Source organism: Ruditapes philippinarum, unplaced genomic scaffold (assembly GCF_026571515.1).
Source record: "Ruditapes philippinarum isolate M1 unplaced genomic scaffold, ASM2657151v2 ctg2997_1_1_1_1, whole genome shotgun sequence".
NCBI lineage: Eukaryota > Metazoa > Mollusca > Bivalvia > Venerida > Veneridae > Ruditapes > Ruditapes philippinarum.
Genome location: NW_026864709.1, coordinates 10,310 through 124,974, shown reverse-complemented (window position 1 = coordinate 124,974; position 114,665 = coordinate 10,310). Strand labels below are relative to the sequence as shown.

General features: G+C 32.5%; 3 protein-coding genes across 3 annotated transcripts in view; all 3 read left to right on the top strand.

The window, feature by feature from the left end:
- The first annotated feature begins 7,482 nt into the window (after window positions 1–7,482).
- Window positions 7,483–9,968, top strand: LOC132726572 (ctenidin-3-like). The gene is made up of 3 exons (XM_060711908.1): window positions 7,483–7,636; window positions 7,890–8,098; window positions 9,809–9,968. Exons 2-3 carry the CDS (start codon window positions 7,891–7,893, stop codon window positions 9,934–9,936), a joined length of 336 nt encoding a protein of 111 aa, XP_060567891.1. The 5' UTR covers window positions 7,483–7,636; window position 7,890; the 3' UTR covers window positions 9,937–9,968.
- A 14,855-nt stretch (window positions 9,969–24,823) lies between these two features.
- LOC132726573 (fibrocystin-L-like) lies at window positions 24,824–91,142 on the top strand. The gene is made up of 59 exons (XM_060711909.1): window positions 24,824–24,972; window positions 32,606–32,680; window positions 32,976–33,123; window positions 33,416–33,509; window positions 34,057–34,114; window positions 34,516–34,612; window positions 35,111–35,164; window positions 35,780–35,853; window positions 36,849–36,891; window positions 37,388–37,452; window positions 37,817–37,933; window positions 38,250–38,599; window positions 39,183–39,250; window positions 39,873–40,032; window positions 40,988–41,099; window positions 41,628–41,762; window positions 42,013–42,176; window positions 43,758–43,991; window positions 44,963–45,096; window positions 46,132–46,301; window positions 46,606–46,757; window positions 50,490–50,513; window positions 51,584–51,710; window positions 52,376–52,530; window positions 52,940–53,168; window positions 53,419–53,688; window positions 57,510–57,634; window positions 57,848–57,977; window positions 60,687–60,867; window positions 61,071–61,318; window positions 62,139–62,321; window positions 63,530–63,703; window positions 64,560–66,005; window positions 66,885–67,031; window positions 67,700–67,856; window positions 68,121–68,277; window positions 69,225–69,390; window positions 70,091–70,300; window positions 70,807–71,175; window positions 72,001–73,484; window positions 73,855–74,014; window positions 74,395–74,661; window positions 74,965–75,234; window positions 75,670–75,927; window positions 76,348–76,518; window positions 76,956–77,189; window positions 79,315–80,185; window positions 80,949–81,181; window positions 81,771–82,022; window positions 82,724–82,930; window positions 83,512–83,841; window positions 84,244–84,521; window positions 84,935–85,312; window positions 85,537–85,797; window positions 86,074–86,206; window positions 86,867–87,048; window positions 87,940–88,078; window positions 88,331–88,375; window positions 89,374–91,142. The coding sequence occupies exons 1-59, from the start codon at window positions 24,891–24,893 to the stop codon at window positions 89,838–89,840; spliced, it is 13,704 nt and encodes a 4,567-aa protein (XP_060567892.1). The 5' UTR covers window positions 24,824–24,890; the 3' UTR covers window positions 89,841–91,142.
- A 22,266-nt stretch (window positions 91,143–113,408) lies between these two features.
- Window positions 113,409–114,665, top strand: part of LOC132726577 (fibrocystin-L-like) — a gene marked incomplete at its 3' end in the record, with an annotated part of 11,229 nt that continues 9,972 nt past the window's right edge. Inside the window, 1 exon segment of the mRNA XM_060711914.1 lies at window positions 113,409–113,821. Within this exon segment, the coding sequence (XP_060567897.1) occupies window positions 113,740–113,821 (82 nt within the window).

Here is a 114,665-nt window from a genome sequence, read left to right as displayed (position 1 = left end):
TAACTTTTGACAGTATGAATAAACATCATCTATATTTAAGTTTTATAACATCAAGGAACAGAAGTAGCTATCATATTATTTGAGCCGCGTCACGACAAAACCAACATAATGGGTTTGCGACCAGCATGGCTCCAGACCAGCCTGCGCATCCGCACAGTCTAATCAGGACCCATGCTGTTCGCTTACAAACCCTATAACAAGTAGTGAAACTTATAGCCCTGATCAGACTGCGCGGACGCGCAGGCTGGTCTGGACTCATGCTGGTCGCAAACCCATTATGTTGGTTTTGTCGTGACGCGGCTCATTTGATCAATACTAGTAGGTCAAGTACCAAGATAGTTAAACTTTTAAATAATGTTAAGCAAAAGGAACATAAATGTCAAGATTTATTAGAAGTTGATACTTATAAAGATTATAGATGTTTCCCTTTTTTCTAACTGAAAACGTGTGTAAAAAAGTTACACGAATACGATATGAGTAATTTGAAAGTGAAAATAATGTCATAAAAGTAGAGAAGGTTTCTATTGTATTGTTTTTTTTTTTTTGTTGTTTTTTTTTGTTTTTTTTGTTGAATTTTGATTTAAGTTGTTTTACACTAATATGTCTTATAAATTAATAGAGCTCCAGATTCATGCAAAGTTTCTTAAACATTTTGAAAATGTACTTAAATGTAATATATAGTAAAGTAAACAAAAAAGATAAATAACACAATGCAAACGACACTTAAATCCACGTTGTTTACAATAAAGAGGTCAAAATATGCAAAATTGCCCTTAGCAAAACTTTTTTTACTTTTATTAAGATCTTTATACAATTTTTGCCCAAGTTTGATATTCTAGAAACATCTTGGTGCATCTGGAGAACTATACTTTAAGTGTTTTTCGTGTGTTTAATTTTGAATAAATTATACTGAATTAAATTATCATAATTTCGAAAAAAAGAAGATACATTTTGACTTGTTTTGAACAAATTGTTCTTGTAGTTTAAAAAAGTGATACAGTGAAGATGGTAATTGAAACGTGTCATGAGAAAAATAAAAATCATTCCCTGCTGTTTTGTTGTTATCTCTCTTTATTCATTATCTTTACTGAGATACAACTTTTATTGCATACTATTGAGAGGATTGACTTCAAATACCAAAACCGAGCAAAAAGAAGAATGTTCCGTATACGTAATCATTCCCTTATTGTGGTTTTTCTTTTCTAAAACATAACTCAAAATTATCCAAAAGATTAACATGAAACTTTCAAAGTAGATACTGACATCTAGATACTATTTAGCCATATCTTTTTTTTTTCATTTATCTCCTATTTGCAAATTTTTTTGATTTTTTTTCCTGAATGACCTAGTTGGCTTGACTGACAACATTAATTAGTATAAGTTGAATATATATCAGTATTGGTGTTAAGTCTCTACCTCTAGGTGTTCTCTCGCTTGCAATTATCTTGCACAAAAAAATGATGCAATAGATGTAATCGAGTGGATCATTAACCTAAGAATTATAGTTTCTGTATTTTGTACTTGTATCTATCCCTTTTATCAATAAGTATTTATGCAACTTCCTTAATGAACTTGCCCAGTTTCTATTTTTATAAGTGTCCTGTTTTCGGATGTGAAGGTAGAGATTAACCCATTACTTCATGAGCATTTTGTGAAAAATGGCTGTTTTCATTGAAAAGTCTCCCGTTACAAGTTCAAATTGCTATTATACTATAAAAACTGCTTCATTACTTATCAAACTTGGCACAAATGTTGACTGGACCATTGCCCTTGCAACAACATGCTCAGGCTTGGCTTAAATTTTCTGTTACCATGGCAACGAGGGGACATCTCAAAATTGCCAAAAATCACTATTTTGCGTTGATTTTTTCCATCAAAATTGATTTCAAAGTGCTGCAACTTCTCAATGGATTGAGATAGAGTCAGATGCTTTTCAGCGTTGGTTACACGTTACATTATGATCAATCTGGGGTCATTTATAGCCTCTCACAAGTCCTAAATTTCTTGGCGATCAGGGGGACTCCGCCCCCCTTCAAAACCCCAAAACAGAAGGGGGTACATCCCCCTTCTGGCAACCCCTGATGTATCTTTTGGTTGGGGGGACGCGCCGAAAAAGTGGCCACTTTTTTAACAACATTTCTCAAACAAAAACAAGTGTTGGGGGCCTAAATAAGGCATTTTTTCACCATTTGAGACGACAAAAGGGGGATGAAAAAGGCATTAAAAGGCGTGTATATCGCGTAATGGGTTAAAGGTATATAGTCTGGTTAGACTGGCTGGATGTTCAGATTGGCCTTGCTCTCTACTAGTGGCAAAGACTTAACACTTTTTGTATCAGTAGGTAAAAAATTAAAAGCGCTGTGCCGATATTAAACACATTAAGTAATGCATTTGGTTAGTTTTTCTTTCTGTTTTCTCTTTCTTTTTTTATGTTATATACTAATTATAAAAAGAAGTCAATGACAATTCTGATCGCGGTTATTACTCCACCACCTAAATAATATATGAAGTCAATTACCTTTTAATGTGATCTTACATTTTATATCTGATGGGTCACGTCTGACATTTTGTATGTGTACCTTTGTTAACATATACGTGTCAGGTCATTAGAGAGCAGGACATTTATTTTAACCTCAAAGCCTCTTTACACACTTCACTACGTGTCATAAATATTATTTTATAAGATAAACAATTTAATTCATAATTCAATGATGATACATGTATATTTAAATGTGACCCGCTTAATTAATGAAAATCAAATTATTCATTGAGAACAAATTTGTCAACTCTTGTAATGGACTATATGAATTATGTTTACTAAATAGTTGGGAATTTTCTTTTCATTTTGTTTCCTTTTGATATTGTCTTGTTATAGCCTTGATCTCTTTAAGTGATATGATGGTAACTAATAAATGTCTGTGTATTATGTTAATTTTGTGTGAAAAAGACCTTATTTAGATCATATAAGCCTCTAATGTGAAGCAACATGAAATAAAATATGAAAGAGTATCACTGTATATATGAAGCAACGTGACTATAGAGATGAAGAAACATGACTATTGATATGAAATAACATGACTAAAGATATGAAGCATCATGCCTTTAGACACGAAGTATTATGACTATAGATAGGAAGCAATATGTCTATAGATATGAAGCAACATGACTTTAGACACGAAGTAGCATGACTATAGATATGAAGCAACATGTCTATAGATATGAAGCAACATGACTATAGATATGAAGCAAAATGACTATAGATATGAAGTAACATGACTATAGATATGAAGCAACATGTCTATAGATATGAAGCAACATGACTATAGATATGAAGCAACATGACTTTAGACACGAAGTAACATTACTATAGATATGAAGTAACATGACTATAGATATGAAGCAACATGTCTATAAATATGAAGCAACATGACTATAGACATGAAATTACATGACTATATAAATATAAAGCAACATGACTATATTTATGAAGTAACATGGCTATATATATATATGAAGCATCAGGACTAAAGATATGAAGCAACATGTATAAAGAAATGAAGCAACATGATATGAAGCAACATGACTATTGATATGAAGCAACAGAACTATAGATATGAAGCAACATAATTTAGGTATGAAACATCATGTCTTTATATAGATTTGACAAAACGTTACTAAATATAAAGCAAAATGACTGTAAATTTAAAGCAATTTGCCTGTAATTGTTAAGCAACCGGACTGTAACTATGAAACAGTTAGACTTTAATTATTAAGCAGCATGACTATTAATATATCAAGCTGTGAATGACGGGTTTGAGTGCCTTTAAACTTATATGTATTAACTTATTTGCGGAAAGCGGCAAAGTAACTGATGATAATGAAAAATAAAATGTCTTTACTAAAATTGAACATGTTTACGTAAAAATAGTCGATAAAACATATGTCTAGGTGACATTTGTAAATTAACTACATAATTTCCTTATCGCTCAGTAAATGAAAGATAAAATATTAATTTCAGTTGATTTATAAGGTTTTGATGCGATACATAAACTTCAATTTGACCGGAAGCTATCAGTGGCAATATATATACGAATTAAATATCATAATTTTAACTCCCTGAAGCGCCATGTAATATTGATTAATATCACGTTTCTTTCATTTGGCAAGAACTTCATTTTTAAAGCTGCTCACCTTCAGACGAGTAAAACGTGTTCAACAAATCAAATTTCTAAAACAATATGTCAAGCGTAACAAAACCTGCATCAAAATGATAAGATGTGTGACTTAATATATGTTTTATATAAGATATGGCTTAATTTCTGTGTGTTGTTGTTGTTGTTCTTGCTGCTGTTTTTTTTTTTTTTTTTTTTTTTTTTTTTTTTTTTTTTTTTGTTGGGTTTTTTTTATATTTTATTAGTTATACAGCTTTTTGGCAGATTATATGGCTTATATAATGGCAATGTAAATGGTCCATATAATACTGCACATTTGTAACGTCCCTTATTATTGGATAATCGAGACGTTTATATAGTTTCATTTACACGGCTGCTGTCAATGTATAAAGAAATCTCACTTTTTTCTCTAAAAAAAGAAGATTGCAGTATTATTAATTCTAGGCGAGGGTCATATTGCAAAATTGCCGTTTATATACGGCCATATAACCTGTCAGGAATATTTATAACATAGTTTTAATACTGCAAATTTCTTTTTTAGAGAACAAAGTGAGATTTCTTTATAAATTGACAACAGTCGTGTATATAAAACTATTTAAACGTTAAAAAAATACTTTTTAATACACTTGTTACTATATATAGTAACAAAATTGCCTATGATTTCAACTGATTATGAGTGTCACGTGACCTATTATGAGTTTGCGGCCCGGGGCCGAGAACTAGTTATCAGCCCGCAGAACATGTGCACGTGCACAAACTGATACAATGACGTCACATTTAACGTCATCAAACAGTTAACTGTAAAAGTGAAAGTAGGTTGTCAGCACGAATCGCTTTATTTTTATTATGATGCCTTAAGCGTATTTAGTACAAACACATTTTTGTTACTATTGAAATTTGAAGAAATAATACGACAAATTCATTCCGAAAAAAATGAAAATAAAACTTGCTTCTTGGTACACACAAACAGAAAACATCTCTGTACAGAACAGAAGAAGAGTAGACAAGAATTTCAACGAAAGAACTTCAAAGTCTATTTGTTTTGATTATGTTTTTGTTATTTTTTTTTTTCTAGTTTTTTTTAAATGCTACTATTAGATCTACCAAGTGTATTAAAGACATTAATACACGTCAGCGTAGGGCCGGATGGTGATAATCGGCCCTGAATGAATAATGGCTCTCGGGCTAAAGCCCTCGGGTCCATTATTCATTTTGCGGGCCGATTATCACCTTCCGGCCCTCTCCTGCCGTGTATTAACCTCTTAATAATACTGCACGTTTGTAACGTCGCTTTTTATTTGATAATCGTGACCTAGCGGTTCGGGTTATATTTACAAACAACCGTTTATAAAGGACCATATAACCTGTCAAATGTCTTTATAACTAATATTATTAACGTTGCCTACTAAATAAATTAACAAACATTGCATTATTGTACTATAATAATTATACATAAAAAGTAAAAACGTTTATATCCATTCTTACATGCTCATAGAAATAGAATCTTTAGAGTCTTTTGTTCTTATCCTTTTCAATTATGTAAAATACGTTTGTTGTTTATTTGTATGTACATTATATAATTTTTTTGGAAATAAATATGTTTAAACCAAACTTAGTATATCTCGACTGGTATTTTAATACAGTATAGTTTTTCTTCTGCTTTGGTCGGTATATTGGCGACCATCGAGGATTTAGGTACTTTTTCCCGGTCTTCGGAACTACCGGAACCGGATATGATTAACTTCAGACTGTATACTTTATAGATGGTGTCAAACTATCACTTTGTTTGATATCCATATCGATTTTGGCATTATAAATACAAGGGTTGTAAGGGCAATGTTAAAGTATATGTTCCAGTTCGTAAGTTTATAAGGATAACTGACCTGCCTTTCCTATTTTATAAAAGTGGTTGGTCCATCATTAACAAAATGTGGAACTATGCAAATTATCCTGGTATTGTATTGCTGGGGCATAACGCAGAATCCATTTATATCGGCAAAAGTTTTATGTCTTAACTCCATAGAGGATATTCTTTTTTCTATAAATCCATAGAGTATAAGTCAAGTGTCTTGTATAAAAACAGGATTTATTTGCAGTGGTATGAAAATAAAAAATTCATGAGCGGGGTTAGCCACGTGTGAAATATGATAATTTTCATACCACAAGATATAAATAAATGTGTTTTTATAGGAAAATCAACTTTAATTTTCTGTTTATTATATACATTTTTTCTTCTTTTTTTGACATTACAATCGGAAAGACTTTCCTTTATAGTTTGTATATTAATGGAAGAAAATAGTCCGATAAGACACCAGTGAAAATACGGAAAATATGTTTTACTGCAGTGAAAAATAAGTTTTTCACAGTGAACATACAGAAAATGAAAATACACATTTTATTTTATCAATATTTCATTTACAAGTATAACATAGATTATCTTATTTATATGTATACCATACATACCAAAAATAAATTGTTTCAAAACATATAAAACTAGTTTATCTATCGTTTTTGCTGATCTGGCATATCTTAAAAGAAAATAGGCATAACTATATTTGAAAGTGATAATAATGAGAAGAGATTAGAAAGGGCTATTGATATTCTTGCGAATGCATGGTCTGTGGTGAAATTAAGACGTCGTACATGTAAAATGTGTCAAAAATATAGCCGATAAATCGTAGTACATTTGAGACTGAAATAAAATCATATTCTAAGGCTTTTGTGAAGTTGCCATATAAAAGCTAACAATGTAGCTTTTAGAGAAAAGTAAAAAAATTGAATTTCAACGTATCAATATTATTTCATTTTGAAAAAGAGAACAATACATGATCTTAATTGCACAAGTCCTTAAAACACCATTCCGCTACAGCTTTAACAGAGTCATGTCGGATTGCTCATCTGGCCCGCAACCGCCCCAAACCCCTCTTCCCCTCCAATCCCCCTTCCTATCTCCACTCCCTCAGACATGAAATATATCTGATCTAAAGATATCCACAATTTAAGGATGTACCAATCAAACTTTCAGTTTGAAAATACATTGTATACCTTGTACACAGACGAAAAAAGTTACTGATATAAAATTTCATATCTGATTTTTCCCCAAATATTTGATAACATAATTATACAATTTTAATTCCATTGGTTTAAGCTTGCTTTTCCTGTTTTGCGTTTGTGAATACAAAAATAGTTAAATGATTGATTGCATTGGTGAAAATAAAATATCGTGGTCTCTACGTTACAAATTCTTATACATTAATATGACGTTACTGCTGAAACGTAAACTTTTCTTTAATAAAAAAAACATATATATGTATTAACAGCCTTTGGGTAAATTCCGGCATGTTTTGTAACCACTTTCCGTGAGCATCAGGAAGCGGTTATAAAACACATGTACATTGGTTATATAAAAAGGCAAACAAGTTTGATTTTTCTGATCACTCCGCGGGAAGAATCCATACTAAAATGTGAGTATCAAATAGTTCTACTTTTTGTCGTTCTTCTTTGTTGTTTTTCTTACTTTTTTGTCTTAGACAGTCTGGGCTTAAAACATAGAATAATCTTCAGACTGCGATGAATGAAAAATAAACTTTTATAAAGTATTAACCTCTATTTTTGACGTAGTGGTAATGATTATAATGAGTATTATACATACGCGTTTTTTATTTTCTCTCTAAATCTTTCAGAATTAAATAATGAAACATTTTATTTCTTTCTAAGCATGGGTAAACTATCGTCGTTAGCGTTTTTGGCCGTTATGTGTGTGACCGGCATTGCCCTAACCCAAGCCGGCGGGTATATGATGGGCGGCAAAATGATGCCAATGGCCTATGGACAGCAAGGAGGAGGTTATGGTGGCTATGGCTTTGGCGGCGGTAGCGGTGGAGGCGGATTTGGCGGTGGCGGTATTTTCGGGATGATCATTTTCCGTAAGTTTTTGTTTGAACGTCGCTGTTATTTTAATTGTATAGTGATCCTGTTCTGGGTCCTTAACAAGCGGTTAACATTTTCCATCCGTTTAGAACCGATGTTGCCTACACTGCGGTGCAGTCTGGTAGCAGCTTAAAATTAGATTTTTGATATTGAAAACCCTGGGCTGTTCGAAGCATGGAAAATCAAAACAAATATTATAGCTTGAGCTGAACTGTTGTAGTTCACAAGATTCGAGACGACACAAACTTTTTTGTTTTATGTCGTTGTTGTTGTTGTTTTTTTTTGTTTTTTTTTGCCGTTATTGTTCTTTGTTCGAAACTTTTCTGCTTCCATTTTACAACTGCATCAACAGCTGCATTCTACAATTCTACATTGATTTTCCGAAGTATTTAAATTGATTGATAAATCCCTACTCTGACCTTTTATTTGAATAAAAAAAGATTGAACCACTAACATTGACATGTTTCCTTTTGTTAAGAGATATTTTGAGGTGCAATACTTCTTGTGATAATTCCAAATAAAAATGAGCCGCTTTCCAACTCTATAACAAGTAGAGAAACTGATAGCGAACAGCATGGATCCTGATCAGACTGCGCGGATGCGCAGGCTGGTCTGGATCTGTGCTGGTCGCAAACGCACTATGTTGGTTTTGTCGTGACGTGGCTCAAATACAGCCATTGTCGGATCAAAACATAATGTACAAGAAAACCTCGTTCTAACCACACGCACTCTCCCTCTTATCATAAACCCGGTCATTTAAAGAAGTACAATTGTCTGTTGACTCAAAATTGTTACAAAATTTAGCCAACAAAAGCCACATGATTTCAAATCTCTCAAAGATACACTGTAAAAGAGGCAAACTTAAAACTATACTTATATAATTTTTTCAACTCAATCAATACAAAATGTTATATCCTCCCTTTATGCCTTTTTAGAAGGAAAGGTATTATGACAGACTGATATGTACATATAAAATAAACATGTTTTGGCATAACACAGAGTAGATATGTTTTGTTTAAAACTCTAAACACTATAGGTGGTCACAGTTTGAATATATAGTGCCATTAAAAACACTGGCAGTTCTTTAAAAAAGGACCACTTTACATGTATTATGGAACACAGCTCCCAATATAATTGAGCCGCACCATGACAAAACCAACATAATTGGTTTGCGACCAGCATGGATCCAGACCAGCCTTACAAACCCTATAACAAGTAGAGAAACTGATAGCGAACAGCATGGATCCTGATCAGACTGCGCGGATGCGCAGGCTGGTCTGGATCCATGCTGGTCGCAAACCCATTATGTTGGTTTTGTCATGGCGCGGCTCATATTGTTTATTCTTTCTTTTATTCAAATAAGATATATTTTGTCAGAATTTTATTGATTTCAATAAATTTCTGTGATTAAAATATTTTACTGAAGGATAAGAATAGTATGTCTTTAAAAAATGTCTTTTCAAATGATTTCAAACATATATCAGTGTTACGTTATCTTGCAGGCGGCCACTATTACCGATACGGCCACGGCATGATCTTCACTGTTCGCTATTTTGTGAATATAACTTCAAGTCTTTTTAGTTTGTCTAATTGTATGTTTTCAGTGTTTGTGTTTATATTGATCACGTATGTTTTCAGCGTTTGTGTTTATATTGATCACGTATGTTTTCAGTGTTTGTGTTTATATTGATCTCGTATGTTTTCAGTGTTTGTGTTTATATTGATCATCCAAGTTTTATTCGGCTCACTCGGTGGCGGCGGTATCGGAGGAGGTGGTGGCGGTTATGGCGGTTACAAAGGAGGAAAAGGCGGTGGCGGCGGCGGACACTATTAGAATATTTAAACATCCAAAATCTGACAAATACAGTAAGTTGATTCATTGATAATTTAGGTAGCACTGAAATCCGGGTAATTACGATCGCTGGTTATCTGAAGAGTTTTTAATTTTAATAAAATGTCATCAAATCTGAAAAAAAATCTTGGTGATTGTGGTTGTGTTTTAATTACTTATAACAAAATGTATAATGATTTAAATCCGGACCGGGTTACTTTAGTCAGTCATTTCTTCTTCATTATCACCTGACAAGAAAGAACTTTGATCTATTTCTCGTAAAGCGGCTGCACAGGAATATCGGTGGTTCTACTCGGGTTCCAAATCCTGACTGAAAAAAGGAGAGTTAAATGGGCTTTTCCTACACCAGTAAAGACGGTGTTTCGTCATATGATTTTAACTACTTCATTGTGACATTGTAAAATGAAAACATAAACGTGTAAAGCAGCATGCATCTAGCTATATGCTAATTTTCAATTTTATAAAAATATATTTTAAAGTAAAATATTGTGAAATGAAAAACAGAAACAACGTAATTTACACATTGCAAACGGTAAAATTCACGAAAACTACATGAAATAGACGTCGAAATATGCATTCAAGTTGAAAGAAAATAGCCATTTCTACGTTAGTCACGCAGAAAACAATAGGTGATACATTTTGCAAGATCAGTCATTGATCGCGCATAACATGTAAATTATTACTTAAATCTAAAATCGTTTTGCTCTGCTTTAACTCTTTGAACATTTTTTTCAATTTTGATTTTTCTTCAAATATTTTGATTCATATGGAGGCATACAGTGTTAATTAATACACGTATATGTTTTTTATGGTTTCAGAGTAAAAAAAAAGGAAAGAAAAGACGAGAAAAGACTCCACTTCATGTCGTCGTGCTGTTTCGTTTTGATAATAAAATAATTGCATTTCTTTCAGCATAATGGGGGAAATAAAAAATACCGTTCTTTATTATTGTGCCCTCTTAATTTCATTGTACAGTGTTTATTATGAAAGTCAGTTATGTTAACCACAGAATATCACTTCATATTAACTAAACCGCATTCGTAAAGATTAGTTTCTTCCCTTTAATACAATCCTTTTAAAAAATTGTCATTATGTGGCTTTGTAAGAGGCTACAAGTATATAAAAAAATTGAGTTTACTTCCTTCTTAAACAATCGTAATCACAGTAGGTACTCAGCCTTTTGCTACACTAAGATAATTACAAGAAAAAGCACTTTATATGCGGTTAACAGGTCATCCACTTAAGCACAGAAATTGCAACTGCTTGGTTTTTCTAGTCATACTTTCGATATCAAATTATCATATTATATTAATATACGAAGTGTTCAAGATGTATCAATATGCTTGAAAGTAAAAACAATAAAGAAATAATATGACGGGACAGGACAGATAACCTATCGGACCTCGATATGACAGGGCACCGGTGGACAGGCTAAAAAGGACTGGAGCACCACAATAAATACCGTATTCCTGTATAATTGAATGATTTAATGCTAAAAATTTTCCTTTTACCCAATTGAATGAATTTTAAAAGGTCTAATTTACCTTTTCCAACCGTTTTATGTATGATAATAAATGAAAATGTAAAAAAAGCAGAAGAAAAAAACGATATTTGTCTATTTTGTGACAATGATTTCTGCAAGCGTCTAGAGGTACTGCTCCAGTCCTGTAATGAGTTAAATTAAATCCGAATTGATATGAGAAATACGGCGTTAAACAATCTGAAATCTTAAACAACAACTGTTGTTACTGGTCAAGCCATTTACTCACTGTATCATTTATCGTGATATTATATGATTTTATTTTTAGCGCAAGCATCTTTCACTTCCGATCACTGTTTGTTTTATTGCCAGCTTAAATAAAGGAGCCGTGTCACGACAAAACCAGCATAGTGTGTTTGCGACCAGCATGGATCCCGACCAGCCTGCTGTTCGCTTACCAACTCTGTTACAAGTAGAGGAACTGATAGCGAACAGCATGGATCCTGATCAGACTGCGCAAACGCACTATGTTGGTTTTGTCGTGACACGACTCAAATAATCAATACATTTAACACAGATTATGGTATAGCTTTATACTGGTCACACAGACAAATCCATCACTTTTAGGTTCCAGCAGATACTGTTAAAGATTAAGTTATAGAAAGAACACGAGGCTTTCTGATTTGTACAACAGGACATAGCCTCCGAGTATAAATCATATTGGCGAGTGTTTTGATGTTCTTACTCTTTTGTATCTATGCAAAAATAAAAACACGTTCCTCGTTGACGCAATATTAAACTCCAAAAGAAAGTAACCTATGTACGAGCATATGTGCATGACTTTTCTATCTTTATCTCTTTCCCCGTAGTCATATTAAGTCAACCTCTAGAAAAGACACCCAATCAAAGAGTATTCTACAGATGGATAGTTTTATTCTGGTAAAAAACATACATGTCATAAAACAACTATAAATTTAATGTCAACATTAAGAGATACATGTAGAAGTTAAAGTGCATGTGTTGATGCCATATCTTTAATACCAAGGATGCCACTAAAAGAAGGTATAAAAAGACTTATTTCCATTTTGAGTCCTAAAAATTGATCATATGACACCAGAAAGGCAAAAAATAACAATTATCGAATATTGAACAAAAATTATTCAATCACAAGTTTCTTTGATTCTTATAGCAATTATTGCACATCAGTAATTACATCGCACATTTTATCACGCGTGTATTATACTCATAATTATGACAGATATGTCTGACAATTAATAAGTTCTACTAAAATATGCACCGAACATAAAAAATAAAGACAATTTAAGTAAAATGACTGTATTAAAAGGACTAAACAAATTTTGATTTCATACAATGTCCCTTTAATTTTTTTAAATTATCACGTAAGATGTGCTGGTAACCTGTCTTATTTTGACAAACATAATATACAAATGTTTTCCTTTCGAAACCCTTAACTCTTGGAATAGAATATATGTTACTTAGTCTATCTATTAAGAGTGTACTTCATTTGCAAGTTGAAAGTGTGCTCGTTTAAATAACTAGGTGTGCTATTGTTTTGTATCTTATGAACATGACCAAGAATAAGGAAATTTTCGTAACCAACCAACCTCCTCAAACTGACCACAGAGCACTCCCTATATGAGTACGGGGACTGAGATTAAGTTTAAATCTACCATCTTATTCTGTGTGGCCTGAAGTCTATTTTTTTAGATATTGACTTAACCCCAAATATCAGGAAGGCACACGCATAATCAAAATGAAACTTGGATGAGCAGTGATTTACAAAATGTACTTGATTTGATTCAAAAGAGAGATAAACGTTGTGAAAATTTAAAAATATATCGTAGTAAGGAAGATTTCATACTTTCTAGACAGACAGATAGAGTGCGAGTAACTAATACCTCCATTCCACTTAACGCATGTACATGTATTGGTATACGATTTAATACCGACATGTTTTCTTTACCTTTTACAAAGAGTTAAATGGATAATCTCGACTGACTTTAGTTCGCAATAGCGTTCGTTTGCTATACCGCATTCATAACTTAAGCAATTAAAATTGTCAAAAAACTAGGCGTTCAACAAAACTAACATAAATTAGAAACAAGTAGATATAATACAGCCAGAGACTATCAAATAAAACTAATTCGACAAAATGTGCAATGATTCTTGATCGCAATCGCTCCAGTTTACTGGAAATCCTTTAAAAATGTAGGAGGTGCTACCCCCGGAAGAAATAGTTTACCCACAACCATTCAATAATCTACAACTTAATAATCGGAGTTTTCAGTCGAGAAAGAAAGAAAAGAAAGAAAGAAAGAAAGAACAATAGAAAGAAAAAATGCAAGAAAAAAAAGAAAGAACGAAAGAAGAAAGTCAAATGTAAGTGTCTATGAAACAACGTCCGGTAAATATATATAGTGCTAATCCGTGTAGTGTATATTAGATCCTACTTCATTCTGATTTCTAGAATACTCGAGAGTGGTTTTAACAAAAACACTTTATTGTCAGAACTATGGAACAGAATTAATGCATTTATTCGATCTTGTTTGATGACATTGGAACTTGCATTATGCTTAATTCCATCTTGCTTGATGACATTGGAACTTTCATTATGCTTGATTCCATCTTGCTTGATGACATTGAAACTTGCACTATGCTTAATTCCATCTTGCTTGATGACATTGGAACTTGCATTATGCTTAATTCCATCTTGCTACATGAAATTAGAACTTGCATTATGATTGATTCCATATTGCTTTATGATATTTAAACGTTGCATTATTCTGGATTCCATTTTTCATTATGTCATTCAAACATTTCGTAGTGACCAATTCTTTCATTGAGTGATAACTATTAAACTGGAACAAGCCATTTGGAATACTAAAATGTTAACGTCGTATGCCTTTATGTATAAGCTGCCTTTCTTCATGCTCTATACAAACTATTTACGGTTTAGTTTTTTTTGTATTACTTTTATGTAGAAGTCATTTAAAATTGACTATTTTTGGTCTTTGATGGATTTTGTTACGGTGTCTTAGGCTTTGTGGATTATGTTTGATCATCTTACATTATGATAAACAATTTAAACAATGTATAGCGATTTGTGAACTGTTAAGGGGCGAGAACTCTGTTATCGATATCAATGGATTTTTCCCATGATTCGCCAATCATCGGAATTTTCCGTACATGTATATATTACGGAATACCGTTAGGACCATCGTGGTTATACGTTAAAATACAGAGGGCGACAATGTTATAAATAAGTACCAAGCGCTTAATACATAAATTGCAGTGGAAAGAATATAAATACAAGTAGTAGGGATTATGCAATATAATTTTATACATGTATATGTATACAGTCTAATAGAAAAAATATGCTCGTAAACAGTTATGTAATGCGCCAGTTATACGTACAGTGGCGAATTCAGGCATTGGTTAAGGGCTGCACCTACCCCCGAAGATACGTTGATGAGCTGGGATAGAATACATACGTGTCAGATTCATGCAATAGTGGTCAAAGTGTACTCCCTTATCGGAACATTTAATGCTGTCATCCAGTTAAGCACCTGCCAAGGTATTGCGATTGCAAAGGTCTCTATTTAATGACCTGGACATTAAAAGCAAAACTTATTAATTGGCATTTTAACTTAATAAACGTCTCAGAGTCAATAAGTCAATAGTGGCGAATAGGTATGTAACACATTAAAATATATATGTATAATAAGGAAAGAAGGAAGTTGTTTATTTTTGTGACATGTGCATAGTCAATTACAAATGTTGGGCATATGTGTGTCTGATTATAGATCAGAAATCCCGCACACACTACCACATTCACATACATTTGTGCTTAAAGATATACTATGCACATATGTCAGTAATATATTTTTATCACAGAAATTTATTGAAATCTATAAAATTCTACTAAATATGTTTTTTTTTTTTTAAATAAAACAAATACACATAATGTATAGGAATCTGCTTTCCTTATTACGGGTCAAGTAAAGTTGTGCCTGTCTTTAAAAGAAACTTCCATATATATTTTTGTAATAACACTATACATGTATATTCATACTGCCCACTTGCAGTGTAAAGGATTTAAAGCACAATGTTTGTGTGAAGCCAAATTATATTTATTTTATTTTACAAAAAAGAATCAAGTTTGTACTGTACTAAGTCGTGGCCACGAGTTACTAAGTGGCATGTGTGTGTTTTTTATTTATCTCGTGCGCACGAGATACTGTGTCGTGGCCACGAGTTACTAAGTCGTACAAGTCGTGGGAACGAGATAACTAAGTCGTTCAGACCAGCTAATTAAATAAGATTACACCATGATTTTTAAACTTAGAAAATTTCTGTTTAAAGATTTACGTGCAACATTAACCTTTGAAAATACTGAAGTGTTCACTTTGAACTTAATACATGTCTTAAGGATCATAAGGCCCATAAATAAGACATGAATTTTGACTAAGTTATAGCCCTTTGTTGGAACAATTCTATAATAGAATTGGTCATTTTGTACGTACAAAGGCCTGTTAAACTTGTTTATACCATAACTTTAGAGGGACTTAGTCCAGGTTTATTTTATTGGGAAGGGACATTGTCCATTGACAGAATATATCCTATAAGGATGTTTGAGGTCACAGGTCAGATAAACATGACACTTCATGTAAAATCCGTGTCTGATAAATGATTAAGAAAGAATAAGTCGTAGTTTATATAACCTAAAACAATCAGAAGATGATACCAAATGAGTTTTAGGCAATTTGGAAATATGGGCCACAATGACGCAAAATCTTTGACCAATCAATAACTTGTATAAAAAAACGACTTGATAACCCTTGGCCACGACACAGTATCTCGTTGGCACGAGATAAATAAAAAACACACACAATTAACCTTGTGCCACCTTAAGTTTGATAAAATTCAATTTCACTTATCACACACGCTCAATAAGAAGTGTAAATAATTGTATTAGAGGTGAGTTGCCACTTGTAGGATGAGTTATTAGAGACATATATAACTTTTTTCCACATGCTGGCGGAATCTTCAAAAACACGCTCTTTTCGTCTGTCGCATCGTGTTCTCTTGTTTTTCAGTAAATTTACATGTCAGTCCCCAACTAACACTGTTCCGTATACGCCCCTATATAAGGTGGACGTAACTTTGTTTACTCCACGTGCCAAAATACGGGATCATCCGGAAAATAACGGGATGTACCGACAAAGCGACACCTGCTGTCATAATATGAACACAAATTATTGCAACTCGCATTATGCTTACTGCCAACTGCTTAGTGCGTACTGTCACATGCGACTATAATATCGCTATCGTTGTCATCTTCGTTGTCGAGGCGCAGTGATCATGCATTGCATCATTTTTGTAATCAGTGGATATATTAAAGCATATGAATGTTAAGACACATCAATTTCGCCAATTATTGATCAAAATGAATAGTTTATTTTGACATAATGCCGACAATAAAAGTGGTAGATTAATAGCAAATTAAAGATACAACTACCATGTTACATATAGTTATAAAGAATGGTATCTTAAACACCAAACATAACACGTTGTCCTTTAAAAAAAATGCAATTAAACATATAGCATATTAAAATATGTGAGTTTGATGGTTTAGTAGGGAACACACATGGTTTAAAATTACATGAAAGTGCATTCGGTAATGATAAGACATGATTGAATTCAGCAAAACGCAGGTTTTCATTGTTATAAAGAATTATAGAAGCAAGCATAATGTAAGTTCCGATATCATAAAGCAAGATGGAATAAATGCATTAATTCTGTTCCATACAGAACGATAAACCATGTTACAGTGATTGAGGTATCGTAGCGGACAAAACTTCCTTTTGCAACAGTTAAAAAGAGAATGCTTTCACTAACTTATAGCGTGTTTGGTTGTATTCCAATAAAAAAAATATGCAGACACCTTGCATATCATGATCACGCAATAATCATGCCTGATTTTTTTTATCTAAAAGTGACTTAAAAAATGAAAAAGTAACAGTTTATTGAATTATTGCGTGATATATTTCAAGTTTGCAAAAAAGGGAGAGAAAAAACACGGTTGTCGTTCTAAATTTTAAATATTTGAAAGTCTAATGAGCTATTGAATTTGGTAACTTAAACTGATTACAAAAATCAAATCATTCTATGACATAGCGTGATTAATTGTGCCAATTTTTCGTGACGTCAGATATCAAATCAAAGCGCTGAAAGTACTGGAAACAAAAAAAGGGGGCGTGGTGTTCCGACAGCAAGCAAATGGAAAAATGCATCGTTCTCATACGTGGATGAGTTGCCGACGCCAATGAATCACCTGAAATGAAGTATTGAATTATTATGATTTCTTTTCCGGGAGAGGGGGTACGTTGCACCAACACAGTAGATGTCATATAGCGACTTTCAATTGTGTTCAACTGTTGATTTACCATGTTAAGGCAATAAAGTTGATTGCTACTACGTTGTCTGTGGCCCGCAAACTTTCAAGAGACAAGAAAAAAGATCAGTAAAAAATGATACAAAAATGATAACTATGGTGTCTGATTTCTGCCATGTCGTTACTACGTTCTGTCGCAGTTGTAGGGAGGACAACACGAAAGAACAAAATAACGACAAAAATAAATTCTCGTTCTGTCGGATTTTTTTTCTTTCTCGTTTTGCCGTTACTTCGTGTCGACGCCCTTTAAACGCGACATCACTACAAAACGAAAATATATGAAAGCGCCGATACGAGATTTTTATGTGACAACACGAAGATAAAAATATCGTATTGTCGCCCAATATTCGGCGTGTTGGCGTCCTATTTTTTGGCTTTACCAAGTTTTGTCGCCTGTGCGTTCCACAGGTGCGATAACACGAAAGAACGGGGAAAAAAATAATTTCGTTTCTGCGCGTTAACATGTACATGCGCAGACTCCCTTACCACCTCTCCCTTCACTTCTCCTCTTCCTCATCTTCTCTTCAATTTCCTTTCCTCAGTTTACCATTCAAAACGTTTCATTTCTTTTTTTCTCTCTCTCGTTCCTACAACATTATCCGCTTCCCCTGATTTCATACGAGAACACATCCTCAGGCCAGTATGCACATCTTCGGGCCATTATCGCATAATGGCGAGCAGCGACCAAGTATTAGCCTCTAATTCATGATGATTATAAGACGTAACCTTTGCAAGAACTTTACAGAAGTGTTGATGCTTTTTCTCTGTTTTTATATACGTATACTACAAAATAAAAACAATGAAATAAGCAATATCTTGTTTTTCCTCCTTTCAGAAGATTAAGTCTATAACTGGTTGGTCATATAACTAAAATTAGAACATTTTCCCCCAAACGACTAATGAATAAGTACTTGGTTCATTTTGTCCAAGACAAAAAAAAAGAACTCAAAAATGAACTTTATGACCGTCATTTCATACGTGTTAGCTTATCTACCGTTCCAATATTTCAATAGGTCAATAAAACTCGATATAAAGTACGTAAAAATGTTTAAACGAATACAAGATTGGCAAATATCAAGATTAAATACTGATTTTGTTCCAACTCAAGTCACCTTTATGTTTCGGTCTGATTATCAGAAAAGAATTTGGAAAAAAGGCATTATATACGCTCAAGTTCATTTGGGGTCTTCTTAAAGCAGAATCATACGACGTTGCTACTGTTTATATTTGTTTTGTATAACTACATTTGTCCACAGTAAGCTTTGTATAACAGTAACATAAGATTTGACATTGTTGCCTCTGACATCTTTTAACAATAGGTGTGGTAGATGATAGCACAATATTTACCGTTTCAAGGGGAAGTTTTGCTGAACCTGACATAAAAAAGATGGTTGGCATCGTACGTGGATAATTAATCTGTCATATGGTGCGACTTTCTGAATATGTTCTTCAAACTATTTTTAAGGTCGTTATTATCTTTACCTGATAGAAATATAAATTGCAAGCTAAAGCCTTCACCTAATTGATATCTAGCTGATATATACACATGGATGATAAAACGGAGCAAAAGAGTGACCATTCTGCATGGCCTGTACATTAACTTCTTAACATTTGTCATCAGATATCCTATGAGATGTGATAATGATATCATCTTATATCTTGTTGAACGCACTGTTCAGAAGGGAAAGTAAGAAACTCTTGCTGTATTTGATATCTTGCGTAAAGGATGTATTCTTAATGAACACGTCAAATTTGTGAACCAAATCATATCAGCCCTAAGCTTATCGTAAAGCTAACATTAAATTAAAACCTGAAAGAACTCCACACACAGAAAAAACTTTCCACCTTATTAAATTGGCGTTACCCCCCCCCCCTCACTCCCCTTTTCAGCTAAATAGCCCCTGTCCCTTTAATTCCCATATGGCCCGTTTTAGTTATTATTTTTCACACATTACTTGTCCCTCTCCTCGTTTGTCCGCCCTTATATACACTCCCCGCTTTGGTTTAGCGCTTTTTTGGTTGCCCTGCTATGGAAGCTTGGGTTAGTCAGGGGCTTCGTCCTGTAAACTTAGCCTTTGCCTAGCTGGTCTTCATTCTCATCTATAACGATGCCGTGTTGCTTGAGTATTATACTACTTGGGAATCATACTCCGCTATTCATGGAATGTCACGGAAGTGATACATCGAAGGTTTATTATCCCACATCTGCTAAACATCTAAATCTAAATAAAGGTTAAGGGTTGAGGTCATGCTCGAGACGGTGCTAGAGTATGTGGGGGCGACAAGATGCACTTACCGCTGCATTTACCACTGCTATTTTCATTTTATCTTCCTTATTTTATTGAATTCGTTTACTGCAAAGTAGATATCTTTGCATTGTTTGCTTCGTATACATCAATTTACATTAATTATTGTAGCAAAGCAACAAAGCACGATTTGAACAGGCTCACTCAAACCGAGCCTGCAACATTTTTAATTTTGCCGCATTGGGCTTTCTTTAGGAATTCTATTTTTCTCTTTTTTCTGCACACGAGCTTCAAATTCAAGGGTCTTCGCTACATTTTTGATAAGCTACTACAAATCGCTTGTATGTAAATTTAAAAAAGGAGGAGTTTGTTTAAAATTTCTGCAAAGTCCATCAAAGGAAGTTCATCCAAACACAACGGACATTGAAACATCTCTTACACTATTAACACGGCACTGCCTTAAGAAGTACTAAGTTTTCAACACTGTGGACCCAGTGATCACGTAAAATCAGAATGAAATTATACTACAGCACTTAAATGAAGTAATACTGCTAACATAGTGTTCGCATGACCCAATATAAAGACAATATTGAATGTTTAGTTTATTAGGTAGACCTCTCAATATATGGCAAGTATTCAAAATTATAACCCATTCTTAAATGTACTAAATGTTAACATTTGTTGTACCGCTCCAGTTGTGGCAGTTATTTGTTAGGATGACATAGTCAGTAGTAACATGTAAATAAAGTTGTGATCCATAGAAAAATGATGCTCTGACTTTTGAAAAGCCTTCAAATAAATGTATATTAATGTGTCACATTTAAATGGTTTAGACGACAAATATTAACCTTTAAATATTAACACTTATTTGTTTCATACATTTCTTGTGTTTAAACAATAAGAATGTTTCATGAATACTCTCAGAAATATATTTTTAACAACATCTGTGTAGTTTTTTGTTTTTTCTTTTCTTTTCTTTTTTTTTTTTTTTTTTTTTTTTTGGTTTCGTTGATCGGTTGGGTGTGTGGTTTTAAGGCGCATTAACACAATTTAGGTCATATAGCGCCGAAACAGGTAAAACGATTTTGGATAACCTCAGGTGTTACGAACAATCTTCAAAGCAGCACCAGGAGTTAAAACCACTTACTGGAGCTAAGAGATGCATAGACTCAAAACAATCTGTTTGGGTCGAGTTTTATCGCACATAAACGTATTTCATGTTTCTATTTCAAATAAATTCCGGGCGTCCGTTCATATTATAAAAATAAAAACATTTCTCCAACAAGTACATTGTCAAGTACTGTCCCCACAATAAAAACACGGCGTAATTTTTCGTTGGCTTTATGATAGAAAAAAAACTTGTAAAACGCAACAATGAACGTGCACAATCAAAAGATTTTTAAAAAGAAAATTATATATAACTAGACTTGATTAGTTTCATTATGAATTATATATCATAATAAAGACATGTGAAAAGAAGGAAAAACATTGCTTTTTTTACACGCGCCATAGGAGCGTAATTAAAAAAATAGCAATGTCATACTGATTTAATAGGATCGACAGGTTTTAATATTTTATGCAGTTTTAGTAACAAAGTGATAATGTCATCAAACTAACGGTTTAATAATTAATACGCTTGCATAAAATCTGCGCACACGTGTAGAATAATGGGGAATAACACATACATGAACAGATCAAATAAAAAAGAGAAAAAAAAACAGAATCCCTAAAGAAAGCCAAACGCGGACAATTGAAAATGTTGCAGGGTCGGTGTGATTGAGCCTGTTCATCGGCGTTTCTGGAAAGTGCAAGTTACTCTTAACGCCCCTAGCACCGCTTTAGCAGAACGCAACATTTAAACACTAAAATGGTGAAATTTCAAATTAAGAACATCCGCAGATGTGTTCATACGGCGGTTATCATGGAACCTTCAATGTGACAGTAGTGCCAATCTATGAAAAGCAGCGTATGACCCCCACCCCCCCCCCCCCACCCCAAGTAAAGAATGCGTCATGCGACCCCGTGCCGTTGTTGGACATTTTTAATATGCTTGACTCGGTAATTTTGTTATGAATATGCTATATTTAGGTCATCAGTGAGTATATATTAAGCACTTGAAGAGAGTTCTACGTACTTCTTGAGAACATTACAGCTTTTCTTTCTAAATAAAACCGTTTCCTTTCCTTACTGGGCCGTAACAAATTGTATCTATGGAATATGGTACCAATATATGTAGGTTTGTCGTGTGGTAGCATGGCGAGAGGGGCGTGACCTTCTTGAACATCGCTATCACTAAGTCTTGTATATTTTAGATTTAATGTGGAAAATGCCATAACAGTTTGATTTTAAATACTTCTTTAAAAAGGGTCATGTTTCATTTTTTTATCTATTTATTTCATGTGTGATAAAATCTGATAATGTAAAATTCTTACTTGATTGCTCTTATTGAAAAGACTAAATCATGAAAGAAAATTGATAAACACGTCCATTGACAATATCGCATGCTCTTTAAACGAAGGAAATTAAAACTACATTACACCGCTATACGGGGTTATTAACTTGAGCCTTTGTTTTATATATATGACATTGCAACTAATGGGTGAACGGATAAGATATTTACGAAAGACCTGTGGGGACATTTCAACTTAACGAATTCAATATTTCAACTTTATGATTTCGCGATTTCAATTTCATTAATTCACGACTTCATCATTGTGAATTCACGAAGATCTTATTGGGAATTCATAAAGCTGAAATGTCTCCACCGGTCTTTCGTAGATATTCACTACCATGTTTTCATAGTCTTCGTCTGGTTCAAAAATAATAAATTTGTGCCATTTATTTATTTATTTTCATGTACTATTTCTTTGTGCACTTATGATTAGATAGTATGAATGTGTTGTAGTTATTATTGATAATTTTTCATGTTCATGTTTTTTCTGATCTAGCATGTGTTTAATTCTGAAGAGAATTGTATTGTATCTTTGATGAACGACATCGAGCACCTAGTCATTACCCTACCGGAACCGGAAGTGATAAGCCGTAGTCACCAGTATGGTCCAAACCAGCCTATCCGTCTGTGCTGACCAGGTTCTGTACTTTTGGCTGGCTAATTTTCAAAGTTTGATATTGATTTCCAGTAAAATGACAATTGACAGTAGCTTCCAAAGAAATAGGTGCATGGAAGCGGAACAAGTTCGTTTAAGAAATAAAGGTTAAGAAAAACAAATATAACTTTTGTTTCAATGTCTGCTATGATAGAATATGCATTTTACTGCTCTACAATACAGTGAGATATAAAGACTTAATAAAATTTTGTTGATTTTTCTTTTAATAACAACTCTGTTTGTTTCCATCTACTATAAAGCTGGACATAATGTTATCCCTCGGAAGCAACAACCACTGCAAAGTTAGATGAAAATTGCAGACTAGGTTTGATTGAGTCTGTACATGATGAATAACAAAAAAGTGCAACATCTCTCACGCTCCCAACCACTGGCGTGAGAGGTATTCAAATTTAACCCTTAAACGTGTTGGAATGAATGATCCGGATCTGTATACTAAGTTTATACAAATGTGCATTTTATTATGTAATGTTAGGGTCATTTATTTCTCTGTAAAAGGTAAATCTTTCCTGTTGCTTCTTTTCAAAATAAGGTATCATTTTGATAATAATTTCATACTTTGATATTCATTTCCTTTGCCCTAACTGTGTCTCGATTACACGTTGCATATATATATATATTCCTCCGTTTAAATTGTTGTTTCCTTGTCGTCTGTAATACTTTCATACGTTGATTCCGTTGAATCTATTCTTTTCTATCAACAAACATTACTTTTAATATTACTTATTCTAACATCAACTTATTTATTTTTTCGCCGTCTCTGTTCACTTAATGTAAGTGTGTATACTTTATCGTTCACAGAATTAAATATAAGTCATTTTCTATGCATTGCTTTATACTTCTACCAAACAATTGACGACCGTGTGACTAAAAAATAGATTATAATCTAATATTTATTCTCTCGAATGTTTTATTACAGTTATCTGAATTTGCTTGCTTCAGTTTGCATTGCATGCGCGTGCCTTTCAGTTAATGTTGCACTTAAGTGCATGCCTTTGATGTTACTTTCATTCTGGGTTACACATATAGCTTGTTTAAAAGCATGCTTTTATAAACCATTGGTGTAGGATTATTTAAATATATTATTTCATTTTTTTTTTTTTTTTTTTTTTTTTGAAACATTTATCAGACTAGGGCTGATATGCGTTTCAAATACCAATAACATCGTAAACAATGCGTAAATATTAAATAAAACATAAACAAAGCATATATCACATTAATTATCTCTTGACTTACATGAACCACCTAATTACGTCTATAATAACAAATACTGTTAATTTGTTCTACTTCATTATAAACCTATAAAGTTTAAACTTTATCTAATGCATAGACAATAGTTTCAAAAGAAGACAATATATGTTCTTTTATAACACTATTTAGACTATAAAAAAGTATATAACTGATATATCAAATTTTGTGACATTGATCTTATCAATATATTAGAAGCACGTAGTCGTAAATTCTACATGAAAACATATCAGATACGTTCTTTTATATCAAAGTTATAATGACAATCAAATCGCACTGATTGGACAATTCAAAAAGCGCGTTGAATTTGTATAAATAACGAAAACCCTGACGTCAAATTGCATTTGTTGCATAAAGGCACGATGGGGACTCGAGTGAAGAAGAAAATGACGGAATTTTCTACAAGTTTTTTATGGATTCTGTTATTTGCAGTTTCAAGTGAAGGTAAATTTATTATTTGATTAATAAAATAAATAAAAATGAAATTATTCGAGGTATAGCGGTCATGAAGATGATTATTGGCTGTAGAAAAAAAACTCCTAAATTGCGTCTTAATATTTATTTGTGTAGATTTATTTCAATAGATAACCAATAGATAAGGGGGATGTAGTCAATTAATTTTAGCATGTCATATCAAATTTAACGAGGCATAATTTAAATTTTAATGTAGCATTACATTTTTTTTTGTTGATACATTTTGTTAATTGATTGTCTTATTAATATATTGTTGTTTGTATATTTATTTACATCATGTTTAGTTTTGAAGTTTGACTTTGTTAAATGTTTGGTATAATACCCTCATGCATTGTGCTTGCGACTGAAATAATTGGTTCAGAAACCCGTTGCTCTGGTCATAGAAATTAAATCTAGTGAGATAATATCTTGATAAGTGTGTGAAGCTATATGAGCCGCGTCACGACAAAACCAACGACATGCGTTTGCGACCAGCATAGATCCAGACCTGCTGCGCATCCGCGCAGTCTGATCAGGATCCATGCTGTTCGCTTACAAACCCTATTACAAGTAGAGAAATTGATAGCGAACAATCGGATGCGCATGACTCGTCTGGATCCATGCAGGTCGCAAACCCATAATGTTGGTTTTGTCGTGACGCGGCTCATATATCTGCTGCCTGTTTTGGAATAAAAGAATTTGTTTCAATTTAGAAAGAGAACACTTCTAAAAAACTATATGAAAAATATATGTTTGTATATTTCCTAAGAACGAAAATAGTTGCTGAACCGTTAAAACACTACTTTAATTAGCATATTTTAATCCCAGAACATTAAATTCTGTTACTGTAAAACATTCATGTTTTATTAAATAACGAAGATATTATAAGATACAACTTTTTTGATATTTTAAGAATTGAGAGGATGATAATATAAAGTGCATTTTCGTATAAAATGCCGATTTATAGCGCGCTACTCATACGCATTAAACAGATTTAAACTTTATGTCCCATGTTAGTTAGGATGGCGATGAAATGCTTCACTCGAAAAAAAATAACCATTCTCTTAGTAGTTGGAGAAATTGTACAAATGTGCAATTTTAATGCTAATTGATGTACTGTATGTTTTTATTTGAATGTTTGTGTGAATGCGTTTCTTTTGAATAACGTTATTTCATAAAGTAATTCCAATTATTTTATATTTAAGTGTACATTTTTCAATATTTATAAAGTACTGTACATTTCATGACTTCTTTCCTTTAAAGAATGATAGAGTTAAGACGTTTCTTTTATGCGTGCATCAGTAGAAATATTATTATGTTATGTATTTTTTTGTGAATTTTAAGAAATATTTTTCAATAAATGTAAAATTTGAAAAGGATGCGAAAAGGGATTCGTTTAAAGGTTTTAATGTTAAATCCAAAAAAAATATTACTCAGAAACAGTTGCTAGATCTATTATCTTTTTTTTTTTCTTTTTTCAAAACAAATATAAAAGGAGGTTTTCATCACATATTAAATAGAGTTGTCAGGAATTATTTAAAAGAGTATCTCAGAAATTTATTATTTGTGAATAGCTTTATCTTTAGCCCTTGCGATTTAAAGAAGCTTAAAGCGGTGAAAAGGTAAATATGTACTCGTGTAAATTAAGATCAGCTTTCACCTAGTATATAATTGACAAAATTAAGCAATACAGTTTGTTCTTTTTTTTTCTTCTTCTTTTTTCTTATAACAATTTAAATCATTGAAATTTTCTTAATGTACTTATTTATTACCATTGTTATTTGTTAATACAAATATATTTTCTTTATTGGGTAATACAATTGACACATACGCTTTAGATATACACTGTAAAACGGATTCAACTGAGTTTTTTTTTTTTTGTGGCACGTCAAGGCTATTTGAACCATTTGATAAAGGTTTGGACGAAGAACTTGTGTGCAAAATTTTAGTTAAGTCGCTATGTTTTTTTTTCCCAAAATAGTAAATTCTTTTCACAAAAAAACCCGCAAAAAATTAAAAGCTTTTTTCAAATTTTTTAACCCCCTTTGGGTTTATGAATCGAAATTTGAAAAACGTTTTTTAAAATTAAACTTTTTAGTAATTTCTTTCCCTTTTTGTGCAAACTTTTTTTTTCCCTTTTAAAGTCCCCAAATTTTGAACTATGAAAAAATTTTTTGGTGTTTTTGTTTTAGAATCCATTTTTTTAATTCAAAAAAAGGGGAAAAAAACTTTGTTTTTAGTTAATTTATTTTTTAAACAATAAATTCAGGGGCATATTTAAAAATAAAGAAAGTTTTGTTGAAGGGTGAAAAAGGGTTCCCGAAAAAGCAAAATGTAGAAAAGGTAGTATTTTTTACTTCCATACAAAAAAGTAATTCACTGTAATTACACAGATTGCCAAAAGAGCAGAAGTAGCAAAAAAAAATTAGAGAAAATGAGAAATCTTAAAGAAAGTCTAAAACGACAAAATTGAAAATGTTGCAGACCCGGTTTGATTTACCCCGTTTATGGACGGTACTGTCAAATGCAAACTACTGTCCACGCCCCCTAGCAACGGCTTAAGCAGAACATAAAAATGGTGAATATTGAATTTAGAAACATCCACAGGTGTGTTCATACGGCGATTATCATGTTCGTATAAAAAAATTCGTATAAATGGCAAATTAGTTTGTTTTTTTGTTTTTTTGTTTTTTTTTGAAACTGTAAAAAAACAAAATTTCAAAAATAAAAAGGTTTGAGAAACAAAATTGATAGAATTTCTGAGGCATAATAAGAGTTTGGGACCGCAGTTATGTTTGCTGATGTTCTCAGTAGAAATCAAGTTATGATGCTACATGATTGTGCTTTTTCCTTTTAAAATATAAGTTCATTTTGAAATAACGCTAAATGATTCTTATTGTCAATAAGACGTAATTTACCACAAAATAATCTAGACAGTTCAAATGCAAATAAGCAATAGTTTTTTTCTCTTCATTGTGTAATTAAATCGTTCCTTAATATGAAATTTATATTTGAAAATTTAGATTTAATTGATTAATATTCTAAAGACAAAAAATGAAATCACTGAACACCCAAAATGTCTTTATTCTTTTGTAAAACAAAACTATACATGCAACAATGTGGAGGTGAACTGTCTTGAATATAAAAGCATGACATTGCAAAATGAAATAAAATGCTACGTCGCACATTTGTTTCTCCCCTTTTTTTTATTGATATTTAATCCGAAATACTTGGCCACCCAATCACAATATATGAATGACAAATTGCACATTATTTTGAAAAAAAAATGTATTTAAATTTAACATTCTTTAAAATGATAACACTTTGTCATATACAAATTAATGTAACATTTTAATAAAATGATAGGACACATGTCTTATCCTATAGCAAATAAATAGTTCCACGTTTTCGATTTATAGTTTAAATTATTGAGACAAAATTTTTCTCTTTTATTTCCCGTTCTTCATTTCCGTGTTGCAATGTATTTTTCGTCCATCGGGAACATTTATCCTAGCACATTAGTGTTAGATTTTGAATTCACTTTAAGCCGGTGCTAGGGGGTATTGATGTTGAACTTTTACATTATATGTCATGAATAAATTCAATCAAACCGAGTCTTTTTTATTTATTTATTTTTATCTATTTATTTTGCCAGATCTAAAATTATTATCTTCAATATCATGCATGTCTGTAGTATTTGAATTTAATTTGGGAATTTAAAACAATAAGTAACATATTTTTTACATAAAAGGGTTTATAAATATAATGGAAAAAAACTTCAAAATTTAAAAAAGTACTAATAAAAAAATTTAAAAAAGTTTGTATTTTAAAATTTAAAAAATTGTTTTTATTACTAAAATTTCATTGTAAATTTCAATTAAAAAACCCCTTTGAAAAAATTTTTAAAAAATTTTAAAGGGCTTTGTTTTGATTTATTTAAGTGAAGTCACCTGAAGTGGTAAAAGTCTATTCAAAATCTGAAAGTAGACTAATATGCGTGTCTAAATAGTCTGAAATGATTTGATAATGCTATCTATTTTGTTCAAGATATACGATAAGATAGTCCGTTGCGGTCGTTTACTATCTGTTCAAGTGCACTCAGTAAAAATATCAAGTTTCAAAAAGTTGTAATTTTTTTGTAATTTGAGCGCTTTTACAGTTTAAATCAAGTTTATTGTTGTAGTTTTTAATATAACACGATCATCTACAAGCTTTAAAATTTATTTAAGAGATCTAGAAAAGGATCAGTTTACGTGCTGTCTGGTCAGCATCGTCAATGGTTCGAAATTGAATAGTGCATCGTATGCAGATATTGAATTTTGCTGAAGCTGGTGCTAGCGGACGGCACCGGATTCTTGAATGTGCTACTTCTGTCACTGAATTCCTTTATCTTACTAAGTAATATTTTCAGTTTTTTTCGTGTTTTGCGAGCGAAATTTAAGGTCTAGTGTTGAAAATTGAGTACCAGTCACGCTGATGCTAGGGGTCGTAAAAGAGGTGTTGCACTTTTTCATTATCCCTCGTGTACAGAATCAATCAAACTGAGTCCGCACTTTGCATGTAATTTTGTTCTAATTTATGATTCCGAGAGATCACTCTTTCTCCAAATTTGTGAATTCTCCATTTATACTGAAACACCATAAATACACAAACATATAACCACAATTATGATAACATAAATAATATTCATGAAAAAAAATATAACAACAAAGTTCTCATTTCTTTTTAGAATTATATTAAAATTGTCAAGAAAATGTTTAGAAATTGAGTCTTTGACGAGATTGGTACGTGTAATATGGGAGAAGATTCCGAACTCCCGCCCCATCAACCCACATCCCTTCTCTCTTTCCCCCCCCCCCCCAAAAAAAAAAAAGAAATAAAAAATATAGAAATATAGAAGGAAAAGCGTCTTAAATATACTGCATAAGTGTTGGGCTTTACCGATGGGTTGCATTTCCCGAGTCTCTATGAAGTCCCTAACAGCTCAAATGGTGGGCATAAGTAAAAGAATAAAGCATTTTTCGAAATATTTCGATTCCAGATGATTCGCCGCTACCCGTGGCTTTTTTTTTGTAGAGAAATGGTTTAGATAATCAAAATAAAGCTTTAATTCTTCTCAAGACTTTATAAAAAGCTACTATAGCGAATTTTGAATAAATTTTCTTTTACGCGTAAAATTAAAATTTTGTACTTAAAGTTCTTTTTTTTAATACATGCAAATCTTTCGCGTGTTTCATGCGTTGTTATTTATTTTAAAGTACGTCATAGCTGGCATGTTATAATTGACTATCATTTAAGACATTGGCCTACAATTGACATGTACCGTTATTGACAGGTTCTAATAGAAATAATTATAACTATTACAGAACTGGCAGCATAAAAGCAGCATTCATTTCAGTACGTTCTTTTAGAAATTTCGTAAAAGAAAAATACCATTTCAAAATAATGATAATTCATAATTAATTTTTTAATCATTTATCGATAAATAATCGCTTAAAGAAATGTTGCCTTTGACTTAAGCTACAATTAGTGTTATACAATTATTCTAAACCTTTCGACATTCTATACTCAAACGTCATTTCCATTACAATTATAAACTGTACAGCCGTTAAAAAATGGGCTAAGAAATGGGCTATCACGAAACAGAAAATAAAAAACTCTGATCCAGGGTTATTGTTTACTTTTTTTGAAATGATTTTCAATAAATATTTTTATTATATTATTATGATTATAATAATAATTTTCATAAATGCAGTCAGTTAATGAAATCTTATCACACATCTACTGATTTTCTGATAAAATCATGATCGCCTAATTATAGTTTACATAGCTTTAACTAATTATAGTTTGCCCATTGTAATTATAGCTCTCTTATATTGCTGTCAAGAGTTCAATACCATGAACCGGCTGCGAGCCTCGTTTTAGTAAAAACTTCAAAAGCAAAAGGCATTTTATTAAACTTCATTAATACCTGAACAATAGCAATTCGTATATGCTGAATTTGAATTAAAAAAAAGTCTCTCAAACTTGTAATGCGAAAATGATTGCAGTAATATCAAAGGACAAAATATGATAACAACCAGTTTTTTTATTTATACAAAGCGGAAGATGAGTGGTGAAGGGTTAAGATTGTATTTTTATAAAGAATATTACATAAGTTTTTGCTTATTCCTATCTATGTTAACAAGGCAGTTTAGACTTGAGATATGATTGATTATTTGCCAGATTGTTGATGAATGACTAATTGATATTAAGATTGACGATTGATTGATTGACGATTGATTGATTGATTGATTGATTGATTGATTGATTGATTGATTGAGTGAGTGAGTGAGTGAGTGAGTGAGTGAGTGAGTGAGTGAGTGAGTGAGTGAGTGAGTGAGTGAGTGAGTTGGTGGGTGAGTGAGTGAGTGAGTGCGTGCGTGCGTGCGTGCGTGCTTTTAAAGCGGTTCACTTTAAAAAGAACCTCCCGGGAAAATTTCAGAACACACTTTCAGTGTTCTAATATTAATCTTTTTGAAAATACATTGAGACATAAGAGTACAAATCAAAAATGTCCTATGGTTGGCACTGGTATTAGCAAGTACGTGTTCTGGCTCATTTGAATGACCGTTAAAAATTATTTAGGTGATAAAATGATCCCATATAGAGTATCTTATTGAAAACATGTTACAAAATGATCTTTGTTTGTCAATTTAAAGCAATAGAAAGAAACGATTTTGATGGAGAGGCGCCATGGTATTAACATTTGACTATGACGTTATCTCGATTCAAATAAGATTTAAAATAATACTACGTTATAATGTAACAGTATGGAAGCACAGAGGTGACATTCAGTTAAATTATTATCCCATGGACATAGATTGTTTCTAGTTGCAACGGGCTAATTTTGTTGTGTTATTGCCACGAATTATAATCCCGTTCCATTTTTATTTATTTCCTTTATCTATCTCGTAATCGAAATCATTTTTAGAATACTTTTTATACATTCTCATGTCAATGAAATGAAATGGAAAAAAATCCAATTTGTCACCTCTGTGCTTCCGTAATATTGTATCATATGTTTTGCCAAAACAATTGGAAGGGATAAAAACAATATATCTTTATTAAAATTGCTGTTCACGAATAAGGTCTTTTAATTGTCTATTTACGAGTACTGTTAAAGGAGTTAGGTTGTTATTTTTATTTATTCAAAGTGCACTCGACCTTGGAGGTCAACAGTTATATATCAAGCTACATGTACTAATAACTTGGACGGAGAGAAGAAAAACACTGTTCATGCGATAGAATAATGCAATAATAATCCCCTTTTCCTCTTATGAAACATGTTCGAGCATCTCTAGTCAAACTAGACCAGCTTGAGTCTTTTAACATTGTGAGTTTTATTACCGTAAGAAAATAACCTGAGGTAGTTCATTCATAGGTGGTATAAATTTATGTTGTCCTAATTGTGGTGCTTACGATGTTTTTAACAAGTCTTAGAAGACGCCCAACATGGAGTCCGTGATATCTGGTTAGCGGGAAGTATCCCTTCTTTCACTTAAAGGATTTATATATTGAAAAAAAGATAACAAATTATCATCCACTGTGAAAATAAAATGAATTTTATTCTTTTCATGATCAGGTGCAAAGTTCACTTCCATCAGTCCTAATTATGGCAGTTTGAACGGAGAAACAAAATTGTCAATCACTGGAACAGGTAAATTCTTATTTATTTTAATTGTCATTATTATCTACATTGTATATTACTTTCTGAAACAATCCGTTTTTATTTAAAACTCCTTAAGTAGAACAAGTCCTGATAACGACTTGCATTATCTCACAAGCATAGTGTTTGGCAGAGGACATTATAGCTTTAATAACAAATATATAAAGGTGTTCATTTTCAAGCACTCGCGGCACATCAGCAATGCGGTTTCAATGATTTTGATATATTCAGATAGAGAAGATAAACGATTACGATATAATAATTATGTTCTTAACCGTTCTTATAGGTTTTCCAAGCGACCAGTTGAATAGTCAAGATGACAACCCCAATGTAGGCACAAAGGTGTACTTCGTGAGTGAATCTGGCAGGGAGTATTCGTGTCGGTTATTTCCGGATGGTTGCGTGGAAACAATAATTACCTGCTACACTCCAAAGTATGTATCCTTAGAACATTATTATGGAAACAAAAAATTATTCATTTTAAAAATACTCTGTATCATTGGGAGTAGTAACGAAATTAAAATTGATATTGCATCAAGGGCATTTTGTTTGAAATCTGTTTTCCGTTGTATATTTTTGTATATTATTCCAAGTGTCGCAAAATCTAAAGAAACAAAAACTGTGTTCCTGCCGATGGAACCGTTACAATTTATAGAAATAATAAGCAGCAATAATGTCATTACATAACTTGAAATGGTAAACTTATGCAAATTTTAATCTACGTAGGGGCATGCGTCAAGAGGATCATTCTGTAAAGATTACTATTGAAGGCAAACTTGTCGACGAAGATTGTCTAAACGCCGCAAGCTGCACGTTTAAGGTAAGGCTTATAGATTTACGTAATGTGATAGATCCGCACGGGATTCTTTGTATGAAAATACCTCAATATTTGCTTTAAATTACAAGTACTTTCGATTCATTATTAAGCTACAATTGTGCTAAATCACAAAATAATATAAAATGTTTTATAGATATTTCGTTAAATCCAATTCAAAGCAAAATGCATTTATTTTTTCATTTATTAATCTATTTTTTTATTTGAGCCCCGTCATGCCAAAACCAACATAGTGCGTTTGCGACCAGCATGGATCCAGACCAGCCTGCGCATCCGCGCAGTCCGATCAGGATCCATGCTGTTCGCTATCAGTTTCTCTATATGTAATAGGGTTGGTAAGCGAACAGCATGGACCCTGATCAGACTGCGCTAATGCGCAGGCTGGTCTGGATCCACACTGGTCGCAAACGCACTATGTTGGTTTTGTTAAGACGCGGCTCATTTCTTTTAATGTGTTATCACTCATTGTACATAGTAACTATGTATCAGCTCCAGTATAATGTAATGTTTAGTTGAGTTATCTTATTTCCAGCCACATATAGACAACACGCCTATCATCGAAACTTTAGTACCTCAATCTGGACCACCGGGTAAGTCAACTGATGAAGCATACTATTCAAAATTGATAAAAAATAAAAAAAATGAACACAAATGAATGTAAAAGCTGCTTGCCAATTAACTTATCTGAATTAATTTGTTTTGGTCTCTTATCGGCCATGGTAAGGAGATGTAAACATTTTAGAAAATTTCGAAAAATATAAAAAAAAAATTAAAATAATTATATTCAAAATTATAAAAAATGCACGGTACTAAGTTCACAGTGTCATCATAGTCCCAGGTCATAGAAACTGGGAGAAATGATGGTACTCCGAGATAAAGTATAATATATTTATAGATTATGCAAATGCTGTTAATTGGGGGTAATGAATCCGAATAACATTTTAACATTAATTGACTAGTGCATTACTCTAAATGTTTTTTCTTTGTACAGATGGGACTCTAATCACGGTGACTGGTTTACTTTACACTGATAAGTTCGGTAATAATATTGAAAAGGCTTCGAATGGTAGACCCCAGAGGATCCTAAGGTAGGTTGCTAGAATCGGACATACATGTATTTAGTTTATCAAACTCGATGAAGGATACTCTCCTGTGCACCGGCGGAATGTTTCACTATCGCTCACTTTCTGAAGTAACGTGTGTGAATTCAGTGAACTGTGAAGGGAGTATAGATGAAGGAACTTTTTGACAATTAAAATGAACTTTTTGACAATGAAAATATTGCACTATGAATTGAATACACTGCAAGTTAATAAGGCATAAAAAAAGAGATCGTTTCAGATTTATTATATTTCTATTACAATGAGATATTTAAGAGCCTCTGGCTGCAAAGAGAAAAAGCTTAAATTTACCAAGGTTCTATTTAGATAGAGTTACAAACGTTATTCTGGTGACTCTTATAGAGTTACGCTTTCGATGAAAATCGTTGGCAAGAGAGACAACTAATCAAAACAATAGGAAGACTTTTTTTTCTAAATTTATTTGTTGTAAACGATTCACTTAATGCATGTTTCATGATCTTTCAGATTGTACATGGGCGGACAAACGTGTGAGCTGAAGCCTGCAGGGTCGGATCAGTTGTAAGTATTTTACTAATTCTATACATACAATGTAATTTACTGAGTTTGTCAGTTAATCTTTAGTTTGATCATCAAACGAATGCTGTAACGCATAAAATTGGCCAATGTGATATATTTAGAGAAATCTGTGTATAAGCTAGGCATCCATGACTTTAGATGAATCGCGCTAAAGGTTGGGTTCCCTTTCTCTCGCACGTGACTAGTCGGGTATCTTGCGATATAGCACGGTGCCCTCACATGACATTTTGTATGCTGCTTGGGACAGAAAAGCAATACAAAGGTTGGTCTAGAAACCTTTTTACAGGAAAATAAATCCTAAACCGACTTTACTACAAGGCAAACCATATAAGTCACGTTGTAAAGGCACCGTGATTAGGTCGATTCTACATAGGTGACTGGTCAATTGGAAATGATGCATCGAAGAGCACTTGGGTCATTCGTAACAAGTAAACAAAAAGCTAGTAACGCTGTCCCTGAAAAAACACAAAACAAAACTGTACAGGTGCTGTAATTATACATGTATGTGAAAAATTGCAAGTTCAAAGAAACTGGGTTGCATTATTTACATTCTGATTGTGAATAAAGTAATAATTAATTATTTTTACAACGTTTTAGCCACTTACTCGCACTGGACAACGAGGACTCTGACCACGGAACTTTCAAGTGTAACACTACCGGAAAGTCCGTCGGTAAGAATGCTATATTTTGATCATAAAATAATACGTTTTTGGTTGTTGTTTTTTATCAGCTATAATGCAATAAATCTTGACTATTGAGTATTTTATTATAAAATCAAATTACACGTATGATTTAAGCGATATTTAGATGTACACTTAAGCCTTTCCACCAAAATATCTTTTTTGTGAAATGTTCAAATTCAATTAGTGTTGTTACAAACTTAAAAACGACTACAATAAACCTATTTTAAACTTGAAATGGGCTTAAGTTATGTAAGAAAAATACCACATCTTCTGTAATATATATGCTCTGTACCTGGTTGGCAATACGTATATACCGGTATTTCAGGCATATATGTATGCATACACAGTAAATACAGTACGTATTTGAATTTACATTTCTGAAATAATGACGTCTTAGTGGAATTATATACACCCTCACGTCACAAAAATGCAGTATGTATGGTGGCTGATTTTGGTACATTGCGCGTTGCATGTCGATAGCGACAACGCAACCTATATCGTTCTCGCCTTTTCGTCTTTTCGCTAGCAACAACACGGCAAAGCGCCAAACAATGCGCTGTCGTCCTATGTCTAGCGAAGCACGCCAAACGGCGACTTGTCGTGCGACGCGTTGTCGCAATGTCGCATTGACGCTTGGCTAATAAGCCAATCCTTAGATTTGAACCGAGCGACAATGTGACATGTCGACAACACGTGGCACGACAACGCTCCGTTTGGCGTACAACGTAAGCGACAGGACGACAGGACAAAAGTCCGACAACGCTTCGTTTGTCGCTTTGCCCTGTTGTCGCTAGCGCCAACACGACGCACAAAGGCGTAGCAAATCAGTCACCATATGTATGCCAAGTTGACAACTATTGAAATAAGACGGTTAGTTATGATATTACTCGAAATAAATCGAAATTTATAATTGTAATTCGGACATTGAATGGATATAAGTAAATTACTAAAGTCTAATTCGTCAAATATTTAAATTATTTTAGGCTGCTTTAATCTGACGATGATTATTGATCCACCATACGGAAGGTAAGATTTTCTGGTCAAACTAACGTGTAATAGATGTAAGATTCGAATAAATCCACGTGTCTCCGCGGGCCGAAAACCGACGCTTGAAACACGTGTGTCTTGAAACACTCTAGAAAACGCTTTAAGACCAAACGCACTCGAATAGTTATAGATTATAATAAATTTGATGCAAAACCTCATTTCTATTTTTGTCGCTGTACCAACACAGTTGTCAATGGCGACCTTCCAGCTTTACTAGTTGAAGGTGAACCACCGACATGCCGCAAGCTACTTGGATAGCTTTCTCGCGTGAAGAAATCCAATGTCCCTGGCGGGATTCGAACCTACAGAGATGAGGGGCCAGTTGCTTTAACTCAAGGACCTTAACCACTCGGCCATGGGCTTTCCAACTCATTGTTAAAAAGCTTACTAGATCAAAATGAATTTCAAATGCACATTGTGTTGGACTTCACTCATTTGACCAGAAACATTTCTATATCTTACTTTCTTGATTTAGGTCTATGTCTGAAGTTCAACGTCTGTCGGAGAATGACGAAATCTGCATGTTTGTTAGCTACGCTGGTAATGTATCGTTTTATAATTACTCATAGTGTCCCGTTATATAGGAGGAAATGTGTAACCGGCCGGAAAACTCAGTCAGCATAGCCGCGGAACGGTATTGTGAGGGTATTCTGAGGGTCCCGGGTTCGAACCTCGATCAGGCTTGACATTGTTCTCACTTTGCCTTTATACAATTTATCACACGTTTGATTACAAATGTGTTTAATTACACGGTATAATCTCTGTTATTGTTTCCATAGACAAAATCTTTTTATTCAATTTTAATCAATTTTCCTAAAAGTTACAAAAGTGGCATAATAAGGCTGTATCAATACTAATATTTACGAGTGCGGTTGGTTAACATATTTCATATTTTTTATTCCAGTTGTCACAAGACTTAGTCACAGCTCAGGAAGTACAGAGGGCGGCCAGACTCTGTATATTTACGGGGATTACTTGGACGATACTAAACCATATGCCCCGGCTTCGGTTTCTATCGAAGGTTATTTTCTTTTATCAATCCATCTATAAATTGAAAGATTTTCAATCATTTACTCGCTAAAGACTTGAACTACATGTAACTGTATGAGTGTATTGTTCTATGTCTAATTGTAAGTTGCACTTTTCCTATATGATACTGCAATAAAACATGTTTTAAAATCAGAAGTCTTGGTTTGATATCCATTAAAGCAAAGGCTTAAACTCTTGGAATATGTTTATTATACTATGTATTAAAGTTGTATGCCTCGAGAATCTGTCGATGACCCAAGATAAGTTGTTTTACATGCTATTCAAAAATCACATGATTTCTTCTACAGACACCGTGTGTGAAGTAAAAGAAGTTGTTAGAGACGTATATATTAAGTGTGTGGTTGCTAGACAACCAACGAGCGTCGGTAGTAGTTCCCGTTTCGTTGGTAATCGTGGCCTTCGGCATGAAATCTGGTCGATATCAGTTAGTAATTTACCCGGAGGTTTCGGTGATATACGTCAACTTGGCAGTTCTTCAAGTGGGTACCAGCAGAAAGTCTTGGATGAAACCTATGCCTTTGACAACACCATGGACAATTACGTCAGCAGAATGACGTTTTACTACGTCCCTAAAAACTCCGGCACATATGAGTTCCATCTACTTGGTGACGACTATGCCGAACTTTTTATTGACGAAGTAAGTGCTCTGTTTTGTAAAGCCTAAAAACATCGATGTCGTATGCAGTTATTATGTCAAACTTAAACAGTGTTACTAGATATTTGCCAACTGCTTTTATCAGCGATGTAACTTTTGATGAACTTAAGAGTGCAACTCAGTGGTTCAACAATACAATAACTGCGTCCTTAGTCCGCCTTAAACAAACTGCTATTATCGTTTTATAACTGTGATTTTCATGTTTGTATAAGTGGTTCGTAATTGTAAGAAATTCATTTTCTAATTTGTGAATTTAAAGATAATGATCTTTCAACAAGACGTTACATTTTGTTCTCGGTTCTGCAAGGTTAATAAGTACATACAAACAACGAGTTTTTTTTAGTCTTACATCAATTTCCATGAGCAATCTGCGTCTGTAACACATTCTTAATACTGTCTTTCAAATGAAACATGTTTGCAAAGTATATCTAGCTAGAGTTATTGAAAGGAACAAACATCAAATGACACATTCATAAGGAGTTACCTAAAGCTCTTATTTCAAAGTACCGTTCTTTTATTGTGTAAAAATCTATCATTTGCTATATCATATATCATCTTGTTTTAGAATTCGGCAGTATCATCATCATCGGAATGGGCTGTGTCAAACAGACGAACATTAAACAAAGACCAAAAGTAAGTGTGGCACGATAAGAAAACATTATGCTGAGTAACGGGACCTGGTCTGTGACGCGCGATTGTCGGAATATTATTCCGCAGCTCTTCCCGTCAACTTGCACATCTTTTATACAATCAATGGACAACTTATACGATAACATACTTCCCCGTCCTCGAATTTTCAAACAATAAGAATTGATTCGGACATGAATGCAAACATTGTCCTTTTTTGGGCGCAAAATGTCGGTGTGAGAAAAAGGTGCTGTCTCACACAAATGAACATTTCTAGACACATGTATCTTGCTGATTACTTAGTAACGAATATATTTTTGTATTCTAATTTAAACGGTTTGTATCAAGGATTGCGCATAGCAAGGGAAGTCATCCAGCGTAACTATTATGTCATCTTTTGCCGGAGTTGTCGTTCTATTTAGCACAACATACATATAAAGTTTTTTTTTCTTTATATTTTATATTTTTAATTTTTTTATTTCTTTTTTTATTTTTAATACTTTGTTTGTGATTTATCGCAACCACGAAATAGTTTCGCACAGCTGTCAACTAGGGGCACAGAGAAAACATATTTTTAATCCCTTTTTTATAAATAGACCGAAAGACATATTTAATTTTATATCTTCAGATATTTTATGCAAGTGATTCACTATGACGTTACTGGAGAGTCCATTATTTACCTTAAAGTGAAATATTTCGATTCAAACTACACAAGAAACTACACAAATGCGGCCAGGCAGGAAACACAAAAGTTTATTGTAACTTCTACGGAGAAATCTGAGGAACAGGTGCGCCTTGTTTATACTGATTTTTAGTAAAATGATTACAGAATACACACAGAATGAAAGAAATTCGTTCATATATCTTATTGAAAGTTGGTTTTGGTTTTTTTGTTGGTTATGTTTGACGTCGCACCAACACAGTATAGTATAGGTCATAGGGCAAATTTCCAGCTTCGCTGGCGGAGGAAGACCTCGGGTGCCTCTCCGTGCATTATTTCAGACACGAGCAGGCACCAGTCCTAAGTAGGACCATCGACGTAAAACATCATATTTTCTTGAAATTTTTTATTCGGGTTACATACAATATTTATGAGTGTAAAATAACAAAGATAGTTCTATGTTATAAAATATGACAATAAAATCAAGAAGAAGAGCAACATCCAGTGAAAAAGTCAGAAAAGTCATCTTAGAATTGTTGGCCGAGTAAGTTCAGAGCCCGTCAAGGTCAAGCCGTTGTTTCCCTGAGCAAGAAACTTTTTTCGTCCCTTAGCACTGTATGGTTCCAGGCATGGATTCGAAATGTGTTTATAATCGTATAGCTTTCTACACAATCGAACTAAAATAAAATCTATCTAAACTAATATTTGATTTACAATTTATTAGTCAGTTTACTAATCGTATTGTTCGTTTTGGCCATAAATTTGAACAATGGACCGTTACTTTTGCACAATTCCTACGTTACATTCACAATACAGCGTTACAATTTGAGATATACAGGTTAGTCCCCATCTCCTACATTTCATCAATTTTTAAGTATATAATTTATCATTTATACATGTTTTCACATTTTGTGATCGGTTTGTGGTTGTTTCCGATAAATTAAGTGAGCTGAAATGAAAACAACACAGAAAATGAAATTGTTGATATAAAATTTCTTAGTTGCGAAGACAAGAAAAAACAATTCAATGTATGACTGGACTTGTTGGTCATTTTCTAAACATGCTTCTTATTTTTCTTTTAGGAACTAGAGTTTAGAGATTTTGTAAAGAACACTAATGTTAGGGGAGAAATATTAGAAGTGATGATAAATACAACCGGAAAATTCCGGTTAGGACTTAAAGGTGTTTATACAGGTAGGTGTGGTTGAAAACAGGTTCGTCTTGTTGGGATTCAAGGAGGTTTTACAAAAGTAAAGTTTGAATAGTAGTATAAGGGTAAACACAAGTTAGTTGCGATTAGAAAACGAAAAGCATGCATAAGCAAGTTCTGGTCACGACTTAAAAAGGAAAATAAGGTAAGTTCCAGAAGAAAGTTGGAGGGGGCGAAATTGCCGAGTGGTAAGTGACTAGTAGTCTAAAGATTTTTATCCGTGTGCGTTGAGACATGATATAACTTATCTTTCACACACGAATTTTATCATGTGGTATGTTTGACAAGCAAGTTACAAAAACTGGCAGGTATACAAAATAACAATGTACGTGACAGGCACAAACATGTTATTACCCTAATAGTGGCAATGTGGTTAAAAAAAACTATCTAGCAAGATATATCTGATAGTGAATCCAAAACCTCAAAGAAAAACAGTCAATTAGAATATGGACAAATGAAATATTCACAGATATCTATTAAACAGTACAGGTCTTGTTTTTATATTATTTCAGGTCCACTAAACCCAGACGCAGACGAAATAAAAGAAGCATTAAATAGTCTACCATTGCCTGGAGTCAGCGTTGGTGTAACGAGATTGCAAGATCCTATGCCTACTTTTCACATAGCATTTGCTAATTCCAATCGAGGTATAATAGTTTGGCATTTTACTTATTTTCAAAGGCAAGAGGGGTCATTGACCCAATTTGTGTCTTACTTTCAAAGTTTATTTTCGAAACTTCAAGTGTCAAATCGAAGTTATATGTGTATTTGTGATTAAAATACGGAATTCCAATGTTTACTTCCGGCTTCTTCACAGTTCGATATTCATTGAATTAATCTATAGAATACCAAATGTCCCTTAAATCAATATTTATATATCTTTTCTACGTGTTACAGGTGACTTCAGAACCGTGAACGTCCTCAAGGTTGCTGGTGGTCCGCCTGTACTACATACAGTGAAACAAAACAGATCCGGTATACCTGACCTTGACACAGTGACCTTGAACTTTGCGGGAGTTGATTCAGATCCGTTTTCAATAACCGATCTGACGGCAGAAAAGGTATTTACAAAGCAATATGATATCTATATAGAAAGCTTTGCAATTTATGAAAGCAGCAAAGATATATTACTATGAAATTATCATTAAGATCAAATAAAATAAGTTGTTTGCATAAAGAAAAATTAAAAAAAGAAGATTGTGGATGGGGCCATACTGAAATCAGTTGGTCAGTCCGTCTGTCGGTCTTATGTAACTTATATACCCGTATAGGATTTTTACTCAAACTTTACTTAAACTAAAATGTTTACCTCAGCAAGACGATATGCAAAACCCATGCCACTGCAGTCGGCTCAAGGTTAAATTTTCTCTGAAAGGTCAAATGTCAGTTAAGGTCGTACCCACTGTATTACTACACCTTGAAGGTTTGCTCAAATACCAATGCTGCCACTGTGCAAACTCAAGGTCAAGGACATCGTTAAAGGTCAAATGTCAAACTCATTCATGTCATTACTATTATTCATATATCCCTCTCGAATGATTAATTATCTTCAAACCTGACTAAAGTGATCACCTCTACTTTCTTTCAACTAACAATTCCAATGTTATGGCCGATCAATGTCAAGGTCACACTTGAAGGTCATTTGTCAGATAATTGTGTCCGCACTATAAACTACATACTTGTTAAGGAATTATCTTCAAACATTGATTAAATGTTCAAACTTTAAAAAAGTGGTAAATAATGGACCTATATATAATCCAATGTCATAAGGATGGTGGGGGTATGGGTCACTTCTGTGACAGTTCTTCTTTGCTTTGACAAAATCGTAAATATTCGACTATTTAATAGTTCATTTTATCTATAACTTATATATCTTGGTCATGATTAAATCAAATTTGGGAAAAATAATGGCTTTCATTGACCTTTCTTTTTTATTATCTGACCGTTATCAGACTAACACGCAAATGAATTAAGTTTTATATTATATAAATACACACAATATATAATTTCACAATTTTATATCATTATCAGGTGTACACACGAAATGGTCGGCCCAAAAGTTTTTAACATAATCGTCAGCTTCCATCTTTCTAAAAGTAAATGTATCTTTAAAATAATTGCCATTTACTTTGTCAGTATAGTACAAATTCCAAATACAAATATTAAAGATAACTAATGGGGACAAATTCTAAAACTGACTGGGAACAAGTTCTAAAAAGAAGGAATTGGAGCAAGTTTCTAAACAATACTAAGTAAAACACATTCTAAAGAATACGAATGGGAACAATTTCTTAAGAGAACTAATAGAAACAAGCTCTAAATAGAACTAAGTGAAACACATTCTGGATAATACAAATAGGAGCAATTTCTAAAGAGAACTAATAGAAGGAAGTTCTAAATAGAACTAATAGAACATATTTCAAAGATAATTTATGAGAACAAACTCTAAAGAAAACTACCATGTTTCAAAAGAGCTAATGGAAACGTGTTTTAAAGAGAACTAGAAAACTAATAGGAACAAGTTCTAAAGTTAGAGAACGTACGGAAACAAGTACTTAAGAACACTAAAGAGAATAAGTCCTACAGAAAACTTTTAGAACAAGTTCTAAAGAAACTAATGGGAACAAATTCTTTACCTTCAGCTTGAGACTGCAATCAATAGTCTGTTTGTAGCAAAGTGTTCAGAGAAAACATTTCTACCATCTCGCACGAACGCAAAGTATACGCAAGATTTTGAGACGCCTTCTACCGGATACATTGGTACAGTTGTGAAAGATTCTGAACCATTTTGTGGACGCTATATTTTGGAGAACCCGTATCGTATTTATAAGAAAGAGGACAATACAGATGGGATATCTTTAGAACAGTATAAACAGGTAACGGTGTTCAGTCGTTTAATATCCTAATTAACTAGAAATATCTGCAGTTTCCAAAGCATGTACCGAATTCATTTTCTCGATGAAACTTTACAATGGCAGTATTTCAAGTTATTAAGTACACTTGTGAGTTTTTTTCTGACAATCATACCCATGTTTTAAGACTGTCCAGTCTCGGAAAAAAGGTAATCATAACGAGGTTCTTCTATGCAAAAAAAAAAAAAAGAAAAAAAATCTTGAAATGATTAGCTTGAATATTGCTCTTTCCTTAATGTTAATTATTAGAATATTCTGTTCTATAATTTGATAGCCTATTTTTTCATGATATTTGAACATGAAAATGACTCCAATGAGTTTTTTCTTTACATGACGGGACTGGAAATAACTTTTCAGGATTACTGTTCCATTTGGTGTAGTTGTAGACCAAAACCATGTGTACAAAATTTTAGATCATTCGCTTAATTTGTTTTCTAGGATGATTATTCTTATAGTAAAACATGACCCAAAATTGAAAAACATTGCATCGCTTTTCACTCATATCGTGCTAAGAATAGCATAAAAGTACGATTGTCAGTTTATTTCTCAGTATATTGCTTTTAATTAAAAGTATCTTCTGCAACGCTTCGTTTTATGTAATAGCTGTTCTATTAAAGGAATTTAAAATTTATGGTTTAAGGCTTTTGGACCTCAGTGGAGTTACTTTAATTATACTACGCTTTCAATGATGTTATTCAGAATATCATTGAGATAGTAGTCACACTGTTTAAAACTGGGTAAATAATATAGTTTTGTTCCCGGTCTATACATTAAAAGGAGGCATCAGACAGTAAGACGTACATCATCTAAAGATTTGCATGCCACATAATTGTATCTGAGTCTTTAGGTTCATTTTTTTCTTTTTGTATGATAACCTAATGCCTTAATGTATTTTAAGATGTATTTTGTCGCAATGTTGACTATCTTTTTTTCAGCTTTGTTTTGCATACAAAGGTTTTCTTCAAGATTACATCCAAGTAAGCTTTACTTACAAAACATCGGTGACTGCAACCACAAGTTCAGATACTCGTAAATTCCCTCACACATTTAGAACCGACTCTGAAACTGAGTAAGTAAAATAAACTGGCTTCCACTCTGTGTCTATCCGAATTTCTGTATCCGAAATCGCTACTAATTGTATGATCATCCTCAATTTAATGATTAAGTAAAAGCTCTTTATAAATAAATGACGTAGAAGTACAGGGCTTTGGCTTGCCTGCCTATAGACTACACCTGTATATTTTAAAAGGAAATCAAATAAAAATGAATTATATAGAATTCTATACCAATCGAAGACATTTTTAGTATCAATTCTTGATGGGCGCCGTGCCACAATGATAAACGGACTACTTTCATGTTAAAGATCCTGTAACACATCTTTTATGGTTTTATATCATAAATCTGATGCTCAAATGAAGATTTATCAATAGTGTAAGTTTCAAAAGCATTATTTGTAAAGATATTACCGAACTTAACATTTCATGTAAATAAAGGGAGGTAATTAGAAATTTATTTTCGATAATATCTAAGCCTGTATTTTTTTTTATGTTTTTTTGTTTTTAATACAAACGGATACATTAATTTAAACGTTTCATCATAATATATATAAACATTCGCTGTAAAAATTTAAATATTCTGGGATGTTTGGAAATTGTTTAAGAATAATTATTTACATATAATAAATATAAAACTTCACTTAAATGTATGTTACATCCTTAATTACAACATAAGCTCTTTAAAGTCTTTATGTGGCAGTACCTAATAACATTAAAAACAATAGTGAAATCGTAACAATGCTATTGACATTATAATATTAACCGTTTGTAACGATAAACGTAAATGTATTATACTATATCATTCATTTCTATTAAATTATATGCACGCTAAAATGTTATTACAATGGATGTAAACTTAACTATCGTGTGTTCGCTAAACACGTCACATTCGATGTAATGGGTAAAATGAAGTCTGAAGTATATGAGACTTCTGTAAACGAAAGTTAAATCAGATACAAAATAAAGCATACAGGAAAACCCCGTCACAAAAGGATTTGTTAGACTTTACTAATTAAAATAATTTTGCATGATTGCCTCTAATATTTCAGGTCAAAGAGGTGGTATTACACATGTGTTGACTTGTATGAGAAGGTGACGGGCGTCTATCCAAGCTTTATGCAATATAGAGTAACTGAAATCAGAGTGAGAAGCCTAAATGCTGATAAGATCGGCTATATCGATGCCGTCTATATCGGTCAAAAGGCTGTTACCGATCCAGGTTTGTTTGAAGATTTAAACTTGTTTTTGATTGGTGCGAAAGACATCGTTGAGAATAAAACCAATTATTAGTTTTTAGCTAGTTTATTTTTCATTGCGAAATCAAAACTTTGCATAAAAAGCATATAAAACCGCAACAAGCATTTTTAAAATCTGACTTTATAAAAAAATATCATTTATGAATATTAAGTGCTATGGTATATATATGTCAAGGACACTTTAGGTACATAATGACATATTTCGTTTAGATATTCAAATATGCATTTCATTGTTTATATATAATAAACTTCTGTACATTTACAAAGAACCAAATAAACTCCGGAGAAAAGCAGCTCTTCCTAACGGAGAAGTGATAAATACCGTGTCGGTAGAAGCTTCTGGAAACAAGTATAAAGTCACCCTCAAACCATTTAATTGTGGTACAGGACTTCCACTTTTCAGACTAGGACATGCTTTGGTAGGAACTTCTTTTTTTCTATATTTTCAGTTTAATCTTTTTCCCTTTGAATAAAATATGCTTTGTATCTTTTTCATAATTTGAAAGCTAGTAAAATTCGTAGGTTTGTGTCCTGCAAAGCACGGCAAATGTTTTTGTTTTATAATGAATTAGTCGGGAGCAATATTTCAATCACAATGTCTGTTCCCGCGGCAAAGTTGTCGATTAGTTGCAAGGAATACTGTTTTGTACTGTGGAAATAAAATGAGGAAAAACTCGTATGGTACGTAAATCTCTACTAGCCTATGATTCAAACTCAACAAAAAACTCGCGAAAGCATCAAACTAGAATAAGAACAGGATGATTGATATACTTTTAGATAGATAAAACTTGATGTAATCGGGTATGGCTGTATCATTGCCGATATTTCTTTGATCATACTGTGCTATGGTTCTTTTGCTCAGTTTAGTTTCATTGTAAGTTTACTGGATTCAAATTCAAATCAAGCTGCAGGACTTTGTTACAGAAGTGTTCACTTTTTTGCGTTTGATAATGTTAATTCGGTAATGTAAGAGATGCTTGCATCATCGTATTTATTTTAAAAGTTGAGCATTATCTGACCATTGTTTGATGTAGTTTACCTTGAAGGAACAAGTGATGATGTAAATATCAACAACAAACCAAAGTTTAATGAAATCAGTAGTTGTCACAAATGGAATAACGATTATAAAGATTTATATGTTGAAAAAATAAATAGTGAAGAGTACATTTTGTATATATCTGCAATAAATGACTTAAACCAATCTGTAAAAATTGCTCAATGTTATGATGATATTGACCGTAATATTGAATGATTTTTTATCAAAACCTTAATAACTAAAGGCGCAATTAAAATGACATAAATAGAAAGGAATTGATAGAAGCAAGAAGAATAATGTTAGGAAATTTTATTATGAAAAAGACAAACAAGACACTGATAAATTTATGAATGCCAGATATATAAATGCTAGACTTTATTGGCGAATGCTGAAGGAATCAGTTGCAACAACTGCACCAAAAGATATATCTTTAGAAACTTTTACCAGTTATTTCAAAGCAATTTATAATCCTCGTGACTCATTTTTTCAAGCTGACGACGATGTTATACATGTATATCTTAATAAGAAAGTTGAACAAGAATTAAATGTTATGTTTTCTGAGTTAGATGTACTGTTTTCTCGTTTGTTTAGATATTTTGAAGGGCATATCATATCTTAATTTGAATAAGAGCGGGGGCCCGGACCGAATATTAAACGAATTTCTTAATCAATAGCTTGCTATGTTTAAAACTGTTCACCAAACTATTATATCTTGGGTATTATCCTAAAAAGGTTTCATTGTTTCTATACATAAAAAGGAAGCTTGTCTGAAGCTAAAATTTTTAGAGGTATAACTCTTTTAAGCGTTATCGGAAATTATTCACGCGATTTTTATTATGAAAAAGACAAACAAACTTATAAAGCCCTACATGACCAGTCACCAATTTACCTTAAACATTTACTGGCGCTATATCAACCAACAAGAAACTTAAGATCAAAGAACTCTTCAAAGCAACTTGTTGTTGCCAAAAGTAGGACTGTAAGATATGGTGAACGCAGTTTCTCTTCGGTGGCACCTAAACTGTGGAATGCTCTCCCAGACAGTATCAGAGACTCAAAAACAGTAGATGTTTTTTAAGAAATCTTTAAAAACACATTTTTTCCAGAAAATTTATAGTAACTAACTGTGCTGTATTTGTCATCACTATGAATTGGCGTGCTGTCTTTTGTTATGAGATATCTGGGTAAACATTTGAAATATAATAGTCTATTTTTGAATCACATTTCCATTACTAATTACTGTTTTCATCAAATTGGATTTAGATTTCAGTTGTCTTATCTTGATTTGTGTGTTATTATTTTTATTACTTTTTTTTTGTTTATAAAGTCATAGTAAATGTATATAATTCCATTGTAAAGCGCCTTTGAACATTTTATTTTTTGAGAAGGGCGCTATAGAAATGTGGTAATTTTTATTATTATTATTATTATTAATAAATACTAGGCTAACAAATTGGGCAGAAAATTATTACGTTTAGTACGTAGAATCTCAAGCGGGAGTTAGAGCCAAAATGTGCACCACTGAAAAATATTTTTCTTTTACATGGTTTGATTAATCATATTATTAATAATAATAAACAATTGTTTTGTGCATTCATAGACTTTTCAAAAGCATCCGACTATCTAGTAAGAGAAAACATTTGGTATAAACTTTATCAATTGGGAATTCGTGGTAGACTCTATCATGTTATTAAATGTCTATACAGCTGTGTCACATCTAGAGTAAGATTAAAAGATAACGCAGGAGAAAAGTTTTTTAGGAGTACGACAGGTCGAAAGCCTTTCCCCTTTTTATTTTCAATGTATCTAAACGAAGACGAGTGTTATTTAACGAGTCAAAAGGAATAGACATTGGTAACTTGAAGTTATTTTTGTTAATGTATGCTATTGACATTTTAATATTTGTTTCTTCAAAAGACGAATTACAGGGTAATCTTAATATTTTGCATAAGTATTGTAATCGATGGAAATTATGTCTTAATAAGTCTAAAACAAAAGTAATTGTTTTCAGAAAAGGGGGCTGCCTGCCACAAAATCTTTACTTGTATTATGATGGATACCCTTTAGAAATTATTAACAAAGTTCATGATCTTGGTATTGTTTTTAGGTCTGGTGGTTCTTTTAGTGAGACTCATAAAACTTCATCGTGTCAAGCACAGAAAGCGATGTTTAGCTTAGGAAATACACTAAAATTACAATTGAACACACTTTAGAATTATTTGATAGCTTAGATAAACCGATTCTTTTTACGGATCTGAAGTTTGGTGTTTCACTAAAGCTCCACATAGAGAATGAATTCATACTCTATTTTGTAAATCTATACTTTATTTTAAAGCCTCTACCAAGAATGATTTCATCTCTGGTGAACTTGGAAGAACGGATCTTTATTCACAACGTATTTTCAAAATAATTAAATTTTGGTTAAAAGTTACAAGTAGTATTGAACGAAAATATATCAAATTGATATACTTGCAAATGTTAAGTAACATAGATTAAACCCCAGGGTTATAAACTGGGCATTTCAAGTCAGAGACGTTTTAGGAAATTTAGGATTTGACTTTATTCTGAATTTGCATATATACCTCTTTACTTATAGAATCATTTTCCTATTTTCAAACTTTATTTAGTACCTTTTAAATGTTTGATATGTTGTATCATGACCGCTGTTCTTTTTCGTCTTTTTTCGCATCGTAATTCCCTTATCCTTTAGCTAAAATTGTATGAATTTAGCAAAAAACTAAAGGGAAACAAATCTTGAATATCGTTTTCATTATAAATGAAATGGTTATTTCCCTTGTGTACGTCATACAGGTTTGGCATGCATCGTCTTGTACCTTCGTTTCCAAATAAGGCAATTTTTTAAATACTAAAATGCATATTTGTATGCGTGACTTAATCTGACATATTTATATCTGACATAAAAAACAAACTGTCATGCTTTTGAGTTTGAGTCGTAAAAATAATGGTCTTGTAATTTCATGTTCGATACAAGGCGTTATGTAATATTATGTTACATTATGTTTGTGTACGTATTCAGTGGTAGGATGGTTAGTAATACTCAACATTATGAATATTATAATAAAACAATTCGACATTTATAACCATTGATTTTTAGTTACCAGATCACGTACGGAACAAGGTAATAAACCAAATAACCAAAGAGATATACATGTATGAAATTAAACAGTAGTGTTTTTGAAATAAATTAAAATGTAACTGACATCATACATGATGATATATGTATGTAACAATATGTTGAAAGTGAGTTATATAATGTGTTGGGTTATGTATTGTATTGCTCACGATGTTGTTGTTTTATTTTGTGTCAGGTCAAGGGCTTATCAGCCTAAACCAGACTGTTGTTGTTTACTTGTGGATTTTGAAATAAAGATTTCTTCTTCTAACACATCCATATTCACATTTGAATTATTTATACTGCATGTTTGTAACGTCATTTTTCATAGGCTAATTGTTCATATAATCTTTATAATCTGTCAATTTACAAATTATTGTGTGTGTTTGGTTTATATAATCTTACAACCATATATACACAGCCATAAAACAGTGCACCTCGGGCTATATTTGAAATCAAACATTTATAAATGGTCATGTGAAAATATTTTATGTTACTAATAGTATAAACGTAAACTAGATAAACAAATTTAATTTACAATAATAAGGAATTGCTTGTGTAATTAAAACATATTCATTTAATTACAATATATCAATACAAGTGGCTTACTGACGGTCTTGATGTATATATAATACATATCGTAAAGTTGCTTTGCCCTTTTTTAAGCTGCATACATGTACCTACAGATGAGCCAAATTATTTCAAGAAAATCAAATATGAGAGGAATGTTTTAAGATTATTTTTAAAGAATTTTAAAAAAATGTTCAAGATTCAATTTTATATTTTATCTATTATGTGCGATTAGTGACTGATTTTGTAGTATTTACCACCATATTTCTACTGTGTGAGTAACGCATTAAGGGCTATTTTGCATATTTGACCTCTTTGGTATTTACGTTGATTGTCAGTGCCGTTTGCAATTTGTATATTTTTTTCTTTACTTCACAATATTTTACTTTTAAATACAATTTTCTTTTAATGTTCATGGACAATAGCATGAATCTGGAGGCATTCGCTTTAATAGTTATAAATATTGCATGTTCACAAAAGTTAGGACATTAAATTATCTTCTATAGGTAGTAAACAATGTTGTTCAACCATTATATAACGGAAAGGGCATAGTTCGAGTGACTCGTAAAGTAACGGCGTCCCCACCTCCAACAGGAACTCTGAATGTTCAGTTTAATGGTCAGATAAAAAAAGGTTTGTAATTTCATTTGATAAATCATTGTTAAATCACGAACTTCTTATATTGTTATCATGGCAGTAATAATATATTGTAGTTGGCAAAATCTAGTATTTATTTGGCAAACCTTTATTTGGCATTTTTTTGTATTTATTTGACAAACCTAGTATTTATTTGGCACTTTTTTATTCATTTGGCAAATCTTGTATACATTTATTAGGCAAGTTTACTATCTATTTGGGAAATCTTGTATCTATTTGGCAAAATTAGTATCTTTTCGGCAAACATAATTTTTATTAGGAAAACTCTGTATCTATTGAAAAAGACTTAGTATATATTTGACACACTTTGTTAATTAGTTGATTTAGTAGACCTAATATATACAATGTATTAGGAAAACCTATTATTTATTTAGCAATCTTAGTATTTATTTTGCAAAACATGTATTTTTGGCAAGAATTTGTTTGAAGGCGATGCCGTTCAATTCCTCTCTGTTATCGATATGCCATGTACTATTTTTCACAAAGGTTTTTAATAAGTCGATGGTTATCGATAGAAAGAGAAAACTAAAAACTTATAATCTAATTTTAATAAATTATCTGATAGAAAATGCGCCTATGCTTTCATTTATTTTAACTAAAGAATATTTCTTTGAATGTATATTACACTATTATTTTCATAGGTTTAAATATTTCACTTGAGCCTGGGGATTTTAGAAACCAGCTCGAGTCTCTAAAAGGAATTGGATCAGTGTCTGTGACACGGGAGGGTGATTGTGCAAACTTCAATTTGTCTGTAACATTCCTAACGCGTCCCGGGAACCAGGAAGAAATTAGGGTATGTGTGAACATTTTCTTAAAAATATTATTTTGTTTAAAATGGGTTTTCTATACAACAAAGTGGACAATTATGACACACAAAAACCCAAATCATTAGCTGCAGTGGTTGAAATGACAAACATGAAAAATACAATTAAATATATACTTGTAACTTTTGTGTTACCTAGCAATTGTTTACATATTGTTGCAGAGACCTAATAACTGCCAAAGTTAGGCTAGGCGATTGTTGCTGATCACTCCTAAGAAGATCACTACAACGACCATATAGGCTGTGTGATACTTTACAGTATAATTTTGCAGGCTATCCCGGTATACATAAAGTCATGCATAACAGTTATTATAGATCATTACTTTCAGATAATAATGTTAAATTTAGAATGATTTATTTCTTAAAATTTACGCAACAGATTCTCAGCAGAAATCTGCAGGGCACAAATCCGTCGGTGACTGCATATACAGAAGAAGATGGGGGCGTGTTTTACGATCCTATACCAGGCGGTCTTGTCAGAACAGTGGAAGCTAAACCACAGGTCACGGTTCGCATCAACAATGAGTTAACAGCGTGTCTTGGGGACTGTTCATACGAATGGCTTTCTTCCTCAACACCGGTTGTCTCCTCTGTGTCTCCATCTAGCGGTAACTGTAAACTCTTTTCTTACAACTATTTCAATAGGAATATACAAGGTTGACCACTGTATTTTTTTAATTGTAAAAGGTGACATATGACTACACTGAAAGATTTCAAAAACGGAACATGCCACAAATATTTTATTTGTAAATACTGTCAATTTTTTTTCCTGGAAAAAAGGTAAAATTTTAAAAATTGTTTGATAAAGCGATCGACAAAAAAGTGTTTATCTTACTTTATTTTGTAACGTATTAATAGGTACGTCTGCATCGAACGCACAAATAGTTATTACCGGAAGCGGATTCAGCGCAGATAACAGTAAAAATCACGTGACAATAGGAGGCGTTCCTTGCACAGTGACGGGCTCCTCCTCCTCCAGCAGCATAACGTGTATTGTTGGCAATGGTCCTTCTGGGTCACATAGAATTCTCGTCAACGTTGATGGAAAAGGCTTGTCAAGTGGGAATGTATTATTTACCTACATATCTGGTATAAATGACATATCTCCAGACTCCGGTAGTCTTGGAGGTAGGTACATTTTCTTACATATTATGATAGATAACTCAAAAACATTGAAGATAAAAAAAATAAACCTAATTAATGTAAATTGTGTATTGCATTTACAATGATTTTGTACACATTAATTTACAACGATTTTTAACACATTATTAGTCATCTCGGCGGTCGATCCACTTGACATGTTTTCCTGGATAACTAACCAGTAGTTACCAATATCCTCGCAAGTGACAAGCTAATTAAATATGATTTTTGTATCAACAGTTATAGGCAAATGACCATAAGATTCCATGTCCGACATTAGCAACTTTACCTCGAACGAGAATCTCCCCAGCGCCCCGTGAATTTTTATCGGCCAGTGTTCTCTTTTTGTAACTAATTTTATTCCAGAAGACTTAATAACCTTTTCTAAAGGAACGGATGTTTTTGCGATATTTAAAGTTATACTTATACTTTTATTTGCGATATATGGCCACCAGCCAATACACATATACATAATATACATTCAAATTATACAAATTGTGAATGACAAGACAAGTTCTATAGTTCAATCAACATTATACGTTAACAATATATCATATCATGTTCAAGTTGTTAAAAAGTAAATGTATTAATACAATGTTTTCGTTTTTCAAGAGCATAATATATATACATAGCTAGATTTCTTACAACTGACATATTATTGCTTGACATTAAAATATCAAATTTATGTAAAGTAGGAGCTACATAGAACTTTTCATTTAAATACTTTAAACGTAAACTAGTATATAGTGGGCAAATAAGGAGGAAATGGGACTCCGTTTCTACTAAATTTTGACAATATATACAAGTTCTCTCTTCTCGTGATAATTTCAGATGCCGCCCCTTTTCAATCATAAGTTCATGTGAAGATGTTCTAAAAGCAACTAAGGCCTTTCTGAATTTATATTTATCAATGTAATCTAAATATGGTTCAAAGCCAAAATTCTGTTTAAATGTATGATAAAAATAAAGTTTACTTGAATCCTGGCATTTACTCGACCAGTTTTGACGATCCATATCCGTTAAGCGTTGAGAATAAACAAACAAAAAAAGATTAATATTACCAACACCTTGGGCATCCCAAACGTAACCAAACCCAAGTTGGTATAGATGTAATCTAATCTTCGTTGCCCAGTTTTTATAACCATTAGAATCAAAAAATACAAGCATCTGGTAAGATTTTTTGACAAAACGATAATTTGGCATAAGTATTATTCGAAACCAATATTTTACAGCCTTTTTGGCAGTAACACAGTACATGCTATGGCGTCCACAGTCACCTAGGACTGCTGCGTTACATGCCTTTATTGAAGAATTCATAAAACGCTTACATGCATATAAATGTACCCGCTCAACTGAATCCTGTTTTTCAAGTCCCCAAATTTCAGCCCCATACAATAATATTGGTGCTATTTTACTATCAAATAATTTAAAAAACATTGATCCAGAACAAGGAAACAGATGATATAATGATTTTAATAGAGATATTAGTACTCGCTTTGCTTTAACAGATGTACTCTCTGCCATTTTATGCAGCGACAACCTACATGAAAAGTATAATCCAACATAACTAAAACCATCTACGACAGCAAGGGGGCAATCATTGTAGAACCATCTTTCAGCTCCTGCAATAGCTCCACCATTTTTAAACACCATTACTTGAGTTTTATTAATATTGACATTTAGTCCCCAAATATTGCAAAATTCATGCAGAAAATTAAGTTTACTTTGTAGACCCTGAACTGTATCTGCAATTAAGGCTATATCATCAGCAAACATTAATATTATAATTTCAACTATATCAGGAGTTTCTTTGAGAAACATTTCTAACTGGTTAATAAATATTGAAAATAAGATAGGGCTTAAACTACACCCCTGACGTAAACCTATTGGGCACTCGAAACTTGAACTTATATTGTTACCATTTCGGACCTTTGCATTAACTGTATGATATATGCTTTGTATTTCATGAAATAATCTACCTTTAACACCTATATTTACCAAGGATTTATACAAAAGTGATCTCTTAACCGAGTCGAAAGCTTTACGGAAGTCTACAAAGGCCACATACAATTTTCTTCTTTTCATAGAGAGATATCTATTTATTAATGCAAACAAAACAAAAGCATTGTCAATTGTGGAATAACCAGAGCGAAAACCTGCCTGTGATTCAGAAATCCTATCAAATGCATTAACATAAAAAGTAAGACGTTGATTCAGAATAAGGATATATAATTTACTGAAAACATCCAATAATGCTATACCCCTATAGTTATCAGGTACGTTAATTTGACCTTTTTTATATATTGGGACAAGTTCAATCTGCGTCCATTTTAATGGAAAATTACCTGATGTAAACATAAGATTAAAGAATTTCCTTATATAAGGGAGAAGAATTTCTAAGCATGTTGTAAAATGTCTTGGGGTTAGATTACCAGAACAAGCCTTATTTACATTAAGGGATTTAATGGCATCTGATACCTCTTCATCTGTTATTAATGAGTCAAAAATAGATAACTCAATATCTCCTTGAATTGGCATTACATCTGTCCTAACATCAGTATCTACTGAATTAACTTCTGTAGCAAACAAAGACTTAAAATGATCAAACCAGACATTGGTCGTTATTGAGTGTTTAACATTCTTATGGTTTTGACATTTTACTTTAGACCAAAAATTTCTCTGGTTATGAATTGAATCCTCAATTGATTTTAATGTACTTCTATTATATGAGATTTGTTTACTTTTGCATACTTTAACAAATTCCTGTTTAACATCTAAATAAGCTTTAAGGTCATCCTGTTTTCTACTATTTCTAAACAGTCTTAATTTTCTATTTTTACATTGTTTAAGACGTTTACATTCATGGTCAAACCATTTAGATTTACTTTTATTAAAAGAATTTTTAGTCAGCATACGCTTTGTAAAAGGTCTACTTGATTGGAGTAAAATGTTTTCAAAACTCTCCAGTACAGTGTCAACATTACCTGTGGTTTCTATGCATTCACTTACAGCATCAAAATGACCATTTAATATATTTTCAGTGACAATACTTAAATACAATTCTGAATTTTGACCACTTAAGTCACATTTATAAACAAACTCCTTACATTGTTCATTATATGCATTATTTATAATTCAGTTTTCAAAAAACAATATAATTGGCAAATGATCATATAAACCATTATTATCAATTCTAAAATCTTTTACATTGTCAAATAATGCTCTTGAAACAATATAATAATCGATAGTACTACAACCATTTGATGAAACATATGTACAGTCACCTATTCCTTTATCTGTACCAAGTCTGCCATTCACAATAAGTAATGAGTTTATAATACAAAAGTCAACTAACAGTTTCCCAAATCTGTTCCTGTAAGTGTCTACATTTGCACGATCTGGCACATTTATGTCATTCAATAAATCATCATATTCATTAAACTGCGGAATATTTGTAGTCTTTGAAATATAATCCTTAAGAGAAGCAGTTCTAGCATTGAGATCTCCACAGATAAGGTAGTCAGTATTGTTATATATAGTAACACATTTGTCTAAAACACTTTGAAGATCTTCAAATGCATCTGTATCAATGTCATTATAAAATAGTGAACCTTCTGGTGGTAGATATAAACATATATACATCACTGGAAGCTCAGTATTAAACACCACCTCATTAAACATCAAAACGACCCCATAGTTAAATTTAACATCAATGGCTTTCACATAGTTAACTAAATGATCACGCACATAGACAATTACTCAGTTATATGTTTTGCAATATTTAAAGTTACATGTTTTTGTGCATTCAGGAGGCGTGACTCTAACAATTTCTGGGTATGGTTTCAAGGCAGGACTTTCTGTAACTATTGGTGGAAAACCGTGTTTCATAAATGATACACAGCCCAATCAGATTAAATGTATTGTTCCTCCAATGGTAAGTTTGTGATACATTTTTCGCTTTTGATATATATCCTTTCATTCAGTCGGTCGATCTGTCGTACCCATGTTCGTTTCGTTGGTTTTTTCGTACGTTCGTTCCTTTGATCTTTCGTTCACGTGTTTTGAAAACATAGATTCAACTGTTTGTCAAAGTTTTGTATCTGCTAGTGTCATATTATTACAATTATGGGAAGTAATTTTGTTTCAGACATCACCTGGTGCATATAGCGTTATAGTTACGCAAGGAACGGTGACGAGAACATACGATTCCTTTACATACGTAGCGTCAGAGACACCACTTATCACAAGCATTTCACCTCAGAGCTTCGGAGTATTTGGTATGATATTGAAATTTTACCAGTCATGTTTGTGCTGATGTATTACTATCATTTTTTGAAAGTAGGTCAAAACTTGCTTTAAAGGCATTGTATTCATCAGGAACGAATAATTTTAACTCCTTTAAAAAGGACAAACATGAGTTATTTAACATTTAGATTATGCTTGTTAACTAAGAAAAGTAGCGTTGTGCAATTATTTGTCATTAAAGTAGGAAAATGTTAATAAAGTAGTATTTCGATTTCAATATCAATTGTCAAAAATAAAACAAAAGAAAAAGGCGGGTAGAGTAATATGCCAATAAGTAAACACTATTTAAAGCCTTTGTAGGAATAAAGATAAAAGAAAGTTTTTCTGAGGCATAATAGAACACATAATTAGGAAGTGAATTATCTTTTGAGGGGAAACTAATATTTAATGAGGTAGATTTAATTTCTAACAACGAAAATGTATTTGAGCCGTGTCATGACAACATCAACATAGTGGGTTTGCGACCAGCATGGATCCAGACCAGCCTGCGCATCCTTGCTGTCTGATCAGGATCCATGCTGTTCGCTATCAGTTTCTCTACTTGTAATAGGGTTTGTAAGCGAACAGCATGGATCCTGATCATGTTTTGTCATGACGCGGCTCATTTATATGTTAAAATCTGTTGTAATTTCTATATTGTAGTTCAATCATTTATACTAAAGGAGGGAATCTTACTTTATAACATGTAAAAACATAAGCTGGCTTGGTTTAATGCTACCATGGCATATATTTTTATCAGTGGCGTACCTACCGAAACGCCAATACGCACGGGCGTATAAATAAAATATTTCGAAAAAAAAATTCAAAAATGAAATCATTAATTTCGGCGTAGATATATCAACATATTCGTAGCTGCTAATTGATTATACCGGTATGCTTAGGACGTTACCTTATTCGAATATGCGTTACCTTTTTATGCACAATCAAAACTTCAATTATGACGAAAGGGAGTAAAAATATGATATAAATAATTTCTTTGGAATTTTTCTTTTTTTTTTTTAGCTTGAGTTAAGCGTTATAATGCTAATAATCCTCGTCAAAATCCAAATAAGTGTTAAAAAACGGTCCAATATATTACAATCTTTATTTTCAGAAGAATCAAATCAATGAGAAGTAAACATTTATTTCATTTTTTACATCTAGATCTATATGCAAAATAAAGATCTTGTTTGCAACTTGGCAATTGAAGGGAGTGAGTTAGCTGTATGGAATGTCTTTTTATATTTTACCTTGTAACTATAAATCAGTATATTATTTTTAATTTTGTTAATATTCATTCAACTTATATTCATTTCAAAGTAATATGTAGAATAGTTTTGACACTGTGAATCAGATGTTTGCAGTGAACTATTGCTATCATCCATCGTCACAAACCAAATTCAACTTTTGTTTATTTGACCGTAAGAAAGAATACCAATATTTACAAAATATATCACCACAAAAAATTGTTTCTACTGTATTATTTTATTGAGTAAAAAATTCACACTTCTGAAAACAATGATATATATTCTTTATTATACGTAGTCTCATCTATACATATTTAAAACATAGACAAATATATAACGAGAACGATTTACAACCATATAAGACACATCATGTCTAAATTCTTTTACTTTCGCCGACTTTAGATAACAAATTGTTTATACCAACATGCTTTATGTGCGTGAGGCATTTAACTTCGTAATGAAATAACATAAATATTTCGAATGGAAATTGAAAGAATAGAGTTGAGAACAAAAATGTTAAAGGCAATACTTATTGCATAATACGCATTAAAAATATTTTAAGGAAGCTAAATAATCGTGCGGTGCTACATTTTAGCTGTGAATACGATAACCTTTCGTTACACTAAACATTAAGCTGTTGTGTTTGTACTAAAGTAATACAGATCATTTTAAAGCATATTTTCCTTGATTATATCTCACGTTAAGTTATGGTGAAATAAAAGAAAAATAACAAAGAAGAAAATCAACTTGTTACAAAATGACATAAAACCCATCTTTTTTACAAAGAGACACCTGGCTTTGTTTTGTTTTTCTAAAAGCAAATAGCTTTTGAACTGTTTAAAACAGTGTGCACGTTAGACTTCGTGCTATTTCTCTTATATTCGATATATGTACTTGATGTTATTTTCATAACTATAGATAAAAACAACAGTAGTACAATTAGCTTAAATATCCCCTTAATCATTAGTTATAGCACATAGCTATATTTGATATATAAGTCTCTGGCGATCCTTCGGCCAAAAACTGGCACTCGTCGTACACTCATAATAAGCCGAGGTACGCCCCTGTTTATAACAATTAGTTCAACATCATTTACGTTAATAATTTATAACTCAACTTTGTTCAGATACATCATTTTTACAAAGTATATTTCCATCGATAATCTATAGGTTTAAAGTGAACATTATGAATATATATTTTCAATATGTACATGTATATAATAGACATATTATAGTTTGTTCTTTCAAAGTTCGTCTTATTCTTCTTTCAAGTTTTCCCCTTTTCTTTTTACTACAAATGGATACCATTGCATTACTCTTTGTGTTTTGATAAAGTAAATAAGATAAACAATTTTTTAAAAATGTAATATATAAACCCGACTTAGATTAGAAAAACTTCCAAGAAAAGGTATATTTCCTTATGAATACTACTATTCACTTCATAAATTTGTAACAGGGGCAGTGATCACAATTGAAGGTCAATCTTTCACCTCAACTAGTGGCAAAGTGAGTATCGGGGGAAAAACTGGGTATATCATATCTTGGATTAATTCAAAGATAATAGCGAATTTTACGGGAGTTCCGGCCGGCACACACGAGCTGCGAGTATCGACTAATACTGGTTATGCAACAAACAGGTAATTTTGTTTTAAATTTCAGTTTTAAGTGTATTCATTGTGTATGTTATGATGTGTGTTTGACATATACGTATGCGTTATAACTAATAAATTAATACTCATACCATAGGTTTTTAAATTGGATTGTTTAATTGGATTAGACAAATTTGTCGGAGTTTTGTCATGAATTCATGAAACCGGAGTTAAATTTTTCTTTTTTTCAGTTCTTATATAATACCAACGGTGTATGTGAATCTCGTTGTGAATAACGTGTATCCATTGGACGGATCTATACAAGGTGGAACGAATTTGACAATAATCGGGGAAGGGTTTGGTACTAACGCATCTCTCTCCAGTGTTAGTGTTGGAGGAGTTTCCTGCCCTGTTGACACAATAACAGACACCCAAATAAAGTGCCAATTGGCTTATGCTGGACGGCATCACTCTGTAACTAACGGGGGCGTATCACCAGGTAACGTCGATAACAATAATTATTGTAAATTGAGTAGAAAATTATGTATCATACCATTTGGAAGTTTTTTTCTGCTTGGGTTAAGGTTATTTTGACACGGTTAAGGTAGGTCATCATGCAACTCTTAGGCATTCGAATGGGGCTCAGATATTCTCCGTTGTGCACTATTACAGATATAAGTGATCATCTGAGAAGAACCTCTCACCTACAGAATCAGTTTGTTTACCGAATAGTTTCATGTTTTCATTTATTTGATAGTCATATATTACTTACCGAGACTAGCTTCTTAAGAAGTACAGTCAAACATGTGTTAAAGACCCCTTCCGACTGAAATCACCCTGTAAATGAAAAATACTCTTTGAGAAATACTCTTCATTTATACAAATACACCAGAGTAAACTCTGAATAAAGACCGCTTGTCTATATGGGTCATGTACGGTCTCTCATATTGGTAAACTTAATTCTGCTTGAACCGAAGTAACTAAGCATTTGCCACAAGTACAGAACCTTTGCCACAAGTAAAGAACCTTTGCCTCAAGTACAGGATCATCCATTGGGTCTGGCCAGGCTTTAAACTACGGTTGATTAAATTCAATATATCATCGTAATACTAGTATTAACCACATAAAGTCCTAAAATGTAAGATTGACGAGTCTTTTTTTAGAGAACCACAAAGTCAAAGTTTGAGTCTGTTATCGGCTGTGGTTTACATTATAGTTCTGAGAATGTGGTACATTATTATTTAAGGCAAATTGATCATAAATCAACACAATCTTAAAAATCAGTACATGCTATTATCATGTGTTTAATATCTTTTCAGATTATGGCATATATTACGCATTCGATAATCAATATTTGACCATCCGTGTCGGGGATGTCGTTGATTGGTCGTGGTACACTCCAGCGTTTATAAACGATGTTTGTCATGCAATCATTCAGGTCAACAGCAGTACTGACAAAATAGCTAAAATCGGCGGATTTAGTACACCATGTGTAAAGAGTGGTGTGACTCTTTTTCTTTATTTGTTTGGTTTTGTTACTTTTTTCTGTCTTTATTGTCCCACCTTTGCAAAATTAGAGTCATATAGACTCTGAAAATAAATTTGCAGAAATGTTGACCACGATAAGAAAACGTGTTAAAATAAACCACCCAGACCCCTACATTAAAAGTAAAGGAGCCACTCGGAGATCCAAAATGGTGTATATTGCCTGTAGGAGAGTGAATTTTGTGTCCACACCATAACTATTCTATCTATCAGGAGATTTTAATGCATACTATTTTACAGCTTGCCAAACACCCATACCCTTACATCGAAGGCCAATGTCCAACTTTGAAATCATACGTCAATATTGTCTGTTGGAGAGTAAATTTAGTGCTCGGTCCATAGGTTTTTTATCCATGAAGAGATTTCAAAGTACTTTGGCACAAATGCTGCATAATAGGACGACGTGTCGTGCCTATAACGCCAAGGTCTTACTAAAAGGTCAAATATAATAATGTCTTTAACACGGTCTACTTTGCCTCTTGTCCATTTCTTTTTCATTTCATCAAGGGATATTGAAATAAGTTTGTACAAATATACACTGCAACCTCTGCAGAGTGGTCCTTAGTAGACCAATTACCTTTTTACAACAATTTTTTAAATTTAATTACCAAGTAAGACTTCAGTGAAATCTCTCCACACAACACCTCTTATCAGCACAAAAAATCCTCGCCTCCAAAAGAATGTTTCTCTCCACAGTGGTTAGCTGTATATTGTACAGGTAGAAGGTGTAATGCGTAACATCCAGACACCCTACCGCCAAGGTCAAGTTCACACTTTTTGTGATAAAAGCTGCAAAAATGTATGTTATTTCTATTTATACATTGGCAGGAGTTATTTAAATTTATTTCTATAATGATAACATAAACAAAAATAATAACCGTAGTAAAAACTGTCAAACTATTAAAACATTTTTATGTAAAATGAAATATGTTAATTATTTAATTTTCAATAGCGGATTGTTTCATACTTAAGCGTATCACAGTGTAAGAATATCACGATTGTTTATCTCTGACTTGCACCTACACATTCACTTATATTATTTTTACTTTCCAAAACTGGAGCACAAATGAACCTTAAATACATCCTTAAAAATAAGAAAAAAAAACATTATCAAAACTATGTAATTTCATTCAAACATATAAGTGAACTGGTGTCTTTTGTATAGGTCGATTTTCACAAGTATTTACAAAAGCTGGCACATATTACATATGGAGTGGTTATGTAGACCTGCATGGTTTGAAAAATTACTACATGACTGTCACAGTCGAGCCTGCTCAATCAAGTCTCGGAGAGGTCGCAGTCAGAATTTCTGGTATCGAGGCTTTATACACAGTTTCAGGTACGTCTTCCATAATAAATTTATTTGTACTTTTATCATGATTTTTATAAGATCTTTGATCAAGCCGTATGTTATAAAGTTCTTTATTTCAATAGAATTACACTTCCTTGCTTTAATTGTTATCACGCTAAGTGACTCAAAATATGGCCTAGTCAATTTATCAACCTTGACAAAACCATTAATTTTCTTTGCTAAGAAAAATTAAAAACAATATCCACTGATTCAAAACCATTCAGTGCAGACCATGATCAGACAGCATTGATATGCCAATTGATCTCGGTCGGCACTGATCGTATGGATAGATCTAGATACCAATCAGTGCAGGCCATAATCAGACTGATCGAATTGGTAGAATCTGTCTAGCCAACAGAAAATTGTTTGATTGTGGCAGTAATGTGTCTATCAAAATGGTTTGCTAGATAATATCTAATGAAGTGGATGTGTTATATATGATTTGTTTGTTTGTTTGTTTGTTTGTTTGTTTCATTTTACTCCTTTTCCCAACACTATTTCAGTCATATAGGCGGGTAGTTTTCTAACCATCGTTCCTGGAGAGTTACACCAGTACTAGAATACCTTCCTCCGTGCTTAACTACCAAAGCATCTCCCGGGGATCGAACCCATGGATTAGAAGTCATTTAACTGGATAAGAAGTCATCGACTCTAACCCCTCGACCACGGAGGCAGTCTGAAATATATATGAAAATCACCAAACGTCAAATGTTTTAATAAAGATACTATTTCCAAATATATTTTTTAAAGATTAAACAAAGAGCGGGCAAGGATAAGCAATATTAATAATATTATAAAATTAGCTGATATCTCTAATCATGTAAATGTCTTTTATTGTTTCTAGCAGGGAACACCCAAACAACAATTGCACCACTGTCTGGCTGCTCCGATAACAAACCATCTGGCATCAGCTCAAACACGTTCAACTATGCATTCTGGACATGCAACACACCAAAAGTCACTTCAATGATTCCTAGGAACGGGACAGTTAAAACGCCTATTACAATATCTGGAAGAGGGTTTTCCAGTTCTAATAGCCAGAATGAAGTAAAGTTTGGTGACCTTAAGTGCGATGTCACGTTTTCAAATGATTCAACTATAGTTTGCAATCTTCTCAAGAATGGTGAACCGGAACTTGGTTTGTTACATAGATTGTCACTTCGAGTACACAATCGAGGGGATGCACTGATTGAAATTATGACAGAAACTGATAAAAGTTTTGGAGTGATGCCAAATATAGAAAACATTGCACCAACTAAAGGTTCACGTGCCGGTGGTGCACGTGTGACTGTAATTGGATTTGGTTTCGGCAAAACTCCTCAGGTGTCTGTTGGCGGTTTCACGTGTAATGTACTTTCTAGTACTTACTCTGAAATCGTCTTTGAAACTCCACCTTCTTCTTCTAACGCAGAAAAGGACGTTATTGTTAACGCATTTGTCGATAACAGTCCTATTACTGCAACATGTGAGACTCAAATGTCGGTCTGTAAATACACTTATTCGTCATTGTTTACGCCAGTTGTGACAAGCATATCACCATCAAGTACGTCAGGAAACACCAAAATAACCATTTACGGATCAAATTGGGAAACAACATCTGATATAGAAGTTACTATTGGCGGAGTTGCTGCTACAAACATCGTTGTTAATGCAAATTCAATTGAAGCAGACATTGGTAATATACCTGTAGGAAGTAATGATGTTAGTGTTAGGGCTAAAGGTAAAGGCAAAGCATCAGGCAGTTTGACAATGACGGGAGACGCACAAATAAGCGGAATTAATCCTCCTTCTGGAAGTTTGTTCGGTGGAACTAACATAACTATTCAAGGCAACGGCTTTGCTGTGAATAAGACGACAGTCGTAATAGATGGGTCTGAATGTAAGATTATCTCAGTCAGTTTGTCTGGGGTAGTATGCACAACAAAGCCGCATGCTATCGCCGACGTTTCTGTAGAAGTTACTTCAAATGGAGTTTCTTACGATCCTCAGCCTTTCGCCTTCAATACTGTATCAACACCTACAGTGGATTCTATCAGCCCTCAGTCAGGAGTATCCGGTGACGTGTTGACTATTTCAGGATCAAACTTGTATGGTAGCATTGTATTTGTTAAAGTTGGTGGCGTTGAGTGTCCAGTTACATCAAAAACAAACATACAGATCCAGTGTACCTTAGGGCCTCACGCTGCAGAGCTAGTGTCAGTGATCGTACAAGTAGAAGGAAAAGGTCTATCAGATACGAACATTGAATTTGAGTATACGCTAGCCATTGAGAATGTTTCTCCAAATGAAGGTAAGTACTTTTTATTTATCATATGCTTCTGGATAGAAACATTCAAATTATTGTAACAAAATGTCTCCTTACTAATTAAATTAACAAGTAACCGGTAAGGTCTTGTACTCTGTGCTGTACATAGTACCAAAAAAGGTTAGTTTAGACTTCCCAGTTTCACCGCTATGCTATTTTTAACGTAAATACCGATCAACGGCGTGGGTTGCCCTTATGTATTATTTTATATTACAGCAAAAATGGTTAAGATTCACGCGAGACTTTTAATTAATGTGTGCCAACATTACTTTATATTCAACCCCGTTTCGAGAGTTAATGTTATATTTAATAATTTAGATAAGAAGATGATATATTGTTGTTAATTTGAGCATCCCTGGCTTATAATTTATTGGAAGGACTATACAACCGATGTACTCTAGTAACTACTTTAGCTATTAGTGATAATAACCTGACCTTTTATCTATTTTGTTTTATCGGAAGATATATTTTACAATATATTCTAATTTTGTTTATAGAAGAATAAATCTGCCTAACATTATGCGTTTTTTTTATGAATACAACAATGTGCATCATAAAAAGTTCCTTGCAGGTCGTACTTTGCAAAATGTTATCCAGAAAGTTTATTATGCCTGTGATTTTTACACTTTACACAAAGAAGAATAACACTGGTTAGTAACTACATATAAAGATTATATGCAGTAACTGTTGTGCTTTTTTTAAATTCATGTTGTTCTTTAGATAATAATGCTTAATTAAACATTCTTCAAACCAAACCCATGTCAGGTTTAAATTTTTTTTGGCTTCTTTGTGAAAAGTGACATAATCACGAGGAATGTTACAATTCTTTAATGTAGACCTATAAATAGTATTTGGACGTTTTAGGAAGTACGGGTGGTAAACAGACTGTTACGGTAACAGGAAGAGGATTCAACGAAAACGTTACGGTTACAATATGTAGTCTCCCCTGTGAATATATCGAGACTACATCAACAGAGTATAAGTGTTTGACTCCTGCAAATACAAATACAGGTTAGTTACATAATTGAAAGATAGACATAGTCTGACAAATTTTAGGCAAAGGGTTATTAGTAAATTATTTGGCTAGTTAGTTGGTTGTTAGTTAGTTAGTTAGTTAGTTAGTTAGTTAGTTAGTTAGTTAGTTAGTTAGTTGGTTGGTTGGACTAGTTAGTTAGTTAGTTGTCATTCCGATCCCGGTATGAGCATGGTGATGAATAAGGTACTGTAAGAATAGTGCTATCCAAAACTATTAGGTTTCATTGTTTTTGTTTTGATTGTCTTTTATTTTCTTTATTTCATTTCTTTTCTTCATTTTAAAGTATAATTGGCATGTTTTATGAAAGAAAATGAATCAAGCATTGGCAATCGATGCAAACTAAAAATCAAGGTGTCAAAGAATTACAAACCTTAAAAAGTTTTCGTCGAGCTGGTAAATTCCGTCTGTAGGTATTGCATCTGCGCATACAGGGGCAAACATGGTCATGAGTAGTGTGTGTACCCAAGAATGTGTGACTAGAATTGCAATGTTAATCTGAAGCATTATTCTATCCCTAGACACACTATAAATAATATTGGCTATGTAAAGTCATCATAATACATGTAAACTTAATGGCTAGTTTTCTTAAAAATACATTGCCCAATCTTTAACCAATATATTTACATCTCTTTTTCAATGGCAGGATGCGATGTTGCTGTTTCTCTAAATAATGTGGTGAAGACACTATCTGGCTCGTATAGTTATAATGCTGCTCTCTCGTCAGTTATTTCTAGTATATCACCAATACGAGGAGGTACTGGAGGGGGAACACCTATAACCATTACGGGAAGTGGCTTTGGGTGAGTGGGTTGTGAAAAAAAGTGTAATGGAACTTCTTACACAAAATATACTAGTATAGATATACAATAAGTTAAACTCGACTTTTAAATAAACATAAAAAAGTTATTACATTTGTAACATTATATGATACTCGTATTATAATATCTTTATCAAATAACTGAAAAATAAGTGTATTTTATATGGTAATGAATGTACAAAAAGTGGAAAATTATGAAATAAATCATTATCACGGAAATAAACTTATTTGGTTATATTGTGTGTAGGACTATACTAGGTTCAGTAAGTGTGATGATCGCCGGTTCTGAATGTGAACCCCAATCAGTTGATGAAACGAAGATAGTGTGTACATCTGGCGCGCATGCAGGCTCTATAGAAACCAAGGTGCAGGTTCAAATCTCCGAGAAAGGCATAAACATTGAGGTAGGTGTATGCTATTTTCAAATGATAAACAGTCTTTGGTATTTGTCTTTTAAAATATGTCTGTTTTTAATTAAGTTTTAAAATGTCTTTCCTTTATGATGAATTATTCAATGGGATACTATTTTAGAAATATCAACCGCGTTATGACTTAATTTAAAAGCCATGGTATACATGTATGATTTGTTATCATAATACAAATAATTTTCTAAAATCTTCCTTGGCTGATACGCCTTGAACAGAAACCTGTACTGTAAGAAATTATTCGGTAAATCTACCTTACGTATATTATCTGACCGATTACAAAAGAACGAAAATGCGAAAATCCAATTATTCCATGCCAGTATGTTGTAATCTTTTTGTGAAAAAAAACGCTAATATACGGGTATAGACTAGTATATTATCATTTCTTCCCTCGAAGAAGCGAGGGTACGTTGCTTTTTACACATTTTGGCGGTCCTCAGATCAGATCGTTTCCGATGAATAACGCCTGGGCCAAAGATTGAGGGCCAATAGCACGTATGTTATTGCGTTATTGGTTGGAAACCGTTTATTATATGCAATTACAAAATGTTAATGTGACCTTGATATTTGACCCCTTGAGCCCTAAATCAAAAGACCAATGCATCTGTGAAGATGTTGGACCAATGCCCCAGGTTATGTTGATTTATTGTTAGGAAATTGTTTTACATACAATGTAAATGTACTTTTGAATTGTTGTTTAAGAGCTGAAAGTAAAAATCTCTTCTGTCTTGTATGACAAAACGGTTTCCAATCAATATTGCATACAACTATTGTCATGCTGAAGAGGGGGAAGCATACATGTTTTACAAACATTTCTTGTAATTGTAAAATGAGAAGTCATGACATAACAAATGTTTGAATGTTTAAGTGCCTCTTTGCTCTTTGAGTATTTAATAATTATAACATTTTTTCCGTTTGTATTCCAGGAGACTGTAAATTGTTCAGCATGGACGTATATAGATGTTTGGTCATCGCAATACACATGGCAAGGTAATCCTCCACCCGTGGAAGGCGATTTCGTCGTTATTCCAGATGGCATGACACTGTTGCTTGACACAGATACCCCTGTGTTGGGTTTCCTTCTTATACAAGGTATAATCTATTATTATTCTGAAAATAACACAATAACATACTAAAACCAACACTATTAAACCACAGCTTCAGCAGCTTAAACTTTTTCGTTACAATATTAAAGGGACTGTACTGAGTTATTTGACATGACAGGATTGGAAATAATTCTTCGAGATAAATGTTCCAATAGATGTCGATCTAGCTCAATAGCTTGTATGCAAAATTCACACCATTTGCTCACTCTATTTTCCCAGAAGTATTATTTAAATTGTGGAAAATAACTCAACGCCTTGCACTCATTTAGACTAAGAACAGCACAAAAAAGAATTTTAATTTATTTCAACCTGAGGATATTTCGCAATTATCGTTTTGCATATAATTCTGTTTTAAGTGCCCTTGTTGATCTCTGTAAGAAATTTAAATTTAATGTTTTAAAGTTTTTAGTCTTAAAGTTGAGTTCCTTTAAAGCCTAAAAAATATGATAATGTACATTTTTCGTTTGCACCATTGAACACTTTAGTAGTATCTTATTGAAAATTAATTTTAATTACATTTTATTTTCAATTCCTTCCGTCGATGGTTCGGCAAATTTGGCTGGACTTAATGCTATAATATCATTTTGCAAAGATACTAGTTAACATAAATATCACTTGTTTCTCGTGATCAAAATACCGCTTTTACTACATGTATAAGATCTTTTAATTGTGATATTATATTGAAGGAGGTAAACTTATATTTGACGAGAAAGACATAGAGTTGAAGTCTAAATCTATCATGATAACTGATGGTGGTCATCTACAGATTGGTACGGAATCCGAACCTTTCCAGCACAAAGGTATCATTACTCTCATTGGTCATGTTAAAGACAAAGAAACACCTATCTATGGAACAAAAGTGCTGGCCAACAGAAACGGGACTGTTGAATTGCATGGTGAGTTTATTTGTCTGTTTGATTCTTTCTTTCTGTTAGAAGTCACTTTGCTCACGTGTTACAATTAAATTACAGTCAAGAAAATTTTTATTTTTCATATTGAAATCAAGCTCTTGTGTGTCTTACAGTTTGCATAAAAACAAATAGTAGTAGATATTTATCTTTTTTCTGCACCAAATAAAAATAATTGTTTATCTTAGATGAAAAACAGGTCTGCGAAAAGTCAATTAAACATAAATTAAGAAAATAATCATTATAAAGTTAATTTGATTACTAGTAATGACAGGTTATTTTACAGTTTTCTTTTCTTAATTCATTCGATAACTTAACACTCAACTATGATCGAACTTCTCATGTGTATTGAACGGAAACAATTTGTTTATACGTTCTTGTTCCAGGTATAGCAAAGACGATTATAATACAAAGGTAGTGTCAAACAAGCATCCGATATTTAATCAAATAAGTTCCAACTAGTATTTAAACTAGTATTTGTTTTTAACTTACAGGCCAACCCGTGGCAGTTACATGGACGAAACTGGCCGAGACAGCGTTGGCTGGGTCAAATACCATCCGATTACAGAATCCAGTGGAATGGAATATAAATGATGATATTATCATCGCATCAACCGGTGAGAGACATTCGCAAAGAGAAAATGAGAAGATGAAGATCAGTCAGATATCCGCTGATAAACAAACACTGACTCTAGAGTCTAACCTAGAATATACTCACCTGGGAACATCTACACAACTTGGTGGCACTACCGTAGAATTTAGAGCTGAAGTTGGCCTTCTCACGCATAATGTTGTAGTCAGAGGTGAAGCTGATTCTCAATGGGAAGATGAAATAGAAGCTTGCGAAGCTGGATTTGATACAGGTATATTATTTGTTATTATGTCAATAATTAATTTAGTAACCATTTACACATTTGTGAATCTCCTTTAATTTTCTTTGAAAATATTCGAAAGTTTACTTTGTTTTAGAGCCGGATACCTTTAATTTGCTATCGGAATCGATTCTTATTATAGAGGCACCTTTCATTATAACTCACTGTGAGTCTTTAGCACATCAAAGAGGTTTCAAAAATGATATTTCTTTAATTGTAGTTATTAAGTTGGGATAGGGGGAGAAAGTTACATATTTTAGAAGATTGACTATTTCAATTTTGAATGACAAATAATTCATAATTACATGTATAATTGCTAAGGATTGTTTAAAATATAAGACTGTCTCTCAGTATAGCGTTACCAATCCATTGTAAAGGATATTTATAGATTAACGTATACCACAGTGGTTATTGAATGGTCATTTTAAGTAGAATATGAAATTGAAAACAAATGGGCAAAATGTAAGATTATTTTCACTTTTACATGTATTCTTTCCATAAACACTTGAATAGGCATGAAGTCACTTAAAATGCTTTACTTTAGTTGGCAAGATTTTGGAACTAACATGCATCAAAACAACGACTTAAACAGAAAGAGCATTAGTCATTAGCAAGCACATGACAAATATTTATCTTCCACATTAACATTTTTCGCATACGTATGGAGTCTTCACTGCTTGTCGAATGAGTTCTCTTAATGCATATTTAATTACTTGTATCTGGAAAAGTTTACCACATTTTATTCATATGAATTATATGGAATGTTTATCATGTTGAATTTTCATATATGTAATATATGACATTTACGTTGGCTAGGTGAGTTTGCCACCCAGACTTGCTTTCAAGGGAGATTTGGTGACGAGACAGGGAGTAGTCAATTTGGTGGTATGATGCTTTTCCACGCTCCTCAAAATACGACCAATAAGGTATCAGCACATCTCTCTTATGTTGAGGTCACATTTGCTGGACAAGCATTTAGACTAGGTCGATATCCAATACACTTCCACATGAATGGAAACATGACCGGAAGTTATGTTAGAGGATGCAGCATCCATGAAACTTTTAATAGAGCGATAAATATTCACGGCACTCATAATCTTTTAGTAGAGCATAACGTCGCATATAATGTAATGGGTGGTTCTTTCTTCTTTGAAGATGGTATTGAAACGGAAAATATAATTCAGTACAATTTAGTAGTTTTCACGAGGGAAAGCTCCAGTCTTCTGAATGATGACATAACTCCTGCTTCCTTCTGGGTAACCAATCCAAATAACATCATTCAGCACAACGCGGCAGCTGGTGGGACTCATTTTGGATTCTGGTACAGAATGCATGATCATCCAGACGGACCTTCTTACAATGAATCAATTTTTCCAATAAAAACTCCACTGGGTATTTTCTACAACAATTCCGCACATAGCTTCGGGTGGTTTGGCCTGTGGATTTTTCCAGAGTATTTTCCACAACTGGACCCATATGATGCCTCTTCAGAGGTAGAGCCGGCAGTGTTTAGAGCTTTTTTTGCATGGAACAACGAGAAGGGGGTTGAATATGTAAATGGCGGTGCTTTACAATTCATAAACTTAATACTCGTAAATAACTCTAAAGCTGGTTTCGAAGGAAAGAAGACAATCGGTTCACCTTTGTATACTGCTAATTCTGCCGGTTTATTTGACAGTGTTATTTCTGCACACGCGTCAGAGGTAGCAGGTAAAAATGAGGATTGCACATATGGTGGCGTTATTTTAGCGTACGGTCCAGGATTTAGAGTACTCAATGTAACATTCGTAAACTTTGCATACTCAGACTGCGTAGCTTTTAGATTTACCAGAATTGATGGAACTTGTAGCGATTTATGTGGCGCATACACGTACCATTTGGAAAACCTTGCATTTGTCAACTCTCCTAAAAAGGGTGCTTTCGATTGGCGTCATGAAGGCATCTTAATTGACAAAGATGCTGACTGGGTCGTCGTTCCAACAACAGGTGGACTTCCGAATGAATGCATCGACGCTACCGAATATAGTCATGGGAAGAGATCCGCAAGCATGTGTCCAGCTATATACAAAAATTTCCACAGGTTTGCATTTAACGAACCTTCTCCTAGTTCTTTAGCAGGGCAAAAAGTCATTATAACCAATGATTACGGCGATACTATCTGCCACTTTGCAGACAAACGATTGACACATCCGGCTGGATGGGTATGCACTCTTCAAGACGGTTTCACATACACCATGAAATTTGAACAGTCTCCTCAGATATTCAACATTAGTTTCAAGGCCGTATTTGAAAACTTTCAGGTATTTTTTTTTTCTAAATAGTTATTCACATTTATTATTTCACACTATCGCTGTTTGGAATTTTCTCCTTAATAAATAAAAAACATTTTGTTGTGATGCTATTAGGAGTGATTTACAACTAACATAAACTTCATGTTATGCAAGATGTAAATTTTCATTTACATTTATTATCAATATAACTATCTATACAAAAAAGTAATAATGGGGACTATATTGACAAATGCTCTAAAATTAGAAAAGATGGAAAAAACACTAGTGAATTTTTATCGATTGTTCATATTGTACATGTTTCTTAATGATTAAAAATGATTATTTTGATTTTTTTATGCCTTATGATGTGTAATTTTTTTTCATTTGTATTTTTTTTCAGGATGAAGATTATGTAATAATTATCATTGAAGCAGCAGAAAAACCGGACAGATTTTCTATTGATGGAGGTAAAACAATCATCAATGCATCTGAATCAATTAATCCAGCAACATCGAAAAACGGAGACTACGTATATGAAGACAATAAAATAAAGTTTATAGGTAATTGTTATTATGAATAAATGTATAAATGAAATGTACGCAAGGAAATTATACCGAATTTACAATAGTAAATTTGATTTTGTTATTAAACAAAATACAATCATTTTATTGTTTGTTGTTTAAATGTGAAATCAGGATAGAACTATTTTGTATAGATTATATAATTAACCCAATTTTCGTAATTTCAGATTTTTAACGGACATTGCGAGGGTGGGTCATTATTGAATGTAATATGAAGTATTTTTTCGAAGTGTCAGCTTTTAAATTATACCAAAAGCATGTATGTATATTTTTGTGGCATAAAAAATTGAATATGTATATTTTACATTATATATTTGTGTAATAAATGCATTATACATGTTATAACCGGATCGATTCAGTGTCTGCAAAGCAACGTGACTCGGATACATCGACTAGTGTCAATAGACCATGGGATTTCTCGGCATACAAGTGTTTCTACCCTGATTGTATACCGCCGCCTGATAAAGATTTTCAAGAACCTGCTGACGAAAGACAAAATCCATTTTATCTTTGGGATAATTTGACGATGTGGAACGCAACCGAAGACGGTTTTATTTCGAACAGCGCTGGTCTGGAAGGAATGTACGGAATACCAAAAACGTACGATAGTGTTAAGATAATTACCGGTAGGTTATATTTGGATACTTGCACATTATACTTTTAGTACAATGGTTTATGAAATAAGATCATGAAAACAAATTACTTATCAAATTAGTAATATAGTATGTAAAGTAATAAATGAAATAAATATCGAGACATAAGTAGTTTAAGCAAGAATAAAGCAGATACTCAATAAGTCAATTATTTTGATATTTTACAATTATAGATATATTCAAAATTTTAAACTTACGTGTTAGTAATCATAAACAATGATTTAAAAGAAATATGCGTAAACAAATGTGATGGCATTCAATTACAAAACTTTACAGAAACGTGGGTGGTTGTCAACAAGACGGCACCGTACCAAATAAATCTTCGAATATTATATCTTGAGGGTGTTCTTGAATTCTTCGACGCACCGGGAGCGAACTATGTTTTAGAAGCGGACATTATATTTATCACATGCGGCGGACGTCTTCTTATTGGTTGGCCTGATAATCCTTTTGATGGTCTAGCAACTATCATTTTGAATGGAAACCACTCGTCTCCAAACTTTGATATAGTTGGTGATGGCCCCGTTCTAGGCTCTAAAGCCATAGGTAAGGACATGATAACTACAGATCTAGGTAGACAACGTAATATGAGAAAATGTGCGATGTTTATACCATAAATGTAAGAAATGAATAATGTTAATAAGCTTACTTATGATCCTGTTATATTTTTCACCTCAACATGTTATGAACATGGGGGTTTGTAGCCGAGTGGTTAAGGTTGTTGATTTCAAAATACTTGCCCGTTATTGCTGGTGGGTTTGAAACAAGGATTTTGGATTCTTTCATGTGAGAAAATTATCCAGCTACCCTACGTAACGTCGCTGGTTCCACTAAGGTGCCCGTTCGTGGTGCCTGCAAAACTGCACGGAAGAGTACATGATGACCTCCACCACAAGTAAAGCTGAAAAGTCGCAATATGACCCATCTGTGTACTATTATGAACATGGTACAAGATTATCATTTTGAATTGTAATAATACAGGTGTTTTTGGAGGCCTTGATTTACATGGGAAGAAAGCAGCAATATCCTGGACAGAGTTAGCTGAAACAGCCCCGGAAGGTTCAAACACTGTCACAGTTGGTGCTGCAGTCGAGTGGCTTGCGGGTGATGACATTGTTATTGCCTCAACTGATTTTGATCCATGGCATACAGAATCTTTTAAAATAACTAGCCGTGAATTAATAGGAAATGACCGAGTCAAATTGTCATTGAATGGAACGTTAAGATTTGAGCACACCGGTAAAACACTCTTTTTTTTATCATGTTTTAACTTTTTAATTTAGTTACAGTCTTCATGTACCTTTAAAAATCTCGGGATTGCCATTCATAATATAATAAAACGCTCAAATATGGAAATACAATAACTTTTTAAAAATTATTACTTTAAAAAGATATAGATTGAATATTCATTCCTGTCTGCAGGCATATTTCATTTTGTTTATATACTTTAAGAATGTCTTAAAATATGTACTTTTAGTATCTTACTATAAACTATTTATATCCCTGGAAGAAAGTAGTCTTGTATAGGTATTAATTATCAATTTTTAATCTTTCTGTGCTTATTTTTGTTATATTTTTTCGTACATGCATACTATACTATAGCCCCTTTCTGTAATAATTTCATCATTTATTGGTACGAAATTAATCATGTTTATTCAGCCCACCATGAGATACTCACGAACGGTAAAGAAATTAAAGTAGGCGGTGCTGTTGGCCTGTTATCTCACAATATAAAGATAATGGGACAGGATTATAATGATCTGTATGAGGAGTCATACGGCGCCCGCGTTTTGGTTGGTCTACTGACAAATGAGGGACAAACATGTACAGGTAATGAATGTTCATTTATATATGATGTTTTATTTATGTATTAATGTGGGATAATTGACGAAGTAAAATAAATGTTATTGTAAGATTAAGGTTGTTTTATATCTCTTATTTACCTCAATAGAACATTTACCTTAGAATATTAAGTCTGCAATATACTGCATGAAAATATCATTGCATTTTAAATAGATAATAATATCTACAGGTAAAGTACAATATAAAGTAATAAAAATATACATGTTAACTAGTATACTTAATTGTCGCCACATTGAATAATTGAAACCATGGAAGGAATTATGAGGTCATTTCGATATTTGTTATTTTTTCAGTTCTATTTCTTCTATCTTAGTTTTTAATGCATTATATTAAAATAACGTACTTCTTAAAATATATTAACACATGGCTAAAGCGTTAAATCATTTAATTCATATTTCTTTAAGGTTACGCAAGATTGTCTTATGTGGAATTCTATCATACCGGCCAGGAGGGCTATACTGACGATTTTGATCCGAGATATTCCTTAGCGTTCTTAGCGGTTGGGGATGTAAGTGATGTAAAACCCTCAAGTGTAACTGGCTGTTCCTTCCACAATGGCTTCAACACAGCGATTGGTGTTTATGGAGCCGGAAGTTTAAATGTTACGAACAACGTTATTTTCGGGGCAGTTGGCAACGGTAATCTATGTATTTGTTTTTGTAAATTTAAATAAAAGATGCTTTCAACGTACTTTGATGGTCTGAGTAGAGTCCTTCTTAATGCAATAGAATTTTATGTAGTCTTGAAAGCTGATAAACTGACTAAGAAATTAAAGGAAACAAATGTTTGTATGTATTTAAAGAATAAAATATATTAAAGGATATGCGAGAGTTAACCAAATTGATCTTAAATTTGCCGCATTTTTAACCCCCTGCGTGTTTAACCGTCAGTCAGTTCGTCCGCCCACAAAAACTTGATTACATGATAAACATGATAAAGCAAAAAGTACTTAAAATATTTATGAAACTTGAACTATTGGTAGATGGCAGTCTGGAGCTTAAACGCGTCTTTTTGTCTTTCTATGTTGAAACGTTTGGTCACCGTGGCAACAGATAGACATATAATACAGCAAATATAACACAAAATCTGGATTCCGTGATAACGCCAAAAGTACTAAATGAATGAAATTAGAAATATATGTAGATGGCAATTTCCAGATTATGGACGTCTTATTTCCTTCCAATAATGAAAACTTCGGTTTTTATGGTAACAGATAGACTTAAGATATAGCAAATATAACAATATTTTTGATAACTAAAAAGTACGAAACATATTTTTATAAACTGTGGCAGTATGGATATTATACATCATTACACATCATTTTAAGTTCAACTTTAGGGAGTATATTGAGAGCTTTCAGGCTAACGACATGCTCAAGATTTCTGATTAAAGTTTTATGCAGTTTAATCTCCTTCATTTAACTTCTTCATTTCTTAAGGTTTTCAATTCAAACTTATTTCACATCTTATATGGGAAGGCTCATAATTGTAGGACCAAAGTTATCAGAATTTCCCACCATCTTGAACTTTGATTTTTCAAACATTTTTTTTAACTTCTTTATTTCTTAATGTATTTACTTCAAATATGTAATTTTATCATCACACAAATCATACGTGGCAAGGTACATAACCCTAGCACCTAAATTATCAGAATTAACATGTTTAAGTTAAAAATATAAGAAAAAAGTTGATTGTTTTCTGAAATTTCTTTTTATTAAGGTATCTACTTCAACTTCGTGTTTTTATCAAGATCAAGATTCAATACTCTAGCGTCACTCTTTCCAGAATTATATGCCTTTGCATATAGAGCCAGCAATTATTTTTTTTACTCAACTTTCTTCATTTTTAAAGTATTTATTTCACACTTCAAACTACCACATCGTGATAATTTTACAGACATGATTCATAAATATAGGGTCAATATTTCTAGAATTATTCCTCTTTTTACTTTGAATTTTTTCTTATCTATTCTTTCTTATTTTTTGTCATGGATAAATTTCAAATTATTTCAAATATAAGTTCATTATCAACTCCCTCATCAAATGTGATTAAATTCATGAGTCTGGTGCTTAGTTTTGCATGAATATTTTCATTTTAAACTTGGAATAAATTTCAATTTGTTTTATTTTTTATAAATATAACTTCCTTATTAGGCAGGGAATTTTAATGATACAAACAAACTAAGAACTCAAAATATTTAAGTTTCTCAGTTCATTCAAGTCTTTCACAATTGCCTTAATTTGTTCACACAATCTAGGTGTTGTCTAAAACATCTTATTATACATCCATCAAATATAGTTTGATGTAAGCCTTCAATCTCAAGTTTTTGTAAATTTTCTTTTTGATGAAACCCGCTATCATTAGATGTCTCGTCCCAAAGTGGTTTCAGAATACTTATTTTCTTTACTTAGTTATTTCTCTTTTCAAAACAAACTAATGATAGGAGAGGATTAATAGTTATTAGTACACAAACGTAGCATTATGAAATATTGGTCAAGTTTAAAACTTGCTTCAGACCACTTATTTTTTTTAATTGTTAATGTGGTTGATGGAGGTTCTATTCATCTCTAATGATAGTTTTAATTCAGATGGTTCTAACTAAATCAAGATTGTAATAAACATCATGTACATTTTCCCCTAGATATAATACAATCATAATACAATGCAATAAGACAAAGACTGTTTGTTTTATTTACTGCTAAGCACATTTTGTTTATCAGTTTAATTTTCATCGTTATTGATCAATTTGTTTATGTCTTTTCAGGTTTAGTTACCACTTCCCGTGACACCCGATTGATCAACAATTTGCTGGTGCTAGTGATTAGCACTGCCTCATATCAAAACAGATTTGAAGCGTACGACTTCGAATCAAACAGTGGCATTGAAGCTATGACTGCTACAGAACTAATTCTTAAATATAATCTTGTCACAGCATCAGAGAGAATTGGTTACCACGTTCCTCCTCACAACACAGACGACTATCTTGGACACTACGAAAACAACAAAGCGTACTCAAACGTCCTCGGGGGAGTTGTAGTAGAATTTAGGGATTCTCTTTCCGTCACAGGATGTGCGAAAATATCGAATTTCACAGTTTGGAGATCTCATGACTTTGGTATTTATTATCAAAATGAGCCATGCTATTTAGCTGAGAATAATTTCCTTATTGAAAACCAACACGCTCTTTTCGCTTTAGTTTTACAACCACCATCACTTAGTCATGAGTACGCAGATAAGACTGTCACTGTGCGCAAAAATACATTTGTTGGCATAACAAACAGTTTTAATTGCAATAAAGTAAAGACTCCAACAAATGATCATAATTACATTCTTTCTTCTAACGCGCGTGTAAAAGGACCGAACTCTGGCATAACTTTGCCAGCATTTGCTAGTAAAAATAATGGTCTTCCGAGTCATCCTTGGCCAGGAAGTATGTCGTACCAAACTATTGGTGGAATGACAATATTACATAATAATACATTTGCAAAATACAAGAACAGCACGTGCCCACCTTCATATGCAGTCTCTACAAATAGCGACTTTGATGACTTGACGCACCCCACTCATTCGACTGAAGCAGTCTTCTTAGATGTAGATGAGAGCAACAGATATTTCAACCATAGACCAAATGTTGCGTAAGACCATATACATGTACTTATATACCATTTGAAATGTATAATATTGTGTAAAATTGCATGCCTATTTGAGAAAAGCAAGTCCAATCATTTTGTTATCAAAGTAGATTATTGTACCTGGTCCTTTTTGTAAATTTTGATGCAACGTTTGTATTACAAATATGTCAAAAATGAAACTTTACCTCGAACACTAAATCAAGTTACCTTGATAAATTCCTATTGTACGTAAAAAACAGGTAACTATATTCAATATTTAAGTCATAATTTCAAATTGTTAATATCTATTAGTTTTACTTGTTTGTTTCACCACGGATTTTAATAAACTATTTGTCATATCTCGGCGGTTTGTCAACCTATCGGACTTTCCTGCATTACTAGCAAGTAATTACCACTTTCTTTTCGAAGTGACCGACAACTACACGATTATCTAACGGTGAGAGTCAAATGACTATCACACTAAATGTCTGTGTTCAGTTGTTATAAAAAGATCTCGCTCCACCAGAAAATCTAACCAGCGACCGTTAATTACAACTCATTCGGTTGCTCTGTTGATTTTTTCATGTACTGATTTTTTCATGTACTTTGCACCAAGCCTGTATGTGACCAAACTCTCATGAAAATTAACCTCGTTTATATGTACATGACAATATCTTATTATGATAATTACATAGTCTGTGTTAAAATTGCTACTGTAAGTTATTCTATACGCGTACAATAAACTTGTTAGATAACTGTTAATATGAGACACATGAATTTAATACAGAAAGATAAATGGCGCCGACTGTGTAGATATGGAGTGTGACGGACATAAGAAGGTACTTGTCAAAGATCTGGACGGAACCCTTATTGGAGCTGTTGGCTCTATCATTCCACAATCTCAGTGGGAATGGGATGGTGATCCGAGACGTGGACTTGGAGATTACAGAATTCCGAAAACTATGCTAAGCGATCAGAACGGTGACAGGTTATCTGTGCAAGACATTGCTCCAAGAAAAGGCAAACCACATATTTATTCTTCTTATAATACAATATCCTTCATTGAAGCAATTGAAAATCAATTGCACAATCAATTGACGACGCATTATTTTACATATTAGCCTTGCCAATTTATGTATACTAGGTTATTTTGACTCGACGATATTAAATTAAAATGACAACTTCACGCTTTGTATTTAATCTTTTGCATGTTATTCAAAGTGCCTATGATATTGTGAGAAACAAATATTTTTACCTTTCTAATTACTTGCGGCTGCGGCTATCATGACCTGTCAATCCCGGAAATAAATATTTAGACATGTCATTCGTTTTGCAATGCAGTCAGACCAGATTATATGCTGTTGGCTGCCAACATAGGACTGCAGTCGATCAAAACGACTTGACTGTAAGCACTGTACTCTATCCATTCCATTCTCAGGACATGGATTATCTTGTTACAATTTATATAATTATAGAGTTTAGTCTTACACAACTGGCAAAGATATTTAAGTAAATTATCAAAAAAAATAATGTGTTTGTAATCTTGAGGAAATGCGGTAATTTTATAGACGACAAAAAATGTTATTATCTGATTCTTATTAAATGCCAGGTATTATTGGAAATAATGACTGTACCTATCACAACGGTTGGCAAGCATACGCGTGTACAGCAAACGGTGTAAATTATGAGATGCTCGTTATCGAGAGTATGGACGAGGATACAGAGACGCGGCGTCTGTCCCCTGTCGCTGTCCTTGGTGATGGTTACATTGACCTACTGAATGGTCCTCAAGATCACGGCTGGTGTTTTGGGTACACATGCAGGAAGAGGTTGTCAACTTTCTTTGCAATAGTTGCGACAGGTAAATTATTCTTATTATCTTTAATAAGTATATTGACTAAGTGGTACTTTTGGATCTTTGTATCTTATGACAATGAGGACAGTAAAGCTGATAGGGGATGGTTGTCAACGCGTTAAAGTGACAATGGACATTCATTAAATAACAATGGATGAAGAGAAAAAAAGTATTGATAACTATCTTAATACATTTAACTTAACAAAACACATATAACAATTAGTAAAATGACAATTTTGTTATTAGATGTGAGTAATGTCTTTAAAGCAATTTTGAGTTAGAAGTAAAAGCCCGAGTTCTTAAATGGCCTGTTGTGTGAACGAAGAAATTGCACAAAACGAAGTGCTGCACTACTTAAATTCTAAGATGAAACTAAAACAAATTTTTGCATTAATGCAGCTTATATGTTATTTCGCTTATTACTTGGCATATGACCATAATGGCACTTGTGATGTATATGAATTATCATCTCCCAACATTTCAGGAAGACATTTTTTTTCCCTTGCCATCTCTCTATTCGTCCGTCTTCTGTCCAATCTTGTCCGGATTTCACAGGTCAAACTCCTTTCAGTGAAGACAGAGTTCGACAGAGTTCTTGGATTACAATTCATCCTCAATAAAACGTACAAAAAGATATTACAGCATAGTATATTAAGTATGTTTTTATGATCCCGTACACTGAATTTACATTATTCTTTGATTAATAGGTAAAGAGTTTTTGATACATTTGACAAGTAAAGCGCCGAAACATTTACGATTCCGTTTATTAAACACTGATGAAGATAAAGGTGTAAAGATTAGATTCTGGTATGCTGAGAGGAACAGGAAAGATGTGTATGCTGACAACACACTTGTAAGGTCAACAAACACTGGCACAGACAAAAATGGAAAACTTGCTATTCTAAGGGCCACAGGTATTTTGTTATATATAAATGTATAAATATATTATATTATGAAGGAAAGTACACCAAGATTACTTAATTACCTAGTGTAACAATGAGTTGTGTTAATTAAAATATATTTGAAATATAACGCTGCATATATATAAACACATATGTATGTTGAGACACATATAAACATTTTATCCTGTCTCTTTTTAACCTTAACTAGTATCTTTCAATGCATACATAAGTATGCATGGCCGAATAAAAAAGTATACTTAATACCATTCTTACTTTCCGTCTTTTTGTGTGTGTTTGCTTTTATTTGACTGGCTGAAATTTCTTGATACTACCGTGCTTTCGAATGTGAGAGATGTTGCACCTTCCATTATTGAACAGAACATGTATTCAGTTCTAAGATTCAAACTGTTTTGTTTTCATTGCTCTTGGTTGGTCTATCGTTTTCCATATTTCAAGCTAATAGTGAAAAAATGCATCATATTAACATCTTGAGAACTTCGAAATGGAAATGTGTATGGTTTTAGAATTAGTTGGTTGGATATAATATATTGTTATTTGATTACTATCTTATGAATTTCTATTTTATTTAATAGGAAATGAATTCTATCCTCAAATTGCCAATGTTACGGGGACCAACCTCTTTGACAAGGACAGTGGAGAACTTACTTTTATCATCAAAGGTCAAACACCTATTAATGTGATTACCATTGAGTCTGTCATCGTAACCTTTGGGCTGCCTGATCTTACCGTTGACGAGTTTTTCGGAGAAAACATCGTAGAAAATCTTGCTACATTTTTAAACATACCATATGACAAAGTAAAAATCATGAGTGTGACTTCAGAGACTAGCTTGACAAGAAGGAAAAGGTCTACTGGCTCTGGAATATCAGTTGTCATTGAAGTGGGTAATGATGCACAATCAGGTAATAGTTACAGGCATATGCTAACAGTTTGAAGTAATTCTGGTATTCTGAGGAGGTACTGTTTGCTGTGTTCTTAAAGGTTTATATGGAATATTTTAGATCTCTTTTATAAACATCGGCAGTTTTTAAGCTTAGAAAAAATAATCATTCATTTAGTTGTTTTAGAGTTTTAATTTCATTTATAAAACTATTTTTGTTTTCATGCTAACGGTGTCGTTGAAATCCCAATTTAGCAATAAAAAATGAAGCAAAAGTCATAAGTACATAACATTCTTAATAGTTGATAATCAATTAAGGCAGAAATACTTGACATTGTACCCCGTCGAATTGTATAAAAGGAAACTGATGTTATGATATTTATATGATTATTATTATTTATATATAACGTCCGTTTTGATACAGAATTGAACGGAACTGCGGATGACACTCTCTCATATGACGATCTCACGCAAATTGCTGCTGATCTCGTAAATGAATGTCAAGTTGGAGATATAAGTAGTGCGTTCAATATCAGCGGCTCATGCGAATCTGTCGTTTTACCGTCGTTAGATACCGAAATAGATTCTATAGAGTACATACCCCAAACTCCTGATCATTTAATTGTCGTTGAGCAACCATCGGCGACACAGGAAGGAATATTATTGACGGTGCAGCCGAAACTTCGCGTGGCAGATATTGGGGTATATGTATCTATATATTTATTTTATTATTTATCTCGATAAAAGGTCTGTTATTCTTGAAGAATATTCATTTAAGTGTTACAATATTAACAGTATGTGACTTAGTATTTTACATGCGTTATGAATCAGCAAATTATTTTCAAGCATATTACTACGTCAATTTCAACATTTATACACAAATTATTTAATAACATAATCAGAAATATTTTATGTTACAACAACGGCTTTGTTTAAGTCAACATGTATATATCTAAAATAATTACAGTAACTATAAATGTCTTGTTGTTGTATATAGATTTAGTCTTATATCTTAATGGTTATAAATGCATTACATAAATAACAAACGTAAAAAGTAACGTGTTACTTCTACTTATTTATAATAATGATAAAAGCAATTTTCTTTCCTATTTTAGGATAATATAGTAACGGTGCTAGGTACAGCTGAATATCCATGGCAACTCACCGCAACAATACGCACTGGTACAGGTCACTCTAATGCCGTTCTAGGGGGCACAGTAACTGTCGAAGCTGTTGATGGCTGGTTTAACTTTACCGATTTAACAATTTCACATATGGGAACAGGTTACATACTTGAGTTTAACGTATCTTACCCAGTTCAAGCAGAATCATTCTTAATTGCTTCATCCGAATTCGATGTACCCGGACGTACTGTTCAGTTACATATACATGATCAAAGTAGTGGAGATATTGTAAGTGGGTCTAGTTTCTCTATCACATTAGATCTTCAAGACGCCAATACAGAGGAGATAATCAGTGATATTGCATGGAGGGTATGTAAATATCATATCATTTCATTATATCATGAAGTTCCGTTTAAACTTTCAATTGATTGTTCGAAAATTAATACTGATACTATGTTTTTAGTTTTCTTAGATATGTGCACTGATTAGAAAAAAAAAATATCTGAAAATTTTATTGTGAATGTTTTATGCAGTTTAATACTTTATTTTGAATTTGGCAGGCTAACTTAAACATAACACATGTACATTTACAGGATCATACCTGGACGGCTTCTGCAACTATTCTCGGTAGTTCTGTTTACTCTGATCTATCAGGATTCACCTCGTTTGCTTTTGACACCACCACCGGTAAAGCAATGTTTCCAGATCTTGAATTCACAGGCTTTGGAGTATACTATATAAAGTTTCGTGCAGTGTCAAATCCTCCAGATTTCGATTTGACAATGAATTATAAGGCCGTTGTTAAAGACATAACACACTTGACAATGCCAATGGAGAAAGAATACGAAGTTAAGGTATGCAATGTATATACGAAGCATATAGTTAAAAGTTATAGACACATAATTATGATTTTAACACATCGCATAAAGAAAAATACAACAAGTGAAACTTTTCATACACGTTTTTAGCAATTTGAGAAAATTACATACAATTACAGTTTCTTTAGTTCTGTCCATATAGCATTGTACTTCGAAAAGAAGGAAATTGTGTTTCATCTTTAAACAATACATTTCTTATCATCTTATCTTTAATATAAATTAAAGGAATACACGTAAAATTTCGTGTTACAGGTAATGTTCGAAGCTGATTTTGCCGATGTCTTGGCGACAGAAGATGATCAAAATGAGTTTGAGCAGATGATAATTACATACTTTGCCAATCAATTCCGTGATGTCCACTTTAAAGGTGGTTATGTTAGTGAAGGTACATGCAAACAATTCTAAGGGTTCTTTTAAATACTGGACTTCTTATAAGCTACCCATTCGTATCTGAAATAATGCAAGGACGGGCACTTGTTTTTTTTCAATATTTTAAGCTTAAAAGTCGCCGTATGAACTCTTCTGTGCTGGTATGGCGTTTAATTCCACCCCACCACAGAAAACAAACCGTTAATGCATAGTATTACAGTATCATTGCATTCCTTTATGTCTGTAAACACATTATGTTATAATTTCGTTTACTTGCCATGTTAATGTCTTCTAAACTATTTATAAAATTTTCATCATTGCGTAACGAAACCGTAGCAGCTAATGAAACATGTTGTTTCAGTAGTCAAAAGAGATACTATTGCTTGATACTTTTGCAAGGGAAGACAGCTGTTGGAATGTAAAAAAAAAACATTTAATATAACAATAAGTCTTTGCTTGCGTGATTACCGTACAACACTTTTTTTGTTTGTTCTTGGTTTACATTTATCACTTTGTTGTGTGATTTCGTTTTAATATGTCCGTGTGGTGCTTCACTGGCTGTGTAACAAAATACTCAATCTTTGATCTAGATTGTGTCTGTTTTTTTTGTATACTTATACTTTGTAAAAGCACTTTGTGGCTTTAAATTCCCTTCATTTAAATTCTTTGATTTTAGGAAGTATTCTCGTAACGTTTGTCGTAGAAGGGCCGACATCTTCAGTAGAAGAAACTGTGGAGAGTCTTTGTGGAAGTATACAAAATGAAACTTCATTTACATTTAACGGTCAAAGCCTTACACTTTCGCCATACATGGCAGTAAACAACGAGCAGTATTATGGTGTGAAATGCGGGGAACAGGTAAAGAAGAATTTTTATTTGTTACAATCATAAATGTTATTATTTAAGTTGAATATCACCATATTCTATTCTTAATTGTTTTTGCGCAGCTTTATTAATTTAATATAATGATGCTGTGCGTTATATGGCGAGATCATTTGTGAAATATCATATAATTAAGAAAACACACCGGCTTAAAATGCTTTACTGTGCACAAATAGCATAATTCTTTTGGTCATCAAATTCAACGAGATTACATTTAACAACAAATAGTTAAATAACGAATGTTGTTCGAAATGAAAATCATATGTATGTTCCAATTCCTAGATTTAAATGCATTAACTCCTGAAAAATTGATACTGCAATTGGTGAATAAGAGTAAAAAGTTTGGCAAACAGTCTCTACGATTGTTGCTTATATGTGTTCATTGTTATTCTCAAAAAAATAAGTCTATGCAATTTAAAGGTATGTTTTTATTCTTAAACTGTTAATTGTTTTGAATAAAAGTGAAGGCCGAATAATTACAAGGTTGTAGGACATTTAATGGGATTATAACATGTGGTTGTCTTTAAAAGCAATGACAGCAAAACGTAAGATTAAAATTGCGGTCAGTCTGGTTGAGTCGGTAAGACTGCAGCAAACAACATATTTTCCACCCATTCCTAATACGTGCTTCAATATTATTTATTCTTCAGAACTAAAAGTATTTAAAATCCACCGATAGGTCTGCCGCTTTACATAATAGAAAGAGTGTCTGGTCAGTAATCTAGGGGACGCTGATTCAATCCTTGGGCGAGAAGATTTTTGCGAGAAATATGTAACAAATGTTACGGAGGTTCATGCATGTTTTAAGTGGTGTATGGGTTTTTACTTTTAGCCCTATTTATTGGTTGGTTTTGTTTTATATTTTAGCAGCCTCGTTCTGAAGACGATGATGGTATGGCAGCTCATCTCATTGCAATCATTGTCATAATGAGTCTGGTTGTCATAGCAGCTATATGTGGCATTGTTGTCTGGAAAACAAAGGTTAATTATAAAGGACGTTCTCCTGGTAAGATTATTGTTCAGCTTATGTAAGTAGATAAAATTGAAACCTTATAGGTGGGCGTAGGGTTATTATCGTCAAAAAATGAGCTACAGCACATTGCTGAATTGATAAGTATATGTCTGTATATTTGTCAGGAATTTGGAAAATGAAACTTACCACTCAATGTTCTTATTTGATAAGTAAAATGTATATAATGAATTTTAAGTGTTTCAATATACAATATATAAAGTAAATGAATTTTTGTTTTCTTTTCAGTACTTGTCAAACCCCTAGCATTCAATCAAACGTTTAAGAAATCGGGTATGTATGATACTGTATGTTTATTTTTGTGGCTTACAATGCTTGTGTAATAACGCTTAGCGAAGTTATAATGTTAACTTAAAGTGTTTATTCGAACTGCTTAGACATTTTCTGTATCGCCAGTTACAAAAAAAATGGTTTCGGACATATGAAAAATATAGTAGAAAAATTCTGGAACACGTTTTATTTTCAAAATGTTCGATTATATTTAACCCGTGTGGTCTTTTAAATGAGGACATTAAGATTGTTATGGAAATAAATTTATGCAAGATTTATTTCTCTGGAAAAGTTTTTTCTCTAAGGCTTATAGTATTCATTATGAAAAATAGAAAAGTAATATATATTTACGCGCATTTAATAGTAAATGTGATGATTGATGGTTTCTTAAAATATGTGTTTGATAAAATTTGATAACAAATAGACAATATCCTGGGAATTTTCTCTTTTTTAATAGAAGGTATTTGTGTCATGTAACATGTATAATGTTATGATTTTTAACCATACTTTGTCGTGTGCAGCATGGTCTTAACTTCGTCGACTAAATACTTCTAGAGAACGAATGATGACATACTTTTATACTTTTACCTCATTGTGCTATAATTTTAACCTAACTTTTATAACTACTTGTGTAAATAATATCGTGTGGCATGGTGTCTGCTTCTTCGTGTTGTCACGTTTAACATCGCACGCGCCATTTTGTTTGGCTTAATATTTATGTGAACGGGTAAGTTTATTTTTGTTTTATGAAAATAAAATATCTTTGTACAGTTTTGATTGATTAACTTTTTATTATTGATTTCGTAAATTTCTTTTATCTAAAAATATATTATGTCAAATATGAATTTTGTTTGGTAATGTTTGCAAAATTTATTTGTCAAATATTTAAATTTTAAAGATTTTATTACGAAACAAGGTTAATTATCAGTTTTTAAATACCTTTTTGTTTTAAAGTGTACTATTAATCAATAAATCAATATTTCTTTTACTTGCATGGAAAGCCTTAGGACATTATTACACGGGTGGAAATGAGACCCCGATGGAGAAATATACGTTCAGGGATGCTTCTTTCACCAACATAATGGGTAGACATACTGATAGCCACGCCCCACCGGCTGCAACAAAAATGGCGAATTCTCATCACTTGAAGATTGAAAAGGAAGATAGTCAACAATGGTCGCGGCCACAGTCTGGGCACACTCTGCTTACCTCTACACCACACAGCCTGAACATCGAGGTTTCGGAGCTTCTCGGCACTAGCATCAAATCGTCGAATTCAACCCATGTTCAGCAGGCATGGTCAACTGGAAATGAACTTAACTTACCAGGAATGAACCAGATTGACCCAAGATTGCCAAGTCCGACTGGAAGAGGCTCGCCGATGCTTCACAGGGCTCGTACACCTGTGACTGAAATGGAAAATAAGATGCCACCAGTAGGAGAAGCTGCAACAAAGCAATTATATTAGAACAACCAATTGAGATAAATTTGAATACTAAATACTTTCATTTCCTTTCCAAGTAATGATGATTGTTAGTGTTGAAGAACCGATATTGTTCTAACAAGTATGAATATTGTTACACCTTTTACTTGTGAGACATGCAAGTGTAAATATTACTTAAGAAGTGTATGATATTAACAAGCATATGTTGATAAACGATGCTGTGACAGGAAAACATTACTATCAACACCCTTACCATCAAAGTGCACATAATCTGATATTTAGATATGAAATATGGTGTACATAGTTTAATAAATAAAAGTCACAATAAATTCGTAAAAAACTAAAAATATATAATTGCAGTGATACCGTGTTACTCTGTATATCTTGCTTAGTGTATGACTGTTGTCAATGTATTCAGTAGGGATAAATCTGGATGAACGTACTTATAACTCAATTAATGAATATGTTGTTGTTTTACGTGTTGTTGTTTTTTTCATTTTACTCTGTGTGAGTGCTTGTGCGTGTGTAAAAAAATTATACCCATCGTGTAAAGTAATATTGTCTATATTATGACATATTTTGTCTAGGACGAAACTAACAATTTAGATGAAATAATGCATGTGTGTGTGTGCTAAGATTTCGACGCCAGTTTCTTAATAATGCATTTAATTTTGTGAACATAATTGCAAGTTTGTTACTCCTACTAATTTTTTTGAGAACATGAAGTAGTTTTTAAAATTAGACTCAATCTTACTATCAGAAAGTAAGTTCATGGCATGTAGTATTTCCATTAAATAATTTGTATCGTTGTTTTCTTTTGCATTTTTATTTTCGTTTTGTTTTGCATGCCAGATGCGACCTAGGATTGAAGATGATAGTAATCCAAATGTGAACAAAAAAGCCATTTTATTAAAAAACGGTTTGGTTCAAAAAACAAAAACAGACTTCTTTCACTCTCGCCGCTTTAACCCTTACCTGTTTTAACTGAAAATCATTAATATAGAGCTTGTTGTCTACTGCGGGAAGCTAAATGTATTTTGTTATTGCAAGCCATTGCACGTTAAAATGACCTTTCTAAATTCAAAGCTGTACAAACCTTAAGCACAAACAAACTCGGCTTCAGGCTACAGGTTACTAGCTAAGAAAGGCAATAACTTTTTTTCTTGGTGGTCTTCAGCATCAGCGGAAAGTGATATCATGTTTATTTCTATTTTAGACATGAATTTCGTTAATGAGTACTTACGATTTTATTTAATTTCAATCACGGACATACATAAAGCTGGATTTTGTTTATTTTTATGATTTTAATAAAGTTTTTTAACATTATAAACGGGTAATTTATATTTCTTTGTTGTTTTTTATTGTTTTGAAAATAATTTTTGTTTGAAATTGCTAATAAAGTGTTTTTTTCTTATTACTGTCTTTATTCTCTTATCATAGTTTTACCCTAACAGAAATTCCAGTTTCTCTTCACCCTTATCAGAATGGAAGTTTTATGTTTATTTTGTTCACTTTCAAATAGACACACACCTTGATAAAAAATGATCGTAACAAATAACGTCGCAAATAAATTAACATTGAAACGTAGCTTATAATAATGGTGACATATCATTTTATGGTCGAATAATGCCGAAATTAGACCATGTTGTTATATTTTTATGAGATCAAAATTCTCTATTGAATCAACTTCTTACATGTAGATTTTTATAACGTGTTTCACAATTGTCAAAATACAACAATTATCATAACATTATCAAGCATAAGAGCGCTAATCATTTCTTACATTATTTTTACAAATAACGCAACAAGATTGCCAGGAATTGTAGCTAGTTTCATGTAATTAAATGAAGCTTTGTGTCTTTTTGTCATTTGATGACACTAATATACAAAACGTTCTGTCTTGAGGTAGCAGCTTTAATTTTACCAGCAATCGATTGATTAAATGTATTTTCTCTTTCGAAAGAAAAACCCAAAATTTCACGATATTGTCAATAATTGCTACAATAATGTCTGATTATACTAGAAATAAGAAACTAAAAATTGCACAAATGCGTCCTGGTTGACGAGATTGTCAAATGAGCTAAATATAAGACACTTTTAAAAGACATGTCGCATCAATCACTTGTTATACTTGAATGAAATGCTTCAGCAATATTGTTAGGTAGTCCTTTTCAAACATTGCATTATGATGACGCGGCACTTATAGCGCACATTGAAAAAATTACATGTAACATAAAACACAACTAGAAAATAAATATGAAAATAGATATTGAAATTTCAAATGATTGGTATTCCTTTTGAAGTTATGGCCGTGTGTGTACAATAAGATTAAAGGTCAATTGAGCCTCGGAATTGCACATATATCTTTTTTTATCTTAAGTGTCCCAACAATTACCAGTTTGACTGAACTGTACGATTATTTTTTTGTTTCGCGTTTAGGGAGATTGTAATGATATAGTAATCAAATATTTTATATGGAAGTCAAAAAAATATTTTCAGAAAAAAAGCGCTAAATTTAAAAAGCAAAACCTTTTTTCCACAATTTCACCCTTTTTACATGACCTTTGGTTTTTTTCTTTGGGGAACTTTTAGCCCATTTTTTCCATTCATTGCTAGGTCAAGCTCAAAAACAGATCCAAAAAAAACCTGTTTTCTTTTGTACCAGTACTGTGTATAATCTCATGTAGCAATTGGATAACAATTTAAACCAAATTTTTACATAAAATGTACATTTGGAAGGTCCATTTCGCATATAAAATACTTTTTGCCTTCCCTACAAAAACTTTTTTATTTTTAGCTTAATGGCTTTAAAAATGTATTTAACAAAACAATATAGGTAAGCTTTTAAACATTTTTTTTTCATTTTTCGGGGGAAAAAAATTACAGTGTTAAAATTAAATTTTGCGAAAAATTAAATTTGAAAATTTAGTTTTGAAAAGCCCCTTACTTTTTTTCAAAAACCCGCTACAAAATGGGCCCTTTCATGAAAAAATTGGGATTTTTTTTTTTCATTCAAAAATTTTTTTTAAAATTTTTGTAATAAAAGAAAATTTTTTTTTGTGTAAGTCAAAAAATTTTTAACTTTTAAACCCAAATTAATTTTTACTCGCGGGATGGGAAATTATTTTTCCAGGGGTTTAAATAATTCCAATTTTAAAGAACTAAAACAAATTCCTTATTTAAATTACATTATTATGGTATTTTTGACTGAGATTTTACCAATTGGAAAGAGCCTAAAACAAAAAAATTAAATGGGGGCCCAAAAAAATACTTTTTCTTTTTAAAAATCTTTTTTTAAAATTAGGGAAATTTTAATTTTCGTGAATTAAACTTTTTTTATTAATTTTCAATTTTTTTCCCTTTGGAAAAGGCAAAAGATTTTTTCAATTTTTAAAAATTGATTGAACTTCCCTTTTTTAATCCAATTAAAAATTTATTGTGTATTTTTATATTATCTGGAAAAATACGGGGTTTAAAGCAGATATACGTTACTGGGGAACCCAGATTGGAGGGATAAACCTGAAGAAATTATCCATTTTTAAAAAATTTAATATGAATATTGCTTTTCACTCTACTATATTTCCTAGAAACCGTCATTTAAAAAAAGGGTTTAATACAGTTTTCCAAAAAAAAGGTTTTTTTTCAGCTATTTTTTTTGTTGTTTTTTAAATACGGTGGGTTTTTTTAAAGGGGGAAATAAAAAAACGTACATCTTATATTTTTAACAAAAAGGGGGCTAAATGTAATTCCCCAAAAATTTTTTAAAAAAATTTATGCAAACAATATTTTTTCCCATTTTTAAATAAGGAAATCATTAAAATTTTCCCTTTAAATATTTTTTTTAATTCAAATTTTTTAAATTTTCAATTTTTTAAATTTAATGAAACTTTTTTTTACTTGCATAAACAAGATCCCGTATCTTTAACTCCATAAAATTTTTCTTTCGCAGATGTCATTTTCGGTAAAAACGAAACTTATTGAACCTTAAACTTTGGGACCCAAATCTTGAAAAATTTAGACATATTAATCTTTGGGGACATTTCTTTTGCCCCAAAAAAATTTTTTAACAAACCATTGCAAGGCAAAAACTTTATAACCCTAAATTCGTGTATTCATTTTAAAATGTTCGCGGCGTACAAAAAATTAAGTTTTTTAAAAAAATTTTTAATCTTTAAATTTTCTGCCAGGGGAACACATACGATATAACATTTTTTAACATTTAGAAAAACCAAAAAATTTTATTTTTTTTCCCCAATTCACTTGAATTTTCTGTTAGGGTACAAAATACGTAGATTCCAACAATAAAAAAAAGATAAAAAAATGAATGTCTGTTCCTTTTTGGGGTTTTTTGCTTCATTTAAAGAAATGTTTAATGTTCCCCCGGCGGGAAAAATCTGATTTTATTTTTAAAAAATGTAAATTTGAATTTTTTTACAAATTTAAAATTTGGTTTTTTATATTTTCAGTTTACTTTTTTTTTTGGTATTTTCCCTTAAAAACTAAAATACTGAAAAATTTCCTTTTTTATCTGTAATTCCTTTTTAAAATGGATGGGTTTGGGGGCAAAATCCCCTACCATATTTTTACCATAAAGGGCATTTTTAATATCCTATTTGCCCAATTAATTAAACAGCGCTATTTAAAATTTCACCTCCATTTTTTTTAAAAAAAAGGTTTTTTTGTTTTAATTATTAAGAAAAATATTCCCAAAAATCTTTAGATTTTAATAGAAAAAAATTTATTTTGGGGAAAATTTCATATTTGGGCATTTTTTCAGGGGTTTTTTTTTCCGGACCTTCCAAGAAAAAGGGAAAACGTTGGAAAAATTTTTTTTCCGTGAAGAAAGACCCAAAGTTTTTGTACGGGGGGAAAACTCCTTCACTACTCAAAAACAGGCCAAGAGCATTTTTCTGGGTTTCATAAGGGTTTAATTCTCCGACCAACCTTTTCCGAGAACGACCTGTTATATTTTTTAAGGCAAAACCCACCTTTTTTACGCTCTAGCCAATTTTAAACCCGCAGGTACCCCTCATCAAACAATCATACCCGTCCCGCGTAAAAGAGCCCCCATCAGAAAATGTAACAAAGCTTGAACCAGTCAGTGTTTCGAAGCTCCTGAAACAGTATCCTAAAAGTAGTGCGAGACAGTCGCAACCTGTGTACAACGAACAAAGCACGACAGTACCGAATGGGCATGACAGGTTTCCACGAAGTTCAAGCTCGAGTTCCTTTACTGAGAACAGGTCTGGTCTGATGGAGAATGACCGATGTCCAAGAAGTCTCAGCTCAAGCTCTTTCAGTGCGACAAGATCTGTTTCGAGTGAAAGGATCCGGTCAACCAGTAACCTGAGTGCCTTCAGAGATAGGATGTCTGGTCAGGGAGAGCGTTCCCAGATGACAAGAAACTGGAGCTCGAGTTCTTTGAATAGCGTACAGAATGGTTCAAGGCCTCACTCTGCAGTTTCCGACCGTGAAAGTCCAATGCCGCCTGTAAATCAAAGTCTTCAAACAGCGATTACCTTGAAATTCCGAAAAAGACGTTCGAATAGTCGAATAATCAGATAAGAACATTATAATGCAAATGACTTAACAAAACTGAAATATAAAACGAGAACAACTTGATAAACATACAAAATATTATGAATTTAAAAAGTGTCAAAATGGACTATAAAAGGATAAAAAAGAAACATATACTTAATTATGGATTTAAAATAAATATGTGTAAACAAATATTTCAACAATATGTGATGAAACATGTAGATCGGAAGTAAATACATTTAAATCGGTAGTCAATAGATGTAAAAAAGATTAAAAAATTATAAATAAAGAGTTTTTTAAACGGTGATGATTACAATAGAAACACCCTTATGTTACTCTGTTTTATATAGGTAACATGTATATAATAATGTATGTTACGAGTGTATTATCTTAATTAATTGCACATTTTTCCTTTTATTATTTAACAAAGAAAGTAACTTATATAATCTGTGAATTATTTCTAACGCACTGGTATAAAATTGAAATATATAATCTTTTGTCACGCACACATTAATTATGAACATGTAAATATATATTTGTAATATTAAATGACAATAGTATGCAAACGTGTCGATTCGTTATCGGATAAGACTTTTTTTTTTTAAGCACTTGGAAATGTAAAACTTATAAGGTGTTTTGTTTCCTTTCTTTTAGAACGAATTAAAATGCGTGCTTCTAAAATAGTAACCATCTAGTATCTCCTCGTATTAATAAACCCATCATCAATACTAATACATTACGATTTTATCACTTCATTCGTGCATCTATTTTTTTTTGTCAGTTATATTTTTTTCTGCTTTAAGGCAACAATTGTTTTCTTTACTTACCACTTGCCTCAAATAATAATTCTGTTTACAGTTGTTTAAAAGTCAGATCATTTAGTTATGTTCTAAAACCTAAGATTTACTTACTTTTTGTTCCAAATCATCAAGAATATCTGCATCTAACTTATGACAATACTTTCTTAACATCTTCGGATGTCTCAGATTCGAACCGCCCGCCCTCCCTCTGATTTTATATCATTTATGTTATATAATTTTGTCTGATTGCCGTTACTCAAGAACAGTTAAAGTGTTTTTAATTAGTAAAAAATTATTAAAGAGGCCTATAACATGTCGTCAACATATAGGTTTAAACCAGTAAACATATTGTACAGAAACTTTACACTGGAAAAGCTTAGGTTGTCGAGTCTTGGTCGCCCGAAGGTATTTTCTTAACGACTGTTTTTATTCTGAACCCGTTCAATGACATTTCAATGTTTATAACTTTTTTTCGGAGCATATTTTTCCATAATACTTTATTACAAATAAATAATAGAAAAAGAGCAAAGTAAGATGTTCTGTGTTCAGAAATTGAAAAGAATGTATTTTGCTCCTGAAAAATACATCATAATTCTAAGTCTGATGGGGGCGTTTGGAACGTACAGGTGGATGTAGAGGACTTCTGTGATGTCTATATTTCTTTCATAAAAGATACAAAGCTTAAGTTGGATCATCTGTTTTTCTCATTAAACGGGGACAGCATGAATTATCTTACATTGTTTAAAAGGTCTATTTGATGTTATGACAAATTAAACTACGGTAACATTTGAGCCGCGTCATGACAAAATCAACATAATGGGTTTGCGACCAGCATGGATCAAGACCAGCCTGCGCATCCGGCAGTCTGATCAGGATCCATGCTGTTCGTTATCAGTTTCTCTACTTGTAATAGAGTTGGTTAGCGAACAGCATGGATTCTGATCAAACTGCGCGATGCGCAGGCTGGTCTGGATCCATGCTGGTCGCAAACGCATTACGTTGGTTCTGTCGTGACGCGGCTCATTTGTATGTTCGGAACTATGAAAATAAACATAAATTTATCGGTTTGTTGCACGTTGTTTTTTGATGTTCTGCACATTTTTAAAGTAAACATGTGATAATTTTGGCATAACTTTAAGCAAGGAAGTCAGTGGTTACATCATTCAGATTCTGTTAGATATGTATGAACAGTTTGTAACGTTGTTAACTAATATACATGTATTATCACTATTAAAAAGTTACTTACACATCTATATGGTTTTTAATTCTTTTTTGGACCCAAAAGTGTAACAGAAATACAGTCAACTTTTGATCTGTCAGTGCCGTATATATTATAAGTTAATTTAAAGATTTTTGGCACGTTATACAACCCTATATAAAAGGCTGTTTGTTTATATAACCCGAGCCGTATTATAAACATGAATTGTAAGATATAATATGATAGAGTAAAGGTGTGATAAAAATATTTTAAACATAAAATAACTTTTCAGCAAAGAAAATAGTTGCCGCCCATAGGCGGGTACCGGAGGGACGGATATTGTTTTTAATTGCAAACACATTTCCTGGTTTATTTTACCAAATTTTTACCCCCACCCTAGTTTTTGGGGTATCTTTGTACAAAGACGATAGGTAACCTTTGCTTGCTGCGACAACTGTGTCCGCCGTGAACCCAAAATCAACTGGTTATAAATGGCCCCGTCACACAAAACCCAAAAAAATGCGTTTTCAAACCCGCATGGGTCCCGACCAGCCTCCCATCGGGGGCATCTGATCAGAAACCTGCTGTTCGTTTTTCCAACTCTATAAAAGAGAGAAACTGATGGCAAACGCATGGATCTGATCAGACGCCTGATCGCAGGTGGGTTTGGGTCCCAATGGTCCAAAGATTTTTTTTGGTTTGTCTGACACGGTCAAATATAAGCGGGTATCAAATGGTATCAATGTTCCCCATTTTCAGTAATTTTTTTGCAATTCCTCTACAAATGATGAATGGTTTTGTCAAAATTGAAAGATGAACAATAAATATATTCAATGTTGAAAGGGTAAAACAAATTGTAATGAATATTTGTTGAACTGCAATGGAGCAATTGGAGTTTTCATCCAATTTACCACTACTTGGAGGAAAGAAAATATAGGACACTGACCTAATTCTATGCTACTTTAATTCCACAAATAAGTTTACTTTGTTCGTAGTTTCATAATCATTTATTTGCAAAAAAAATTTAAGGTCAATGCGAGGCCGATGAGGTGAAACGGTGTGATCAAATATTTATAAAAGTTTACATCAAATCGCTATTTTCCTCAACAAAGAATAACTGTGTTATGACAATATCATATTTTAACGTGACTTTTGCATTAAAAGAACTATCTAAATTTTAACTGTATAGCATCTAGATATTGAGAATTGTGTTATCGCACCAGTTCAACTTATTTAATTGGCGTTGGTACTGTTAAAAGTATTTTTGTAATTAGTAAATGCTTCTTCGGTAAGTGGTTAAACAAGTAACAATTGATAAAGTACTAGTACTTGAATGTAAGACGTAATCCTTAAAATAACACGGCCAGGAAATTTTAAAATCTTCTTTAGCTTGCTCGTTGATTGTGCTGACCCGGTTTTGATAGGGTGTATTTAGGATGCTTTTGGCGACTCGAAGCGGGGGGAAAAGTTGACTTTGAAACTTAGATAAAGACAGTCTGTGGATAATAATGTTTTACGTAGCTTGTGGTCCATCGGCAAACAGCTTACAACATTTAAATAGAAAGGTTCAGTTGTAACAAATCAAATGAGAAACTGAGAAATTACCATGGTTACAGCTGAGACTGAGATAGTATCGAAACAGAAAACGTCTGAATGACCTAAATGACCTATGACTCCAAGATGATTCATTAAAAGTTTCTTCGTACGAATCCGAGAAGGCATCACTCAAGCATTTCCGCAGAAAATTTTTAGACAGACAAGTTGAATGGTGCTGCAGTGTTGAACCGGAACAATGTCGGAAAGATTAAATTGTCATTTTGTGCTAATTTATGAAATACTTAAAATAAAATACATATCACTTACTACATACCGCCATCACTTTCATTCACACTATCTCCATCTATCTTCCATTAATGTCAACTAGACTTCAGAGAAAGCTATAAGATACAAGAGAATCCGGAAACAAGTCCCTAGCTCTTATTGAATTGACTCCATGGTTCTTTTACATGCCCGTTGTACAGCACTGATACGTGCGAGTGCACCTCTAGGTAAATGGGAAACACTGACAGTGTCTCTGAAAAATCCCAAGGGTGTTACCCAGGATCGGACCCGGGACCTCAGGAGTGCCAGTCAGTGGTCTAACCAACTGAGCTATCGCGCCACCTTATAGTGCCTATATGTGCACATGTCATGTTCCTAAACTACAATTGAAATCTTGTATTTTTAAGCAGATATAAAATGCTTTTAGTTTTAAGACTAAAATTACATTTAGCGGTTTAATAAAATGTTTACATAAACAGCTTTTTTTTAAGTTTCATATTCGAGTGAGAGAGAGATTTAAAACTCAGGCAATAGTTTATAATTTTTTGTTTATATAACCTATCAAAATCTGTCAACTAGAACATAAGTTTGATATATGATTGGTATGTCTTGAAATTCGTTCAGCCTTTTTCGTAACTTATTCGAAATACATTGAGATTTACTAAATAAGATCCTGTAACTCATATTTTTCTTTGGGTTTATATCATAAATATAATGCGTAAATGAATATTTATCAATAGTGCCTGTTCCAAAAAGCATTATTTGTAAAGATATTACCGAATTACATTTTATGTACATATAGGGAGGTAATTTGAAATATATTTTCGATAAAGTCCAAGTCAAATTTTTCAATAAAAAAATTAATCCATATATTTTAATGATAACTTACTCGCCGACTAAGTTGAACTAATTTAATATTGTATCAGTTATCTGTATGATTGTCAACGACAAACCGATTGGACAAGGCATGTTTTTCAAATCCCTTTTTTTCATTAATATTTATTTTCATATTTATTTATTTATCTATTTTATTTATTTGTTTATTTATTTTATCTTTGCATGGCTTAACACGTGACTGAAATTACTTATATCTACATGTATCGTCCTTTACAACTGTTTCAACGCAAATTGTACTCATTTATAAGTTTGTTTTCCACGCTACACAAACTTTCCTAATAAATTAACCATGAGTGACACAAACATGCATAAATTTGAACATCATTGTATCTCATACAACAATAGGTGAACATGTTGTGCAAGTTACATTTATGACGCTTTATGCAAATTGAAATAAACGCTTGAAAATTTAAAATACAACGAAACCATTTAAATGAAAATTATAAGCCCAAGATCATTTGTAGAAGTATTTGTTTTGGTAGTCGAGTTTTATCACAAAATCATGGAAGCTGATTTACGCCTTGTCGTATTTTCGCTGTTTCGCCACAAAAAAAGGGCAAAACAAAGATATATCTCTGTTCTAAAGATGTTTCTTGTTATGAAGAAATTATGCTCAAGAGATTATCAGAAATTGGTTAAAGACTAAATTATTTGTATAATTTTCATTTTACGGTCTAAAAGAAGCTATACCATTGAAATTGCATAGGGTGAAACATTATTTTAAGATCAACAATATATTAAACTTTTTGAAGAATTTCAGAGGTCTTTGTTATTATTTTCGTGTTCTTTGCAGTATGTATTGGCCTTTGTCGGTCTGTGCAGTATTAATTGGTCTATGTCGATCTTTGCAGTATTAATTGGTCTTTGTCGATCTTTGCAGTATTAATTGGTCTTTGTCGGTCTTTGCAGTATTCATTGGTCTTTGTCGATCTTTGCAGTATCCATTGGTCTTTGTCGGTCTTTGTAGTATTAATTGGTCTTTGTCGATCTTTGCAGCATTCATTGGTCTTAGTCGGTCTTTGCAGTATTAATTGGTCTTTGTCGGTCTTTGCAGTATCCATTGGTCTTTGTCGGTCTTTGTAGTATTAATTGGTCTTTGTCGATCTTTGCAGTATTCATTGGTCTTAGTCGGTCTTTGTCGATCTTTGTATTTGACAGGACTGTGTTTGATGCGCTTGTCATTTTCAACTACATATTTAACTGTCTTGAAATGGCCTTGTTACAAATGCTATTCGTGACGCATTAAACAATCATAGTATGTTTAACAGTTTAATTGCCTATATTTTTAAAGATTGTATAAATACAAGGCTGGAATTTATTATGCACAATGACCGTTTAATTTTCATAGGATTATTAATTAAAGTAGACGGCTATTTAAAATATGTGTTATTTTTCGTTAATAATGTAGACGTAAAGGATCAAGATATGACGTCATTGCATGATCTAGTTTCTGGACGATGAAACCTCTGTGAACCTGCCATTGTCTTTATTTATACTATTAACCAAAATACCTAAAGTAAGGTGTATGTATACCTGTATAAGGAATGATTTGAGTATGTTTGATGATTTTTATCAGTGGTTGATTTTAATCTAGGTAGTATTGTAGCTTAGACATATACCTTGTGCGTTATTAGTTATTGTATGAAGTCAAAAATACTAATTTGTTTACATTTGCTACATTTATGATAAATTATTTCACAGTAATAGCTGCTTTCCTCAGGGAACAAGCATCTAATGTTCCCTAAAACCATAATTTAAACATTATACATTTCATATTTGCCCCTTTTAAAGAAGAAAAAAATGTTTATGAGGCATAATGTGCCTTTAAACAAATAAAAATTCATTTTTTTAACTGCGAAATAGAATGGTTAAAAAACTGAAGACGGTAATTTGATAAATCTTATCTTCTCAGCCCTTTAAGTCAATCTTTGGATATAATTATTATTATTATTATTATTATTATTATTATTATTATTATTATTATTATTATTATTATTATTATTATTATTATTGATTATAGCCGCAACATTCTGATTGTCATTTGATTTAAGTTTTTTTTATCCAGTCCATGCTAACGCGAAGGCAAGAAAATAGGTTATATAGTGCGACTTTTGTTCTGCAAAATGACCAATATGTGTACTTTTATAAACTAAGTATGTACAAGTTTAATTTGTTAATAGTTTAGTTATAATTTTATAGCTAGAATTGAGGTCAATTGGAGGACACAGCAGTGAAACAGTACGATCAAATATTTATAAAAGTTTTAACAACAGACCGATTCCTTCATTTGAAATAAAATAACACCGTGTTTTAACAAGAGAACGTTTGGCTGTGACTTTATGAAAAAAGAAGGGCTTAAAACTAAATAAGATTTATTTAGAATGGTATATATCAAGTAATATAATGTACCAATTCACCTTGTTTGTTTAACATTGTTGTTGTTATAAGGAATGAGGTAAGTACGTTAATTCCTCCTCGGTAAGAGAATTTGCAAAAGACCGGGGTAATTTGCTGAACACGGAATCTTAAAATAACGCGGTCAGAGTATCTCACACCCATCTGGCCAAAAATCTTCAGTTGTAAATTGACATAAGACATTCAGTTGCGGATCTAAAAAAATTTACAGGGGGAGGGGGGTCACAATATTTAGACAAGGGGTAATACATATTCCAAAGAGGGGTTGCCATTTTACTAGTTTTCCCGGGGAGGAGGGAGTCATGAGTCAAAATTCAGCTCCTTTTCACAAGAATTTGCGTGTTTTCACCTGAAAGATAAAAAGAACTTTAGCCCACCCCCTCTCCCCGCCTTCCCACACGCACACGCTCACACAACCCCCTTTTATTCGGCGTATGCATGTTGTTAATTGTTCTTTATGTGATATTTATCGACTAAAATACTTTTCCTTAGCAATTAACAACACAATGATGACAATTTTAATAACCTTAAAAGAGCTCCAGTGAGGTTAAAAATCCTAGAAACATAACGTTTGAATTCTTACATAGATCAAGTAGAAAAAAAAACTGCAAAAGATAATAAGAAAATGTAATCAGAATTAAATCAAATATCGAATCCTAGCCCGATAACAGTACTAACAATAGTGGGGAAAAAACGTAACAACGTTTTTCATTTTGGCGGCATTTTGCACTATAAAAATGATTATCTTGGACAAGTAGAGATTTAAAATATTGTACTTTTAACAAAAATAAATACTTTTAGTGCTTATACTATATATTATCCGTTAAATAAAATGCCTACATAAACAGCTTATATTCTATCAAGGTAAAAGATTTAAAATTCAGATAATAGGTTAAATACTATGTACAGTAGTTCATATAGCCGTTAAAAATAGGTTAACCAGTACAATAATTTGATTTAATTGTCCAGAAACTCGTACAACTTGAAATACAGTAAATTTAAAAGACTTTTAAATCTATTTTCATTTAACTTTAGATCGACAAGCAGGTGTGTAGCTTATTGATACAACTACCGTGTACGCTCCCCCTTAAACTCGCCAGTACTTGATCGGAGGTTATAAAAATGCTATTATCTCAAACTCAGACCTCAGATATTTGATTGGTCATAAATCTGGCGTAGAATGCGTGCCGAGTTCAATGAAAATACCTAAATCCAAACGGATCTAAGAAAGAAAAAAAATATTCATAATTTTAAGTCCTGTCCTAGAGGTTGTAAAAAAGAAATTCTGATTTTTCTACCAATTTTGGGGCAAGTTTTTGGCAGACACAATTCCAGAGATTCGAGTCTGAAGACAAGAAGGAAAAGCTTGTTATAACTATAGATCCAAGAGTTAAATCTGACAATAAAGATATCCGTTCATTTGATACTGCATATCTGTAACGTCTCATTTCATGGGATAATCGTGACATTTAAACAGACCTAAATGTATATATACGCGGCTGATTTTTTCCCCTTTTTCTCAAAAAAAGCCTACTGTATTATAAATCCGTTATGAAGATTCTTACATCCTAGCGGTTCGGATGATATATGCAAATGACCGTTTTAAATACGGTCATATAACCTGTCAAAAACTGTATAACTTATAATTTAAGTTCATATAAGAGCAAGAACATGTCACTTTTTATGCACATATAACCATCTTTATTCACATAATTTGATTTAAATCTATTAAATTTACTTCATACTAGACAGTCTCTGCACGTGACTGCAATTATTTAGACATATTTGTTCATTACATCTGTTTCCCCACATACTTTACTGAATATATTTTCTTTTTTTCTCGTAAAATATAAAAAGGCACATCTCTGACAGCATTTCCTAATTAATAAATTCATATAGAGTGACACATAAATTCGAACTTCATTTGAATCTTTTACAATAATAGGTAATTAATTGCTGCGCGATAGCTCTATACATTTGCAAATTTGCAATTTTGAAAAAACAGAGAAAATAAATACTGGCAACTATTTGCTTGAAAATTTGGCATAAAACGAAACTAACAGAGAACTTTATGTATTAAAGGGGAAAGTTAATGTAGTGTTTTATATATATATATATATTTATCATGCAAATGCCATGGCAAGTTGGCAACGGCCCGATAGCACTTGCCTGATATTTATTTTTGATATCGGCCCATTTCATTGGACTTTTTTCTATAGCTTATATATTCTCATTTGTATCAGCCTTAGAGTAATACTTAGGCCCCCTTGCTATTGTTTCATTTTCAAGTACAACGAAATTAGATAGCTTATAGTTAAGCAGAACGTCCTCGGCTATTATTCATATCTTATCCCCGAAGAATGACGGAAAGAGCCGAACAGTCGAGACTGTACCACATTATTTAATGACGTCATAATTTGTTTCGCAAATGACATCATCGATGCCCACGTCATTTCATAAACATAATAATAAACAGGCTAGACGTTTTCTTTCTTTTTTATTTTTATTTTTTTTATTTAGTCTATTTTTTATATTTATTTAGTTTGAGAATGTGTAGGCCTTAATGTTTACATTGTTTGCTGAAACTGAAATTATGCTTTATGGTGAACTTTTGAGTGAAAAGAAAGAGAAGACTATCTAGAGTTATTAAGGATTATTTGAATCGATGTTAAGGAAGGTAAGAATCTTGTTCTATTATATTCTGTGGTATCTAGTGAAATAATCCAGTAGGGAGAAAAAATTGCCACCATTTACAAGAAGTGATTCGAACTTTCAAGGGCTGGGAAATTATTTCTTTAAAGAATGCCTCTGTATATAAAACTCAACATTAAATGTATTTATTTTGTAGATCTTAGAAAAAACATGCGACTAGATTTAGATCTACTTTTTGATATCAATTTTATCAGGCTCGGCCTATATAGGCAGAAAGGGCTCGGCAAGCCTCGCCCTCTCCGCCCCATTTCAGCCTCGCCTCAAAAGACAGTAGCATGTTATTCTTGATAATTATCCTATCAATGCTTATTCACAGTATATATATAAACGATTTGAACCCCAACCGGATCTTGTGAGAAGATTTTAGTGTCAGCCATATTCTGCCACTGCACTTGTTTACGATATTGGTATTTATGATACTGATGGACGTTAGGTTAGTAAATCTATGTTTATATTATAAGAGAGAAACTTTACTAAACGTCTAAGTTATGCAAAACATAAACCAATGTGGCCATACCACGTGACTTTTCGGGTACGGAACACGCCGATTTTTCACCCGATTCAGGTATGTTTTTTATTCACAACTTATTTATTACTCAACCGATTTTGATCAGATAAGGCGCAGAGTACCCGTAATTATATCAGCTATCCACGGTATATCAAAATTCTGAAAACCCCTGAATGGTTTTTGAGAACATTCGAGTACAGTTTTCTTTTCATAGCCTGGGCCGAGGGGAACGGTACACACTCATTTGGCATAACAGGCGATTTCTAGCAAGTCATATGTTTTTTGACACTATTTCATAGAAAAATACATGTTAAATCTGATATATTTACTATGTCCAATGTATCGAGTGAATGCAGTGATGTTTTAGCATATTTTCATAAAGTTATGTTGAAATGATACGGAACACACTGTTATTTCAAAAGATACGGTACACACACAATTTCTGTCTTTGAAACAATTCTAAAATAAAATATATAAAAAAATTAATTTAAATTATAATGTGAGTGATTTTTTTCATAGTTATACATTTTATTAATTTAAACGAGAACCCAGGGACCTGTTTTGCAAAGTATCATTATGCCTACAGTTTGATGTAAACAGGATTATTCAAAAAATAAAAGAACATTTTGAGAGTACGTTGCGCAAAATTCGATTTTATATGTTGAGCAATTAATATTTGGCTATAAAATGTTAAAATTTTAGGGAGGGATACGGAAGACATTCAAAATTTTGTTTTGTTTTGATTTTCATTTGAAACAATTAGGTATATTCTTTTGGATTATAAAACGAATTGTGAAATTCATGGACATCTGTTATGTGCGATTATTATTTCATTTAATTTGTTTGTTCGAATATATAAATGACTGTCTAAACGTAGTATGAATATATAAACAAACAAGAAGTTAGGAGTAAGTTGGAAATATATGTTCCTTGCAAAATGTTGTTTAAATAATCGAATAACATTCGAAAAGTAAGCATTATGATACATTGCAAAACAGGTCCCTGGCTTCTCGTTTAAATTAATAAAATGAATAACTATGAAAAAAATCACTATTATAATTGAAATTAAATTTTAATATATTTTATTTTAGAATTGTTTCAAAGACTGAAATTGTGTGTGTACCGTATCTTTTGATATAACAGTGTGTTCCGTACCATTTCAACATAACTTTATGAAAATATGCTAAAACATCACTGCATTCACTCGATACATTGGACATAGTAAATATATCAGATTTAACATGTATTTTTCTATGAAATAGCGTCAAAAACATATGACTTGCTAGAAATCGCCTGTTATGCCAAATGAGTGTGTACCGTTCCCCTCGGCCCAGGTAATGAAAAGAAAACTGTACTCGAATGTTCTCAAAAACCATTCAGGGGTTTTCAGAATTTTGATATACCGTGGATAGCTGATATAATTACGGGTACTCTGCGCCTTATCTGATCAAAATCGGTTGAGTAATAAATAAGTTATGAATAAAAAACTTACCTGAATCGGGTGAAAAATCGGCGTGTTCCGTACCCGAAAAGTCACGTGGTATGGCCACATTGTAAACGTTAGCACGAAGGCTATAAAATAATCGAAACTCACAAACAGCTTTCAGGTGATCAACACTGAACACGAACAAAAATCTGTCTTATTCCAATGTTGATTTAGTTAAACATTGAATTGTGATATCGAACTACGAAAGTAATCAATAACAAACGATAATTTAGTCATATGCATAACATATTGCTGTATCTTGAACATAAATTTAAGACTTTTACCAAGGAGGTCATTTCCGTAAACTGAACTTTGCATGCTGGGGATTGTGAACCCTACTTGTGAGTTTACGAATTTTATCTGTACCCTGACTTGTGAGTATTTATAAAGATTTATTGGAGAAAAAGTTTACGTTTATTGCGATTTTGTATCAATTATTGCCAGAAAATATAAATGATTGTAATAGAATTTTAGTATATAAGGTGGGATCTAAGGTATTTACCGAGAATTGGTTTAACTGATAATATTGTTAATCATTTGTTTAATAAAATATATAATGCTATGTATATTTTTCTTTCGGATCACCATGGAAGAATACAACTGCATGTACTGTTCAGTAAAGACTACGAATTTCAATGCCATCATTGACCACATAATTATTCGCCATCCAGACTGCAACTTGAAAATAAGAATAAATAATGATCAGAATAAAATTTCCCACTTAAAAAAATTCAGCGTACAGCCAATAACGTAAACGAAAAAAAGAAGTTTATAACACCAATAGCTGAAACACTGACAATTAAAATTTCAAAATTTCCCGAATATTCTCCGTTTAAAAAGATGCCAAAATTGTCGACGTCTATGAAAGATATACAAGAATAAAAGACGTACATGTCAGAAAAAGAAAGTCAATGAATTTCTGAGAATATAAAACAGTGTTTAGAAAAGCAGAATGAAATCAACGGTAGGTGTAAAACATTCAACATGTTGAAAAAAGTAATCGGCAAAACAATCTTGAAATGATATTTCGAGGTTTTTTATACGTGACGTTATATAACGGTCACGTCAAAACTAACAACAATGCCGTTGAACTAAATATAAACAATTTATAGTACATATGTAATATTTTAGCTTTATATCTTTCCAAAGAAAAATGAATGGTAAGTGAAGGTGAGGTTTGTTAGTTAATTATTCCTATCAAGAAATGATTGACTTTCTGATTCGTATAAACAGCCACTTTCGTAGACAGTGAAAACATGACGAAACTCCTCCATTCATATGCAGTTTTAGTTACTTACGTACATAGAACTAAAACATGTACCCTTCTCTTGTGACACAATAACTTTACATTTGGAATATACGACAAAAACCAATAAAAATCAGCAAAAGTGACTCGCAAGTAATGGTTCAGTGAAAACACAAGTAGGGTACAGATCATTAAAATTGTTTTAGCAAGACGGGTACAGTTATCAGAAATGTCGCCTCTATTATTTACTATGTTTTATCAATATTCAAAGATATTTTCACAAGTGTCTGTCCGGTAACATGAGGTTAAGACAATAAAGTTAAGATTCAGATATGAGTTATAGTGAAATAAAACAATTTTAGGCATACATTTGCTTGTGTAATCGGCGTGTGTTGACATAAACAGAATATGAGGCGATGAGCACAACGTTTTATGCGCATATATTTTACGAAGAAGGTTATGGATGTATATTTTAGCAAAGATAAATTATTTCTTAATATGATTCAAATGTTAACCTACCGTAACATATTTAATTCAAGCCGATTTTTAATAGTTTAATGTGTCATTACGTCTGATTGTACGTTTAGATGCTGAAATCTTCTCACAAGATCCGGTTGGGGTTCAAATCGTTTATATACTGTGTTATTATCTCCGAGCCGTTGCCATTTTGGCAAGGGCTACAGTATATTGCATGGCTGTGACGTCATTTGCATTATACAAACGGCGTTTATTCACTCTGAATGTGAGCAATTTGTCAACGAACAGATGTTACAGATCATATTAAAATCTTAATAAATTATACAATTATATTTACCACAGTCTTATTACATCTAATATAACTAATTTTAAGTTATGCAATAAATGAATAATACCCCGGTCACATATTCACGGAATATGCCCACGGAAGAGGCACGGATTAATTCCGGCATCGTCCGTAGCTACCCGAACTGGTCAGTAGCTCTCCGTATTGTAACCGTAATCAATCGTAGTACTTAGTCCTTGTATATCCGTAGCGATCCTTGACAATTTTTGAACATGCACAAAAATTTGCTACGGAAAAATCAACCGTAGCGTATCCCTACTAGTCCGTATTAAACCGTACTGATACGTAGTGGTCCGTACGAAAACCGTACGAAAACCGTACTAGTCCGTACTGATTCGTAGGCCCCACATTGTCAAGGATTTCCACAGTTTGGTACGGAGAACTACGTATTTGTAAGGTTATCCTACGTATAAGCTACGGTTTTAATACGGATAAATACGGTATTGTCACGGAAAGCCGCGATCGTAATACGGAAAGCCACGATCGTAATACTACGTTGTACTACGGAGAGGCAGGGATTAGCACGGTTTTATACGGTTTATTGCGTTGCAGCACGAAACGGTACGGAATGGTACGGTCCACCACTGTTTAGTAGGGACAAATTAAGTATCATGTACTTTTTCAAGGGTATAAATACTACTACCTTCTTGTTAAAATTAACAGACATATTTGCGTGAACATTCAATAAATGATAATTTCCATTTACTTGCTGCAACTTTATATTGAAATGGCTCAGAATGCGGAGGCAGTGGTAGAGCTGCTTGATGGAATGCATAGAGGAAAACAAATATATATATATATATCGTACTACAATTCATAACTAATAGAATAACATTTAATGTTACATATCTCACAAACATTGGATCGTGAAATTGGAGTAAATATGTACATAACACGAAGTGTCTCATGAGCCTCGGACGCTGGCCCTTGAGTGACAATAGATTAATTAACAAGCTTTTCACATATTTTTAAAGCATAAAACAGTCATGATAATTAATGTAATTGTAAAATGAACAACAAATTTTAAAATCAAAAGAGAAGCAGTATTGATCAACATTTTTCATCAATGATTACAAGCAGAGCTGCATCAGTACTAAGGGTGTAGTACTTAAGTACCAGTACCAATACTTGGCAAATTATGCAGTACCATTACCAGTACCAGTACTAGATTTTAGCTCGGTACTGCAGTACCAGTACTTTTTTTGGTGAAGTAATTAAGTATCAGTACCATTACTTTTATATTTTCATCAAAGTTTGAATAAATACTAGTACACAGTGTCAAACAAATAATTGCAAATATTATTCAGCAAAGAAATAAAATCATAATTTGCTTTAAAGTTAACATAACATTTTTACAACTTTACATTTACAACTTTATAGTTTTAACATACTTTTTACAAACGATATTTACAACATATATTCATGTCATATCTTGTTGTTTAGTAACCAGTCAACTGTAATCTTTCATTTAGGATTATTTAGAATAGAAGCAATTAATTAGTGATTATTTTGCTCTTTTACTGGTAAATACAAAGTAATAAAAGATTTTAATAAGGATATTTTAGGTTAAAGAGTTATTGAGTCTGTTTATCTCAATTTAATTTTTGATTAAAGTCTTTGGTGCTTTTATGATGAATACTATGTTAACATTTGAAGGAATATTGCAGCAAATTATCTATAGATTTGATAACTTACTTTTTCACAAACATATAATGATGTTATTTACAGGTTTATTTTATGAGAAAAATTGATGCTATTTTTATCAAAACCAAAAGTACTGCCTAGTAATGCAGTAGCAGTACTACTTTTTAAGACAGTAATGCAGTACCAGTACCAGTAGTAGGAGTAATTCAGTATCAGTACCAGTACTTGCAAAATCGCTGCAGTACGTATTGCAGTACCAGTAATTCAGCTCTGATTACAAGTACATATTTAATCAGGTAAGAGAAGACAGACGAGATGGTGGACAAGAGATGGGCTTTCACGAAGACCCCTTCATGTTTAGTATGAGGCTCTCTTGGCCGAACTTGTTGAGGATCCGGTCCTTCAAGATATTCACTTTAATCGGACCTGATATGTCTCGGTGGTCGGACGCGATGAGGCCGAATCCTCTCCACCAGAATCATATACATGTAACTCTGTAATTCGTTTTCTATGTGTTCTTTTCTTGAAAGGCATTTTGAAAAATAGCATGCAAGAGGTTGTGGGCGGATATGATAGGTCCGTATAGATCAGTGGCAATTCGTCTTCTCCGTATCAATTCGTTCTTCTCCGTATCAGACCGTATCAGACCGTACTTATTCGAACTAATCCGTACTTATACGGTAGCAGACCGTTGTGTATCTGTAGTACTTTATCATAGCCTTCGAAAGCATCCTAAATTGGCCAGCGTATTTTTAAGACATTTCCTATAGTTTCTAATTTTTAAAGCTATTGGCAAAGTCCAACTAAAGAAAATATTTTTTTTTTAACTTTGCATTATGAAAGATAAACTGGTGGTCAACATTTGGCTATTCAACTGGATATAATCGAAATATCTGATTATTTGTCTCTTTTAGGTCATTTCCAAGATCGGACTAATGTTCAAAATTAAGCAAAACGATACTTGCTTTGTAACAAATAATTTTGTTTGATTTAATATCTTTAGTGATTATGCAGAGTTAAAATTTTGTTCAACAAAAATTTCGCTATGCATTAACATTAAGCCTGGTCCAATATTCTTGTAAAAGGGGATTAGTTTGAAGAAAAGTTCTATAATTTCAATTAAATAGTTTTGGAATTGAATCTGTTATACGTGTTTCAGCAAAAATTGAACTATGAGAAGAAATACAGTATCAAAAACGGATTTAAAATCGTATTAATGCTACTTCCCACACTTTTTAGTTATGTGCTCTTGGAAATGACCTATATAAGAGTAGATAATTTACTTTTATGGACAATTTAGTAAATACATTTTAAGAAGGAATGAGATCACTATTTTTTATGGTTCAATTATAATTTTCTTTACTCCTACAAAGGTAAAGAAAATTATGTAAATTATGTTTACTAGTCTCTTTTTCCTGCTTTGCCTAAGTATTAAAATGAAATGTCTTTAAGGAGTGCAAATGACCTTTAATTTCTTTCTCGTATACTTAATTAGGATATCGAATAAATTTTATACATTATTTGTACATCATAAGAAATGGTTTGAATGGTCCAATATGGTTATTAGTGTTCTAGCTATTTTATTCCCGTAATGTACAGTTCATGTTTGATATTCATTGTATAGATATTATAACAATACTGTGGACATGTAGGCACATCTTGGCAGACTTCAAGAGTTTATTGATGCTTGTTAAGCATACAATAACAACATCATATAACATCTTTCAAATTATAAACACTTCAGTAAAACGTTAAAAACTTATTCTGACATAAGAAATCTGATAATGAAAATTGTTAACATATGTTTTTAAATGTCTTATGATTGTAAAAATTAAATGTTAAATTTAATTTTGTCTATATAGGTGCGTATCAGAATAATTATTATAGAATTATAAAAAATTACAACAATGAAGGGTTGTAAACGTGAAGATAAACAAGAAAATTTAAACGCACACTGAAAACTTAATATTTAATTAATTAAATGTCACTAAACATTATTCATCTGTGTGGTAGTGAAATATTGTGGCAAGGTCGTTGCGTGCGCATCCTTTTAAGCGTTTCAACTTCCGAAATTCAACCTGTTTAGGACAAGTGCTTTTATTTGTTTTCATATCGTCAGCAATGTTCATGGAATTGTTTTAATCTACCATATTGCATAATTCATTATACAGGAATTGCGTGACCTTTGTGTAGTTGTGTTATAATAAATAATTAGTGCCACGTGATGAGCTTACAACTTATTAAATATTTATAAACATAATTACATATTTTTTTCTTAATATAGACCGAAAAGTCTCGCTCGGGAAAAGAACTTAATAACATTAAATCTAAAATAAAATGACGCTAAAGATTTTTTTTAATAAGAATGAGTTGAACCATATAGTTGCTAATAAAATGTAAAAAAAAACCCACAACCTTAAATATTAAAAATAACCATATTCTAAATCAAATGAATTAATTAATTTACGGCCGTTAAACAGATTTTAATATGTCTATCATCCTTGTTTTAATGTAAGCTTTATTAGGCCACAGTCAATAAACCAAAGTGCATTTGCATTTAAAGTGAATTAAAAAAAACGACTTAACATTGTAAGATTTACATGCGTCATAATAGAATAATCCCATTATTAACCGTGAAAATATTGTTAAAAATGGATACATATAAACTTCTGTTGACATCGATTACAAGAAATTGATTTAAAATTGATCACTGTTTTTCTCTGGTCACATGTTATGAAACGTTATTGATTGGTCTTACAAAACAGTGGACAATTGAATGAACTTATAAAATGCTAGTCAACCCGGGACAATGCTTCATTTATTGACTGGACAGCAATGAAATTTCGGACGAAGGAACTTTACAGACGATTTTCGGAATATGTCGTCTGCTTCATAGTTATCACACATGGCATTGGAGGTATGAATTTTATATTATTATCATATTTGTAAAGATCACCATTGTTGTTGTTGTTTAAGTTGTTGTTTTATTTTGTCATTTAAGTTATTTGTCTTCACATTTTTTCTTCTTGTACTTCTTTTTCTTTTTCTTCTTCTTCTTCATCATCTTATTATTATTTATTAATAATTTTATTATTATTATTATTATTATTATTATCATTATTATTATTATATCAATATTATTATTATTATTATTATATAATATTACTAATATTTTCATCATCTTTATTTGTTATTATCTTAATTCATGTTAATTTTTGTCTACAAATTTTTGTTGCATATCCTGGTATTTCATTATCAACATTCTTTAGTTATCTCAAAGATCAGTTGTTAAGTTTTTATCATTTCCTATATTTTGCAAAATAACAAAAAAAAACTTGCAGTTTTGACTGCACATGTTAAATATAAATATATAAAAATCCTTATTATATAATAATCATTTAACCTGAAGTCCTAAAATAAGAATGACTGATGTATGTACTTAAAGTTACGACTAAAAATTCAAAGTTTGAAAAGGCAAAATTATAAAATATCTAAATTCAACAAATAACGTTGTTCATTGACATTAAAAAATGCAAATTTTGCACAAATAAAAACAAACAAAAAACAACTGTACACCTAAATAACAGACAAAACAAAACACATTGTTGTGTATACATATTTTACGTATAAAATCAGATTGTTTTCAATTTTAAGCGGCTACAAAAAGTATAAGTAATCTTCTTAAAACTTGAACAAAGGTTTTAGTTTGTCTATGCATTAAGAAAAGAAATTGAGCCGCGTCACGACAAAACCAACATAAT

Coding starts and splice junctions, on each gene's coding strand:
- LOC132726572 (XM_060711908.1), top strand. CDS start 7,891: ATGGGTAAACTATCGTCGTTAGCGTTTTTGGCCGTTATGTGTGTGACC. Junction 8,099..9,808: donor TTTCGGGATGATCATTTTCC/GTAAGTTTTTGT, acceptor GTATGTTTTCAG/TGTTTGTGTTTATATTGATC.
- LOC132726573 (XM_060711909.1), top strand. CDS start 24,891: ATGGGGACTCGAGTGAAGAAGAAAATGACGGAATTTTCTACAAGTTTT. Junction 33,124..33,415: donor ATTACCTGCTACACTCCAAA/GTATGTATCCTT, acceptor TAATCTACGTAG/GGGCATGCGTCAAGAGGATC. Junction 37,934..38,249: donor GGCTTCGGTTTCTATCGAAG/GTTATTTTCTTT, acceptor TTTCTTCTACAG/ACACCGTGTGTGAAGTAAAA.